At 52.6% G+C, this 141,414-nt stretch overlaps 2 protein-coding genes and 1 pseudogene across 3 annotated transcripts; all 3 read right to left on the bottom strand.

The window, feature by feature from the left end:
- Window positions 1–17,909: 17,909 nt before the first annotated feature.
- LAX1 (lymphocyte transmembrane adaptor 1) lies at window positions 17,910–27,437 on the bottom strand. 2 transcript variants are annotated; one of them, XM_040985483.1, is made up of 6 exons: window positions 27,214–27,437; window positions 26,723–26,892; window positions 22,423–22,532; window positions 21,969–22,079; window positions 21,367–21,446; window positions 17,910–19,774 (listed from the first exon to the last, which is right to left on the bottom strand). In XM_040985483.1, the coding sequence occupies exons 2-6, from the start codon at window positions 26,809–26,811 to the stop codon at window positions 18,890–18,892; spliced, it is 1,275 nt and encodes a 424-aa protein (XP_040841417.1). In that variant the 5' UTR covers window positions 26,812–26,892; window positions 27,214–27,437; the 3' UTR covers window positions 17,910–18,889. The 2 variants fall into 2 exon arrangements, with proteins under 2 accessions (XP_040841417.1, XP_040841418.1); XM_040985484.1 differs by lacking the exon at window positions 26,723–26,892 and having other exon boundaries at window positions 27,214–27,270.
- A 5,525-nt stretch (window positions 27,438–32,962) lies between these two features.
- Window positions 32,963–34,156, bottom strand: LOC121159838 (annotated as a pseudogene).
- A 9,818-nt stretch (window positions 34,157–43,974) lies between these two features.
- On the bottom strand, window positions 43,975–130,451 carry ATP2B4 (ATPase plasma membrane Ca2+ transporting 4). The gene is made up of 21 exons (XM_040985482.1): window positions 130,075–130,451; window positions 86,458–87,131; window positions 74,713–74,910; window positions 73,922–74,179; window positions 73,305–73,430; window positions 72,880–73,005; window positions 71,871–71,906; window positions 70,395–70,556; window positions 67,866–68,080; window positions 67,372–67,614; window positions 66,561–66,802; window positions 65,178–65,409; window positions 64,597–64,776; window positions 63,924–64,011; window positions 63,425–63,531; window positions 59,615–59,806; window positions 59,019–59,232; window positions 58,356–58,567; window positions 57,469–57,576; window positions 55,719–55,895; window positions 43,975–48,454 (listed from the first exon to the last, which is right to left on the bottom strand). The coding sequence occupies exons 2-21, from the start codon at window positions 86,648–86,650 to the stop codon at window positions 48,140–48,142; spliced, it is 3,624 nt and encodes a 1,207-aa protein (XP_040841416.1). The 5' UTR covers window positions 86,651–87,131; window positions 130,075–130,451; the 3' UTR covers window positions 43,975–48,139.
- Between the last annotated feature and the right edge of the window lie 10,963 nt (window positions 130,452–141,414).

The following is a 141,414-nucleotide window of genomic DNA, read 5'->3' as shown; positions in this document are numbered from 1 at the left end:
AGGATATCGGCAGTGGGCTTCCCAGATGAGAGAGAAGGAGAGAGACCCTAGATAGAAGCTGTGTGCCGCAGTGCCTCTCCTGAGCCAGACTTCCAAGGTGACATGCAGGGTCTGGGGGCCACACACAGACATGCTCACAGAGACTGCTGGGGTCCGTCCTTGAGCTTTGCGTGCTTACCGGGGAATGACATGGTGGTACCACATGTCAGGCAGTACAGCTCCTCCACTTGCAGACTGGCTTTTGGCCCTGATACACATCAACCCTGGCCTCTCCTCCACCCAGCTTCTGGTGTCAGATGCCCTGGAGCAGGCTTACAGCAGGCTACAACCTCTGGCCCTACAACTTTAGGTCACAGAGGTTGTAATCGAGGCATGTTTAGCATTAGCATAACTCCTTTAGATCCCATATAAACAACCCAAAATAATTTTACCCAAACTCAGTTGCCTCTTATCCAGGTCCCCAAATGCCGAATATGAGGAAGCTATTGACTCATCTGAGTAAAAAGACAGGGCTCTGCTATTTGTTTATTTCAGTTTTATTTATTTAGTTATTTGTTTATATTTTTCATGATACAGTTCCATAAGCTCAGCTCGTTCACCTTCCATTCATCCTATTTTCCCTCCCTCCGCTGATCCCCGCTTATATTATTACAATAACATGGTCCTTCAACAACAGTCACCATTCTCCTGTTTAAGTGTATCATGACATTGTAGATAGAGACAATGGTAGAAAGCCCAGGATCCTACTGTGAAGGTGTATTTAACAATTTCATTGGGATTCCATCAGTTATTCGGGAGTAGAGGTGCATACTGCAATGTGTCTTTACTTCTCCGTGTGCTAGTATCCTTGGTGAACAGTTTCTTTAGATGGATATATGTACATGCATGCTTATCTGTGTATCTATTGATCTTGCATATATTTGTCCTGTTGGGACTGGTTTATTCCACTGAGCATAATGGTTGGGTCCATTTAGATAAGGACTCTTAACCTTATTTTTGTTTATTTGAAGACAAAGCAAGAATCAGAGAAGGAGATCTACCATTCACTGGTTTACTCCCCAAATGTCCAACAGGGCTGGCCAGCCTGAGGCTAGATGCCAAGAACTCTACCCAAGTAGTCTCCAGGTAGGTAACAGGGTCCCAAGTCCTTGAGCCTTCGTCTTCTGCTTCCTTGGATGTGCACTGGCAGGAAGCGGAAGGTGGAACTTGATCCAAACTGTTTAAACTGAGTGGTCAGAAGAACTGTTTAGCACACAGAGGTCCGTACGCACTAACTACGGCTGAGGTCTTTAAAGAGCTGGGCTGTGGCACTGAAACCAGTCCTCCTGGCACTGCCTCCCCCTTCACCTGCCTTCCTGGGATGTCTCTTGCATTTCCATGGCTTCAGCTGGGGAGCTGCTTGTGTCGGGGGACTCTTAAATCATGTCTCTGAGCTGTTCTGTTTCAGCGCCTGCAGGACTCTGCAGTCACAGGTGTCACAGAGATTTTGAATTCAGTCTACCAAAACCTGAAACCATGGTGGAAGGCAAGGTTGTAATGAAAACACCTAGCAAGAGTGATGCTAGAAGGAATGTAACGAACGAAAATGTCAACAGAGTTTAATGACCTCATGAAGTTAAGTTCATGCTTCACGAGGTGAGAAGTAGCTCATTTATGAAACAGAAAGAAGACTCACCTGTGTTCATCGCCAAATTTATATACATATATAAAAATATGTAATATAAATACATATAAATTTACATATACATATATATGGTATAACCACTTATGCTCCCCCCTTCAAAAAAAAAAAAAAAGACTGAAGGAGGCTGAAACAAGGAAAAATAAGAGATTGGTCATTTTTCAGTAATACACATTTGAAAATTTTTAATTTCTTATTGGAAAACAGACATGCAGAGAGGAGAAATCGAGAGAAAGATCTTCCTCCTGCTGGCTCATTCCCCAAGTGGTCATAACAGCCAGAATTGAGCTAATCTGAAGCCAGAAGCCAGGAGCTTCTTCCGGGTCTCCCATGTGGGTGCAGGGTCCCAAGGCTTTGGCCCATCCTTGACTGCTTTCCCAGGCCACAAGCAGGGAGCTGGATGATAAATGGAGCAGCTGGGATATGAACCAGCACCCATATGGGATCCTGGCGCAGGTAAGGAGAGGATATAGCTACTAGGCTATTGTGCTGGGCATTGAAAAAAATTTTTTTTAACTTGTTTTTATTTTGTTTGCAAAGCAGAGCCCAGAACCCAATCTGAGTTTTCCATGTAAGTGGCAGCCAGAGATGTACCTGACTGAACCATCATCTGTGCCACAGCACAGGATACACTCTGATGGAAAGCTGGACTCTCCAGGAGAACAGGTGTGGCAGGAAAAGTGATGAGTCCAGGTTCGAGTCCTGATGTCAATGATGATTGACAGGACCAGGAGAATGAAAAACACAACATTGAGAGTAGAGGTGATGTTTTATTGAGGTAAGAAAAAGAGCAGCTCTGGCCAGTAAAATCAGAGGGGCTGGTTGAAGGAGACAGACCAGGCCACTGAAACCTCGCCGTCCTGGGGCGTTCATGTCTTCACCATGTTGTCTACAAGGAGCCAAGGTAGCCAAGTTCCTGGGAGGCCAAGGAGCAGCCTTAACAGAGCAGTTTCTAGTCTGTTTCAATCAAAACCTAGGTCCTGTCATCCTTGATCCCTGGTGGTAACGAGGCGCTTCCACCCAGTTTTGTCTGGGGTGTACACGCTGACAAGGAGCTGTGTGCTGGCGTCAGTCTGACCTGCCTTCAGGCCCAGAGTCCTTCACAGGGATCCAGGACTCACCCCAGGCACATCAATGAGGGATGCGCTTGTTCCAAGCAGTTACTTAACTGTGAGGCAAACACCCACTCAGGCTGATCATCTCAAAATCACCTTCCTTACCATGCCAGTTCAGGGGACTGCTCTTCATGACTTGTTGCTATGAATGGTATTCTCTTCTTTTTTTCAATATATATATATTTTTTACTTGAAAGAATTATGGAGAGAGAGGGAGAGGGTCAGAAAGAGAGTTTTTCTGTCTGCTGCTTCACTCCCCAAATGGCTGCTATGGCCAGGACTGGGCTGGTGCAAAGCTGGAATCAAGAGCTTCTTCTAGGTCTCCCATGTGAGTTCAGGAACCCAAGAACTTGAGCCATCCTCCACTGTTTTCTTGGACCAGAGAAATGGATCAAAATGGAGCAGCTGGGACACAAAACAGTGCCCATCTAGGGTGCTGACACTGCAGGCAGAGGATCAGTTTGCTATGTCACTAGGCTGGCTCCTTTTTTCTTCATTTTAAACTATCCCTTTTCTGTTTAGTTTTCTGCACCTTGCACAAGTGATTCCATTCTAGGCCTGTTGGGACTTCATACAGGAACTCAATCCCATAAACCACGGTCTCCTATAAAACATTGCTTAACTTCAAGCGGTCAGAGATTGGGAGCCACCTGGCTTTGAAAAGCCAAGGGCTGTGATTAGGGCTGTGGGCCTGGAGTGAGTAGGGGAAGCTGGTTTGAGAGATGCCCGTCTGTTCTGACAGATGCCCTGCCTCATTACCCTTCCTAAATTACCTTGCTGACCATACCCTCTCTGCCTCCATGTGTGAGCCCTTTCTCGAGCAGAGAGGAACCCCTCTCCCACCCGTATCCACTGTCCATTTCAGAAAGAGCACTCGGGTTTGTGAGAAGAAGATCCTGATGAGGCAAAGTGACCACTGCCTAAAACTCACTCAAAGGCTTAAGGGGAGAGCTCCTCCCACGTGTGTTGCACATCCTGAGAGAGGGCTTGTGCAGGTGCAGGGAGGTGATCCTGGAGGAGCAAATGTGCACAAAAGGAACAAGCTGGACCTTGATCAGGCAGCTTTGCTGTGGGCCAGCCCCGGTTAGGTTTAATGAAGACGGAGTAGAGTTTCACGATCCAGGGGGAACTTACAAAAGCCTGTATGCTAAGGCCTTTAAGGGTCCACAAACTACAATTCTATTCCTTCAGGATTTTAGAGAGTTGAGTCAAGGGATTGATAACACTGCTTAAAAGTTTCCACCTCTGCTGAGTAGTGTTTGTTGGGCTGAGCAGAAGCAATTCCTAAAGGAGCCGAGTGCATCAGAGGACAGGAAAGTTTATCACAAGCCAGGAACGCCTGGTAACTTGGAACACCGAGCAGCAGACCGAATCCCGCTGCCGTCTCTCCTTCCTGCCCGCCTCTGGCCACAGATGAAGAGACCCGCACTAGCCTCAGTGCTATCAAGCAGACACGCACAACCAGAAATGTTTCAAATGCTGAGTGTGGTGCAAAAGATCAACACTTGCCATGATGACACATCACAAGCATGCGCAAACTGAGGAACGGCCGCTTTCCCCCATCCCCCACACTTAAAATGTATAAAAGCCCAGTGCTGCACACCCTGGTCAGCCATGTCCCTCACATGGTCACTCTGCCATGCGGAAGTGATCCCAGGGAACAGTTCATCAGACTCCTTCTCCCTCTCCTGATTGATAAAACCCTTTACTTAAATAACTCTCAATTGCCTTGATATCACTTTCATCTTCTACCAGGAGTGAGACAGCCTTGCCGGTGGGCCCTGCTGAATGAATGACAGTCAATCTTCTACGCATTTCCTGGTATCTGTGGTGTGAGTTTGTGTTTACTTGGCTCCATGATTGGCAGCAGGTGTCTGGGGCAGAGGTCAGCAGTCATGGGACTTGTCTACACTGATATCTCCTGGTGGCTACACGGGACCAGGAATTGCAGGTGTGGCTCAGGCAACGTTGTGGTCTCTGTCTCATCACTGAGCTGACACAGCAAGGAGAAACCCTGTCTGCCCTGGACATGCAGGCATTGGGGGAATCTCAGAGTCAAGAGCAGGAACAGACACTGGTATAGTTGTGTTATGGGGTGCAGCTACAAGCCCTGTTCTTGTTCCTGCCTATCCCAAGGAGCACTAATCAACTCCTTAGCCCACTCCTTAGCCCCTCCTTAGGTATTTGCTCCTGCCCACCTGTGACTCACCTATCAACTGAGAGGACAGTATTGCATTGTTGTGTAACCATTCCCCTCACAAGCCCCTTTAAAAGGCCTGTGAAGCAGAGGCTCACTCTCTTTGTGGCCAGGTGCTTCCGTTACTCTGGCACCTCGACTCTTGGCTGACTCAGGACAGGTAGTCCCCTGAGCATGGTCGCTGTGTACTGCTTAGATGGGACAATGGATATATTAACATTGTTTCTGGTTTGTGTACTATCAGGAGTTCCAGGAGAGGTGAGGCCTAGCAGTGATGGAATGTGGGCAGAGAAGCCAGGGAAAGGTGAATGTCTGCAGCTTCGTAAGTGTGTCTAGGTTGTTCATTGCATGTCTCTTAGGATGACTTATGTTGCTGGGGAAGCTGGGACACAGATCTTTGGTTTAACGGATGGACTTAAGGATAATGACCATTTGTTCCTTTTGGGATTATGATTGGTTGGATTATAATTGGTTGGATTGGGCCTGGTGGCGTGGCCTAGCAGCAAAGGTCCTCGCCTTGAACGCCCGGGATCCCATATGGGCACCAGTTCTAATCCCAGCAGCTCCACTTCCCATCCAGCTCCCTGCTTGTGACTTGGGAAAGCAGTCGAGGATGGCCCAAAGCTTTGGGACCCTGCACCCATGTGGGATACCCAGAAGAAGTTCCTGGATCCTGGCTTCAGATCGGCATAGCATCAGCCGTTGTGGTCACTTGGGGAGTGAATCATCGGACAGAAGATCTTCCTCTCTGTGTTTCCTCCTCTCTGTATATCTGACTTTCTAATACATAAATAAATCTTTAAAAATAATAATTGGTTGGATTGCCATATGGACTTGTGATTTGCTATTGTGCTTTATTGTCACCAAGCTTGATTAATAAAGACTCCTTAATAAACCTTAAACATGTCTGGTGTGATCTCGCTCGCACCCCGCAACAGTGGTTACTCTGCGCTTGGGGGACTTCTGCATTCTATGTTGGAAGGCTTGGTTCAAGTCCTTGCTCTGCAGAGTATGATGGGTCGAAGGCTTGGGTCCCTGACACAGCATGAGAGACCCAGACTGAGCTCCTGGCTTCAGTCTTGCCAGTACTAATGGCTGGGTGGCTTTGGATACTGAGGCAGTAGATTGGAACTCTCCTTCTCCCTCTTCCTGGTTCCCTCCCATCTCTGTTTATCTGCCTTTCAAATAAAGATTCTGCGCTTTCCATGAGCTTCTGTGAGTTAATTCATAATTAAGTTAATTTTAGTTTTTTTAAAAGCATGTTTTATTTTATGCTAATAACCTGTAGGTATTCCCAGCCACACTGATATTGCAATGTAATAGGTTGTAAGGTACAAAAACCAGAGGAAAATAAAAATTGATTAATAAAAGAAAAGGATTTTGGGACCAGTGTGTGGCATACTGAGTTAAACTGCCACTTGCAGGGACAGTACCTCAGGATGGCATTGGTCTGTGTCCTGGCTGCTCCACTTCTGATCCAGCTCCTTGATGACGGCCCAGGAAAGGCAGTAGAAGATGGCTCAAGTGTTTGGGCCCCTGCCACCCCTACATGGGAGACCTGGATGAAGCTCCTGGCTAGGGTCTGGCTCAGCTCTGGCTATTGTGGCCATTTAGGGAGTAAATCAGTGGATGGAAGATTCTCTCTCTGTAATTCTGACTTTCAAATAAATAAGTAAATCTTCTTTAAAAAATGGATTTTGAAAGCCAGCCCTGGCCTCTGTACCAGTGCCAGATGTTTCTACTAATGTGTGGCTAACAGAGTCCTCAGAAACAACTGGTTCTCATTCTTTCTTTGTAACATTCCAACTGTCACACTTCAAAGGCTCTTATCCAACCTAGCTTAATTCACAGATAGTTGACAAAAGGTGGATGAGTCCAGAAGTGGACCTTATACCCATTTTGAATAAGCCAGAAAAATTTAATTAAAAAAGTTAATAAAAAAAAGTTAGACTTTTATTATTCTTCCTAAAAGGAAATAATGTACCCGCCACAGCCTTCCTCGCCAACAGACAACTAAAGACTCTGGGCATGGGAAGCGACTAAGGTAGGTCCTGGAGCTGAACAAATGATAACTTGCAGACTAAAGTGGCAACTCAGAGAAGAGAACCATGTTGGGGTGTGGATGTTCAAGTGCCTGGCCAGGCCAGGCCAACCCCTCCTCCAGACCCCCGCCCCCGCCCAGGGCAGACAGCTGGAGGAGGCACCCGGTGAATCTAAACATGGATCTGCTTCCATTGAGGGCTCAAATCCGAGTCAGCACTGTAAAACCTTTGAGAACTGAGCCTCAAAACCTTTGAGGGGAAGTTACAGCTCACAGTGAAACAGAGCCAGCAGGGTGACCCTTCCTGGCTGGATAGCCTGCCCTGATGGAAAAAAGTTAGCCTTCTTCACAGGACGTCAGTGGCACTTGAAGCTGATGCAACATAACCTTCCAAATGCCCAGGACACAATCTAAGAGCAGGAGAGCGCGACCCAGCGTCAAAGCACAGTTATCAGATGGCAATTTCAACATGACTTACATGCTGACGCTTCCAGACACACTTTCTTCTTTTTTTAAGATTTTTATTTATTTTTATTGGAAAGTCAGATTTACAGAGAGGAGGAGAGACAGAAAAGAGCATCTTCCGTCACTGATTCACTCCCCAAGCGGCCACGTGGCCAGAGATGAACCAATCTAAAACCAGGAGCCATGAGGCTCCTCTGGGTCTCCCACATGAGTGCAGGGTCCCAAGGCCCTGGACCATCCTCAACTGCCTTCCCAGGCCACAAGCAGGAAGCTGGATGGGAAGTGGGGCCACCAGGATTAGAACAGGCATCTATAGGGGACCCTGACACATGCAAGGCAAGGACTTTAGCCACTAAGCTACTGCACTGGGCCTGAGACAGACTTTTAAAGTGCTGTTAGAAGTATTATTTCAGGAGCTCAGGGTAAGCCTACCTGAAGTTATCAGAAAGATAGAGAAATAGAAAGTGTAAGGAAAGAACCAAACATGAAGTCCATATAGATCTTAAAATACATATATACATTGTCAAAAACTTCATGGAAATGTATATTATGAAAAATCTGTGGACTTCAAAAAATATTTACATCAAAATAAACTTACAGGGGTCTGGCATGACATTTACATTTTAATCTTGTTTTATTTAATCTTTTGGAATATTTTCTTTAAATTCATCTGATGGGCTTACAGAAAAAGTCAGTGAACTTGAAGACATACCAATCGAATGTAATCAGTTTGAAGAACCAAAAGAGAAACAAGAGCTAAATACTTGGGGAAAATAGACAAGTAGAATCACAGAGCATTGCAGAAAAATGCCAAAACGTGTGACATTTATGCCATTGCGAAAGTGAGGAGAAAGCTATTCAAAGAAACAGTTGCCCCAAACTTCCCACATTTAATGAAAGACTCAAGTTCACCAACCCAAGAAACTTGTTGCTGTCATAATTAGAGGCCATTATTAAACTGCTAAAAACAGAAAGTGAAAGCGAAGAGAAATCTTTGAAAAGTGTCTAGAGGGAAGTGGAGTTGATGGGATGTATGAGTGAGCGCTGGCTTGAAGGCTGCGCATCTGGAGTGAACCAGTGGATGGAAGGCCTCTCTCTCTTTTTCTCATTTTCTCTGTGTAAAAATCTGTCTTTCCAATAAAATAAATAAATCTTTAAAGACAAAAATATGTGTGTACCTATTTGAAAGGCAGAGTGACAGAGAGAGTGAAGACAGATCCTTCCCAAGTGGCTACGACAGCCAGGGCTGGGCCAGGCTGAAGGCAGAAGCTGCACCACAAACACCTGCTCCTATTTTTGCATCTGTGTGTGTGTGTGTGTGTGTGTGTGTGTGTGTGTGTACACAATTCAAAATAAAATGTTTTAACTGTTTTAGGTGAAAGCAGGGAAACAAGCAGGAGGCAAGAGAGTGAGTCCACAGGGAAGTGACACAGAGTAAGGGCTGAGATGAAGAGGAAGGAAGGGACCACAAGCCATTGAATGCAGGCAGGCCACCTCTAGAAGGTGGAAAGGCAAGGAAGACATCCTCCCTCAGAGCCACCACGAAGAAGACAGCTCTGCCAACACCTTGGAGTTAGCCCTGAAGACTCATTTCAGACTTGGGAAGACTGGAACTGTAGGACAATGGTAATGACTGACATCACTAGTTTTGTATATATGCTAAGTTTTTACAGCAGCAATAGAAAACTAACATAGCAATCGGATTTACTGACCTGTCTTTCTAGAGCTCTCTGGAATTGGGCTCATGTTTAGAAAGACCCATACCACTGTGAGAGTCTAAAACTTTTCCCCATGTTTCCTTGTAGAACTTCCTTGATATTGGATTGTATCACTTCAACAGATATAGTCCCGGAGGCCCATGTCTTAAGCAGCTAGAACAGCACAATGGATGGACGCATAGGTGGAAGAGCTATCGCCTGTTTCACCTTTGGGTTGGTGCTGTGCTGCCCTACAGGGTTCTGCTATCCCAGGTGGTGTGCCAGGCTGAAGCCAAGAGCTTCTTCCAGGTTTTTCATGTAGGTGGCAGTAGCCCAAGCACTTGAACCATCCTCTGTTACTTTCCCAGGCACATTAACAGGGAGCTGAATTGGAAGTGGAGCAGTCAGGACTTGAACTTTTGCCCCTATAGGATCATTGCACCATAAGCAGCAGCTTATCCTGCTAAGTCATAGCAGTGGCCCCACGCTTCCTATTTTTATGTTGTATGTATGTACTCACCATAGAGCCTATCTGTGGACTCAACGAATCCACCTGCTTGTTCAGGTTGGTTTAGTGCCCAGAATCAGAGCTCCCAGCACCTCTGGTCTTCAAGGGCATGTGAGAACACCAGGCAGGGGAACCTATACAGACATGTCCACCCACTGCTGAGCACAGCCAAGCTTCACTTTCTTTCAGCTCTTGTGCCATGCAGCCCTTTCCATGGCCTATTTTGTGCCACAGGTTTTGCACCTTTGTGCAACACGGTAATGTCATGTTCCAAGTGCTCCCCCGCCACCCAGCTTGGTGGAGTCTGGGGTTGCCTAATGCAGAAAATGGGGTGTCAGGTTAACTACCTACAGGTGTGAGTTAAAGCAATGTGGCATAGGATATCATGGGCTCTAAGCAGAGATCCACGGAAGGCAAGGTGTGTGCATCGAGTTGGGGAAGCTGTGACCAGAAGCTAATTAGAAAGCCACCACTGGATTTCCCCTGGAGTCAAGCCCACAGGAAGTCGGCGTTTTTTAGTGATTTTTCAGAGCCTGACTGCTAGGCATGAGAGCTGAGTCTATGTCATCCTTGCTGGAACAGCTGACAAGTACCTTCACTGTGTGTCCTCCCAAGCAGCGGACAGCCAGAACAACCGTGCTGGCAGGTGTGTCCTCCCAAGCGGAGGACAGCCAGAACAACCGTGCTGGCAGGTGTGGTATGTTACGTCCACTTGGCTGAACACAGAGCACATGGCAGACACTTATGGACCTGGGCCGAACCTTGATTTCTTGGCTTTCGCCTTGTGTGTGTTTTATAATTATTGTCTATTTTGAGATGCTTTGGTTTTACAGAAGAGTCATAGGAACAGATCAGCAAGTCCCTGTCCACTCTGCTCAACTTTCCCACTGTTAACATCTTCTGTAACCACAGTGCAGGCACAAAACCAAGGCAGCTAACATTGATACAATGCCATTAACAAAAATATGAACATTTAAAAATCTCTTGGGTTTTTCCCCAAAACATCTTTTGGCTTTGTTTTTGTTCCAGGATCCAATTCAAGCCACCATGCTGCATTTGGTCATTATGTCTCTTTGGTAGTCTCTTTTGATCTGTGATGTTAATCTCTCCATGAATTTTACGATTTTGACATTTTTAAGACTTTTAGCTGTATGATGCCATTTCTGGTAAGGCAGGAGCTATGGGTTTTGGGGAAGTATATTTGATTATATCAGCAGCACATGACAGTAACGTGACTGGTTGCTAATGGTTTAACTTTGTCAGCAGGTGAGGTGGTATCTGACAGATTTCTACACGGTACATTTAGTATTTTCCCCTTCCTGTATTTTAGTAATTAGAAAAAAAGTCACTTAGTGGGGCTCACACTGAATGAGAGGAAATTAAGCTCCAAGAAAGGTATCAGATGATTTGTGGACAGGTGTTTAAACCAACACGGTGGGGGCTGATATGGTAGTACAGCAAACTAAGCCTCTGTAACACAAGCATCCTATATGAGTGGCTATTCATGTTCCAGCTGCTCCATTTCTGATCCAGCTCCCTGCTTATGCCCTGGTGAGACAGTCCAAGCCTACTGAAAGCTTGGCCACACCTTTAAGTGGTGGCACGAGCATTGCCCATCCATTTCCTAACTGGTGAAGAGAACACCAATGGGGAACCTTTTGCCTGTAGCTTCCTGCCCAACAAAGAGGGGTCAGGGAATGCTTAAAATCCCAAGACCCTTCCTCAAACCTTTGGTGTATCTTCCTCTCCCCTTCCAAGAGGCACCCCACCTCCAGCTCTCTCTCTCTCTCTCTCTCTCTGCTTCCCCCTTTCCTCTTCTTTCATGCTCACCTGGTCACTTCACAAATAAACTTCTCTGTCTGCAACCAGTTCCTGGTTTGTATTTCTGAATTAAGCTGAGGAAAGAACCCATCAGGCTTTTCTGGTAACACTGAAAAGCAGCAGAGGATGGTTTAAGTCCTTGGGCTCCTGTTCCCAAGTGGGAGACCCGGAAGAGGCTCCTGGATCTTGGTTTCAGATTGGATAGGGTTGTTGGAACCATCTGGAGCATGAACCAGCTATGTCTGTCTCTTCTCTTTGTAAACCTGCCATTTATTAAACAACAACAATATGGCAGTAAAGAAATACTTTGGGGGACATTCTTGGAGGCCACACAACTGTTATTTTTCCTCTAAATGTCATTTACCAACTTTAGCATTCATCAGTGAATCTGCCTGCATCAACAGTGGCATTTTAATGATGCTGTTCAACTGCCCTCCTTCTTTCTACATGTGTCATTTGGAATTCATCCATAAGCAATATCCATCCTTTTTCTCTATTTTAACGATTTATTCAACCACCAGTGTGGGTTCATGGACATTTACTTTGTTCTTTGAGCTCTTGCTTGGAACACTAATTGAAGGAGAAACACAGGCTTGCACAAAAGCCTCAGACACTCACCCGCAGGTCCCATGAGGATGGCCTGCACGGCAGTCATGGGGAAGTGAGCCAGCAGCTCTGAGTCAAGAGGGACAAGGCCTGTACTGCCCAGCTGAAGATAAAACGCCAAGGACCCTGATAACAAGTGCCGGGAACTGGGTAGATTTTGGCAGTTCAAGGCTCACAGTGGAGTTTTTGCTTCTGTAGTTGCTGCTTACTGGCTCCCACACCTATAAGGGTTTATAACAGGGGACTTTCAGGGCCTGACCTTCTGGGGGTGACCCCGGCTGACATCATCAGGCTCAGAAAAAGGTCGCTTCTTTTCTTGCAAATGGCTCCTTGGTGACGTTTTTAGCACTAATTTTTTAAAGATTTGTTTTATTTATATTGCAAAGTCAGATATATAGGGAGGAGAGACAGAGAGGAAGATCTTCCATCTGATATTTCACTCTCCACATGGCCACAATGGCTGGAGCTGAGCTGATTGAATGCCCAGGAGCTTTTTCCAGGTATCCTATGTGGGTGCAGGGTCCCAAAGACTTGGGCCATCCTTTGCGGTTTTCTCAGGCCACAAGCAGGAAGCTGGTTTGGAAATGGAACAGCAGGAACATGAACTGGTGTTCATATGGGATCCTGGCACTTGGAGGTGGAGGGTTAGCCAATTGAGCCATCACATGGGGTGTGGGGCTAATGATTCATTTGTATTACTTCAGTTGTTTCAACGTTGGCTTCCTCCTCCCCCACTTTTTTTTTCTAAGTCAACAATAGAGAGGAGAGACAGAGAGAAGATCTTCCTCCTGCTGGTTCACTTCCCAGAAGGGCAAAGTGGCCAGAGCTGGGCTGATCTGGAGCCAGGAGCCTCTTTCAGGTCTCCTATGTGGGGGCAGGGTACCAGGGCTTTGGGCCATCCGCTACTACTTTCTAAAGCCACAAGCAGGGAGCTGGATGGGAAGTGGAGCAGCCAGGACCTGCATATAGCCCATGTGGGATGCTGGCACCACAGATGGAGTCCTAACCCACTACACCGCAGTGCTGCCCTCTTGTTCCCCTCCCCCGCTCTGTGATTAGCTCCGTTTGGCATGTTCTCTATGCCTCCCTTTTCTGTTTTCCCTGCCCTGGCTGTAGAACAGGCCATTTCTACAAGGAGCTCTGGTTCCTTGCCTTGGAGAACAGTATTTAGAAACCATGATTGGTGCTTGGGTGTTCTTGCTCCTGGGTGCTCTCAGCACTAGGAAGCAGGTCTGAGTATGGATACACACATATGTATTTCTCTCTGTGTGTATATATGTGCATATAGATATATATAAAGATGGATTCACACCATCTCCAACTGTTTTAAAATTTCATTTTCATTTTTTATTTGAAAGGTAGAGAGACAAAGTGGAAGAAACAGAAGGAGGGGAAAATTTTCCCCTTGGTGGTTCAGCTCCCAGCTGGTAAAGGCAGGTGCTCCGGCCAGCAGAGCCAGTAATTGGATACGGAGAGGGTCTGGGGATGAAGCATCGACAGGAGACCAGTGATGGTGGAAGTCTCTCTGAAGATTCCCTTTATTACTCCTTTTACACTCTTTCCCTCAAGCCCCTTAACCAAATAATAGGATGCCAATGAGTTCCATCAAAACAGGTGCTTTTAGCTGCAAGTCCATTTCCTGTTAGTGCTCAGCTTAAGGAGTGCTAATCAACTCCTTAGCCCACAACAGGTCCCCCTTTTTTGTTTTAAAGCAGACTTGAATGTGCCTGTCTTAGGTTGTGGACTCTCAGGTTATCAGCCTTAGCTGTCATCCGGAATCTCTGTAGCATGATGGAGCCCCTGTCTTAGGTTGGTCAGTGCCTGGTCCATCTTACCCATCACTGGCTGCCATTCAACGTGTTGTCTGCTGCAGCTGCACAAACCATACTTGAGGAAGCTGGTAACCCTGTTCCATGGCTAGGAGTATCTTTAACTTGGTAGCAATCAGCAGTTCCCGGGCTTGGGAAACATAGCACTACATAGGTAAAACATACATAAAGGTATAATGGAGAGCAAGAGGCCTAGACCAAATCTCACAGCATCTGCTGTTCATCTGCCAACAAATCAACCCGCAGTTACAGCATAAGCATGCCCACCCACTCATGTTCATCAGTAAAGTCCTGTTGTTCCATAACTCTGGCAGTCTGTTCCATCTTGTTCATTGTCACCACAGTAACTGGTGGTGGCGGCTTTGACATACTGGCTACGATGGTCACCGTTATGCCAAAGTCTCTTTTGTGCTTTATTAGGCAAACAGAGTCCTCTCCATCAGTCCCAACAGGCACAGGCAGGATTCATGACAGCGGCAGGATAACAGCAGAATCGCAATTGCCATTCCAGCACGCTGTAAGGGTACACTGGAACTCGGTATTATTTACTTTAGAGGCCTTTTCTGTATGTAAGAGAAACATGGGGATAACACAGGTGGACACAAGCTTAAAATTCAAGGAGCTGAGGTTCACCCACGTGAGCGAGTCCTGAAGTCCAGAGGAGTGATGGAACTAACAAATTCTATGGGAATAATTGCATTCCTGAAGAAGGAATAACGAGGCACATGCCAGTGCATGTCCATACCCCACAAAGCTGCCACATAGAAAAGGTGGTATTTTCCCCATGGAAATAACAGGGGAATGTTTAAAAAAAAAAAAAAAAAAAAGCATGGGCAGAAATTGAGCTATTTATAAAAGGAGGGCCAGACCCCAAACAGCTGGGGTCACACACTAGACAGTCTGGTAGTCTTGTTTAAGGAGAAACTGGCAGGAAATATCAGGACCTAGGTGTTCACAGGAAGAAGACAAATGTTAAGACATACATGTGCACACACACACACACACCGACACACACTTTTGGAGACTTAAAAAATTATTAATCAAACTTAGTAGTAGTGTTCACCAGAAACCAGTAGCTGAAAAGCCATCAAGTAAGTAGTCTTGAACCAAGACCCTTGAGAGAGAAAAGTCACCACTATGAAATCCCTCCATCAACGCAAGAATGAGAATTTCAGTCTTCCCAGTAATATAGCTATCCTAAGAGTACGTAGTGACCAATCAGATACAACTATAGAGCGAAATCATTAAAAGCGTGCAAACTAAACCTTCACAACTCCATGGATGTATACAACATTTTGACACAACAGAATTTTACTACATTTGGCAATAACCTTAATCCAATCAACCTGATTAACTGTCTCCACAAAACAGGAGATTAATATGTTGGCATTCTTGAGGCCTCATAAGAATAACAAGAGAAGCCCTAGAATTGGAAACTTTTGAATTCTTGGATGCCTTTTTAAGGATGGCTAAAAATATCTGAAAGAAGGTTTTTGTTGTTAGTATAACACATTATAGATTAGACTCCGTTATTGACATGAAATCACTCAAATACCTTTAAAACAAATGCAAAACCTTTACCAATTTAAAGCAGTGAGAAATTTGATAACCAGCCAAAAACACAAGAATTATTTTAAACTATAAAAATGCTTTGAATACAATGAATACTACATTAATTTAACTTATACCTCGAAATAATTTAATAGTGTTAGAGTTTACTTCTATAACAAATTATTTGTGATAAAATTTCACATTTTTTAAAAAAATACCACAAATGAAACCTTAAGAGTTACAAGAGATTTGTCTTGTATTACTTGTATTTCATTGAATTCTAAATTCCCGAAAGTTGCCATGGATATCCAGATGAAGTTAGCTTGCTAAACATTTAACACAACAAAAGACCTTCCAAAGTACAATTTGCAAGTCTAGAAGACAAGTTCTGTAAAATTTTTCCTTGACCTTTTCTTCCTAATCATACTATAAAGATATTTAAAAGGTGGACAACCAGGCAACAGAAAACTTAGGGTCAGGTAATGGTGGTCTGAATGAATAAAAAAGCAGCCAGCTGTCAGCAATAGAAGGCCTAACAAAATCAGCATCCCAAGAGCTGCTATCAGAGCAAAGCATTCAGCCAAGCTTCCAATGGGTGGGGTTTGATTGGTAGGTGCCCAGGCTTCTATCATGGAAAAGGTGAAGGGGGCCAATGGACCATACAATGCTACAGAGTCCTTCACATTCTTTATGTCCTTAAAAGATAGTACTATGTGTTGTTGCCCGATTCTCTGCCTTTGCAGCTGTCTCAGGGTCTCCCTTCTGTGCTTGCTGAACCAGACATTCCACAGCTGAAAGGGAAGTTAAAAGCAGGGGTCCAACGCAAGCCCCGGCAGTGCATCTGCCCTGTTCCTGCCTCAACTGAAGGCAGAGATGCTGAAGTTGCTCCTGTAAATCTTTCACACCTGTACCCAGACTTAATGGTGCTGATGGCACAGGTGGCGCAGAGGGCTCTGCGCCTGGCCAAAAGGGATTTTTGTTTGGCACCTGCTTCTATGGGCACAAGCTCTATGGGTGGAGGATCCTCAGAAGACGCACTTCCATCCTCTTCCCCTTCCTCCTCCTCAGAAGAGGACTCTGAATTTACTTAGCGCAATTTCTCCAGACTTTGTCCGGTCTGGGGTTCCTTCTCCCTTTTACCCTGATTTGGGGCCCAGTTTGGGGTTCCTTCTGTCTTCTTATTCTGGTTCACAGCTCCTTCTTTGTTACCCCGGTTTGGAGTTCCTTCTTTCTACTTGCTCTGGTTTGTGACTCCCTCCCCCTTCTTATAGATAATTTTTGAAGGAAGGGTTGCACCACTGCTTGACTGGATGAAAAAGCAATATTTACCAAGCGCCAGAGGAAAAAGGTGGTTACAAGGAGAGCAAACCATGGGAATACATTGCAGACAGTTTCAACGAATTTCTGTGAGGCCTTAAGCTTAATGTCGGTGCCTTGTGAGTGGGGCAGAGCTCGGATTCCTTAATCATCTGCACTTGACCGAGTTCCTGCCCCATGACAAGTTGTACTTATGCCCCTGCAAAATTTTTAAAATTGCCTCTGGATTTCGGGGGTGCCTCAGATTATCCCTCATGTCCCAGGACGGGGAGAAGGTCTGGGGATGAAATCAATTATGCCCCTCCAGAGTTCCAGGTGTCCCTCGTGCACTAGGACAGGGAGAGGGTCTGGGGATAAAATTAATTATGCCCCTGCAAAATTTCTAAATTCTAAACCTACCTTCTTAGGTCCAGGGGTCCCTCAGATTGTCCCCTCGTGCCGTGCCCCACGTTAGGCACCATTTACTCCAGCCAACAGAGCCAGTAACATGGAGATGGGAGAAGGTCTGGGGATGAAGCATCGACAGGAGACCAGTGATGGTGGAAGTCTCTCTGAAGCTTCCCTTTATTACTCCTTTTATACTCTTTTCTCTTTAACCAAACAATAGGATGCCAATGAGTTCCATTAAACCAGGTGCTTTTAGCTGCAAGTCCATTTCCTGTTGTTAGTGCTCAGCTTAATGAGTGCTAATCAATTCCTTAGCCCACAACAGGCAGGGGCTGGGCTAGGCTGAAGTCAGGAATCTAGGGGCAGGGCCCCAGGTGTTGGGCCGCCTCACAGGAAGCTGGGTGGGCGGCGTAAGAGCTGCCACTCAAACCAGACAGTCCGAGAAAGGGTGGGACCAACCCAGTGACATTTGAGCTCCTAGGGTCTGTCCCTGCCCCTTGAAGTCAGCACCATGGGGCTCTTGGTAGGCTTTCTTATTTTGTCTCTTTGTCTGTTTCTGAAAGCAAGGAATCTGTCTCTCCCTACCTCCCACAGATTTACTTACTGATTCAGCCTTGGGGCATATGTGATTTTACAACTGTTAACTTCTACCATGGCAAGACACAAATTTGCCAACTGGAGTGTAGTGTTGGCGCCCAGCTCTTTGCCACTGTACCTTTCGCAAGTCAAAACATTGTTTTCCAAAGTTCATTTGGTTAGCTCCTTCCCTCAGCAAAGTTCACATCATGCACCGGGGACACAGTAATACAGTTAGATTGATTTGTCACAGCCCACCATCCTGGGTGCCCTGAGAGCCTGGCTAGCTTGTTAAAAGTCTGCACGCATGCAATTCTTTTTTTTTGACAAATGCACCCATTAGCTCATCTGCCAGCAGCCCCTTTGCAGTCACCGCCCCCCGCCCCCTTCCCCTAAGCCTGGCCACCACTGTCTCCTTTCTTTTCCTGTAGTCTTCCTTTTCCGAAATATCACATAATTGCAATCAGACCAGATACAATCTGGCTCCCATCACCTGTGTGAACCAATTCTTTGTTCCTAGTCATTGCTGGGTGTGGATGGACCTCTGGGGTGGGTATCCAGCTCACCCATTTACTTGATGAAGGACACCTGGGTAAGTTCTGCTTTTTGGCAATTACGAGCAAAACTGCTAGAAAGAGTCATGCTGAGATTTTTGAGGGAGCCCAGGTTTTCAATTCACTTGGAGCAGTTTCTAGGTATGGAACTAGGGGGAGGGAAGGGTGACAGGCGTGTGCTTCTGACAAGCTGCCAGACACCAAGGTGGTTGTGGAGGCCCTGCAGTCTCCCCCGCCCCCCCAGACATCCAGGGGCCTTCCTCTTGCATCTGCCTGCCGTCCTGTTTTCTGCTATGTAAATGGTCCACTCACTCCTCTCCCTTCTCCCTCCCTTCTGGCTTACAAAATTATCCTAGTCTTTCTTAGGCGCACTGCTCACTTAGAGGGCCCTCCCATTCGTTCTTCATTTCCCAGCAGTCCTGGAAGGTAGCCGTGCCAACCACCTTGGGTTGGTATGGAGACACTGGCTTCCTGCTCGGGCTGTCCCAGAGCCCTGCTGCTGGATTGTTGTTTTGTAGAGAAACCTACGGAATCTGCTCAAGTACTAGGGTGGTCCAGGGTCTTCCTGAGGCTCTTCAGTGGCTGCGAAGCTGGCAGGACAGATCCTGTCGTGAGGCCTTCCTGTTGGATAACTGGCTCTTAACTCAGCAGGCCAGTGCTCCGCATGCCCGCCTCCCAGGTGGACAACGAGCACGTTTTCATAGTCATCCGACTCCTCGCTGGAGGTCTCCTCCTGCTTCAGCTGGCTGTTGTCACTCTGCACTGGTAGCTGGAAGGCCACCAAATCTTCTGCTGCCAGCAGCTGCCGTGGGAGAGATTGGCTGTGGGTCTCTGGGCCAACTGTCCTGACTGCTGCGTGGTCAGGACTTGCAGATGTCACTTCTCCCCCAGCCTGCTGCTGGTTTCCATCGGGTTCCACTGGGGTCACGTTTCCATGCTCTCTGCAGCACTGCAGGACCTCCCAGGGCTGCGACTCCTGACTGGCCCCAGGGTCCAGGCCTGTCATGTTGACATAGTCATCAGAGGTCTGGGACGAGTCCTCCCCATCGCTGAGTGCATCATTGCTGCTTGCAGTACCTGGGTACCAAAGGGTGCTGTAGTCGCTGTCACACCCACAGCCCTGCTGTTGCTCCTCGGGAAACTCCAGCCTCTGGGTGCTAGGATTAATGAAGATGCTTCCAAGGGAGCTGGTGACAAGAGCTGGAGACTCAGCCACTGTGTTGGTGGTGGGGACGTTGACGTAATCGTTGGAGTCCCCTGACGAGGTGCTCATGTGGCGCCCGGGGCTTTGGACGTTGATGTAGTGCACAGAAGGAGCCCGGTTCCTGCACACGTGGGACATGGGGGCGTTGTCATAGATACCCACAGTATACCCCAAGGCAGGAACATGGACTTCATGCGCCTGGTGGGTGCTGCTTGCTTGGGAAGGCTGTGAGGAAGAAGAGAAATGAGATGATGGGAGGAAGTCCCCACCTCAGAGTAAAACCACCCCTCGTACCATGTACCTGCTAGATGCTCATCCCAGGGAGGTGTGAGTGTGGGGGCTGAATTTAAGGAAAGCAACTGGCTCTGGGTGTGGTGTGCATGTCCAGGAGCAGTGGGAGGGGTCTGTTGTAGATGGAGGTTGAGGCTGGCCCCGGAAGAGCATTTTGGGAATAAGCATGGCAGGCAGTAAGAGGCTGGCTGTCTGCACCCCACACTCTGTCCCCTGACTTCCTTGTTCTTTGGCTCCCTAGCTTGTAAGAGGATTACTGTAGCATTCACTCAGCATTCTGTGCCGAACCAGTGGAGTCCTGAGGACAAGCACTAAGTATAGTTCCTGGGACTCAGAACTACTCAACGAGGGGCTCTGTGACACAGGCCCCCTGACAGTCGCCCCTGACGGGTGCTGCTTGCATGTTTTCCAGAATGTCTGGGTTTTCAAGAAAACCTGGACATCTAGACCCTCCATGAGAAATGCTTCACTTTACAATATCCCTCCAACATCACAGAGTCCAAGCTGGTTAGGGACATGAGGGCTGTAAATACCCTGGGACTAGCAGGGACGGGGTGGGGGTTCCTGTTTTCTTAGTCTTTGGGGCTCACTCTGCTGGGAAGTGTTGAGGAAGGAGTGGGAGGAGAAGGAGGTAACAGAGGTCGCCGTGCAGTCCTGGAGCTTCGGCAGAGGGTGACCAGACACGCAGGGACCGATTTTTCAGCAAAAACCTCATCTGAGACAGCCAGTGTAGCCTGGCTCTTCAGGGTCCTGATGCCTCTGCACCCAGCTCTGGCATCCCGGGGCTCCTCTCTGACAGGTGCTTTTAGAACCTGAGGACGACCAGATCCTCGGGGCTGTTGTTCAGCTGTCAGCTCCAGCCCCATGATCTCAAAAACAACTCCACCCTTCTCCCGCGGGCTGAATGTGTCCTCAGATTCCAGCATTGCAAGCTCCATGTGCAGGCGTAGCCTCTGGGCGGTGGGGCAGGGGCAGGGGAGGGACCTTGCAGAGCCTGTGCTCTGGGGTGGTGGATCAAGGGTCCCAGTGAAAGGCTGAACTTAGTCTGCTCCTCTCTCTTGTCCATGTAGTGCCTTCCTGTGTGTTCTGATGCAGCCCCTCCAGCTGGGACCTGGCAGCCTCCATGACCGTGAGCCAACTACACTTCTGTCCATGACCCATGACCCTGTCTGTGGAAGGGGTACTTCTACGGCAGGGAGTAGTTGAAATCACTCAATGTGGACCTCAGAGGGTGGGCTTCTGGCACCAGCATTGCGGTCAGAGCGCGTGTGCACTTTCCCGAGGTGGTGGCTGGGAAGGCCGAGCACCACTCAGATCACGTCTTTGTTAAACCCCATCCACTTTTGTCAACCCTAACATCGCGTGCTGGTGTCCCAGGCCTCTCTTAACCTCCCAAGTGCTTGCTTCTGTTGGCCCAAGCCTCTCTCTCCCTCTGCACAGGAAGGAGGCCCAGGCTCGTCTTTCCACCTTAGGATCTGCCCATGCCTGAAGAATCACTTGACACCTGCCCATCACTTGACACTCACCGCAGGCCCAGGGGGGTCTAAGTTTCTGGAGAACATGCTCTCGGTGCTGAAGATCCGGATGCTGCTGAGTTGGGGTCTCCCTGGAAGAACCGAAAACAAATCCTGAAGACAGCTGGCCAGGCTCATGAGCACCTGGCCCAAGCAAGCCCCACTGCCTGGCCTTTACTGGGTGGGCATGGCCCCTGGTGTCCTGTGCCAGAGCCTGGGGAAGCTTGTACTTGGAGACTCAGGGTGCTGGGGCACTCTGGTGGTGGCAAAGGGGTGGCTTGGAGGCTGGAAAGAAAGTTCGAGCACAGGGCCCCCACCCCACCCCAGGCCTCCCCCAAGTCTTGCACCCTCGCAGCATCCCTCTGCTACTATTATGCCTTCAAAGAAGAACCGAACCCCCAGCCCCGGCCGCCCTCGGCACCTTTCTTGGGCCCTGAGGATCCTGTCCTGGAGTCATTCCCATTCATTCTGTGCACTGGGAAAAGGGTGGTGCACTGAGGCAGGGGGTGCAGCGTGGGGGAGGCCTGGAAGTTTCTGGGAGGTGACAGGTGCATTCTGGATGCAGACACTGCAACAGCCTGAACTCCAGGGATGAGAATGAAGCAAGAACCTACCCAGGTCCTCCTGCCTTGGAGGTAAGAGGTCGTAGATGTTTTTGGCACGCTGTCTAGGCCGAGGCAGGGTCAGCGAGGGCATGCCGGTTACACGCAGGTAGGGGACTTGCCCTGCAAGGCAAGAGGAGGGGTGAGTATGCATGTGGTAGAGGGGCTGGGCTGCAACCATGCAGGGGCTCTCCCACCTCCTCTCAGGTCTCCATTTCCATTCGAGCAGAATGAGCAGGACACTTGTGGACGGAGGCTGGATGAGGTAGGGCAGTGCTTGTCTTTGTGGACCTCAGACCAGCTGGGCCTTGGGAGCAAGGCCCGGGGCTATGTGTGTCAGGAACAGCCCAGCGCTCTCCAGGGCCCCCCAGGGTCAGTGATCCCCCAGGGAAATGAATGGGGCTCCTAGGGTCAGACTGGGTCATGTACCCCGTGGACCTCAGCCCAGGAGGAACAAGGGACTCACGTTGCTTCCTTTTGTTCCAAGTCCACAGGATGCAGGTGACAGTGACGACCAGCAGGAGAGCCAGGAGTCCCGCAAAGAACAAAATGATGCCACTGCTCTGGTCCCTGTCTCTAGAAGCAAAACCATACACCGCACGCTCTAACCACTGTGGGGTACGCTGGGGTGGAAAAGTCACTTGTCCTCTTCTGGAGCTGGAGCCCAAGGACCGGCAAGGGACAGAGCAGGGTAGGGAAGCCCAGGAGTGTGATGGAGGTGATTAGAGACACCGCATGGACAGCGACAGAGCCCAGAGAGGAGGGAACTATCTCTTTTGAATGCTGACCTGATTTACATGTGGAATTCAGTATTTTCAACAGTCTTATCTGTGTGTGTGTGTGTGTGTCCTGAAGAGCATGAGATTTTTGACTCAGAAAGAAAAAAAGTCAGGGGCAGGTGTTGTGTCACGGCACATTGAGCCGCAGCTTGAACCACTGCGTGTAACCCTGGTCCCCGCTAATGTGCACCTGGGAGGCAGCTGGTGATGGCTCAAGTGCTTGGGCCCTGTCACCCCTGTGGGAGACCCAGGTGGGATCTCAGGCTCCAGGCTTCCGCTTGGTACCTGATGGCACTTGGGGGATGAAATGGCAGGTGGAAGATCTGTCTTTCTTATTTTCTGTCTTTCAAGTAGATGAAAATAAACATTAATAACATAATACAGGAAAAGGAGCACATCCCCGATGACCGGGCCGGAAGGTAGGTCAAGGTCTGTTGGTTGCAAAGATCATACTCACTCCACCCTAGCATCTTCTCCCAGTCTGTGCATGTGCCGCGGCTCCCTGTGCTGGGCCTCCTGGCTTGCTGGGAGGAAAGGATTACTCAACCATCCAAGCAGGGAGTGGCTCCGTGACAGAGTCCAGCTTGCATGAACTTGAGCAACTCCCACAGCACTCATGTGTGGAGTTGGTCTCCAAGCAACGCTCAACTGCCATATGGAATGGAGCCAAGGCATGATTCTCCTGGCAGGGTGGGCATCGCTGCTCCGCTCGGCCAGGGTATGAGCTGTGTTCAGCTGAACCACTGCAACCTCAGGTGGTTACAAGGATGCTGCAGGAAGCGGCACGCTCAAGTGGCAACAGGAGACTGTGACTGACCTGCCAGCCCCAAACCCGGACACCTCTTTGAGTTCTGAGTTTGTTTATCTGACTTCCTGTTGAACATGTCACCCCCCCACAGACTCCTGTCCTTCCCCCCGAAAGCCTGCTCCGGCACTGGTGTGTGTCATCAGCCAGGCGCTGTGCTGAAACCTTGAGGCTCCTCTTGATCCCTGTTTCCCTTTCACGGCCACCTCCAGGCACCCAGTGGGTCCTGTGTGCCTTCACCCGGGCACCTGCCCCACCCCACCCCTCTCTTGTCCTCCACAGCCAACTCTGCTGCCCTCGGCCAGGACTCATGTGGCCACCCTTTCCTCCACAGCAGGTCTCTCTGCTTCCACGCTCAGCTGCAGCACGCTGGTGTCACCCGTGAGCAGGGGTGATCATGCTATAGAGTGAGTTAGAAATCCATCCTCTGCCAATAACAGCTTCCCATCACATTCAGGCCGCTGCCAATTGTCCAACCAGCGAGTACTTTGCAGATCCCCAGCGAGCTGCCCTCTGCCTGCTTTCCGGCCTCCTTTCTGGTCTCTGCCTCTGACTTTGACTGCTTGCAAGCACAGCTGCGTTTCTGCCCTACCTTCCCCTGCACCCACCGAGCTGTCTGCGAGGCCCAGTCCCTCATCTCCTGCAGGTCTGTTCCAATCTGCCACCTCCTCACATAGGGTCTTCCCTGGGTACACCTGTGGCTTTTGAACTGCTCTGTTTTTCTTCATAGCATTTTCAGTTGCTTGATGGTATAGTACACAGTTTCCTAGCCACCTGTGCATCATCTAACTCCCCTGTCTGTCCTGTTCACCTGGTGCCTTACCCAGTACCTGGTACATAGCATGGGTCTGTTTAATGAGTGAGCGAATGAATTTACAAATCAGAAAGTTTTGGAACAGTACAGCTAATATGGAACATCAGGTAAAGGATCTTCAAAACATTAAAAACAGGGATGGGTGGTGTGACACGGTGGGTAAGCTGCCTCCTGGCATCCCCACATCCCAGATTGCCCAGGTTCAACCCCACTTTCATTTGCAGTGCAGCCCAGGAAGCTGCCCACCCTGGAAGGCAGGTGATGGCTTTAGTACTTGGCTCCCTGCACCCTGGTGGAAAATCTGAATGGAGTTTCAGGCTCCTGGCTTAGGGGCCTTGCCCAACCCTGGCTGTGGCAGGCATTTGGAGAGTGAATTGGCAGATGAAAGCTCTTTCTGTCTCTTGGCTTTTTCAATAAAAAATAACATTAAAACTAGAACTGGGCCTGGCGTGATGGCTCAGCGGTTAAATCCTCACCTTGCATGCTCCAGGATCCCTTATGGGTGCTAATTCTCATCCTGGCTGCTTCACTTCCCACCCACCTGCCTGCTTGTGGCCTGGGAAAGCAGTAGAGGAATGGTCCAAAGCCTTGAGACCCTGCATCCATGTGGGAGACCCAGAAGAGGCTCCTGGCTTCAGATTGGCTCAGCTCCAGTGGTTGCAACCACTTGGGGATTGAATCAATGATGGGAGATGTTTCTTCTCTCCTCTCTGTAAATCTGCTTTTCCAATAAAAATAAATAAATTAAAAAAAAAAAGCTAGAATGACCATGTGAATCCATAATCCTACATATGGAGAAGAAATCAAACCAGCCTACCAAAGCAACTCCTGCACGCTCGTGCCTGTTGTAGTTCAAATCACAAGGTTGTTCCAATCTGGAATCAACTCATGAGATCCTCAACAGATACGTGGATAAAACACACAGGGTTTCCATACAAACAACTGATACCATCTGAGCTCACAGGAGGAAGCCTCATTGTCTGGGACAACACAGATGGACCAGATGGACCATGAGGATGCTACGCCCAGTAAGGCCTCCAGGCACAGAAAGGCAAGAGTGAGAGAACCCACAAGCAGTGGCAGCATCTGAGGCAGCTGAATCAAAGGAGAAGGGCGTACGGGGGCTGGGGGAGGAGCTGCAGGCTCTGGTTGAAGGACACAACACCACAGTTAGGAGGAATCCATTCTAGAGATCGACTGTACCCAGTGGTGACGGCAGCTAATAGCAACACACTGTAGCCATAAAGAGAGTGGACTTCAAACGTTGCCCTCTGGAGAAGGGATGCATGTAATCTGACGCACATGCTAATGCATTGTTTAGCCATTCCACAACACATACGGTATTTCAAAGCAACGTGTCAATGCACAATAAACCTCCCATGTTTCTGACAGCTTTCAGGACCTCATCCCTCATCAGCACATCTCTGTGTAGGTGACTATGTTTGTCCCTGCAATAACGTTTGTGTCCCCTGGTGACAGCCATGTTAAATTGTCTCACGAGCAGGTGTATTTCCATTGCGGTACTAAATTTGGGAGCCAGCAGTATTCCTGAAGCTGGTAACTGCTGGTTTTCCCTCTGCTGGTGGGAGACTGGAGGCACCAGCGGTGACACTGACAGCCGCACTTAGTTCTGTAAGATTCTGTGTCCCCAAGACACCCCTTTGTTCTGCCTGTCATTAAATGTTTCAGTTACGGTGAGTTTTTAGCATCTACAGTTACATCCTTGAGGAACTGGGCTTTTGCTTCTATTATGTTTTAATTTCTATGTTATATAGACAAAGAGAGCAATTTGAGATGGATTTCCTACCTGCTCGTTCACTCCTGAAAAGCCTTTGATAGCCACGCTAAAGCCCAGAGCCCAGAAGCCAGCCTGGGTCTTCTACAAGGGTGACAGGGACCCAAGTCCTGGAGCCATCACCTGCCTCCCCATAGGGTACACACTGGCAGGAAGCTGGACTCCAGAGTGGAGCGGGATGTGGCTATCCCAGGTGCGTCAAAAGTGATGCGCCACCTGCCCACTTCCTGTTTCTTTTTTTTGGGGGGGGGTGGGGAGGAGGGTTTGGTGGGACCTGATGCAACAAAGACTGAGGAGGGGGACAGGTGCCCCTGAGAGAAGCTCAGTGAGGCAGAGCCACCAGCGCTAAGCCCCTGTGTAAGCACAGATCTCCCTTGTCCCCAGACTCTCTTCCCAAAACACCCACCTGGTCTCCCGGCATTGCCCCAGAAACAAATCCTCCGAGCCTAGAGCCGGGGGTCTCAGTGGACCCTAGCCCATTTGGTGGGGGAGGGGAGCAGTGGATCCACAAGGTGCATGGGACCATCCCAGGGGAAAGGGTTGGGGGAGCACCCACCACACCCCGTCACTCACCCTTCCCGGCTGTCAGGAGCCACCTGCCGAGTGTGGGCTGCTAGTGTTCTCCCTATTGATTCTGACAGGATCGTGGTGTGGGTGCCCATGGTGCAGTGTGCCCCAGCTTTGGCCTTGCGTGCTTGCCTCCGCACCAGTCAGCGTGTCTGCCGCTCTCCTGTTCCGCCTACCTGGTGGGGTCCCAGGAGAGAAGGCAAATTGGTTTGTGCTTTGCATCTAACCACTTCTCGTTGTTGGTTTCTTAGCAGATACTGTAAGAACACATTTCCCCAACACTCTCTGACACCCCCTGCTTTTTTTTTTTTTACTTCTCAGAGCCTCTTCTTAAATCTTTGCTTCCCAAAGACCCTCACCACAAAAGTCTCTTGGTTTTACTTTCTTTCTAAAGCTTCCAACCTCTTGTTCTAGGACTTTCTCCCCTGTCCCCAACACCGACTACCCCTTGAATTGCCAGGCCCCCAACAGACCCACAAAGACAAATTTGGCTATACCTTGCTGCGGCTGTCTCTTGGCGTTGGCTGTGGGGTTGTATGATGCTCGCCTGGGTTCTGGGGCTCCCAAAGTGATGGGGGATGGCTCAGGCACAGTGGTCTTCCTCTGTCTTCTGGGGCAGACGTGAGGGGCCCAGGGGCACAGGCCATGCCCAGGAGTTCCATGAGAAGCTCTGTGTGAAGCTCATCTTCCTCCAACCCCCAAAAGTGTGTGAAAAAAAAAAAACACTCTGTCAGAATGGAAACGGAGCGTCAGCCACAGGAAGTGGTGCCACCGACGCCGCAGACGTGCTAATGAAGGCTGGGCAGGAAACTGCGCAGCTTTGTGCTTCTGCCCACCGGCTCTGGGAGACGGGGGCGCTCTGTGGCCTGCTGGCCTGGGTCACTATCCCCCCGATCGCGGGATTTCTGGGACACTGGGGGGGGGGGGGGTTCAGCTGTTTGGTGGCATTTTTGATCGAGTGGGTGCGGGTGAGCACAGGCTTTTCAAGTGTTGAACAATCATGTTTTCTGCTTTGACAGCTTCTGCTTTCGGTGTTGCCCCAAGAATGGAGTTGACACTGGGTCAGCGGGGCCCCTGGAGGCGGTTGCTCCTTCCGGCCCTCGTCCTACAGGCCATCTTCAAGGGCCTGGCAGTGTCACCGTCCTGCTTGGCGAAGTTGGGAGGAGAGTTGGTTCCTAATCGCCATTCCTCCTGAAACATCCTGGGCCGTCCTGTGGGCAGGAGGAGCCCCGGGCTGGTCCAAGGAAACTACCTTGGTGGGTGACAGGGAAGACGACGCTCAGCACCACATGGGGGTCGTCTGCGTCTCACAGCCAGCAGCCCCTGCCCACTGGCCTCCAGGTTCACACAGGCCCTGAGGCTGCAGACCAGCCCTGGCACAGTCGGGCTGGGGAGGGGTGGAGGAAGGGAGAGGGGACTGGCCTGGCAGGCAGCTGAGGTGGTCCCCAGCAGCTGGGTCTAAAGCTGGACCCTGACTGGACCTCTCTTCTTCAGATCAGCCTGAAACAGGACCTTCACAAGACCCTTCGCCCTGGTGAAGAGGACTGGGGATCTGAGCCATGAACCCACACAGCGGGACTTGTGTGGGAGCCTGGAACCTGTAGCCTACAAGAGCAACCCTGTGACCCCAGCAAAGCACGCCCCCTACTGGAGAGACTTCCAAAGCCTCCTCTGCATCTCTGTCCAGGCCCACTGGGGTCACACTGGCCACCTTCTCCGTGGGGCTAGAGCCTTTCCTGACCCTTGTGGGGAGAGCGCTGAGGCCCCTTCCCCAGGCCCCGTCTCCACGTCCCTGTGTCTGTCTCTCGTTGCCTTCCCCTTGGCCAAAACAGGCTGCTGGAATGCTCCCCCTTGGCAGGAGGAGAAACTGGGTAGGTTTAGATGCACTGGCTTTGCTACTTCCCTTTAACCACGTCTTGTGATTTTAGCGGCTGAATGGGACGTGTAATTATACCAGGGCCTTTCAGGATGCTCACAGCTAAGTGGAATTACGAATTCATCACAGCACAAAAATCTTTGAAATCCATATGTGGTCTTTTTATCATTTGCATTTTCCATGTATTACGAAACACTTCTTTTTGCATCAAAATCAACTTGCAGTTTCTCCTCTTAAAAAAGCAGCTTTATTTAGTTGCTTGAAAGACAAAAACAGAGAAAGAGGAAGGAACAAAGCGAAATTTTCCATTCATTGTCTCACTCCTCAAATGGCTGCAGCAGCCAGGGCTGAGCCGAAGGCAGGAGCCTGGAGCGCCAGTCGGTCTCCAACATGGCTGGCAGGAGCCCTGGGTGCACCAGCAGGAAGTTGGCTCTCTCAGAAGCCGGGCCAGGATGGAATCTCAGACACCCCGAAATGGGACCGTGGCATCCCAATTCACACCTGCTGGCCCGCAAGGCCCATCCCCCACCACCACACTTGGAATGACAATTGCCCAGAAACTTTTTCAAAGGATTAAGATTTATATCTCCAAGTGAGCAAGATCCCTTGGCAGGCTCTGGCATGGAGCAGCCACTGGGCAGTCTGTGGTGTTGTCAGCTCTGGGAAGCTTTGAAGTCACTCCTGGGAGGCAGGAGCACCGGGTCAGGGAACCGCAGCCTCAAGCCTGGGCCTCGGTTGGCGCCAGCTAAGCTGGCAGGTCAGCCCTCCTTACGGCATTTGCTCGGATGTAGAATGACAAAGGATCATAGTGTTTCGTGTGTTTGTTTTTTTTCTCTCTCTTTTTCCTTTTTTAGATTTATTTATTCTTATTGGAAAGGCAGATATACAGAGAAGAAGAGACAGAAAGATCCTCCATCTGCTTGTCCACTCCCCAAGTGGCCGCAACAGCCAGTGCTGCACCAATCCGAAGCCAGGAGCCAGGAGCCTCTTCTGGGTCTCCCATGTGGGCACAGGGTCCCAAGGCTTTGGGCCGTCCTCGACTGCCTTCCCAGGCCACAAGCAGGGAGCTAGATGGGAAGTGGAACAGTTGGGACATGAACCAGCGCCCATATGGGATTCTGGCAGGTGCAAAGCAAAGACTTCAGCCACTAGGCTACCACACTGGGGACAATCACAGTGTTTCTTTATCAGTGCTGGCTGTGAGGTTGGCATGACCTCATTCAGTGGGGCCTCTTCTTACCCTACTGTGATTTTAATCATTCCTTTAGACCTGAGGACTGCTCCCTTTGGTATTTCTCATTTCCTCTTTTGAGGTGCACCTGCCTTCCCTGTGTTACTTGTTTGAACACACACTGGCGGGTCACTGCCCATCCCTCAGCTCTATGGGTTTGCACAGGACGTGGGCGTGGCCCTTGCATGGTGCAGAGGCCAGCATTCTGGTTACCCAGCCAGGGGCCCTCTAATCATTGTCACTTCTGTACTCGAGGCCTTTGTGTGAAGTCCTTCCTTTCAATACCAGTTATAAGCAGTCTTCTTGTCAAGTCTCAGTAAAATTCCATTTTGAAGCTGTATATTGGGTCTAGTGCTGTGATGTTTCATATTAAGCCACTGTCTGCGTCACAGGCATCCTACATGGTTCAACTCCCGGTTGCTCCACTTGTGATCCATATCCCTGTTAATGCAATTGGGAAAGCCGGGGAGGACGGCCTCACTGCTTGGGCCCCTGCACTCATGTGGGAGACCTGGAAGAAGCTCTGGGTTCCTGCTTCAAATTGGCACAGCTCCAGCCATTGTGGCCATTTGTGGGGGTGAACCAATGGATGGAAATTCTCTTTTCTGGTAACTGCCTTTGAAGTAAATAAAAAAATTCTTTAAAACCCCTGTATTCAAATCGTTTCTGGGCTGCAGGACTTGTTTTGTTACATCCTCCTTTAGACTAATTTTCTAAACATGTCTGAGTGGTGACATAAGAGGCCGCCTCTGCCAAGCCCAGACCTGCCTCTTGTGCTTGCCAGTGCGTAAGCGCCACTGTCCCACAGCCAGGCCCGTTGCTGGGGGTGCCTGTCTGCCAGGGTGATGGGGAGCCTTGATGCTCTTGCAGGTAGCAATGAGGTTTTATGGATTGTATTGCTGGAGTTTAGCACTGGGCCTGACCGTAGCAGTCAGCTGGGCCTTCCGAGAAGTGGTCCCAGATGCTGTCTGGGGTCTTGACTTTGCTACGTGTTCATGGGATGGGGTGAGATATTTAGAAACAAATTGCTGGCTGAAGCTAGGAGCCCAAACACTAAAGTCAGCCTGGGACTGGTGTATGGCACAATAGGCTAAGCTGCTGCCTGGCACAGTAGGCTAAGCTGCTGCCTGGAATGCTAGCATTCCAACATAGGCACTGGTTCAAGTGCTGGCTGCTTCCCTTCCAATCCAGCTGTCTGCTAAAGCACCTGGAAAAGCGGTGGAGTGTTTGGGAGACCTGGATTGGAGTTCCAGGCATCTGGCTTTGGTCTGGCCCAACTCTAGCTGTTGCAGCCGTTTGGGGGAGTGAACTAGCAAACTGAAGACCTCTCTTTCTCTGACTGTAATAGCCTTTCAGACAAATAAATGAATACATCTTTTCTTTTTTTAAAAAAAATAGAAGTGGAGCGAGGACTAGAACCCAAGTTTTCAGATACGTGATGTGACAGGAGTGTTTGAGTGGTGACCTAACCATCGAGTCAAATACCTACCCATTTTGGGTGATTTTGTGTGCCATAGGACGGGTGGGGCTTGGATCTGCCTGGACCACACGCAGGAGGCTGGCCCCACCTGAGCCGTGTGTGCTAGCTGAGGCCTCATCAAGCTTTCATGCCCGTCTAGATAGCAGCCACACAGCACCCAGCATGACCCTGTCACATGGCAAGATCTCTGCATCTCTCAGTGAATTCCTGTATCCTGGAAGCCAAGTTTATTAACAAGGCACAGGTGCTGAGCTGAGCTGACTGCTCTCTCACTGAGTTACCCAATTGCAACCCCTGGCCTCTTTTGCAAATTGAGACCTCCTGCTCCAGGGAGGCACTGATGGTTCCTGTCTCCTGGTGCTCTGGCCTCCACATGGCTGCCCCTGCTCACTCCCTGGCTTCTCCCAGGTCTCTTCAGCACATTTCTGTCGGAGAGAACTTCCCCATCCTCTCTGCATGCCCATCTTACACCCTTCCTCCTGTGTCCCACTTGACTTGCTGTCTGCCTCAGTGCACACAGCTACCCCCTGGCATGGTGACTCTCATACATAACTCCCTGAGGATTTGACAAGAGACAGAGTGCAAGAAATGACAGGGAGGGAGGATCGGGGGGGGGGGGGACGTGAGTATGAGCTCGGTGGGCCTGGATTTGAGGGAGAAAAGGCAAGATGCACATTTCTCACACTTCAAGGGTGTAGTAAAATTTGTCTTCATGACAGAGCTTGCCTGCACAGGTCGTGGTATGCGCTGTTACACACACACACTCTCTCTTTCTTTCTGCATTCATTCCAGATGAAATGATGCCAGGAGATTTCTGCAGAGGCATTTCCCAGGGGCTATTTATAGCAACTAGACACGGGACAAAGGAGTTGCAAAGACTTGCAGGCCGCCCAGCAAGCTGGCTGCAGGGAAAGGATGAAAACGGGAGTCCTCAGAGGCTAGGTCAGGTGCAACTCCATTGGGTTGGAGCCCTAGATTCCCAAGTGTGGCTTTTTCCATGCATGCCCCAAGGTGGCAGAGCATCAGCCCGCTGCCAAGGCAGTCACTCCAGGAGCCCTGTCCGTCGTGGCCAATTTTAACCCTGTTTGACTTGTGCATGCTCTGGCAATTCTAATAGGAGAGAACTGAGCTGGGATGCAAACAAGGCAAAGTGGTTTTTCCACTGTCACCCGCACATTGCATTATTTAAGCCCAGACTGTTTTGTTCATGAATCGGAATCACAACATTCTAGGACCAGCGGGAACCTTCGAGATGGGCTAGTTCAGGTTCATTTTGAGGTGTCAGCAAAAGGCCAAGTGTAGCTGGAAAGCTACTGTGCAGCGTGGTGGTCTCTGTAGACAGAACCCTGGGGGTTGAGGCGTGGACTTGGCACTAAGGTGGCCACCCATGTCTCCCACCACCCAAGTTATTGCACGTGGGAACCTGAGCCCAGGTCTCTGGTGGTGTGCTGCTTGGCTCCTCTGTGGAAGACTAAGAGAAAAACTTAACAACTCAGCCAAAAGGCTGGACAGGGAAGAGGCAAGGTTGCCTGACTCCAGTGTGGGGGCAGGTGCTGCATGGCCATGGATTTGTGTTTTGCTTCCCAAGGCTGAAGGCTTTTGCTAGTTGTCAGTCCCCCGCCCCCGGCCCAACCCACCATGGATTTTCACTTCCTCTTCTTTTTTTTTTTTTAGCATAACAAAAAATATTTTACTAAAACATAAGAGTTGCAGAAGTTTCCAGACAAGCCCTACAAAATGGTCACATGCTTTTTTGAAGGGGGGGAATCTACACTTGATAGCAAAGTCCGGATGTTATTAGTGAGCGTTGTGACATTTAATGTTCCCATTTTGGCTCAAGCAATCAAACTTGTCCACGTACAGTCTAAACAAAGTTAGACTTGGCTAGAGAGCATAAAGAACTGGTTAGCTGCTTTGAACCAATGCAATTAACCACCATTCAAAAGGGGAGGGGGATGCAGCCCGTAAAATTAAAGCTTACCTCTTCCCCTGAAAAAATAAAAACACCCACAGCCCTGCAGCGAGCCTTGACAACTACCTCCATTCACAGTGCGTTGTCCTAAAGCACGAGGGAAATGAGTCAAAGCAGCCAGGCCGCTGCTTTTCAACCTTTCCACACAATCCACACGGCACTTCTAGCCCTACTCATGCTTTACAACAGCGATTTGCATAATTTGCTAATGTGCTTTTAATCACCAAAGGACTGAAGATGTCTGGGCTTTTATTCTGTAATGTTTCTAAGACCGCGTCCGTTAAATGCAAACAAAAAAAGAAGTCTTGGCAGGGCAGTAGAAGCGATACATCCTTGATGATCAGATCGATTTAGATATTATTCATGGCATATAGCCTAGTGCACGCTCTAGCTGCTTCTGTGGCTTGGGCTTCATTGGTCTTCCACTGCCCCGCTACATCACTTGCTAATGGGTCATCTGGATTGGGAGCACTGGAACAAAGTCTGGATTGACAGCAGAACTGTGCGGATCTGCAGTCCTGGGGGCCTTTTCTCTTTCAAAATAGCTTAACATATTCTTTCCAACTTCTCTACATTAGGATGAGAAGTTTTGGTCATGAAACGTACTTTAAAGGGCTGCCATTGGCTATTCTTGTGGAAGGAATAGTTCAAGTTTAAAAGTCCCTCCCTCAACAGGGGAATCCTGGGGGCCGGCAATGACCACATGAAGCTAGCAGGGCAGGCGTTGCTTCCATCTAGTTCTGCTTTAATTCCAGGAACTGGTTCTGCCAGCAAACACTGGGTATCCTTGATGGTCCTGCAGGGCAGCCTGGCCATCTTGTCAGATCCTGAGTTTGGGCTTTGGTCTTGTCTCTGGCTCTGCTTGCCTCACGCATGAGTGGAAGTCCCGTTTTTTTTTTTTTTTAAAGATTTATTAATTTGAAAGGCAGAGTTAGAGAGAGAGAAACAACAAGAGAATGTTCCATCCATTGGTTAGCAATGGTTGGGACACAAGAAGGGTCAAGCTCAATCCGGTCGCTAGGAGCCTCCTCCAGGCCCAAGCACTTAGGCTATCCACGCTATCCATGTTGTATTGTTTTCCCACGCACATTAGCAGGAGACAGGATGGGAAGTGGAGCAGCCGGGATTGGAACTGGCTTAACCCATTTTTCCACAACACCGGTCCTCCATTTCCTTTTTCTAATAGGTGTACTCACAAGACATGAAGACCTGGAGCTAAAAACCCGAAGTTCTTCATGGCAGAGAGCCTGGGCAGAACCTGGCAGGAAGGAGCAGGGGAACCAGCAGGTGCAAAAGGATGCCTCCTGGATGTGGTCTCAGACCCAGGCTGGCCTAACCCTCCTTCCCCCACCCCTCCAGTTGCAGAAACCACTTCCCCCTGGCTTTGAGTCCATGGTATGACCATGTAAACTCCTAAGGTGAGCAAGTGACATGACATTTCGGGTTTGACCAGGTGCTTTGGAAAGCAGGTGGGTGGGGCAGGAGGACAGGAGGCAGCGCTGGCCAGTGGGCTGTTATTTGGACCCGTCTGGGGTTGGTCTGGGGTCACTTGCTCTCACCGCAGGGCTCCAGGTCAGGTCAGAACCCAGAGGCCCCGCCCTCTGCAGCAGAAGTCTAGCAGGTGAACCATTCCCTTGCAGGCAGCTGCCCTGGAGGCACAGGGACTGAGGCAGGCCTGTGGATTTTATTCAGGCTGACTTCCTTGCTGCCGGAAGGCCACATCCTCAAATCCCTACTGCTCCCCACACCCCTCTGGCCCCAGAAGGCCATGGTCCACCAGACCAGGATCAGGGGCTGGTGACCACCCCGGTACCCAGTGAGTCGTCCGCGTCGCAGTTGCCCTATCTCATGGGCACTTGGGAGGGAGCTTCAGGTCAACCCAGTATGGAGAGGAGACGGATGCTGGACAGGGGAGAGGCAGGGACCCTCAACAACCATGGGGGGAAAGGCAGCCTCCTCCTGGAAAACTTGGGGTACGGAGGAAGAAGAGTATTCTCTTACACACCAAAACTGGCCAGAATCAAGTTGGCCTTTTAAAAAATTTTGTAATTAAAAAATTGTTTGGGGTTTGTCACGCCCACGCTCCTATCGACCCGCAATAAGAGGCAGACGCGAGTGAAGTCTTCCGCGGTAGTCTTTATTGTGCACACCAAGATGATGAAGAGGAAGGCCCCGACCCAGCTCGTGCTCTCGCTCTTATCGGGGGTGGCTCCGCCCAGGAGGCGGCTTATTGGTGAGCCTCTAGGCCACACGCCAATCCTGCAATTCGGATAGGGCAAGAGGCCTGTGCACGCGCTGATCACACCGCTGTTCACGCGTCAGCCCTCAGCGCATGCGCAAGCGCCTGCGCAATACTCTCCAATGTACGTGACAGGAGCTACTCCTGCTGACGTGTTTATTTCCGCCAGGCGCCATCTTTAGGCCACCGTGTGTGGCAATCAACATCTCCCCCTTTCTTCTTTACAAAAAGAGCCTGTCTTAGGTTGTGGCTTGGGATACTCTTTACCCGTCTAGGGAGATCATTGTCAGATACCAATGGCCTCCTGTCTTAGGTGGAGACATCCTAGCCATCTTACCCGTCATTGGCAGCAGTTTGTAGAGAAAGTCGGCAAAGGTCAAGCTGCTGACATGGGTCACCCTTCCGCGTGCAATGGGCAATCCCAGCGGAGTGCAAGGGCTGACCCTGAATGAATAAGGGTTGTGTGCACACCCAACTCGGTGCAATGCCGTGACGGCTCGAGGTGCTAGGGCTGTGCATTGGATCTTATTCATTATTGAGCATGGTTAACCAAGCCTGGGGGGAGGCACCCTCTTGAAGGGCTAGAAGGGCCTGGCGGATAATCACACGATCTTGAGTAGCCCTCTGTCTTATGCGATAGAGGCAAAAAAGGGCAAGCACCAACCTGCCGCATAAGAGCGAGAGCAAGACCCCCACTCCCGCCCATTCCTTTATAGAGGCCGCAGCGGTTTTGATCTAGTCTGTCATGGAGTGTGCTATTGAAGGATCGACTCTGGTGGAATTAATCTGCACGATCGCGATCCTTAGATCTTGTTGAAGCTCGTCGAACTCTTTGGTCCAATTTCCTAAAAGATAACTAGACAGTTGTCTGGACAAATTAGCAGCATGTGAGCCATTAACAAAAGGAACCGATGTCACACATAGGCCAGGAAGACGCCATTGACAGCCTAATTGTGCTACTTCCCACAGGGTGTCGACCTGGTCCTGAACCAGATTGACTCTCTGATTCAAGACCATCAGGCCCCCTTTTAGGTGGCTATTAATGTGGGCCTGATTTTGTAAGGCTTGGGCTGTAGCAGCAGAAATGTTATTTAAGGCAGTGGCCGTCTGTACAGTGGTGGAAAGGGCCACGGCCGCCGTGGCGGAGGCTGCAAGAGCTACGGTAATAGCGGCTATCAGAGCAGCCGTTATCCCAAAATCCCTCTTCTGGCGATATAGGGTCAGAGCAGTGGGGGTGTCCACGGGCCAGGGAAGCCATCTCGGGATGTGCATCACAACAGCTCCATCCCAGCCATCAGTGGCATTCCAGCATTGTGCCAATTTGCACCATTTCTCAGAACAATTCAAAGATGACACTGGTTGGCCTGTAGATTTAAACAGCAGGAACAAAAACGGAGGAATCACACAAACTGGAGTGGAAACAAAACTCTCTGTCCTAAATTCTTTGGTAACATTTAACGAGGTCTCAAAAGGTTCCGTAAAATTCCAGGTAACATTGGCAAGCATTATCTTGCCTCCTCTCAACATTGAAAATGGTTGCAAATCTGTACAGGATCCATTAATTCCACAAAGAAGCCACTGATGCCAGGGATTCACAAAAATAGATTGTACTGGATTTTGATATGTATAATTAAGGCCACTATAGGAGTTATTGCGCCAGGTACCCATAGCAGGAGAAAAGGTATATTGGCCTCGTCTGGCCCACATAACCATGGGGGACTGACAGGAGGTCCATGGTTTCAAAAGTTTTGATGAATAGGGCGTGGAACAACGGGGCATCCATTTTGGCTGTGATGGAATCGTCAGATTTCTATTAAGATGGCGGAGTGGCATAGCCCCGAAAATTATGGTGGCATTGGCAAAAGGAGCGGCCTCAGTAGATGGCGACTGTGTGGACAACAAAGTTTGCCTAAGCCATTGATCTAGCTTCTGTGTCCAGGTTAGCTCTGGCTGATTTACCCACGCAGCTGCCTGTGGAGAAAAAGTAACACAAGAATAATCCTCGCTGGCAGAGTCACTCCAAAACTGAAAACACAGGGAGCCACTCAGATCCAAATTATAGCTTGTAACATTGGCCTCTTCCAGATCCATAGGCAAATATGGCAAATCAAGGGTCTCATTTGTGGTAAAAAAGCGAGGAAACACAGCCGCTGTATGGGTGACCGGCAGGGGCCGTGGAAAGGCAGTTAGAATGCCCCAACGATGCTCAGTCATGGCTAAGCTGGATAGAAGCAGCACCCCAACTAGCACTAACAGGGTATTACCCCGAAAGGGATTCACGATTCTCATTCTCAGCGGCGTCCTCTTCGTCCTCTTGCGAAGGCGCTGCTTCAATCGGGCCTGGACAGCTGCGGGTCAATCGTGACGGAACCCAAATCGGGACTGGAGCATCCTGTGGAAACACACAAATAGCTCCTCGAGCTTGTCTTATTACAGGGTCTGGACCTTTCCATTTAGTTTCTAATACATCCTTCCATTTGACCCATGACTGTTCTTTAGTAGAAGGAAGGGAATGCCGATCGGCGGCGCTCAGGCCTTTCTCATCTAGCTGTAAAAAATTAATGGTAAAAAGGGCCAGGGCCAAAATGGCCCGAGGGCTATGGCTAGTGAGGCCAAATGAGTCCCAGGCGGTTCTCTGTTTTTGTATGTATTCTTTAATGGTGCGATGAGCGCGTTCAATTATTCCTTGTCCTTGTGGATTATATGGGATACCAGTAATTAATTTCACACCCATCTGTTTGCAAAAGGCATGAAATTTCACCGAGGTATAGGCAGGGCCATTATCAGTTTTGAGACATTCAGGTTTACCCCACGCGGCCCATGCTTCTAGGCAATGTTGGATTACATGAACAGCCTTTTCCCCGGTTAGTACTGATGCAAAAAGTATGCCTGAAAAGGAATCAACAGATACATGTACAAATTGATTTTTCCCAAAGGAGGGGACGTGTGTCACGTCCATCTGCCATAGTTGATTAGGCCTCAATCCTCTGGGGTTAACCCCTTCATGCGGAACAGGCCTAAATTCGCAGCAGGCAGGACAATCAAGAACAATCTGGCGTGCCTCTTTTCTAGTAATCCCAAATCGAAGTCTAAGGGTCTGGGCTGAAACATGAAACTGTGAATGGAATTGGCGGGCCTTCTCCTCTGAGGACGGTGGAGACACGAGCATCATCATAACCTGAGTCCTGGTGGCGGCGTCTGCAAGAGCATTTCCTCTAGTTAGTGGTCCCGGTAGCCCTGAATGGGCTCGAATATGGGTTATATAAAAGGGGTGGTTTCTATGCCAAATGGCCTGTTGAATTTGTTTAAAAAGATCTGCCACCGGGCCGGACTCTGAAATAAAGCCAGCGGCCTCTAAAACATTCACCGCATTCACCACATATAGGGAATCAGAAACAATATTCAAGGGCTCTGAAAAGGTTTGTAAGGCAAAAAGCACCATATGACATTCCACTCTCTGAGGAGAGACTGTTGAAAAGGACTTGGTTATTATCCTCTCTTCAGCAACCAGGGCTCCAGCTCCTGTCGAGGAGCCGTCAGTGAAAACTGTCAAAGCACCAGTAAGAGGATGAGAGCTGGTTTTCTCTGGAAAAACCACAGGATGTCGCTGTAAAAATTGTAATAATGGGTGTTTTGGAAGATGATTATCAAAAACTCCTTGATAGGTAAACATTAAGATGGACCACTCATTGCTACACCCACTCAGCACTTGTAATTGTTGAACAGTATAGGGAACTACTACGCGGTCTGGATAGCGCCCAAAATGACACAAAGCTAATTTTAACCCCTTAAGTACTATGGACGCGACCGCAGATGGATACCATTGAATAGACTTAATCTGAGAAATCTGAGAATGAATCCAAAGCAATGGGCCTTGTTGCCATAACACAGCAGTGGGGAAAATCTCTGTAGCTAACACACATAATTCAAAAGGCTGATCTTGATCTAGGCGAACTAATTGAGCCTTCTCTATGGCCTCTTGAACTTTCACTAAGACCTGTTGTGCCTCAGGTGTGAGTGTTCGTCGGGAGGCAAGATCAGAATCGCCTTCAAGTAGGGCGAACAGGGGCTTTAACTCCTGAGAAGAGATCTTGAGGAAGGGTCGTAACCAATTAATATCCCCCGCTAATTTTTGAAAATCATTCAGTGTTCGCAAATGAGAAATTTTAAGACTTATCTTTTGAGGCCTAACATATGTTTCTGTGATTAAAGATCCTAAAAAGGCTTTTACCTGCTGCATTTGAACCTTCTCGGCTGAAACTATAAGGCCATAATTCTGTAGAGCCCGCTTCAAATCAACATAAATCTGTAATAACTGGTCTTGGTTTTGGGCACAAATTAGAATATCGTCCATATAATGGACAATACGAGCTGTTGGAAACCGGTCTCGTACCGGCTGTAACACTTGGGCAACATAAAGCTGACACATGGTGGGGCTATTAGCCATTCCCTGAGGCAATACTTTCCATTGATAACGCTTATCCGGCTCTTCATGATTAACAGAGGGAATAGTAAAAGCAAACCTCTCCCTATCTTGTAATGCTAATGGTATAGAAAAAAAGCAATCTTTTAAATCAATCACTAATAACGGCCAGTGTTTAGGGAGGGATGACAAAACTGGGAGGCCCCTTTGAACGGGACCAAAACATTGCATCTGTGCATTTACAGCTCTTAAATCATGCAAAAGGCGCCACTTTCCTGATTTCTTTTTGATAACAAAGATAGGAGTATTCCAAGGAGAAACAGAGGGCTCTAAATGTCCCAAATGTAATTGTTCCTGAACTAATTGTTGAGCAGCTTGGCATTTCTCAGAGGATAGCGGCCATTGGGGAACCCAAACCGGTTCGGCTGTTTTCCAAGGTAGGGGCAGCTGCATACCAATGGCTGCTATTAAAAACCCAGGGGGGTGCTGAAGGTGCCGGAGTTGTGGGTGCCTCTTGGCTCCGCCCATTGCGGGAGGAGGGGCCACAACGTCCCTCCTGGCCCTCGCGTTCCCTGGAGTCTTTCTCACCTCTCCTTTTTCTATTATAATCTTTTCTTGATCTACGCTCTTCCTCTGAGTCTAAAGATTCTGTATCTGAGGAAGAGGGAGCTACTTTTAACTTCTCTAACTCCGATATCGGGTAAAGGGAAGATTTTTTCTCTTGACTATGGCCATTTTTATTGTTTTTCTCATTTTTCTTGACTCCCTTTTCTTGTTTAAGCTTGGTACCAACTCTCTCCTCCCGCTCTGTTTCTGAGAGGCTATCTTGGGCTAATTGAAGGCAATCTCGACCCTGAGTCACAGCTTCTTTGCACCGGTCGTCTTCTAAACATGCACGAATCAATCTCCATAGTGGCATAACTCCCGGACTCAAACGGTCACGCTCCTTAGCTCTCTGTAAATCTTTACCGAGTTTCTCCCAGGACCGCGGAGTCAATGATCCGGAAACCACATACCAGGGCGCATGACGGTCTACTTCTTTGATAAAGCCTTCCAGTGTACGTTCACTAACCTTTAATTTACGTGCTTTCAAAAGTGCCTGTAAAGGCTTAATCAAGGAAGTCTGCGCACCCATGTCTCAGGGTTAAATTCCTCAAGCCCAGTAACGCCTCCCTCTCAGAGCTCCTTACCTATTTATGGCCGCGGTTCTGACTTCTCCCCGTATGGCACGGGGGGCCTTCCTCTAGGTCCCGAAATTTCCCGGGTTTCGGCACCAGTTGTCACGCCCACGCTCCTATCGACCCGCAATAAGAGGCAGACGCGAGTGAAGTCTTCCGCGGTAGTCTTTATTGTGCACACCAAGATGATGAAGAGGAAGGCCCCGACCCAGCTCGTGCTCTCGCTCTTATCGGGGATGGCTCCGCCCAAGTGGCGGCTTATTGGTGAGCCTCTAGACCACGCGCCAATCCTGCAGTTTGGATAGGGCAAGAGGCCTGTGCACGCGCTGATCACACCGCTGTTCACGCGTCAGCCCTCAGCGCATGCGCAAGCGCCTGCGCAATACTCTCCAATGTACGTGACAGGAGCTACTCCTGCTGACGTGTTTATTTCCGCCAGGCGCCATCTTTAGGCCACCGTGTGTGGCAATCAACAGGGGTTGGTGCTGTGGCACAGTGAATTAAGCCACTTCCTGCAGTGCCTGTATCCCTTATGAGTGCCAGTTGGAGACCTGGCTCTCCACTTCCAATCCAGTTTCTTGTTAATGGCCTATGAAAGCAGTGGAGGATGGCCCAAGTCCTTGAGCTGCTGCACCCAATGTGGGAGACCCAGGAGTGAACCAGCAGATGGAAGAACATCCACACTTCTCTTCCTGGACTCTGCCTTTCAAATGAACAAAACAGGGGCTGGCACAATAGCTCAACTGTCTAATCTCCCTCCTGCAAGCACTGGAATCGCATATAGGTGTTGTTTTGTGTCCTGGCTGCTCCACTTCCCATCCAGCTCCCTTCTTGTGGCCTGGGAAAGCAGTAAAGGATGGCCTAAAGCCTTGGAACCCTGTACCTGCGGCCATTTGGGGAATGAACCAGCAGATGGAAGATCTCTGTCTCTTCTCTCTGCAAATCTGCCTTTTCAATAAAAATGAACAAAATCTTACAACAATGAAATAGTTTCTAAAATTGGCAAAATTAATCTTTAAAAAATATATTTATTTTTATTGGAAAGGCAGATCATATTTATGGAAAGTGACAAATATCTTCTGTCCACTGGTTCACTCCCCAAATGGCCACAACAGCCAGAGCTAAGCTGATCTGAAGCCAGGAGCTTCTTCCGGGTGCAGGGTGCACCTATGGGTGCAGGGTCCCAAGGCTTTGGACCATTTTCTACTGCTTTCCCAGGCCACAAGAAGGGAGCTGGATGGGGAGTGGAGCAACCAGGACACAAACTGGCACCCATATGGGATCCCGGGTACTTGCAAGGTGAAGATTTGGCCATTGAGCCATTACACCAGGCCCGAAACCAATCTTTTTAAAATTTACTTGATAGATTGACCTTCTATTTGTTTGTTTATTCCCCAAACAGCTGTACCAGCCAGGGCTGGGACTGAAAGCAGAAGCTGGGAGATTTACCTGGGTCTCCTCTGTGAGGCACAGGGACCCAGGACTCTGAGCCATTACCTGCTGCTGACCAGTGTGCACACCAGAAGAAAGCTGGGAGAGGAGGCAGGGCCTGGCTTGAAGGCATCACCCTGAGATGAGCGGGGGGGGGGGGTCTCCCTGGCAGCACCTCAATCCCTGTGCCACACCTTCATGCCCATGTTGGCCTTAACGACCCCTGCATTATCAGAGGGTACAGTTGTCTCTGCTAGATTCATATATATTTTTTTCTTTTTTCATAAGACAGGACTTACTGCTTTAAATGGAAAAGTGACGGAGATTTCATCAGCTGGTTCACTCCCTAAATGGTGGCAAGTCAGGTCTGTGCCAGGCCAAAGCCAGGAGCTTCATCCAGGTCTCCCACATGAATGGCAGAGCCCAGGTGCTTGCTTCCCTGGGAGTATCAGCAGGGCGCTGGATCAGGAGCAGAGCAGCCAGGACTCAAACCAGTGTTCCAGTATGGGATACTGGTATTACAGGCGGAGGTTTAGCCTGTAGCGCCACAACACCAGCTCCATGAATAATATTCTTGAGGTTCATTCCTCTTCTTCCTTGTCACATGTAGGGGTCAGGAGGTGGGGAGCTTTACAGCTTCTGTTTGGCAGGACAACGATGCCCAGGCCGGGTGTCTGGCAGACAGCAGCTGGGAGAGACACAGGGCCAAGCTTTAGTAAAAGACTGTTGGTGACTATTATGTGACTTCTGTGATCAAATAAACCCTGGTTCATTAAAAAAAAAAATGTAAAATTTGACTTGTGTTTGTGGGTTTGTGTATTGAACTTGATTTGTAATTTATTTCCCAGCCCCTGGTGTAAAGACAGTAAGTGGGCCAGGGACACAGTGGGATGAGCCCGCGCCCAGTGCAAGGCTGTGTGGCCAGCAGAGATAGGACTGCCCTTGGCTGTAAGCCACTCCTGGAGGGGCTGGGGGAGGCACAAGAGCTTCTGCCCCCGTCTCTGATATTGCAGAATAGAGTGAGACCTCTGGTGCGTCCCGCAGTGACAGCTGTGGCAATGCCACCATGCGAGAACATGGTTGGCCTTCCAGGAAGCCACTGGGACCTGAGACTGGGACCCTATCCTGAGAGCTGCTTCGCTACATACTCAAGGAAGGGACCCATGGCCAGTAGGGTGGCTGGAGAGAAAGACAGGAAGGGCTGCCAAGCCTGCCATGTGCCCACCTGAGCAGAAGCCCAGGAGTCCCAGCTCCTGGACTTGGCATCTACCATGGTGGGGGTGGGGTGACAGGGATTGTCCTATGAGGCTGAGTCCCTGGCGACAAGTCTGCACCTGCTCTGTGGGGCAGTTTTGACTGGTCCTTCCTCAACTCAGGACAACCAATGGCTGTGGCCAGAGGCGGTGACATATGGAGGACAGTGCAGTGAGAGGTGGCCATGGGTGTTTATTCTCAGTGCATGGCAGTGCTGGCTTCTACTCAGCAGCAAAAAGCTTTATTGGGTTCCCCCATCGCCCTTAAAAAAAATGATCCCTTTGATAACACCTTTGCTAATTCTTCCCTTCTCAGTGGAACAGCACATTTCAATGTCAGATTTGCCCGTTTATAGTGGTCCCCCACCCCCACCCCAAGAACCACATAAATACATGCAAAATATTGTCCACAGAGCTTAGAGAATACCAAGATGCAGTTACAGACCAGGTACATGTAAAAGCTGACTGCAAACTACATGGCACACACATCGCTTCAACAGCATTTTCTGTTTATGTCATGCAGACTGTAAGAATCAACCTTTTGTTTCACTTTTTTTTTTTGTACAAAAATACCAGTGCATGTTCTATTAGCTAGTGTAAAGGAGGGACTTGAAGGTCATATCTGGCAAAGAGAAAAACATACACAGGCTTCTTGGCACCAATATATGGCATATATACATATTGGGTGAGGTGGGGTGGTAGACGGGAACCAAAAGCCGACCCAAGCACGATCTGCTCCCCTCCCTCTGTGTCTCCTAGTCAAGGTAAAAGGTGACAGCAGGCCGGACGGCAGGGACAGGAGGGCAAACAGGACCCACGTGGAGCCATGAGGGAGAGGAGCTGGCTGGCCTATCTTGGATGAGGGGCTGGAGTTCCCAAGCACCCACGCCCACCTGCGTGGTGGTCCCTCTGCAAGGGGACAGGTGAGGAGGTGTCAGAGGGTGACGGGACCATGGGATGCTTCATCTGGGACGCCAGGGCAGTGGCACAGAGAGGCCAGGGAGCGTGTTGAGGATTTTCTGGCACATGCGAGTCAGCCAGGCCGCTCTGGGTTTGCAGCAGTGAAGTCCATTGTTGCTCAGGCAGCTGAGCCATTCTCCCCTCTGATGCTCAAGGCAGAAAAGGAGAAACCCACCCCCCCAAAACCCAAGTGCCTGGCTCCCTCACTGTCGGGGGACGCCCATCCCCAAACCTGTCACCCAGGGCCAGAACCCATCACTGCTATCTCCAGCTTAGAGCTCCGTTGCCCTCTGGTCCATAGCACAAAACCTATCTAGGGGAGGAAAGGAGTCACCAATTCACCAATCAACTCCTTGCACAAAAGCCTGCTGATGGAAAACTCCCAGGCAAGCAGGAAGCAATGGAACTTTTAAGAGAAAAGCAAACCACAGATCGGAGTATCTTGGTGACCCGGAGTTATTACGGTCTTTGGCCCCACTTTGCCTGCTCATCTCTGGGGCACATGCCACTGGCGGATGGTTGGATTTTAACGGCAGCCGGGCTCCGCGGGCCGGGCTGGGCAGAGGTGGGCTCCTTTCCCGTGGGAGGGGGCCCTCGCCAGCTGCTATGCCCCACTGCCTCTTCTCTGTTCTCAACAGAGGATGCTAGGCCCGAGGCTCTCTCCTTCTCCCCGTGAGACCCTTTGCACAAACCAAAGCACCGTTTTCAGGGGAGAAGCACTAGGGACTTACGCCGTATGTACTCAACGTCCGCTGGGTCGCTGCAACTGAATAGAAAAAACTCACATAAAAAAAGATACGTGCATGTAAACACCAAACTTACTTATTTCCATATCAACGACATTTATATTAAAAAAAAAAGGCTAGAACCCGACAAAAAAAAATCCCCCCCCGGCAAGTACAAAGATGGCTGTTTGGAGAAAGGAAGTAGGGTGTCTTGGTTGTAAAACCAGTGAGTGACCCTTGGAGTCACCTGTTGGAGCCGAGAGCTAGGTGGGCACTCCCCTCACTGGGGGTCCGTGATGGCACTGCATGTGAAATCCCTTAAATAAAAACACATATGGCTGACTTAAAAAGATCCATTTCTGAGCTAAAGAAAACTATATATATATTTTTTTGCATAATATTTCTATATTTTCTCTTCTACCATGGAAACTAGAACACACACATGCGCACGCACGCACGCACACACACACAAAATAAACCATCTGACTTAAAAAAAAGAGAAAGAAAGTAGACATGAGCCTCCCAGGTCACCTGTCAGGCACCACGAGGGGCTTCTGGGAGCAGGAATTGATCAAAGAGCCTCCAGAGCTTGGCATTGGCTTGCTTTTGAGAATGATCTGAGGTAATCAAAGACTCGAGTGAGAATGAAATCTTCCCAATGCATGTAAGGAATATTTCTATGAACACCTCGACACCTTAGGTGAGCTGTTTATTACCTCCTGGTGAGCACTGAAGACAAGAAACTTTGCTGACGCACGTCGCCTTTACCAAATGCAGACCCAGACCCCACGTGCCCTGTCAGGATGGAGAATGTGGCAGTTGGGGGGCAGGGAGTGCAGGGGGCATGGCTTCTCTGTTGCTCCTGCCTTACGGGGTTCAGGTGAGGGGGGGAGGCGAGGGAGCGGGTGGGATGGGCAGGCCTGGGTCACTGCTGCATCCCCTACCCCCGCTGCCGCCACCCCAAGTGGGAAGCTGACAGCTGACACACCTTGAGCCCCCCGTTTCATTCCCATCGTTCTAGGAGGTGGGTGGTGGGTTTCACTGATCTCCGGGGAGACTGCCCCCTCCCCACGCTACACAGAAGACGAGGTCGTCACCGTGGGCAGGAATGGGCAGGGGCTTCCTCCTGCCAGGCTCCTGAGAGGCACGTGGGGAGGGGAGGCTCTAGGCAGTGTTCCGGGGGAGAAGGCACCGGGACTGTGCTGTGTGGCAGCTGGGATGTGCTGCTGGAGGGGGCGCGTGGTGGTGGGGGGTGAGAGAGAGGAGACGCCAGCAAGCAGGGGGCGCTCTTCAGGCTGGGCCCGCTGCTCGCGTGAGGCAGTACAACATGACAGGCTTTCCCTCTCAGAAGACCAAGAAAAGCTGAGGTGGGGTTGGGGGAGGCCTTCTCAGAGGCTGGCAAGTAGTGGGGCGTGGCAGAGAGCAAACCTAAAAGCTGAAGTGGCCATGCAGGCCAGCTGGCAGGTGCAGGCACCAGAATGCAGGGTTCCTGGCCCCTGGAGGGAGGCTTTCTCCAGCCCTTCCCGAGTAGCCCTCTGGCCTCCTGCACCCAGCAGCCCAGGCCCTGCTCTGGCTTTGAAAGCCGTGTGGTTTCTCCACGTGTGTCTGTCTGCTTTAAAGGCCTGTCTTAGACCTGCCAGCTTCCTGATTCTCAGGATTTGGGGTAGGGGCAGGGTCACCCTGATTCACTCTTCTGCCAACACTTGAGAAACAGGAGGGAGAGCACTCAGGGCCAAGGTCAGGACTGTTTCTATCTGACACATGCAAGCTTCTCGGTCAAGGCTGCACTCCCGGATACCTGCCAGTCACACACCCACCTGACCAGATGGCTGTGTAGCAGAAGCGGAAGGGAACCTGGCAACAGCAGGGTGACCATCCTCTCGGCTCTTACTTGCTTGCCAAGGACCTTTCCAGAAAGGAACCCAACTGCCTTGCAGCTACACTGAGGTTTCCACAGGGCTAGAAAGGAGAATGGTCAGAGTCTACTCGATTTGTCTGATGTCCTTTCTAGTCTCTTGATCGCAAGATTAAAAAACAGAAACAAAATAAAGTAAAGGGAAGGAAGACACTGAGGGTTATAAGAGACTGGAAGGATCCTGGGGAGGTTTGATTGGAGGGGCAGAAAGAGCTAGAAGTATTTGAGTTGGGCCAAGTTGTTTGCAAAATAATCACTGATTCTACCCATCCTAGCCAGACCTCCGCATTGCCCTTGAGGCTGCCAGTCTGACCCTGAACTCTCCGCGTGGCTCGGCCACGGCACAGACTCAGGATAACATCCAGAAGTCAGAAGGTCACGCACGTACAGATACCAGGGAGGGCCTGGGCTGGGGCGACGTCACCAACAGGATCATCATCTTTCCTGGACAGAGGGCACCTGCCACCCCGAGGTGGAGAAAGGGCTCTCATTGCCTGCCTGGGGTTCTACAGGGTTCCACTACAAACCCCAGCTCGAGGTTAGGTTGCAATTCAGGTAGGTCTCTGCCTTTTTTGCCTCTTCGTGGTCAGGTGGTGGTAGTGGTGGTGATGGGGTGTAGGGGCGTCCCCACACACCTGGGAGTGGCCGACACGCCAGCGCAAAGTTGCACGGTCACCTCATGGATGGGACAGATGAAAAGGGAAGTAGGGAGGGTACGGGGGAGGACAGAGGAGGCAAGTTCAGACCGAGGTCTCCAGGCTGTGCAGAGGGCTGTCTGAGCGGGAGGCAGCGGCTTGCGCTTGGGTGCGATCCACGGCGTTGTTGTTTTTGTTGGCGTACGGAGTGGCCTCGCCATCCAGCGGGAATGCCTGCGGTCCAGATTGCAAAGCCTTTTCCAGATTTTCTTCCTCTTGCTCATCTAAGAGTGGTGTTTGTGGCGACTCCTCATCTATGGCGAACTCAGGGTGGGTCATGAAGCTGTGGATGGAGTCCTGGTTCTTGGGTTTCTGAATGCTTTCGTGGAGGGAGCTATGGAAGGCTTTGACCACTTTGATCTACACGGGTGGGGGGGAAAGAAGGGAGGAGGAGAAAATTGCAAGGTGAGAAATCAGCCAGCGGAACGAGGAACTGGTGTGTTTAGGAGAGAAACAAAGCCCCCAATACAAAATATGACTGCTTGACAACCAGAACCAAGAGACCATGGGGCACAAGAGACATCACACGGTCCAACGCCAAGCATGAGGGTGGGGACGGTGGGGTGAGGGCGAGTGAGGGAAAATACCCGGCCGCGTCAAAGGCTGCATTAAAAAAAAAAAAAAGGAGACCCAGAGGAGCAGAGGTAGCATTCCCAAACAATCCACTCTTGAAACAGAAAACAGATTCATTAGTTCTTCCGGAGGGAGGGCAGGGATGTGGGAACTAGGTGCAAATGAACAGCCACACTATGACAAGATGACTCCTGCAGGTGCAGTTCTGTGTCGAGGCCAAACATCGTGAGGATGTGACAGGGAAGGAATTACACAGGGGAGCTGAATTAGCAGTTCCAAACCCTCCAACAGCCAATGTAAAACCAATCCGCACGCTGTGTGACAAGCGACCGTCGATGCGAGGCAGCCAAGCAGACAAACCAGGCTTGGCTCGCGTCAGCAGCATGCAAGCAAGGAAAACTCCAAACTTCACAAGCTGCCCTTGCGGCCGGAACAACATGCACGGTGTTACACCCCACAACCTCCACGCGTCCCCTATCCCTGAAGGAAAGCAGAACTTTTGGGCCTTCAACCCACTCCTACTCTGTCCTGCCTACCGAGAGAAGACCTGGCTCTCACAACTCCATTCCACCTCCACGGCTCTGACACATAGCACCTGGGCCCAATCGTGCCACTTTCTCCAGCTGTTTCCAAACTGTGAAGAGGAACATGGGGTTCCGGGAGCAGGAGAAGAAAGGCAGGGGGAAGCTTAGTTCAGGAAGCAGTGCTGCAGACAGGAGGCCTTTCTCATAGGGAACATCCAAGAAGACGGAGGAAAGAAAAAGGTGTTCGCTTTATCGGGCAAAACCAAACGTATGGGCCCAGCTCATTGTCTTCCTGCGCCGAAAGGAGAGGACTCACTCACCCAGAGGCCCCGAGCTTGGGTTGGAAGAACGGGAGTAGGGGGCAAGGACTGAATGCCAGGAAGATGGAGGAAAGTGGGCAAGAAAGGGAAGCAGCTGCAGGATGGTTTTGGTCCCTGGAAGGTGGCTGCTTCTAGCTGGTCCCCAAAGTCTTCAGTCCGAAAGGCAAGTGGGAGGCCCACAGGAGGGATGGCTGGGTGCTAGGGGTGCTAGGGGTGGGGAGGGGAGCTCTTTCACTTTCCCACCTCTTGGGCAAAAGCACATGCTTGTGTTGAGGGAAGAAGGTGAGGAGATGGAAGTGTACAAAGAGTCAGCCTCATAAAAGGGCTGAATCGCCTGTCCTGGGACTTCCTGCCACCGTGTAGAACCTTCTGGAACACTACGCAGTGCTGGTGGTCCCTTCTGCCTGGAGAAGGCCATGTGCCCACTGGCTAAAGTTTCCTGCTTGTCCTCATTCCAGCAGAGCCTGCAAATCCACTCGGCACAGAGGGTGCCCCGAGTGTACACAGCAAGGACTTCTTGCCCCTCAGCACCTCAGCCAGGAGGAAATCAGGGTGCCTGGGCACACACACCTGACTGAACAGAGCTGTGCAGCTGCGTCTCCATCCCTCTATGGATCCCTCTGAGCATAGCATGGGGGCATTTTACCTGGTGGCACGCGTTGGCTCTGGGCTGGAAGAGCTTAGGTGCCCATGGCAGCTCCAGCCAGCCTTCAGGAAGCCCCAGGTTTTCCTTGATCTACATCAAACCTCAGAGTGGAGTGACTTGCACCACATGAATACAAACTCAGCGTTTTCTGTCTTGGCTCTGGGAGCTACACAGGCCAAACGAGCGTGACCAAAGCCATCCCACCTGCTGCCCAAGCGATAACACAGCCTGCCTTTCCCGCCCATCTTGAGATCTGGAAACTTCCGAAGAGTACCACAGGGCGGTGGGCACCTTTTACCACTAGTTCCAGCAAGCAGTGGGAGTGCTCCATTGAAACGAGGACAGGGAAAATCTGTTCTTGACAATCCAGTGGAGGGAGGGTGTGGAGCCCTGTGGGCTGGCATTTCCTCTCACCTGCTGGGTGATGAAGCATTGTTACAGGTAAACAGTAAGGAGAGTGGAAGCGACTCTGGGATGAGAAGATGGGAAGGACAGGGAAGGCTATTGGTGAGGGGAGTAAGGACAAGTCATCCAGCTAGACTGCAGACCTTCTGGGCTCTAAATCGAACCTGTAAGGGAAGCTCAGGTGACGAGGGATCAGAGAGCTGCGGGGCACCACCTGGCCTGAGCGCAGAGAGAAGGACGAGGAGGCAGAGTGTGGGGCTCTGCCAGGTGGCTCCTCGACTCTGCCAACGACCTGGGGGAACATATGTGTCACCTCTGTGCATGGCAATACTGGCACTTGCCCCTCCTGGGAGCTGGCAGAGTGCTAGAGCAGCATGTGTGGCTAAGATGGGGCTAGGAAAGCAGAGGGCATGAGAACTTGAAGTCTTCCCCATTTAGTCAGTCCACCCTCTCCTCTCTGGTCAGCATGTCTCAAAATCTCCAGGGGACATGTTTTTTTTTGGGGGGGGGTGGCACCTAAGCTATGGGTCAAGATGGCTGACCAAGGATGACTTGGAACCCAAGCAGGCAGGACCACCGACCAGGTGTGAGTCCCCAGGGCCACTCTCTGGAGCCAAGTGGGTGGACAGAAGAGGAATGCATCTACTCAACTGGAGGAAGAAAAGGGTGGGGGTATCCCTGGAGGGGGAACCCCTGAAGAGCTATCTAATGAGGGTTAGTCCACTTCGAGATCTGGAATGGGAACAGTTATGAATTCGGGGACTTACAAGGAAGAAGGCACAGCTGGAGAAAGAGCAGGTGCGGCCTCCCTGGGCTTGGAGTCGCTCGCCTGGGAGGGCTTGGCCAGCCCCGCTGTGGAAGCCACTGGATGTTCAGCCTTGTCCTGCCAGTGCATCACTGCTGACGGCTGACAGTGACCCTTCCTGACAGAGAGGGATGACTTGAAAAGAACAGAGGCTAGTAGGAGGGGAGGGCACACGGGGAAGCAAGTAGGAAGTGAGAGAGGAACGCGGCAGCACTAGAGCGAGAGGTGCATGGGAATCTGTAGGGTGGCATCGATCTAGTTCTTCCTTGCCTCCCCCCGAGCCAATGGACGCGTGCGTATCTGCAAGCTCCACCTCTCAGTCTCATACTGGTATACTTTTAGTCAGCTCAGAAATCAAAACAAGCCCAATTTCTGTCGACCCGGCCAGTTCACAATCATGTGAACCACAGACAAGGTATTGGGGCTTCCTCCTTCGCCTCTGTGCCAGGGTTGGTGGTGGGGCTGGAAGAGGACTGGCAGACCTGAGAGGCCCCACAAGGCAGTGACAGAGAACCTCCATCATCATTAAACACCTTCGGGTTGCCGTCAGCCAGGAGCCAGCTGCCTGCCCTCTCTGTGTCCCCTCTGGGAAGGGGAGAGGATGAGGAACGCACAGCAGGAACAAGAATCCAACAATCTACCCCTAGGAGCAGCTGCTCTCAGCCTGAGTGGACAGCACTGTGATGGAGTGGCTGTCGGGAACAGGAGTTCCTAACAGTACAAATCAGACGGAGAGGGCTTGCTGGGGGAGGGGGGGAGGCAACTGAACCATGTAGAGGCAAAAAAAAAAAAGGTTGTTCTTTATAAATCCCTAAAAAAAGGAAAAAGGTTTAGTGAAAGAAGTAAACCGCGGGTGGCTCTGATTTTGTCACCTATTTCTCCCGCCAGAGTGAATCAACTGTGGCCTATGCAGGAGCCTGGTCTTCTGAAGGGCCCGGAGGGGCAGGTGACAAGGATGCTGCATCCTGCCTGCACTTTCACCTGATCTTTCTCCACTGCTGGGCTGAGCCTGCCCACTAACCACATGGAGCCAGCCGAGGACTGGGGCCCCAGCAGGCTCAGTCCTGGCTCAGCCGTGGCAGGGCCCAGAAGGCAGAAGATCCAGGGGCAGGCGCACCAGCTCTCCTTCTGTTGCTGTCAAGTGGAGAGACTCGGTGGGTTTGCATTCGGCCTTAGCCTGGCCCTGAGCTTAGGGTGGGCGAGTTTACACTCAAGAGGGGCAGGAGGAGATGGAAGCAACAAGGACATATCCAAAGGGAGCCAAAGGCAACGGGACAGCAACGACAGCAGCAAAGGCAAGGCAGAACGGAACACAGCGCCACAGAAGCAAGGAAACAAAGAGACCAAGAATGCAGGGAAACCACTGGGGAACAGGAGTACTGTCTCCAACACTTGAGGTTTAACAGCCTGATTTAGAGAGGGCTTTTTTATTTCCCCCCTTTTCTTCGCTTGTGTCAAAGGTTAAAAGGAAACACCCAAAGGAAGGGCTAACCGCGGGGGAGTTGAGGGTGGAGGCCACGTGCTCTCTTGTGGTCATCTTAGCAAATCATGCATCATAAGAGACTCTCACTCACTGCCCACAGAAGGAGATGACACGGCAGCAGCAACAGAAGTGGTGGGGGAGGTTCTGACGGGTGCAACGGCTACATAGGATGAGCTAGGAACCAGTTTTACATCAAGGTGTTGCCCCATGGTCTGCCGCCTTAGGACTCCCTTAACAGAGGCTCCCGTCTGGAATGTGTTAATTACTTCAATCTGCAAAGAATCAGAGAGTGAGACAGCTTTCAGAGAGAGAGAGAGAGGGAGAGAGAGAGAGAGAGAGAGAGAGAGAGAAAGGAGTAAGGAAGGGTGGTGGAGGGTCAAGGCAGGGGACAGCAGTGGCTGGGAAAAGGAGGGGTGTCCCTCACACACTGGGCAGTTCATTGAAGGAAGTTTTCCCTGGAGCCAAGGACACACCCATGATCACATTCTCTCTTCCCTGGAGCCTAGGCTGGGCTTCCATGTGCTGCTCAGGCTTCCTCGGGTCCCTGGCATGCCGAGGGGCTCTCCCAACGGCAGCACACCTCGGCTGCACACACTGGAGGCCGGCTGTGCTGGGTTTGACCTGTACTGAGTTGGCCTAGGCGGTGGGGAGCCTTCTGGCCAAGGAGAGCCCAAATGCTTCTTTTGGCAGGTTTTCCAGGGAGATAACTCGCACGTTTAAATGAGACACAGCGAGTGCTGTGGACTGTGGATGACCGAAGTGGACATGCCCCTGGACCATGAGACTCTGGGGCTCATGGTCTTCTGGAATCTTTTCTAAGGTGATCCTTTCCCTGGGTGGAAGTGAATGGGAACCCCTGAGAAGGGCGCTCGGGAACCCTGTGGCCAGTGAAGGCCCTGGAGCCCCCGAGTGCCTGGCACCTGGGCAGGGAGCCTGCGTGGAGGAGGAGCCGGGCTCGTAGTAGCAGCGGTGGCCTGTGCCAACAGTCTGCGCTTGTCCTGCTCTCTTCAGAGCGAGAGTGACCTGCATCCTTTTCCCCACAAAACCTAAAAACCAAGGAGGCCATCAGGGGAATTCTTTGATGTGCTGTGGATCTGGCTGGCGGAATCAGGCCTGACACACAGTCCCAACGCCCAGGGTCAGCCCAGCAGGGACACGGGGAAGGTGCAGATGCCAGATATCCGACCTCAGTTGCCCTGACGCATTGGCAGTGGGAGCCTTGTGAGCCAAACCCTGTTTCCAAGGTGGGGCAGGGGCACGTGGTGTCTTCAAGAAGTCCATGGAAAATGAAGACGTCAAGATTTTTTTTTTTAATCAAAAAGAACATTATCTTACAATTCCACTTAATTCCACTTTCCACAGACTTTTTGAAGTATCTTTGTATTTATAAACTCCCTGAAAAGCCATGAAATGTTTCCAGCTCACAGAGGCAGGTGCACAGGCAGGAGCATGGCTTCGGTCCCTGCAGCATCTCTAAGAGGCTGCTTTTGTGCTCCGACACGGAGAGGTCATGTAACAAGGCCACGTGGGCAGAGTGACCCAACAGACAGGTGTATAGTCCAGGGGCTGTGGACTGGGAGTGGACGGAGAGGAATTCCCGTGGACCTCAGCCCTGCCCCCTGTCCAGGAGAGGAGAATGGCAAGGAGGGCACAAGGAGGCACGGGCAGGAGGGGATCCTGGTTAGGAAAAAAAAAACCATGTAATGGAAGAGGAGGCAGGTGGTCCTGAAGGGAAGAAAAGCAGAGAGGTTATTTTAGAAAAGAATAGACCCAAAGGAAAGCACAGGGGATTCAGAGATCGGAGCCGCAGGCACCAGCTTCTAGGGGCGCTTGATGGGCTCAGCAGCCAGGAGGGGGGTGGTTGTGCTACTTCTGCTGGAACTGTCTCCCCTCTCCTGACCCCCGCTGGCCCTTTCTGGCAGGAGGTGTGGGAGCCGCAGGGTTCCCCAGCCCAGCCCTTGTGCAACCCCCCTGTCTGTGGTCTTGCCCATGGGAAGCGTGTTCCTGCCAGGCATGTTACTTAACTTTCCATCTCCCCTGTACCAGCACAAGGGGTGGCCCTGGGACTTCCCAGGCCGAGTGCAAGGCCAACTTCCGAGACGGAAAATGGTCTTTGGGATCTGCAGCCAGCTGTAGTGGCAAACAGGCCTGCTCTCCCGGGACCACCCTCGAGACTCCCAGTGAGGGTTAAGTCTGGGAATGAAACGTCGGAGTGTGGGGTGACAGCTGAGAGAGGCAGAATGTTCAGCCCATTCAACAAGGTGCTTCCTGTTGCTGCACAGGAAATGGGGTTAGTCCCTGCAAGCTGACAAGGGACTTGGGAGCAGCAGGAATGGGTTCTGTCCCACTTTAGAAATTGAAAAAAAAAAAAGTTTCAAGATATTCTAGCTTCTTTCTTTTTGAGAAGCAAGTCTAAATCCTGCAGGAGAGAGCTCCAGTGTGAAGTGGCTGTCATCACCACCAGGCTCCCTGCCCTGGTAGTGGGGCTGCGGGCAGCGGGTGAAGGGGGACCCGAGAGGGCGGGCTGCTTTCCCTGCGCGCCCTCTGGATCGCACGCCTAGCACCCTAACAGCTGCTTGGGGGGCTGTGTGGCCTGCTGCGGTGGGGGCCCAGGGATCGAATCCAACCTTCTTTTGGTCTCTGGTGACTGACAGAGGGTAAGCAAGGGGGCCCCAGCATCACCCTCGGCTAATGGGTTCTGCAGACAGGGGCCTTGGCCTTGGTGCTCTGACCACCCTCCTCTCCCAGGAGCCCACACGGAGTCTCCATGCTCGTCTGCCCTGCAGTGGGGAACCTTGACATGGGGAGACACTGGCTGCCCGCCCAACCTCTCCCACATGGGGTGTTTTGAGGCCACAGGCAGAGTACCTGGGTCTGGATGCGGTTCAGGCCTCGGAACCACAGGATCTGGCCTCGGCGCAGCTCCATCTCAGCGTGATCAATCTCATCCAGCCCCTCGGCATCCTTGCTGATCTCCTCCTTGGCTGTGCCGTGGCCAGCCTCCTTCAGGAACTTGAGGGACTGGGTGGGTATGGCTGAGATGATCTGAAGAAGGACAGGAAAAAACGTGACCCTCTCTAGTTGCAGGGCAGGCCCTCGGCATGGGGATGAGGGGGCCATGCTGTGCACCTGTATCCCCTGCCCGGTGGGAGAGAAGCAAGGAGGGAGCCCTGGCAGTCTGTAAGGAGGCTGCGGGCAGCCAGGCGCTCCACCGCCTTCTGTGCCACAGACAGTGGCAAGAACGTGCACGAGCGAGCACTTCACATCCATCCGTCTCAGCTAACACTTTCCCTGCTGCCGTGTGTCATTCAGGGCACAGAGAGCTGCAGTGGGAAGGGACAGGGATGGGGAGCCAGGGGACAACGGATCTGGGGAGAAGACAGCATGTGGTGTGCATCTGGGCAAGGCATGGAGGAAGGACTTGGGGGGGGGAAGGTCACATGATGCTACCTCGGGCATGGTGTGTGCAGGTGGTGGGACTCGCCATGTGGCAGGGGACATGTGAGTGCTATCGGAGGAACCTACAGCAGAAGCCTGGGCTGGTGTAAGCCATGCGGGGTAAGGGGTGCAGGACCTGGCGTCCCTCTTCCTTCACAAACAAGAGGACGAGGGGGCAGGGCCCACATGGGCACTCGGGTCTGGCTCTGTGTGTCTGGAAATGGGCAGGCTGCTGGAGCTGCTGGGTTACAGAAGGAGGGCTGCCATGCTTTGGCGAGGCCAGACCCACAGGGAGGAATACGAGTTAGGGAGCACTGAGCAATGTCAATTGTTCTGATAAACACACCGGCTTCGGAATACCCCTAGGACCATCAATTAAAAAAAAATCAGTGGGGCCAGCACTGTGGTGTAGCATGGCAGAGCTGCCACCTGCAATGCCAGCATCCCATATGGGCACTGGTTCATGTCCTGGCTGCTCTACTTCCCATCCAGCTCCCTGTTGATGCACCTGGGAAAGCAGCAGAAAACAGCCCAAGTGTTTGGCTTCTGCATCTGTGTGGGAGACCCGAGGAAACTCCTGGCTCCTGGCTTCAGGCTGGCCCAGCCCCAGCCACTACAGCTTTCTGGGAGGTGAATCAACAGGTGGAGGATCTCTCTCCATGTCACTGCTTCAGATAAATGCATAAGTCTTTAAAAAATTATTTTATTTATTTGAGAGACAGAAAAAGCCCTTTCATCTACTGGTTTATTCCCCAAATGCCTGCAACAGCTAGGGCCTGGCAGGGCTCAAGCCAGTGGGTTAGAACTCAATATGAGTCACCTGCTTTGGTGGCAAGAACGCAGGTACCTGGGCTGTCACCTGCGGCCTCCCAGGGTGTGCACAGGCAGGAAGCTGAAATGGAGAACAGGGCCTGCCTTGAACTGCCTTGAACACACGGAACTGGCTGCTACACCTGCCTGCCTCAGGCCTTTAGCTCTAGTCCCATGCCTGTCTCAGCTAAGCATGGTTGGAGAAGAGACCAGAAATTTCTGAAATGTTGGCCCTGATCCTATGAGAGGGAGGGACCTTGGGTGAGCACAGGGGAGCTGGGTGTCCCCGCAGCTGTACGTCCATCTCTTGTAGAGGAGCAACGTCTGAGGACTGTGCATGCGCACACATGGAGGCCATGCGGCAACTCACCTGGCCCCACAGAAGTTCTCCAATCCCGATGAAGAGACACCACAGCCACTGGGACAGGTTGAGCTTAGTGCAACTGAAGGGCTTGCCCCCAAACTCCACGATGAGAACCTAGAATGGAGACGGGGCAGCCTGCCGTCAGCAGGAGGTAAGCTGGCTCTCCAGCCCCGGTCATGGGAGCCATGTCACCTTCCAGCCCGCACAAGCGCACTGAGGAGGGCAGACAGGGCGACAGGTGTGATCCTCACAGGGCACCCGGACGGGGTGGCAGACGCAGTCCCTCGGCTTCTGACTCGTGAAAGGTCAGAGTTGAAGGGGAGTGGAGGTAGCCTGTGACGAAGGCCAGCAGGTGTCCAAGAGTAGGCATGGCAATGCAAGGGCTGGGCATGCACCAGTGCCAGTGCCAGCATGTGGTGAGCTTGCTGTCCCCTGCACCCTGGATGCTTTACTCTATCTGGGACTCAGGTAAGAAGGAAGGGGCCTGCCCCTTCACCCCAAGAATGACCCCAGTTCTTCCTGGAGGAGCCCAGGCTGCACTTGCTGTGTCCACCCCTGCCCCACAGTATTCCTCTTTCTTTGTGCCTCTACTGCGAGTGCAGGTGCCCGGTGCGCCCAGGAGGCATCCAGAGGGGCTAGAATACCTGGCCTTTCTCTTGGTGCCTGGGAAGTGTCTGTGTATTTAGGAAAGGACTCTGTAAGCCCTACTGTATTTCCATTCAACATGTGATCCTGCACTGGAGCCCTGGACACTCCAGGCTCCAATTTTAAAGCAAGGTGCCAAAGTGGAAGCAAATTTGGAACCCCCAGCCTGAGTCCCCGTAGCTCCTGAGTGTCTGGGGGATCCAGGCTCCCAGCTCAGCCACCTGACCCCAGCCCCTAGTGGGTCTCACCTGGCTGATGAATGTGCCCAGGACCACAGAGCAGAAGATGAGGTTGTGGTAGATGCCAGAAAACACGTTCCTCTCGCCGTGGATCTTGCGAGAGTTGATCTCGTTGAAAAGCTGCATCAGCACAAAGGTGTTGAAGACAATGGTGTAGTGCTGGCTGGGCGGCGAGTGCAGGGGCGCCTTCCGCCCGCTGTCGATGTCGAAGAACTTATCACCTGGGGTGGACGGGGAGAGGGTGGGCTGCGTTGGGGTACGCACGTCGGCACTGACTGTGCAGGCTACTCACGGGGGCTGTATTCAGTATCTGAGCTGGCTTGGTCACTGCACACAGATCTCTCAGCCCTGTCCTCAACTGCCTGCCTCGCCCGGCCCACTCTGCGCTGGCCTTTTGCCTCCACGACCTGCGGCTCAGGGGGAATGGTGGGGGACGGGTAAAGATGAAACTTATGAGTCAGGGAGACATAAGTTTACACTTTAGTGCCCTGAGCTGCAGTGTCCTCATCTATAAGGATGGTCCACACAGCCACCCCTGCGAAAGCCTTCAGAGGAGCTACATACAGCACAGCGAACCAGTGGTGGCCACACAGGAAGCACCCAGCAGGTGGCGCCACTCTCCCCTTCCGGCTCCTTCAGCCGGGGGCCAGCCCGCCCCTGCCCTGCGCTCACCAGCAAAGACCAGGAAGAAGATGACAGTGAGCTGGTAGACCGCGTGGCCCAGGATGTTCTTCATCATGGTCCGTGAGATCAGGGGCTTGTTCCGGCCGTAGGGGCGGCGCTTGAGCAGCGAGTCCGTGGGTGGCTCTGTGGCCAGGGCCAGCGAAGCGAATGTGTCCATGATCAGATTGACCCAGAGCATCTGCACAGCTTTCAGGGGCGAGTCCTGCATGGAGGAGGGGCAGCCCCTTCAGCTCTCCTCGGAAGTGAGCCCCCAACTCCCACCCACGCTGGATCAGACCCATGTCCACCTGGGTGACCCAGAGGGCAGTGACTTTGCCTCTTTATGCTGCAGGCTCGTCCTGTTAGTGGGGCCAATGACACCTGGCCGGCCTGGCTGTGCTGGAGGAGCGGGATGGGGCAGGCCTGTGTGGGTGCCCATGAACAGTGGCCGAGTGTCACATCAGTGCTAAGTGGGGGACAGCCTTTCTTCACACCAGCAGCCGGACGCCATGGTCCCCCAGGAGCTGACTCCTGCCCGCGGCACCCCGTTTTCCTGGACCCCTACCTCATTCCTGTCACCAGAGTCCACCCCCTACGCACTTCACCTGGGTGATGCAGGCTCCCGTGAAGGCCACGATCACGGCCACCACGTTGACCGTCAGCTGGAACTGCAGGAACTTGGAGATGCTGTCATACACATTGCGTCCCCACATCACGGCCTTGACGATGCTGGTGAAGTTGTCGTCGGTGAGGATGATGTCTGACGCCTCCTTTGCCACATCTGTGCCTGCGATCCCCTGGGAGGTGGGGAGGGAGGCGGCACAGTGAGGGACTGGGCAGGGGCAGGGCCTGCCCACTCACGGCCTTCTGTGGCGGGACTCCACTTCCTGATGGCCGAGCAATGGCAGGGCCGAGCATACACACCAGAGGGCGCTCTAGCCACGGAGAAGGACGTAGAGGAGCCCTTGGGTCAGGGTCACTCTGCAGAGGGCCGCCCCCAGACCGGGGGTCTGCTCATCCCAGGCCTGTTGCTAGCATACTGCACAAAAGAAAAACTGGTTCAAAGGACTTCTGGTATGCAGTCCTACAGACAAACAGAACCAGAAGACCAGCTACCTGGCTTAGTGAGTGTGTGGTGACGGTAACAGCTATTTTAAGACAATGCCGACAAGAATTATGTTAACGCCACGGGAACCAGTGTCCTCAGCTGATGACATACAAACACAAAGCTGGGGAGGTGACATAAAAGCAGCAAGGTGGAGGTGACAATCCTCTCCCCTCCGGCGGAACGGCGAAGTCGGGATCTAGAAATGTTCTGTTTTTTTTTTTTTTTTTTTTTTTAAGATTTATTTTATTTTTATTGGAAAGTCAGATAAACAGGAGGAGAGACAGAGAGGAAGATCTTCAATCCATTGATTCACTTCTCAAGTGACCGCAATAGCCAGAGCTGAGCTGATCCAAAGCCAGGAGCCAGGAACCTCCTCCAGGTTTCCCATGTGGGTGCAGGGCCCTAAGGGCTTTGGGCTGTCTTCGACTGCTTTCCCAGGCCACAAGCAGGGAGCTGGATGGGAAGTGGGGCCCTTGGGATTAGAATGGGGGTCCACAGGGGATCCTGGTGCGTGGAAGATGAGGACTTTTGCTTGAAATGATCTTTGAAATCAACAAGTACAAAAGGGAAGGGGAGCCGAGGAGGGTCCCTCCCAGTTCTGCCTGGGGGGGGGGGGACACTGCCTTCCCACAGCCACTTCCCGTTGGATAAACTGGGATTCCAGCTCTGGGGGTCAAGTACTCGTGTAGCATCCTGAGAACACCTTGCCAGGCGAGACCCTGGCACAGTGGCCGGAGCCACGAGCATGGGCACCACCAGGGCATGGCGACAGCCATAGGTCAGTCTGAGCACCAGGGTAGCAGTGAGCACCCAGACTGAAACAGCTCGGGAGCACTGAACCCCACGAGGCTGTCACGATGCCCACACGCCGATCCCAGCCAAGGGAACGCACTGCTCACCCTTGGAGCGCCCCGAAAGAGTCAACTCATGGTCTCAAAGGCAAGAGTGAAATATCCCACCTGCCTTTCACGTAGGACCTGAAGCACAGGGTCTGTTCTCTTTTCTGTAGAAGTCAATCAATCAAATCACAGTACTGACCTTTGGCAGCCCCTGCATGAGAGGAAGGATCTAGAATATGTTTGCTTCTCGAACTACTCGCTTAAAGGAAATACATGCTACAACAATATGACCCAGAAGAACCTCAGCGTGGGATGGTCTGTGCAGAAAACAACAGCGCTTTCAAATCTGGCTGGGGCTCACGCTGTGGCACAGCATGCTAAGCTGCCATTGCCACGGCTGCATGATATATGGATACTGGTTCAAATCCTGGCTGTTCCACTTCTGATCCAGCTCCTTGCTAATAAGCCTGGGAAAGCAGCGGAGGATGGCCCAGGTGCTGGGACCCTTGCACCCATGTGGAAGATCGGAGTGGAGTTCCAGGCTCCTGGCTGCTGTCTGGCCCCAACCCTGGCCATTTTTGGTTGTTTGGGGAGTGAGCCAGAAGATGGAAGATCTCGCTTCCCATCTCTCCTTGTCCTTCTCTATAATTCTGCCTTTCAAATAACTAAAGCTTAAAAAATGAAGAAACATTAAAAAAAATTCTCAAATAGCCAGGGAAGAAAGAGGCAAGGGGATTGTTTAGGAAAGAGTCACTGCTGGCTGTGACTGCTCTCCTGTGTTGGCAAGGCGGGCCCAGGGCTGGCACATGGGCACGTGGCTCTCGGAAGCAAGGGGTCCATGGTATGGAGTCGATGCCCAGAGTGAGTGGCTGACCTGCACACTCTCCTTCTGGAGCTGCAGTGCTGGCATGTGCCAGGCAGGAGGTGCCTAAGTGTCCAGTGCTGATAAAGCCCTGGGGCTGAGACCGGCTGCTCTGCTTCCAATCATCTCCTTGCTCATGGCCTAGGAAAGCAGTGGAGGATGGTCTTGGGGGCTGGGTCCCTACACCCATGGGGGAGACCTGGAGGGGGCTCCCGGCTTTGGATGGGCTCAGCTCTGGCTATTGTGGCTATTGAGAGGTGTGAGTGAATCCATCTTGCTGGACCCCAGTTTAGACAGATATGCTCGAAGGACAGCTGAGGAAATGAGAACGCTGACCAGGTACAGGATGAGAGTGAGGGTCCATCGATTATGCTGTGTCATCACTGCCTCATGTTTCTTTTAGATACATCTTATTGTACCTTATCGTCCAAAGATGTGGTCTAGAATTTTTATGGATAAAATGACACAGTGTCTTGCTTTTGCTTAAAAGCAGATCACCTGGGGGCTGATGTGGCGGTAGTGGGCTAGTCCTCCACCTGCAGCATTGGCATTCCCATTTGGGCACCAGTTTGTGTCCTAGGTACTCTATTTCCCATCGGCTCTCTGCTCATGGCCTGGGAAAGCAGCAAAGGATGACCTAAGTCCTGGGGCTCCTGCACATGTGTGGGAGAGTCACAGGAGGGTTCTGACCTCTGGCTTTGGACTGGCCTAGCTCTAGTTGCTGCAGCCATTTGGGGAGTGAACCAGCAGATGGAAGAGCTGTCTCTCCTCAGAAAATCTGCCTTTCCAACAAAAATAAATAAATCCTTCAAACAACAACAAATCCGCTGGGAGCAGGCGGTCAGCCCAGTTGTTGAGATTGTCACGCCCTACGTTAGAGTCCTTGCGTCCACTTCTGGGCTCCGGCTAGCAATTCTGGCTTCCAGCCTGAGTGGATCCCAGAAGGCAGTGGTGACAGCTCGAGAACCTGGCTGCTTGCCACCTGCATGGGGGACATGACTGAGTTCCCAGCTGTCAGCTTTGGTTCTAGGCTGGCCCTGGGTGTTACAGACATCTGAGGGGTGGCCAGAAGGTTGGCCTGCTCGCTTGCTCTCTGCATCTCTGTGCCTCTATAAATGAAAGAAACTCAGGTGGGGATAGTGGAAATGGGTGGGCGGAAGCTGAGACAAGACTGGCAAGGGACAGATACACAGGGACTTTACACATGACTCTACCATTTTACATCTGGCCATTCCTGGAGAACTTGGCCTTTTGTTCTGTAACAAGAGTTCCTTAAAGCTGCCTGACTTTCTGAATATCTGCCCACTGCTTTGATGTGGTCAGCCATGTGAGCTAGTGGGGACACATGGCTTTGCCAGCCCACCCTGTGGCCTGGGCCCTTTCTCTGGCTTGTCCAGGCAGACAGCAGCACCAAGTTCATGGGCTCCCCGTGGTTGTCCTGCCTCTATCAGCAACCTTTCATTCCTGGCAGATCTCTCATTATGTACTTCATCAGTGGCTACGCAGAGAAGGGTTGGGGCTGGAGGAAGGAGCCCACTGTGGCAGGTGCAGGCACAGGAAGCAGCAGGTACACTGTCATTGGGTGGGGATACAGCACTGAGCTTACCATGGCAAAACCAACATCTGCTTTCTTGAGGGCGGGCCCGTCGTTCGTGCCATCACCAGTGACAGCCACCACTTGCCGCTGGTCCCCCACCGTACTGTCAATGATGCCTGGGAAACACAGACACACCCCACTGTGAGCACGTGGCTGCCTGTCATGTTAGCCTAGAGCGTGTCTTTCCTCGCCATCCTAGCCCCCTGTCCCCGTCATCCCTTATCCCTCCTCTTCTGTTCCATGATGAAGACAACACAGGAAGGACTTGGGAACAGAGAGACCTGGCTTGGGTCGCTTCCCGCCCCTTGCTCCATTCACATACCAGGAGTGTCTGCCTGCCCGGCTCGTGTCCGAGATCTCAGCACACTTCCAAGAGCCAACAGCCGCCCAGGGCTCAGCTGCTCGCTCCACAGCATGGCATGCTCTCCCTGGTGGCCCAGGGGTTCTCAGCACAGGATGGCTGCTCTGGCCAATGCCCCTGCCTGCCCATGGCCTGGCCCCGACTCACCTTTCACTAGCGTGTGCTTGTCCGTGGGTGAGGACCGTGCTAGCACCCGAAGCTTAGGCCAGATCTTGTCCAGCTTCTCTTGCTCCACCTGCCAACACCAGACCCACGGGGCTCAAACACGTGACAGTAAAGTTCTGAGACCTAGATCCTTCCTGCCCCTGGGGACAGCTGTCGTGGTCCCCAAGTGGTGAGCGGGAGAAGCCAGCTCCATGTCCAAGGGTAGAGTGGCCTACAGCAGCCACAGACCCTGCTCTCCTCTCTTTCCCCCAGTCCCTCTTTGGGGCTGGGACTGGCTGCTCGCTCCAGGTGTTTTGGAGGTTATGTTTGATTTCTGCGTAGACCAGAAAGCTTTGGCCTACTCTACATCCAGACTACGGCCACTCATAGCCCAAGCCACTGAGCCCTGGGCCAGGGACACGGGAGAGGCCACTTAAGAAGCCAACAGACACACAATGAGCTAGTGAGTGACTGATGACAGCAGGAAGGAAGACATCCACCTGTTTCGCTGGTTGACTGGCTCTGGGAGGCAGCAGTGTCTGACTATAAACCGCAGATGAGGGCTTAGAAACTGCCCATTCTCCCAGATGCTTTAGTGGCCCGCAGCCCTGCCCATGGCTTGGAAGCTCCTCTGTGAGGACCTGGTTTCTCCCCACACCCCACCCTTGGGACCCACCTCGCCCTTTTCATTGCGGATGAGTCGGTTGAATTCTTTGCCTTCCAAGCACAGGAAATCATCTCCAGGTGTCAGGATGCCACACTTGGTGGCAATGGCTCGGGCTGTGTTGACATTGTCCCCGGTCACCATTCTGACGGTGATGCCAGCTCGTTTGCATTTGGCGATAGCTTCTGGGACCTAGGGTGAGAGAAGACAGGAAAGGTGGAGATGTGGGTGGTGGCCCCTGGTGAGCCATCCCTCTGTGGGAGACAGGAGGGAGGCTCCCCCGACAAGCACTGGCCTGGGGCATGGACTATGTCTGGTAACTTTAACGTAGAGTGCCACCTCACTGCCTTCCACCCTGGGCAGGTGCACTGGGATGTTCCCTGATGTGCCACAAGGGTTAGGGGATGTTTGCCTGAGGAACAGGGGTATAAGCTGGTCCTTCCATTTATAACCCAGGTGGCATCTAAAGACACCTTTCTAACACACTTTTGTCCCACTCTGTGCCGCACTCCCAGGCTCAACCCTCTGCACCCGCGGACATTGCCAGGGGCCACCCTCGTATTCTCGCCCTTCCCCTCAAGCCAAAGTGTCACCTCTGGGCGCACGGGGTCCTCGATGCCCACGACGGCAATGCAGGTGAGCTCGGTGAGGATTTCGCTCTCATTGTCCCACGAGGGCTCGGCGTCATCGAAGTCCCGGTAAGCGATGCAGATCGTGCGCAGCCCCTCGCAGGCCATGGGCTCGATGATGGTGCGCACCATGTCATCCCGGTCCTTGTTCTTGAATGGCATGGCCTCCCCTTTCTTGTCCAGGATTCGGTTGCACCTGGCGGGCGGGAGGGGGAGGGCTCAGAGCAAGCAGTGGTCCCCCTTCGTTTCTACTCAAGGTTGCCATGAGCCTTCACGGGCGTTCTGGCCCCTCAGTATTGAAGACACTGTTTCATGGCCATGGAGCCCTTCCAGTCACAGCTCCGCCGAGCCCCTCTTTCTGAGGTGGGGAGTGTGTGCACGGGGCGGGAATTAGGGCAGCCGAGTGTGGGGTTCTACCACATTATCCTTTCCTGCCTGGATGGGGAGCGCACTTACAAGTCACCAGAGACTCACCTGCTCTTTCAGACTTTTATTTTTTTAAATTATTGATCTTTTTTATTTGAAAGGCAGATTTCTTTCTTTTTTTCTTTTTCTTTTTTTAAACAGAAAGGCACACACAGAGAGAGATCTTCCATCCTCTGATTCACTCCCCAATTAGTTGCAATGGGGATCTGATCTGAAGCCAGGAGCCAGGAGCTTCCTGCAGGTCTTGCATGTGGGTACAGGGCCCAAGGCCTTGAGTCATCTTCTGCTGCCCTCCCAGGTCATAAGCAGGGAGCTGGATCAGAAGTGGAGCAGCTGGAGGATCAGCCTGTTATACCACCACGCTGATCCCTCTTTCAACCTTTGAAGGCCAGGCTTATTCAGTTCCCTGTATCGTAAGGCTATTCAGTGCTTAGGGGCTGCCACCCAAGAAATGTACGCAGAAGGCAGGTGACTGAGGTCCAGCCTGGGCACTGGGCAATTCTGACCACCCAGGACCCTAAGCTAGGAAGGTCAGCTTCCCGCAACCTGTACGGGACCTAGCCCTAGTCACTTTCTAAGATATATGCCTTTCTTCTAGAGTTGAGAGTGGGGCAGACACACACTTCCAACCCATGCTGTGTGCATGGTGCTTCCTCCACGGAATCATTTCCCCACTGTGCTGCTTGGCTGTTGTCTCCTTGAGCGGTCCCAGACCTGTCCCCTCACCCACATATGGGAGGATAACCAGTCCCCATCGCACGGTCATGACCATCAAAGGACACAGGCCACCCCAAGCAATGAGTATTGGGGACTGGTCCCACAGGCAGAGCCTCCGGAGGAGGTGGGGCGCAGCGCGGAGTGGGGAGGAGGTGGGGCGCAGCGCGGAGTGGGGAGGAGGTGGGCTGAGGGGCGCGTGCTCACTTGCGCAGCATGATCTCGGAGGCGCCCTTGCTGTACATGCGGAAGCCGCCGCTGGGCTTGCGGATGATGGTGCTCATGGACTTGCGCACGGAGTTGAAGGTGTACACCTTGAACAGCTTCTCCTCGGGCACCTCGTTGCGCACCGCCTGGTAGTCCTGCTTCAGATCAGTGACAAAACCCAGCAGGGCACACTCGGTCTTGTTGCCCACCTGCCGTGGCAGGCCTCCCTCCTTCTCTGGAGGCTGAAGGAGAGAACACACGAGGGGGGACCATGGAGGATGCCCCAGCTACTGCCAGGCAGGGGATGGAGGCAGCGAGGACCTCTTTGCAAAAAAAAAAAAAAAAATTAAAGATTAACTTATGTATTTGAAATTAAGTCAGAGGGAGGGAGAGAGACAGTGTGTGTGAGAGAGAAAGAGAGATTCTCTATCTGCTGGCTCACTCCGACAGTGTTGGGCCAGGCGAAAGCCAGGAACCAGGAACCATCTTCTAACTCGTCACCCAGGTGCATCAGCAGGGAGCTGGATCAGAAGAGGGGCAGCTGGGACTCAAACCAGTGCCCCTACGCTGGTGTTGTAGGTGACAGCTTTACCCGCTATGCCAGTTTCATGCCTGGGACCCTAGATTTTTATAGAACCTCAGCCCCAGTGCTCCAGTTACTACTCCTGAGGAAAGCTCCCCAGTCTTTGTTCTGCTGAGAAATGGGGCCTGGGATAGCGCCCAGGGAGCAGTGAGCCACTGTCCCCGAGAACATGAACGTTCCCCTCCAGCCTCCGCGTGGAGGAAGTGCTCAGACAGAAGAAGAACTTACCAGAATCTTGGACGTATAAGCACTGTTGATGGAAATGCCATTGACAATGAGGTCCAGGACCTTGGGCACGAAGACGTCGGGGCCCGGGACCTGGTGGTAATGGGTGCCCCCAACATACACCTGTACCACAGTCATACGGTTCATGGTCAGAGTGCCCGTCTTATCAGAGCAAATGGCCGTGGCGTTGCCCATGGTCTCACAGGCGTCCAGGTGCCGCACAAGGTTGTTGTCTTTCATCATTTTCTACAACAGAGAAGACGCTTGAGAAGAAACCCATGGGGATCTCCTAGGCAGACTACAAAGGGCACGCCCCAGCCAGCAGGCTGCCCGGTTTTGGAAGACCTTGCTGGGTTACAATCATTCCAGGGTGCCAGGGAAGGCCAGAGGCCAGTCTGCAGGAGACAGAGTGGCCCATCCTGCACTCAAAGACTCATGCTGCCCCCCGCCCCCATCCATGTCCTGGGGAGGCCAGAGGCTCAGTCCGCCTCCCTCACCTTCACCGAATAGGCCAGGGAGATGGTGACGGCCAGCGGCAGCCCCTCGGGCACGGCAACCACCAGCACTGTGACGCCGATGATGAAGAACTTGACAAAGTACTGGATGTAGACAGGGGTACACTCAGCTAGCCACGGTCTCCCCTGGATCACGAAGTTGTCAATCACAAAGTACAGGATCAGGATGACAACGGTGATGGCAGACATGATAAGACCTGGCCAGGGAGAGGAGCTGTGTGAAGCGGGCTTGAGGGCATTCTGGGGGTGTCGGTAACAGCTGGGGTCTTGGGTGCTGACAGCTTAAGTGGCCATTTCATGCGCCTTGTGGTGTGAGGAAAAGGACACAGGCCATGGTTCCAGCACTTGGCTGGCTGGCCGGCCACATTCCTCACTCACATAGCAGGATTGGCCTGCCTTCTGGACCAGCTTCCAAGAGCATCATTCTACCTCCAGACCCTCCCTGCCTCCTGGATTCACGACGTACTCCGCACCAATTCTGGCTACTCCCTGGTCATCCAGTTGGTTTCCTCTGTGCTGGGAGGGAGATGCTACGGATCCTGTGGCTGCTGGACCACTACAGCACGCATACAGAAAGCCTCCGTGGGGCCAGCACTTCCCCCGCGTGGCCACCCTCACCTCCTCCCCCAACCTCTGCAACCAGTGCTTTTGATGTGCTCTGTCATGGCACACATACACAGGCAGGCACTCTATGGTGCCAGCCCTGGGCCAGATGGCTGTGGTTATCCCCTTTTTGTCTGTTTAAAGATTTAACTGATTTGAAAGGGTGAGGTATGGGGAGGTGAAAGAGAGAAAGAACGCTGAATGTCCATCTGCTGGTTCACTTTCTAAATGGCCACAGCAGCCAGCGTTGGGTCAGGCTGAAGCCAGGAGCCAGGAGCTTCATCCGGGTCTCCTTATCATGCCCTTTTTAAAGATGAATCAACCAAGCCTGAGAGGTCTGTGGTAGGACAGGCTGGTGGGGACAACACCAGGGCACACTTGGACTTGTCTGGGGCCGACAGTTGGAAACGCTCTGCTGCACCTGGAGGTGCTTCTGGTCTCCGCAAGGCTCAGGGCACTGGGTCCACTCAGGCACATCCCTCTGCCGGGGAGTGAATGGGGCTGATGGTGGGCACGCAGGCCATTGAGGCTGCCAAGTCTAAGGAGGCATTCGCTCTCTGGGCTGTTGGGAAGGAACACTGTACTTCTGCCCACTCTGACACGGGAGTGAGGGCTCCATGACATAAACAGCAGAACGATGGGGGACGAGGTGGAGCCGTGGGCCAGGCCTAGAGTTCATGTCCACATGAGAGGCCACGGGCATTGGAATCAGATGGGCACCAGAACATAATGGACGAGGCCCATGCAGCCTGGCAGAGCTTCCTGTGAGACTTACCAGGACTTGTATTCATGCCACCCAGCCTGGTAGCCACTGGCCACATGTGGTTACTGGCCAGCTGAAGTGTAGCTTAATCTGACCAAGGAACCGAACTTCCAATCTTTTTGATTTTAGTTCATCTGGATGGATGAACTGTATGTGGTTTAGTGGCTGCTTTGGCCTGTGGTGTGGCTGGAACAGGGCTTGGCTCCCAGATGTGTGCTAAGATTTGGATGTGAAAATCTCACATTACCAGCAGGGTGATGATGATGGTGTGATGGGTTAAGGTGGAGGCTGGGTGTGACCCTGGCAGCCAGGGGGTGGGCCTGGTGGGGTTGTGTCTTCCCTGGCTTTGTCCTGGGGAGGAAGGTGGTTCCCTGCAAGGGTTGGTTGTTTCCAGCTGCCCCCTCTGTTTCCTGGCTTCCCCCGTTTTCTCTGTGCTATGGCCAGCTCCGCCAACTGCCTGATGTTCCACTGTGAACCTCCTAACGGCATGTGCAGCCAGCCTTTTCCTGCTCCTGGGGATGGTAGAGTCCAATGCCACAAGGCTGACGAGGACATGTGCTCAGTGAGTTGGCATCACCTGGGTCAGGGAGACCTGGCAGAAGTGCTGATTCCCAGGCCCCACCAGCTGCGCTGACCTGAGCCCGTGGGACCAGAACACACACAGCAATGCTGGCTGTGAGTGTGGCACACAGAAGGGTGGGGTCAAGAAATGAATTGCTTTGCCTCCCCCAACTGTTGCTGAAGGAAGCGGGGCACAGAAAAGCCTGGGTTACTGATGGAGGAGCCCCTTGCTTATGCCACATGCTGCCACCATGTGAGGGACCACCCTCTGCCAACGGGACAGAGGCCAGCACTGAGATGGATGAGTAGGTGCCAAGCTCCCCAAGGGTGGGATGCAAACTTGATCTCCCTGTGCCTAGAGCAAAGACCCTGTGCCGCAGAGCCTGATGCACAGAGGGACAGTTCTGAGAGAACCTATGGGGTATCAGGGTCAGGGTCTCAGCCAGTGGGACCCCGCGAGGCCCTTGGGAATTTCAGCATCCCTCTCGCTGATCCTGGTGGGTGTAGCAAGAAAGGGATGGCAGTGCCAAGAACCCGGAGTGGCAGGGCTGGGCGGCGGCAGGTGGTGGCAGATGCGCGCTCACCTGCTTTCCCGATCTGGACGGCCAGGCGCGTCAGCTTGCCCTGCAACACCGACTTCTCCTTCTTGTGCACCTTGGCAGCCTTCTTGTCCTTGTCCTCGTTGTCGGCTCCCTCCTGGCTGTTGAGTGGCTGGATTTCCAGGGCCACACCATCCTGGGTCTTTGCTGGTGGGATCCAAATAGGACATGTGAGTGGAAGGGAGGGGACAGCACTAAGCGGGAGCGAGGCAAGTGGGGGACAGGCAGAGACCCGGTTGCCTGCTTGGAGAACATGCCAGCACCTGTGACCACGCCTCACCTTGCTGGCCACAGAGCTGGCCTTCACCCCCTCTATGAGGGCCCATGGGGTGACTGACTTGGGGGATGACACAGAGGGTGACGGCTCCCCGGAGCGCCATGCAAGGTTTATCTCAGGCAGGGCATTAATCCCGGCCCTGTGAACGCCAGTGCCAGTAGTCAGCCCGCCTGGCATGCAGGGTTTATGTTGGTAACTGCTGACAGCAGGCTGAGGGGAGGTGGGGGTACAGGCATCTAGGATCCCAGGGGTCCTTGCATGCTTTGTGCAAAGGTCTAGAAACCGATTATTTGCCAGCTCCTTCCTGCATGAATTGAAAGGTCAGGGGAGGACAGCCCCTACTTCCCCTGAGTGACAAAGGGAATGGGGCCAGGTGGAGCCAACTTGGCAGTGGGGGGACGGCACTTGGGGGACAGGAAAGATGCTGGGGTTCAGGGAAGAACAGGAAGCTGGGATCATGGCAGACACAGAACTGAATGCACTTGGCTTTGGAGTAGACAGGTTAAGGAGAACCAGAAGTAAATGACTGGTGTTTGGCCCGGGGTCCCTGCTGCAGCGCCTTCACTTCTAAACACCACCATGACGCAGGGCACAGAGGGAAGCCAACCCTCTGGGTGCTAAGGAGATCACACCTCGGCCTCCCACCTGAGGCAATCCCTTTCTGAGACGCTGACTGCACTGTCAGACACACAGACACCACGGACATACCCAAGATGCAAGTAAAGCTAGTGCGCATGCGAGAGAGACACACATGGGACCAGGAGGAAGGGACAAAGCGGAGGGAGGGAGAGCAAGGTGGCAGCAGGCCTGAGACCAGCAGACCAGACACCGATGAGGAAGCTAACTAGAGGAGGGTGCAGGGACCGCCCGCTCCAACTGCCCCCAAAGTCTCCCCAGATCCAGCAGAGGGCGTTGAAGCAAAGAGCTGTGCGCCTTGAGAAAAGGCAGATACACTCCACAGCCAACCTGGACGTGAGGTTCCAGGAACCTACAACAGAGGGTGCTGTGGCCCCAGCTCAGATTGCAACTATGGCCAGCTCAGTCACTGCACCTTCCTCCAGATGAGGCAGCAAAGGTAACAGATTTATGGAGAGGGGAAGGGAGAAGGCGGATGGCCCGAGGGTTGGGGGTGTTATTTGAGTGTGGGCAGGCAGAGATGGCAAGTGAGTGCGAGCAGAGGTTACCTTTGTTGCGATTTTCAGGGACTCCTTGTTTTTTGCCTGTTTAAAATGAGAAAGAGAAAAGTGGAGTGGAAACCCAGAGGGACTGTCGGGAGATCCCAGGTCCAGCGGCTTGGTCCAGCTGCTTGGTCCTGCTCAGAGCCCAGGAGGGCGGAAGCTCACATCTGGGCTTCCATTCACTCATTCCGGAGGCGGCAGTGGCATGTGGGTACGTAGGCCAACACTGGCATATCTTGCTGCCTGCTCTGAGAGCAAGGTTGTTGCTGGGGTGTGAGTGTGTGTGTGAGTGTGTGAGTGTGTGTGTGTGTGAGTGTGTGTGTGTGTGTGTGTGTGTGTGTGTGTGTATGTGCGTGCTCATGCTTCAGACCCAAGTGACACTGCTTGGAAAAATGGGGGGTGGGGTGGGAGGGTGTAAGGAAGAGGGGGATGGGCCGTGTGCACAGAAGGTGATGGCCTGGAGTGGGGTGACGTGAGCCCCCATCAGCACAGTACCACCAGGCTAGCTTCCTCCTTATCTACATAGGTGGATGTGGGATAAACCAAAAACAGTGATGAGAACAAGCAACTCAGGGATGGTCCTCCAAGCTGCTAGGGGGCAGAAACCCTCCTCTGCCACCTGGGAAACCTGTTCTGCCTTCTGCGATTCACAAGGACTCACGGCACAGGCTGGCCTGAGCTCAGGGAGCCTGCGCCGCTCTCCTGGCTGTCTCAGTCCCATTGACTGCCCTTGTGCTGTAGGAATCCACTGGGCCGTGTTGCCAACAAGCCTCAAAGGCCCTCGAACCTTGGAGGGAGCAACGCAAGGCAGGAAGAGGAGGAGGATGGCGGGAGCTCTGGCTGGAGGCCTTGGCAGGCTGGTCTGCGGGGCAGGCTTTAGAACTTGTCCCCTGCTGATCCACCAGAGACACGGCATGTCTGGGGGCTCTTCCCACTCCACTTCTCTCCAGACAGCCCCCTCGTCTCCGAGTCGCAGGAAAGGGACTCTTGTTCCAAGCCCCTGGACTCCTCTTACCTTTCTTCTTCTTTTCCTCCTCATCATCCTCATTGGCCCCCAGCAGGGTGAAAATAATTCCAGTCTGGGAGTTGACACCCACAGCAGTCACTACCATCCGGCCAGAACCTTCCATGACGTGGGTACCTACATGGAGAGGAAGCTGGTTTTGCACAAACACCCCCCTGTATTAGGGGCGCCCGATGCAGTGCCTAGCAGGTAGTAGGAACAAGTGGGGAGCAGAGCCCATTTAACAAACAGACCACGTGGAGGAGGAGGGGTAAGGAGAACAAGTCATGGCCTCAGGGCAACCTTCCCCTCATCCCACCGTCCCTGCAACCAGCTGAGCCCCTCCCAGACCCCCCTATAACATGTGCTTCCCAAGGAAGGGTGAGGGACAAAGTGAGAAGGGTAGCAGGGTTTGGGGCAGTAGAGGCCAGCTGCACCTGACAGCAGCATGGGGTCTTTCTCCAGGGACTTCTTGACGTGCTCCGATTCTCCCGTCAGGGAGCTCTCGTCAATCTTCAGGTCGTTGCCCTGGATCAGGATCCCGTCTGCTGGCAGCAGGTCACCTGGTGCACACAGGGGAGCATGAAGGAAGCGAGGGACAGGGCACGAGGAGCGGGGACCCTCTTTTGCTTCAACTCCATCTCAGGGCTATTCCCATGGGATGTGACAGAGGCCAAGAACCGGGCAGCCTCCATGGGGGGAGGACAGCTTTCAAAGAGAACTCTGGCCTCTGTGCAAAGGAGGACGAGGTTCCTCTCCAGGTAAAAGAAATCAAAGCCTTCCCTATGCCAGAATATCACACAGGCCCTGGTAACCCTAAAATACCAGGGTGCCAGCCCCTGGCTAGGTTTCAGCCATGACATTCCTAGAAAGCCCTCCCCATCGCCTCCCTAACTCTGAGCCCAGAAGCCAGCACACCTTTGGGCGTGGCTGGGGGTGGGGTGGTGTCTCTTTCTGGGCTCTCAGCCACTCTCAGCCCCCTTCTGCCAGAGGACCTGCCTGCGGAGTGTGAAGGCGGAGGTGGTCCAGGCCCCCGGAAGCCCAGCACCCTTACCATATTTGATTTGAGCGATGTCGCCCACTACAATCTCAGCCACCGGCAGCTGGATGAGCTGGCCATTTCGGATGACGGAGAACTTCTGCTCCTGTTCGATGCGGCTCTGGAGCCCTCGGAACTGCTTCTCCTTACTCCAGTCATTGAAAGCCGTCACCAACACCACGATGATCACCGAGAAGAGGATGGCCGCCCCCTCGATCCAGCCAGCTTCCGCCTCCCCTTCATCATCTGCGCTGTGTGTGGCCTGACCACACACTGTGCCAGGGGTGGGGGAGGGAGAGGGCGGGGTCAGCAAGGGGCTCTGGCTGACATGAAGGACAGCAGGTGCTCTCCCACTGCCCCAGCCCCCACGGCACAACGCCACGTGGAGCCCTTGGGTGGAGCAGCCGGCCTCTCGGAACAGTGGGATGGAGGTTGTCTTAGCACCAGGGTAACAACCTATGCAAGATGTCAGTCCAAACAGCAGCCAAGTCACATAGGGATGACTAACATGCTCAGGCCCCACGGCTGCTGCCCGGGAAGCCAGGTTGTCAGCAGCAGGGTTGTGCAGGCTAGCTGAGCAGGATTTGGGACATACTGAGTGGAGACTTGCTGGGGGCTGGGGAGAGAGGGGAGCGGGTCAAAGCAGCAGCTTCCTGCCCGCTAGTAGGGTCCCTCTGCTGCCCTCCCCCTGAACTCTGGGCTTGAGCTTTAAGCTGTGACCTGTCACCCACCAACAGCAGGCGTTCCCTGGAGGTGGGAAAGCACAAGCGGGGCACACGCACGTGCACTGGGCTGCTAACACTCACGCTCGTTCTCTCCCCCCGGCGGCCGGTAGAAGGACAGGACCAGGGAGATGATGGCGGCGATCTCCAGGATGATGAGGGTGACGTCTTGGAGGGCTTCCCACACTAACTCTAAGAAGGTCTTGGGCTTTTTCGGGGGGATCAGGTTCTGCCCGAACACCTGCCTGCGCTTCTCCAGATCCGCGGGGTTCCCAGAGAGACCTGCCCAAAGGAGGGGGTGCGGAGGCATGAGGGAAGGGAGACAGAGGAAGGAGGAAGAAGGTGGCTCAGAGAACCCTTCCAGTAAGATGCCTCATTTCCTGTCTTCCTCAGCTATGGGGTCCAGTGAGCGTCACCAACCTTCGCAGTGGGCCCAGCACTGGCGGGTCTAGAACTTTCCAGCTAATGACAGAGATGGGGCAACTTAATGCTCTGGTAACCCAGATGAGCCAAGCCATACTGCTTTAGATGTGGAGCTGTTTCCACCTGCTGCCTCCGCATGAAGGCCATTTGCCCAAAGTCATGCTTTGTGAAGTCACAGCCCACCAGGGCCTCGAGGGGATCACTCACTGGGGCTGAGACTCGTGCTCCACCCCTCGGTCAGCACTGAGCTGGTGCACAGGTAGAGCTGCCCGGCAGGGGCATCAGGAAGGCTTCAGATGCCATACAGGCACAGTGGCCCAGATGGGCACAGGGACACACCTGGGCTAACACATACCATACATCACACACACACACACACAAAGCATACAACACATCACACACATCATGTAAAACTCACAGACACACCTCACACACCACTGTGTATCTCATTCTATAATACCCACCTGGTATATACACACCATATACATGCTACACAATATACCACATACAGTACACACTGTACCACAAACGTACCATACATGGTGTATTACACATGACATACACACAACATATACCATGAACATATCACATATCACACACAACTCACATGGCCCATAGGTGCACATCACATACTACTCCATAGCTCACAATCCTCACCCAGTATACAACACACCACACACAGTTACAACCCGTGACATAGGATACAACACACCACACGGTGTACAACATACCACAGGATACAACACACCACACACGGTGTACAACCTGTGCTACAGGATACAACATACCACAGGATACAATACACCACACGGTGTTCAACCTGCGACACAGGATACAACATACACACACGGTGTACAACCTGATACAGGACACACCACACCACCCATGGTGTACACATCATAACACACATATAGCCTATGATCCCCCTCCCACCTGTCGCTAGCACATCACAGGTAGGGTTGTTCAAGGCTTCCCTCAGCCTGGAGCCCCTCTCCTGGCCCTGTGAGGGAAGGGGAAGGCCCAGAGTGCCCATTAGCGCCAGTTGGCATCCATCAGGCTGTTTACACAGGGCAGCAAATTAGTCCTGGTTTGGCACCAGCTGCTCTTGGCTGCCTGGTGGATGAGCTCCCCACAGGCAGGGCGGGGTTGCCTCTAGTGGAATACAGGTTAATGGCCATGCGGAATTGGAGTTTCGGAAGGGGCGCTCGGCCGACCTCCATAAAGGCAGTGGAGCCCAGGGTGACCAGGGAGGCCCGCATGGAGGTGGCATGTTGTGTGGAGGGGGTGGGAAGTGTTACCTCCCCCTCCACCAGGCAGAACCACGCTGCAGCCTCAAAGGGCAAGAACATGGGCTACGCCCAGGCCAGAACCACATTTTAACAAAGCAGGAACTCTCAGGAATACTGCTTGTAGTGGTGCTGGGAAGGCAGCCACTGGTGGGGATGCCTACCGTGGGGAGACCACTTCCACTGGTTAGTGCTCCGGAGGGAGAACAGGGCTCTGGGGACAGGTGGCCCTCTCGCTGGCCAGCTGAGCGGCCCAGCCGCGCTCTGCAGGGAGCGAGTTTGGCCAGGGCACTGGAGGCCAGCTGAGCTGCTTCCCAGGCACTGGCCGCCTCCACCACCGGAGAAGCCAGGTTCCCAGCAAACAGGGAGAGCGAGGGCCTGGGAACGGAGTGCTGGGGCAGGGCAGCTGGATTGGCGGGCAGGCAGGGGCAGGCAGTGCAGCCTGAGGCCAGGGCCCAGCCGCCTCCTTCTCCCTGGGGACTGGGGCTGGCAAAGCCATGCCAATGGGGCAGCTTTGCCCAGAGGGTAGGCAGTGCTCATGGTCATGCATAGGCCTACCTGAGGTGCCTCCCGAAGAGGCAGGCTCTGGGGTCCTGTCCTTCTTTCACAAGGGTTCATGGATGAGAGCCAGTGGGGACAGTATAGGGTGTGTCCGCATGGCTAAGGAAGCCCTGTCCCTCAAGGCATTTATCTAACACCCCATTTAGGGTACACAGACTCCAGTGTGTGTCTCATTCTGTTCTCCTGTGCTCGCCCTCTCCCCATCCACCTCTCTCCTGGGTCCACTGAGTCAGGGAGTCCCACCAGCTCTATCTTCAGATGCATCCAAAGACCAGTTCCTCTCTGTCCCATGGCCACAGCCATCGTCCTGGCCTAGGCCACCATCAGCTCTTGCTACCAATGACCCACTTCTCCCCGTCTCCTGCCGCCAGCGCTCCCACTCTCAGCCCTTTGGCCAGGGGAGCCTTCCTAAGACCTGAGGCAGGACAAGCTGCGTATCTGCCCAGAGCCCTGTAGTGGCACCAGCGACCTTGGGGTGCCCCTTGCGAGCCCCCAAGCCCTCAGCCCTGCCTGCTCACTGCTCTTCGGCCCAGCTTGTCTACCTGCTATTCTCAGTCCCTCTGTACACCCCGTCTCCCTCCTGTTCCATGGGTCTCTGGGCCAGTGTGTCTGTCCTTCATGGTTCACCTGACTTATCCACAGTCTTAGCCCAGAAGGTTGGCCCCATTGGGCTTGGCCGTCAACCTCCACAAGTCTTGTCTTCCACAGAGGACATGATGCAGCCCACCAAAGGTCTGTCCAGTCCCTCCGGAGCCAGTTTTTTGTCTGGGTCCCTCATGTCTAGAGCAGCACCCTGACCCCTTTGTGTACATGCAGACTCAATAGATGATCAGAAGGAGGGAGGAGTAAAAAAACAATTGCTAGCACAGACCAGGAGACCTGATGCCGCATGCTTCACCAGGCACGCCTGTGCCTTCCAATTCAAGCTTCGCAAGTGCTAAGCCCATTTTACAGGGAAGCAAACCAAGATGTGGTGAGGTTGTCTGAGATCCTGGGCCAGTGAGTGGCAGTGTTGTACCCTAAAGAGGCGGCTGGGTGCCTGTGGCAGGCAGCTGCACTGGGTTGAGGCTTTGGGCTTGGAATCAGTCTGCCCCAGCCTGTCCCACCCTTTGGCAGTGAGGTTCCTGTCCGCAGCCTGCTCCACTTCTTGCTCAGCGGGAAGGGCTGTATGCTCTCGCTGGCTATATCTGAGGACAGCTGATCCAGTCTTCCTGTCTCAGGGGGTGGGGACATCAATTCGGTTGGAAGCAAAGTACGACACCTAAGACCTGAGGCCCGGCTCTGTCCTCCATGTCCGCCAAGTCACACACCTGTTCCCTTTGGCTGTTTTCTACTCATCTCTCTGCTCCACCTTAAGCTGCCCTGAGCTCTGACTGCAGCTACCTTAACAAGTCAAGTGTCTGTCCCAGTTCCCAGCGTGCCCTGCAGCAGGGCGGGGCAGGTGGAGCCTTGGGAATCCTGCTGCAGCTAGCGCCATGTGGCCTACACGGGGAAGCCATGTGGGACCGGGAGCCTGGCCAATCCCCACTTTGGGCTTTTCCATTCCAATCCTTCCTGCCCCAGGAGGCTCTCAGGCCCTGAGCTCAGCAGCTGTCATTTCACACACATGGTGGTTCCGCCCTGGGGAATCCCCGGGCCCCATCTTGGCCACAAATGCCAAGGAGAGCTGGGAGAGGGCTTCCCTGCCTAGAAACCCATAGGGAAGGCCGAGGGCCAGCCCCATCCACCCCCGAAGGCCCCAGAACCCCACGGAACCCCTGCTGGAGTGTTCTGGGCCGTGAAGTCATCGCCCCCAGCCCATGCCAGGGAGGGCGGGGAATGCGACAGTGGAATATTTGTGTCTGCTGTGAGCCTGTACAGGACCTGGGCGGGGGAACTGTGGAGAGAAGTGGGGCCCAGCCCTTGGGGATGGGCCCAAGGCAGGGAGCAGCACCCCGTTATCGGCACCCACACAGCTCCGAAAGGGTGGGGCTGGGAGGGCAGCAACGTGAAAAGACTTGCCAGCCAAAGGAGGCAGCAGAATCAATTACAAGTGGTCCTGGGCAGTCATTTCTTGGGCCTGGTGGGAAGGCATCAGAATGTCTTTCCCAGAAGCCCAGTGCTGGTGGCCTAGTGGCTCAAGTCCTTGCCTTGCATGTGCCAGGATCCCATAGGGGCACCAATTTGTGTCCGGTGGCCCTGCTTCCCATCCTGCTTGTGGCCTGGTAAGGCAATAGAAGACAGCCCAAAGCCTTGGGATCCTGCACCCACGTGGGAGACCCAGAAGAAGCTGTGGGCTCCTGGCTTTGGTTCAGTTCAGTTCCAGCCACTGTGGCCACTTGGGGAGTGAATCAGCAGAAGGAAGATCTTATCTTTGGTTCTCCTCCCCTCTGTATATCTGACTTTCCAAAAAAAAATTTAAATAAATCTTTTTAAAAAATGTCCTGCCCGAGCAAACCCTGACCAGGACATGAGGGGAAAGAGTTCCTTAAAGCCCACACTGGGCTCCGTGGTGCGCGCACACACGGCGCCTGCTGCCCACCAAGTGCTATTCTCCCATGCTGTGCAAAGCACCCTCCCCACTTCAGCATCTCCGGCTTAACACGCCCACGGCCTGGAGAGGAGCACTCGCCTCTACCCGCCAGACTCCCAGCCCTGAGGGAGGGAGCTGCCAGCTCAAGGTCATGACAGGAGGACAAGGGACTGGCAGGACCAGGCTCCTTTCTGGTCCATACAGCCTGGCTGAGGTAGGCATCTCCCTGGGGCGGGGGGGCCTCTTTGTTTCTAGCGTGACCCCCCTCCTTTTTTTTTTTTTTAATTCCAACTCTGGCACAGGCCAGAGAAAGCTCCCAGCACGCCCTCCTGTCGCCTTCTGCTCTGCCACCTTCTCACGCAATGCCAGCCTGTGCTACCATCCAGTGTCACATTCCTGGCGCTCACACCTTCGAGCTAAATAAAGAGAGCCAAAGCCCCACTTGCAAGGGGGAGATGCGCTGTCCGCCTCAGCCATCTTCTTCCCACTCCCAGCCGATGGCTCAATGCAAGACCAAAACCCAAGCCTCACTCAAAAATGCTTGCAAGCATGGCTGCTGAGCTGCTCGAGAAATGCACACAAGAGGATCTGGGAACAAAGCAGGGAGGGCTTGGAATCTCCCTGGGAGCTTAGCCATCTCCTCCCCACTGGCCCTGCCTGGCTCTGAGCAAGGAGCAGCTGGGCAGGAGACAACTGCAGAGCCTGTGGTGGCTAGGTCGGAAAGAGAAAGCCCATGACTGTCATACACTGCGGGCCTATCGCAGCCCTAGGCGTGTCACTCCAACCAGACGGGCTGCAGCCTGGACTTCCCCAAAGGCAGCAATGCCAGAGGGATGCACTGTCACTCTTCTGTGTCCCCCAACCCCTCGACCCCGACCATAGTATTCCCGCGAGGCAGCTGTGGGGCTGGCTGTCTGGGCTCTGCTGCCCACCCCTACTCTGCTTTCCCTGCCACCTCCCAAGATCTTCTTTTGACCTGAGTTCCCCACTTTTAAACGAGTGCACCCGGGGTGAAAGACAGAGAAAACCACAGAACATCTGTCTTTGTGCCCATGCTCCGGTTGCTTTGAGGAGTACTTCCCTTGTAGAGCTGGGCTGAGAGCTCTAGGCAGCAGCTACAGGATGGGACAGACAGCATGAAGAGGCAAAGGAAGATGCACAGGGGTCGTGCCGCTATCCTCAGATCAGAAGCTCCTAAAATTGGGTACTCCAGCGAAGGGTAGGGAAAAATCCTCCAAGAAGCCAGTGGCCCACTTCCCTGTCCCTTCTGTTCCACTCCACCTTCCTGGCCTAGTCACCCACATCCCCCAGGACTGGCATTCCCTGGGGTAGTGGTCTCTAAGGGGACTATAGGAAGTGGCTACCAGAATGTTTCAAACAAATATTTTATGTATCGATTTTCATCTTATTTGAAAGACAGAGATTTTCCATCTGACAGTTCACTCCCCACAGGTGTGACTCAATCTGGGTCTCCCTGATGGATGGCAGAGACCCCAGAACTTGAACCATCAGCTGCTGTCCCCCAAAGCCCACATTAGCAGGAAGCTGTATTGGAAGCTAAGGAGCTAGAACTCGAGGCTGGAACTCCACTATCAGATGTGGACACCCCGAGCAGTAAATGCCCGTCTCTAGAACTTCTATTATCCTAGGCACGTGTATATTTGTGTATTTTACATTACAAATAACACTCCCATGCTGAAAGTACTAACAGCAATATGGTGTTGGTGAACATTCACAGGAGACACGTGCTTGAATTTTTTCCAGATTGAGGATGCTCCTAGAAATTTCCATTGGTCATACTGAGGACGAGCCCAGTCCCATGCCTAGCTTGGGTGCAAAAGGGACAGTTATTAGTCCAACATGCCTCAAGGAGGCATGGTGACAGGTACAAAGTTAAACCCCAGAGATCATTAAGTGACAGCTAAATCCTGAGGCTAATGAAACAAAGTTGTAACTTGGGGGCTTTCATATAACAGTATACCTTCCTTCCTTCTTCTCCCCACATTACTCCCCGGGGACCCTCAGCTCCCTAAACCCTGCATGCTTAGGCAGTACCGCTCACAGTACCCTGCATGCTTAGGCAGTACTGCTCACAGTACCCTGCATGCTTAGGCAGTACCGCTCACAGTACCCTGCATGCTTAGGCAGTACCGCTCACAGTACCCTGCATGCTTAGGCAGTACCGCTCACAGTACCCTGCATGTTTAGGCAGTACTGTGTACACTACCCTGTATGATGTCCTGCTATGCAGTGATCATGGGAGGTGAGGCGGTGGAGGGCAGAGAGGCTCACTTTTGATAGAACATTTGGGCAGAGGTAGCACTGCCCTCAGGGCATGACCTAGGCCATACCTACATGACACAGGGGTTTAAGCCCCCTTCCCCTGCACCCTTTCAGGGAGTCCCCACACGGTGTGCTCGCAGAGTGCTGTGTTCTTCCCCACCTAGCCCTGCGGCCATGTTTCTGAGTCGGCTTTCAGCTCTAGGCAGCTCGCTAGCCTGCAGAAGTTGTCTGGAATGGGAGACTGGCTGTTAGGTTCATCACTGTGTCCCCAGCTCAAGTTCAAGTTCTCAGTAGCCCATGGTCAGTCCCTCAACTCTGCAGAGAACAGAGGTGGAAGGGCACAGAAGGAACATGAAGCACAAGGTCCCAAGCACATCCTTCCAGATTCAGATTGCACACAATGGCCTTTCGGGAGAAAGCCCCGGTGAGCAGCCTGAGTTCCCTTTCTTCGTCCTCTCTGGTCCAGCCAAGCGCTGGTCCAGCTTCTCCTTGGAAACCATCATCCTCCGCCCTCCTCCTTCCCAGCAGGGCAGCATAGCTGACAGCCAGGCAGAAGGCTCTCTCACCCAGAGTCAACCAGTCCTGCCTAAATGCTAGGGAGACAGAGAGGGAGGGGAGCCATGCTTCTGCATAAGCCACAGCTGATTCTCCAGACTCACCAAAGAGTTCTGCTCACAAGGCCGTAAGACACCTCGGGGAACAGCTCAGAGGCTAAGAACCAGGACTGGGGTGTGGGTAGGTGAACTGTGGGGCGGCGGTCAGACTGATTCCACATGGGAATGCCTGGTTTGAGTCCCAGATAACTAACTTTGGTCCAGCTTCCTGGGAAGTGGCAAGTGATGGCTCAAGAACTTGAATCCTTGCCAAAATGGAGGTTTGGCTTTCAGCTCTGGCTTGGCCCAGCAGACAGCTGCAAGCATCTGGAGACGGAACCAGTGGATGGAAGATCTCTCTGTGTCTGTCTGTCTGCCTTTCAAATAAGGATGATGATGATGATGATGAGAAAACCTATCTTCTAGCTGATGTCAACCAAACTTCTCAGGTCCCTGGGAACTGAAGAGAGGATGCAGGCAGGAAAGGAGAGAGAAACAGCAAAGGGAAGGGGCTGAGACGTTGAAATGGGGGAAAGATGCAAACCCAAAGGCTTCCCATGGCATAAAATTCTCAGCTCTTCCCTCCTGGTAAACCCAGGGCAACGTGGCCTGCTTGGGAGCTCCGGCTCACTCTTGCATCTCTGCCTTGGTTTACACACAGCCAGAGATAGGCACCTTTCCTCACTTAGATTTAAGCACAGGGCCTCCTCTGCCTCTCTTCTCGTTTCTCTGAATTCCCAAAGCTCCTTCCCTGTGTTTCTCTCAGCTTTGTCTCTGGGTTTTTCACAGTGGACCCAGACCCCAGCTGATCCCAGCCAGCTCTCACTCCTACTCCAACCAACACATTCCCAGGGACACAACAGTAACACAACACTGGGTCACAAGCTGACATTTTATCAGGCAATGAAATGAAAAACAGCTTTAAAAAATTATCTATCTATCTGACAGCAGGTGAGAGAGAAGGAGGGATTGCTTTTTCTCCCATTGGCAGGTTCACTCCCCAAACACCTGCGACAGGCAAGGCTGTGGCAGGCCAAAGCCGGATTCCCCTCCCCCTGTCTGCTTCTCCTGGAATGGGAGGCAGAGTTGGGACTCAAAGCCCAGACACTCCAAACAGGGTCTGAGAACCTCAAGTGACATCTTTTCCCCCACACCAGATGTGCACCTGGTGTGTGACCCATGTCTGAGGTCCCCTGGGCTAGAGCTCAGCCAGATGAGCAGCAGAAAATGGGAACTTTTGCGTCACATTCTACCTAGTGGGTGACGTAAGGCAAGTCATTCAAACCCCTTTAGCCTGCAGAGGGAGAGAGAGGGAGAGAAAGAGAGAGAGAAAAGACGAAGGAGGAGGAGGAGGAAGAGGAAAAGGAGGAGGAAGAGGGAGGGAGGGAGGGAGATGAGCTTTCATCTGCCTTCAGAATGGCATAAATCTGGGAAAACCAACCGTGTTAGTCAGAAATGTTGTCCCTGACCCCTGTCGTCGGTGGTCAGATCCACATTCTGGGTCCTCAGAGAGTTGCAGATCAGACTCCAGGCACCAACCTCCCTGGTCTCACATCACCGTAGTTGCCAACCTACAGCCTTCAGGCACTGTAGAGACATCTTTATTCTTATTCTGCATCTATAGGAGGGCCTCCCACAGGACACAGAGTCACGCCAGACGCCTCAGTGTGGTCCTCTGTGCACAGCAGCTTTTTATAGCCACAGCACCTGCCTTCGGCCACTCTGCCTCCACCTGCCCAGCTCAGCAGCCCAGCAGCACCCTCGGGCTGCAAGCAGACTCCTGGGTCTTGGCTGGTCAATGTCTCTTTGTCCCTGGCCCTTTATTATCCTACACATGGAGCAGATACTTTTTGGCACCGGGGCTCAACATGTCTTTCCCTGGGCCCAGCACGATGGCTCAGTGGCTAAATCCTCACCTTGTAAGCACTGAGGTCCCATATGGGTGTTGATTAAAGTCCTAGCTACTCCACTTCCCATACCGCTCCTTGCATATGGCCTAGAAAAGCAGTCGAGGATGGCCCAAAGCCTTGGGACCTTGCACCCGCGTGGGAGACCGCGAGGAAGCTCCTGGCTCCTGGCTTCGGATTGGCTTAGCTCTGGCTGTTGCAGCCACTTGGGGACTGAACCAACAGATGGAAGATCTTTCTCTTGGACTCTCCTGCTCTCTGTTAATCTGATCTGCCTTCCCAATAAATCTTTCAAAAAAAAGAAATGTTTCCCTATACCCTGCTACCGCAGCTCCAGGATGAGTCTTGCATGAAAACAGACCAGGACACACCCCCCCACACACACACACTCATTCATTCATTCTCATATTCTCTCTCTCATGATCTGAGGAAGCAGAGGAGTGACCACGGACTGCTGTGCCAGTGGTAGGAGTTTTGGGATAGAACCACAGCCAGGATGTGTAGCGAGAGGGGGTGACTTTCAACTGTAGGATAGCAACCATGTCAGGGAAGGTCCAAGATCACTGGGTGTCCAGTTCTGCAGCAACAGTAGACTGGATGCTGGTCTTTGGGGACGGGATCTCTCTGGGAAGCAGGCAGTGACTAGTGGCCAATACAGCTACAGAAGTGACTAGATAAAAGGACAAGTAGAGGAGGGGCAGCCCATGGCTGAGAGACGGTCATCGGAAGGCAGATTGGAGCTGTGCGGAAGCAAGCCATCGCTCCCGTCCTCGCTGAGCCTGCGGTTGAGGAGGTGGATGGGGACTAAATTCCCCAAGTGTCATTCTGCAGGCACAGGGACAGACAGCACCCCTTTGACACCTGTGTTCCAGGGCATGGCTTCAGATATTACAAAGGTACACACAGTATGATTTAGTTTGTGTAACTGTGCATGCAGGGTATTACCAACCGTTCTTGCGAGGGAGAAGCAGGCTCAGGGAGGCGGGCTATTCAGTAAGGGGTGCAGGGAATATCTGAACATGATGCCTACGAGGCAGCAAACTGAATTCTAGGAATCCCCTTAGGAAGGAAAATAAGATACAAAAACTCTGTACAGATGCTGAGGTCACACTAACCCTTTTTCATCCTAAACAGGGTAGACCCCAAGGAGAGCTCTGAAATAGGAGACTGTGAGAAGCCATGGGCCAGTAAAGAACAGGAACCTTGCTCCATCTCATGCTACCCCGCCAAGACTGCCTGACCAGGCGAGAATCTGCTGTAAAGAATACTAAAGTCATGAAAAGCCAAAAAGCTGAAGTTTCCATTTGCTTCCTTTCTACATTTTTTGATCAGGCAAAATTTCATCAGTCCCTGGTACACTGGGCAGCTGGGCTGTGCTAGGCAAGAATGAAGCTGGATTTTTCATTCTCTTCTTTGATTCGATTAAGAAGAGCTATATTAAAAGTGCCTCAAGCATGGTTGGAAAACAAAAGCAAAAAACATCTGTAACTCTGACAGCAAACAATGGCATCCAAAGATGTGGTGGGTACAACCATATACCCATCCTGGGGCAAATGGACTTATTCATTCCGTACACTTCCTATCGGCCACTGCCCCCATGACGCTCCAAGATCGGCATGGGTGAGAATTCCATCTTACACTCTTAGAGACTGTTATAGAACAAGGAACTACATTCTGTAGTAGCCAATGCCTTTACACCATCCACACTGGTAAGCGAGATACCCTCCATCATGCACATGGGCATAGAGGAAAGAGAGAAAACAGGACAACAGCCACCAGTGATTACCACACTAGGGCTGGGGAGGACAGAGCTCTCCATGCCCCAGACTGTTCTCTCAGACCAGCCAGGTCTTCAGCAATGTGCCTCCACCAGAAGTTGAGAGGTTGTTCTTCTGGTGTCCTAGCCATGCTTGCCCAGTGCTGCCCAGCCCTGGCCTCAGCCCAGCCATGGCTCTAGTCCCAGTGCTGGCCCTCAGACCAACCCTAGTCCCGGCCCTGGCCCTGGCCACAGTCCTAGCCCCAGCCCTGGCCCCGGCCCCACCACAGACCTGGCCCCAGTCCTGGTCCTGGCCCCAGCCCCGCCACAGCCCTGGCCATAGACCCGACATAGCCACAGCCCTGGCTCTAGCCACAGACCCACCACAGTCCTAGCCCCAGCCTTGGCCCCGCCCCAGCTCTGGCCCCGGCCCTGGCCCCAGCCCCGGGCCCCAGCCCTGCCACAGTCCCAGCCCTAGCCCCAGCCCCAGCCCAACCCCGGTCTTTACCTTCCACAGGGGAGGTTTTTAGTCGACTGCAGAGGTTCTGGACTCCTCCATACTGGACGTTGATCTGGGTCACTGCATCGGTGGACCGCAGCTCCATGAGCTTCCTCAGGTCCATGAGCGTGCAGCCAAAGTCTCCTTCATGAGGCTCGGCCAGCGAGTTGGCTGGCAGAGCATGTTCTGATGGGTTCGTCATTTTGCCAGCTGTTACCAAGCCCCTAGCCCAGTCAAGGGGTGGAGGGGTCTCCCCTTCAACAGGTGGGCGTCTTCTGCTTCCCAGTCCCTTTTAGTCGCACTTCTTGCTGCTCTTGGGACCCTGTCAGGAGACAGACCTGCTGTCTTGTGCAATACACTCCACAGCAGCAACCCCGAGTCTAGTTCTTCTCTTCAGGAGGAAGGTTGGCAGTGAGAGGAGGAAGAAGCTGGGGGAACCAAGTGGAAGCCGGACGTTCGTGTCACAATGATTGGTGTCCCCAGGTGGGGATGATGTGGTGGACCGGGGTAGATAGGTTCCTAGCTCAGACCGACTTGCCCAGACAGAGGTATAAACAGGACGTACACGTTACCATGGAGGCAACCTTAGCAACAACCAGCAACTGCGGTGGTTGAACAGCAGCAGGAAGAGGAGGAGGAGAAGGAAGAGGAGGGCTTCCTGGATACCGATGACAACCAGATCTCTGGAAGAAAGATTCAGAGACAAAAAGAAACAATTAGAGTGGCCACAAGGATCCAGCATCTGCCAGGACACAAGGTACCCATCCCAGCACTGGGGCTTGGGTGACAGTTGGTGTCTGAATTGAACTGATAGCTGGGGCCCCAGTTGAGTCAGATGACTCAGGAGAGGCCCTTGGTCTCTTGGTAAACTCTCAGGTCTGTAAGGTATTTCAGAGACACCCTGGTCTTCACACCTCCCAAACAAAGCAACACAGCATCATTAACATGGATAGGAAAGGTTGCACGCTTCATGGCTCTATGGCTCCACACTCTCCCTGTCTGTGTGAGGGCCTTGAAGCAGGCTTCTTGAGTTTGACTTCAATGTGTAACCGGTGAGAAGGCATCAGGGAAAGGAGTCCCAACTTGAGCAATGTGGCCAGCAGCCTGCCAAGCAGGTGCCCTTCTCCACGTCCTACCTTCTTCCCGGTTCCCAACACACACACTCACAGACCAGATGCCTGCCAGGGCTTCCGAGAAGACAGCATCCATCCACATGGATATTCTGCACGAGTCAGCCAGTCCAGCACCAAAAGTTTTGGTCTTGAGGCTTTTGGGAGAAGAGCAAAGTTCTCTGGCAATTGGCAATGCAGGATGCCCCCCGCCCCAACCTTTTTAAATGGAGGAGACAGAAGAAACTGAGCAGGAAAGACAGTGAGGCTCATGGCTGTGAGTGTGGTTGCTTCTCCAGGTTGGAGGGATAAGACAGCCAACAACGCAGACAGGGCAGAGGGGCCCCTCCAGCACCGTCTGCGGCAGGCGAGTCTGCATGTGAGTGCGCACTGAGGTCTCCAACCAGCCCAATGGAAGCAGGGTGCATCCGATGCCTGGGAGGGAGGCACCGTCTGCATTCCTGCTCACCCAGGCTGGGAGTGGGGGTGGAGCCACCTGCAGGGGAGGGCACCCAGAACTGAAGAGGGAAAGGCTCCCCCTCAATCCCCTGGGCCCCTTTATCAGCTGTGTGTCCTGCAGAAGCAATGGCCACTCCGCCACTGTTCAAATGACAAAGGGCTCTTCCAGGGCCCAACCCAACTGACCTGAGTTCAGTTAGCAGGGGTGGCAAGGGGCTTGGCTGGGCTGACATGCCTACATCCTGAAGGCGGACCAGGACACACAGGTGGCCTCAGAGGACACTGCATCCAAGATCCCCACTCCACTTTGTCCTGTTTCTCACGGGGCCAAGTAGGATAGATGGCATCATACCCCTTCCTCTCATAAGGCACTCCCTGTTGCTTCTCCTATCCATCGATTTTTTTTGTCACTACTTTGGCAGAGCAAGCAGGGATGTGTGCCACACTCCCTTTTCAGATGTCATCAGGGAACCTTGGAGGACAAGGTCTAGGAAGCACGTGAGGCACAGGTCAGACTCCCCCTCCCCCATGCAGGCTGGCACAGGAAAAGGCAGCAAGTAGTCCCCTTACAGTGGCAGTGTCACTTACCCAGGAAGGCGGGGGCAGCGAGACCAGAGTGTAAGACACTGAGAGAGGAGGAGGCCATAGCCATGATTTTATTAGGGCACATCGATAGCACTGTTCTTTTTAAATTAATATTCTTGTTCATCTCTTGCCCAATTTATAAATTAAATTTTATTATGGATATGCACAGATAGGAAAAAAACATGGCAGTCACAGGGCTTTGTCCATTCTGAGGTCCCAGAGTCCTCTGGGGGCCTTGGAACATGTTCCTGTGGACAGAGAGCCAGTTCAGCCTCTCTTTCAAGCCTGGAGGGAGCATGTGTACATGTCCATGTGTGCATGTGTGTGCCTGTGTATGTATGTGTGCATGTGTGTGCATGTGGTGGGGCAGCAGTGGCTGTAGCAGCATCTTAAACCCTACATAGAGCTATTACACCTTCTAAGAGGATGCTGGGACACAGCCCACAGTCTTGCATTGGGAAATGAAGCACCACACCTTTTCCGTCCCTATCTGCCTCAGGAGGCCAAGCATTTTCCACCACTTCCCCTCCCCCCCCCCCAGTTTGGTTTTGTTCTGGGTCCCCAGTGCCTGCAGAACCTGCACACAGCTCCTACTCATTTACACTCAGAACTGGAGTCACCTCTGACCTTGCCTCCCCAGGGCCCAGTCCCGCCCACCCTGAATGAATGAGCCTCTACCTCACATTACCGACCAGGTGCATGAGGCTACGCACAGAAAATGAGGTGCCTGGTGTCCAGCTCAGAACGCCTGGGGTGGGACAAAGCTGGGTCTGCTGGTCAGCCACCATGGGATTCATCCCACCAAGCAGAGGACAGCAAATGGCATGTGCCCCTCTGGCTCTCTTTGCCAGGCAGTTCCTACTTCCCCCCAGAAAAGAGAGACTCCTGATGGCAGATGGGTAACAATCACCACTAGGTCATTAGAGCAAAGGAGGTGGTAGACAGGATCTGATGTCCTGAACCTCCCCTGGGATCACCAGAGAGGAGAGACTTCCACCCACAAAGGCATGTGTGGTGGGAAAGTCACTGAGGACAGGAGCGCGTGGGGCTGAGAGCACAGGGGGCGCCTGCCTGCTGCAGGTGGATGCGGAGGCCCACACGCACCAAAGCCAGCGGTATAGGGTGGAGCACAGCTGGCTGGCAGGGTGGGCTCCATGTTGAGAGTGCTCCTGTCACTGCCCAGGCCTCTCTCTCCTCTCTGCGCTCCCAGCCTCCGGAACGTGTGTTTTGTACCACTGCTGAGCTCGCCTGGCCCCTGACCTTATTAGGTAACTAACTGCCAAGGAACACTGGGCAAGTGCTCCCAGCGCCCCCGCCCTGAAGCCGGGCCGGATGCCTGGGAAGACTACCTCTTGTCAGGCCAGATTAGTCACTCTCTTGGGCATTCTGGGTGAGGTATGTGTTCCAGTCTTCTGCCAGCTAAGGGGAGGAGAGGAGAGAGAAGGTCCTTCCACTCCTTCCTCCCACATGACTTTGCCTGCTAAGCTGCTTCGACGATTTCCTCCCAGAGTCTCGTAATCTCACCCCTAGGCTGTGAACGGCATGGGAAGGCAAGGCCCTAAGAACTCTAAAGGGGAGAGTACGGTAGGGGGCCCTTACTGGGGAAGACAAAGCTCCAAGGAGGTCAGGAGTGGTCTGGCTGGGACTGCCCGGTGTCTTCCATGTCACACTTCATTCCGTCCCTGTGTAGGGATACTTCTCGTTTCCTGACATCTCAGAGGCCCTTCCCCATGCTGGCGACTCCAGGGTCAGGAGAACTTCACCTCCATTTAGATCTCTCTCCCCCAGCTACACCAGTCCTGCACCAGGAACCAGGAGGGTACAACAGCCCCTCTCCCATTCCTGAGATGCCCACGACCCAGACCCCATCCTGACTGACAACTGCACCTGCAACTGGGCTCCCTGGCAAGTTTCACAAACAAGAAACTACCAGAGGCAAGAGCATGGCGCCCTGTGCCAGCAAGTCAGCCACAGCAGAGGGACTCTGGGTTTCCTCCAATTGAGTCCAAAGACTCCCTCCACAGGGTGCTAAGAAAGGCATCTGTCCCCACCTAGAGAGAACAGGGCATCTGCTTGTGCAGATAGCAGAGTAAGGTAGAGCCCAAGGGGGGTACGGAGACCACGCAACACATCTCCCCGCCAATGCACCTACTCACTGTAGTGCCACGCATGCAGGCACGCACGGGAGATGGGAGGCGGGAAAACAGGAGGGGCCGGGGCTGATGGCTGCAGGCTGGTGTGGCGCCGCAGACACACCTGCCTGGAATACTAAGTGGCTTTAGTCAACTCTGGCCTCTAGGCACACGCCGCTCCGCTCGGCGGCACAGATGCCTGTGTCCTGCCCTGCCCTGTCTTCCTGGGGCCAAAGGCCTCTGCTCAGTGGCAGACTGGCAGCACCTGGAGGACTCAGTGGCCAGAGACCCAGCAGGCAGCACTCCTGGCCAAGAGGTGAGGGAGGTGAGGGCGGGGAGTGGGGAAGCAGGAACACCTCGGGGAGAGGGAGGCAGGCTGGCCCATGGAGGATGATACGCAGGCCAGGAGGCCCCCCTCCCCCACCACACCCGCTGTCCTGTTTCCTACCCAGAGTCTCACTCCTCTCCAGTGAAGCCCTGCCTCTCTCTCTCTCATCGGGATCACGGGCTGCAAGGGAGGAACTTCATGCTGAGTACCCCCCATGTGCTAACTGCACAATAGGCACTTCATATAATAATTAAGAGTCGTGTGTGTGTGTGTGTGTGTGTTTGTGTGTGTGTGTGTGTGTGTGTGTGAGATATAGAGCCTAGTGCACCAGAGGACAGGGTGGTTGGGCCATGTGCAGTAACATGCAGTAGGAGGGTATTTCAAAAGGTTCGTGAACGACTGGACTGAAAGAGTTTACTTTGGTTGAATACACTTCTTGAAATCCACAGAGTTTTTCCCACGGGTTTTTTTGAACACCACTCATCTGTTTCGCTAAATCCTCACCAACAATCAACCTTCATAGAAGAGCATTCTTGTTTAAAATAAAACATGTTGGGCCCGGCGCGGTGGTGCAGCGGTTAAGGTCCTCGCCTTGCACACTCGGGATCCCATATGGGCACCGGTTCTAATCCCGGCAGCCCCGCTTCCCATCCAGCTCCCTGCCTCTGGCCCGGGAAAGCAGTCGAGGACAGCCCAAAGCTTTGGGACCCCGCACCTATGTGTTATACTTGGAAGAAGTTCCTGGATCCTGGCTTCGGATCGGCATAGCAGTGGCCATTGCGCTCACCTGGGGAGTGAATCATCGGACAGAAGATCTTCCTCTCTGTATATCTGACTTTGTAATAAAAATAAAATAAATCTTAAAAAAAAAGAAATAAAATAAAACATGTTTGGGGCTGATATTGTGGTGTAATAGGTTAAGCTGCTGTCTGTGACAACAGCATCCCGTATAAGCATTGGCTCAAATTCTGCTTGCTCTCCTTCTTCTTCTTTTTTTAAAGATTCGTTTATTTTTATTGGAAAGTGAGATATTACAGAGAAGAGGAGAGAGACAGAATGATCTTCCTTCTGCTGATTAACTCCCCAAGTGCTGCAAAGGCTGGAGCTGAGCCGATCTGAAGCCAGGAGCCAGGAGCTTCTTCCAGGTCTCTCATGCGGGTACAGGGTCCCACGGCTTTGGGCCGTCTTTGACGGCCACAAGTAGGGGGCTGGATGGGAAGCGGGACATGAACTGGTGCCCATATGGGATCCCGACACATGAGAGGTGAGGACCTTCGCCGCCAGACTGTGTTGGGCCCTGGTTGCTCTCCTGATCCAACTCCCTGCTAATGCATCTGGGGAGGTTGTGGGAGATATCTCAAATACTTGGGTTCCTGCCACCCACATGGGAGATCAGAAAGGTGCTCCTGGCTCCTGGTTTTGACCTGGTCTAGTGTTGGCTGTTGTGGAATATTTGGGGAGTGACCCTCCATCATTCCTTCTCTCTCTGTAGTCTTTTTTTTTTTTTTAATGTTTATTTCCATCTACTTGTAAGGTAGATGAGAGAGGGAGAGAGAGAAGGTAAGAGATCTTCCATTCAATGATTCACTCCGGAAATGCTCACATCAACCAGAGCTGGGCCACACCGAAGCCGGGAGCCTCCAGGCCTCCCACATGCTTGAGCCAAAGTCCGCTGCCTTCCAGGGAGCATCAACAGGACGTTAGCAGGGAAACAGAGCAGCCAGGATACAAACGGCCACTCGGACATGAGTGTCCCAAGCGGAGGCCTAACCCACAGTGCCACAGTGCTCACCCCAAGTCCCTGCTTTATAGTACAGGCATCAACAGTGCAGGAAGCCATACCTTTACTCCCTATACCTTGATGGGAAGGTCTACCTGAGCCCATCTGTTCCTCGCACTTGACTCCTACAAGGCTCCGTAGTGGGTCAGGGACACATCTTCCTCTTTGCACCTCCTGGGCAGGTGTGGAGCTACAGCCAGATCAGGGGCGACGCCCTCCCCTCTATCGTCCCTCCAGCCCCAGCTAGAAGGTACTGAGCCCTGGACAGACTCTGGCCTGCCTGCTTCCCATGTGGAACACCTAGGAGTATGTCTGTGTCTCTGTTCTCATCTCGCACCCTTGGCCTTGCAATGTTTTGTGACTTGGAAGAGGTGCAGAGACATCCCTCTAGGCTCTCTCCTTCCTATAACAGGATTGCTCCCTGTGCCTCACCCGGAGTCACTTAAACTCGGCTCACTGCCATGCCTCCTCATTACAGGCCCCCTTATTCCCGGCCCCTGCAGCACCACACCCACCCAGATTCCAGCCCAGGCAGGGAGGTCACCCTTATTGTAGGACCCCCTGCTCTCGCCCCCAGCCTCTACCTCCGCCTACCCATGCCTGCCTCTCCCAGGACTGCTCCTCTCAGGCCTGCTGATTGGCAGAAGTAGAGCGGAGCACATGCCCTTTCCCAGGCCGTGGGGACCCCTGTCAGACATGGGAAGGTCAGAGGCAGAGTGTGTTGGCGAAAGTTCATGAGCTGGGTGGCACCATTTGTCATCATCATTATCATCCAGCCAGCCACACCCTTGCCAGGAAGCCAAATGAAGGCCCGGGTACCAAAGCCAGGCCTATGCCCTGACCAGCCTGGCATACTGGGGCCTGGGCTGAAAGCAGAATGCTGAAGGTTCCCAGAACTGAGCTTCCAGGCGTGCTGCTTCAGGTCAGTCTGAGGCCGTCTTCAATTCAGATGCTGCAATAGTCAAAGCAACCATCAGGAGAAAATGGGCCACCCTTCACCCCTGGGCCTCAGGGCTATCTAACACTTCCTGATCAGTGATGTACCTCTGGACTAGAACCCTGAAAGAAATCCCTGCATGGGGCCTGACAAGGAGCAGGTGCAAGGATGTTGGCAGGGATGCTATTGGTGGCAATGGCAAAATTGTACACTCTCTGGGATCCACTCTCCCGGTGACAGGTAGGCTAAACACAGATCTGCGGGACATGGACCATCATGCAACAGATAGAAACAAGACTAGATGCACATGCAGGCAATATTGGTGGTCTTGATAACTCAGTGCCTTGTGCAGGGGGCAGGGAGGTGACCTAACAGCTTCTACATCAGGTAAAGACTCACGCATCCAAAGCAGTGCTATGCATTCTAAGGGTCGTGCCGAAGCCAGGAGATACACAGCTGCACTTTAGAGCACTGTCCATGGGCAGAGAAGGGAACAGGAAGGGGAGGCTGACAAAGGGCCTTGCGTCATCATGGATATTCTTGGGCCATGAATCCTTTGTCCCTGAGGGCCAATCAACCAATCAACCAAATAAAACATACCTAAGACCTCCACTTTGTCCCACACATGCTGTGACAACCACAGTGGAACTTATCAGCTGTCGCCAGACGCCTGCACGAGGCAGGGAGAAAGTGAGGCCGTTAGGGAGCATACATTCTCCCCCAAAAGGTGGCGTAAGGCAGGGATACAAGGTTGACTGCAGGCTCCCACTCATCCTGCTTGTTAAGATCCAGCCTGGTTAAGATACTGTGTACCACTGGGAAGAAGCCAGAAGACCCACAGCCTGGGTAGGGCAGAGAGAAAGCAGGAACAGGTTCTCAGAGGGCAACACCAGCATGGAGTCTGCATACTAAGGCAGCACTGAGATGGGAAAGGGCAGTCCCCGGGGCCCAGAGCCTCAGGGGAGGTACCTAGCCTGTGAGTCACCCTGGCTTGGGTCACCACTGACTCCTTCTATGACTCAGAGGGGACGTGGGGTGTTCACAGCATGCAAAGCTCACACAAAGAAAGGGACAGGACACACTTAGCGCCTTATTCGAATGCTGCAGAGGGACAGGAGCCCACAACTTCTTCTTGTAGCAGCAAAGGGCACACTGACAGCATCTCTGCTGGCCCTCCCACCCTGGGGTGCTGGTGGTGGTGGTGGTGGGTGGTGGTGGAGGGTTAGTGAGGGAATGGGCTCCTAGCAGACACAGGAAGCCATTGGGCTGCAGACGGGACATGGAGCCCGGGGCAGCGGCCGGCCTGCAAGAGCTCTGAGGGTGTACCCGCCCTCAGACGACAGATTGCCTTTCTTGGGGCGGCTGTGGTTTTTCCACATTTTGGTTCCAAGGGAACAAAGGGGCTTTTTAGCAGCTGGATTGCATCCTGGGTTATTTTTAGAAGCAAGAGCAGACGCGGACTGGCGTCCTGCTTGGCAGAGAAGAGCGGGGTCACTCTCCTCAGGCCTCGGTGCTGGCAGGACCCTAGACGCAGTGGCGAAGGGGACAGCTGCCTGGCCTCTTCCACCAGGGAGGGCTCTGGCCACTGCTGTGCCCCCAGGGGCTCAGTAAGATGAGAAGCGGACAAGTACCAGCCTGTGGTGGCAGTTCCCCTCTGGCCATCCCACCTGGCCATTCTCATAACCAGTGTCCACCCTGGGTCAGGCTCCCACACCTGTTAGAGGACAGACACTCTCTTCCTTCTCACCACTTTTGCTCAGCCTGGTTTTTCTGGAAGTCACAGACAAACACGTACAAAGGCCCCATGCTGAGAAATTGGTGTTTATTGAGAAAGTTAGCTGCTCCCTGCTAACTGCTCACCGCTCTGTTAGCAGGGCCTTCTCCTTGGTCACACTGTCCGGACAGAAGACCTCTGCGGCAACCCAAGGCTTCCCCCGCACCCCCCCCCCACCGCCTTTTAATTTTTTTTGGATTTATTTTTCAGATTTATTTGAAAGGCAGAGTCACAAAGGAGTGATGGAGGCGGGCAAGATGGAGATCTTGCATCTGTTGCTTCATTCCCCAAAAGGTCAACAGAAGTTGGGCCAGGCACAAGTCAGGGCCCAGGAAGCCCAGCTGATCTTCCATGTGGGTGTGGCAGGGACTTAAGTGCTTGGGCTGTCATCTGCTGCATCCTGGTACATTAATGAGGAGTTGAATGAGAAGTGGAGCAGCCAGGACTTAAACTCTGATATGGGACGCCAGTGTCACAAGCGGTGGCTTAGTCTACTGTGCTACAATGCCAGCCCCAGGGCCATCTGATACTTCCTGTTGCAATGAAGCCTCCGCCTACTCCTGATCCAGCGATGCACCTCTGGATTCCAACCCAGAAAGGGACCAATCATGCTCCCTTGCACCCGCATCAGATATCAGGGCAGGACTCTCCAAGCCTGAGTGGGCACTGGGATGTCCTGGAGGGCCCAGAGCCAGTCTCCCAGAGCACCAGGTTCAGAAACGGAAAACATAAACCCTGACACCCATGGCTCACTTCTGTACCCCAAATATTACCATCACCACCCCCATGAGCCCCACTGTGTGTTTCTGGAGCCAAGACAATGCCTTTCCCCACCTCTGTGACAGTCCCGGGGGAGTGCCCGCCCACCACCCACTATCCCCAGGCCAAGGCCAGGGCAGCTGCCCGTGCGGGCGGCCGAGCGCGGCAGCTGCTGTTTTCCAGCCGGCCGACAGGCTGTTATAAACACTCATTCTAGGTTGCTATGGCAAAGTGAGTGTGCGGCCTGGCTACGGGGAAGCTATTTATGTGCCTGTCATGGCACAGGGGGCTGCTTTTTATTATTTTAGAGTTTTCCTTTCCCAACCCTCTAAAACAGCTTTAAACAGACACACACACACACACACCAACTCAGCCACCACAACTTTCTCAGGAACAAGAAGAGTAGATGGGGAGAAAATGGAGCTTCTGCCCCAGACCAGGAAGGGGGAAACAGGGCGAGTTCCCTGCCAACAGGAAGGTGTGGTTCTGGCCACCACGGTCTGGTACCTAGCCCCGCCTCTGGCACAGCCCCCCAAGGGGGAGTGTGTACCTCGCCTGCCCCCTCCAGCAGCAGCCTCCTTCCCAGCCTCCTGCTCCATCCGCCCTCCTCTCAGAGTGAAGGCCACTTCCAGGGGGGTCCTGTGGGCAGCAGGGTCACCCCGGGGCTCCAGGAGCACTCAAGGGATATACGTGCTCTGCATGTATGGAGGGCACTCAGCCAACCCTCTCTCCTTGGGGAGGGGGCTTGGGGAGTAGGGGGAGCTTGCAGGGTGATGAGGATCCCTGGCATTCAGCAAGGGGTCAGGGTTTGGGGCTGCTAAAAGGCAGGCTGGAACCCCCTTCTGCAGAGCCTGTCCATGAGCACCTGACTCGTGGTAATGGCTCTGGCAGAGGAGGTTCAGACAGGCCCCATGGCTCTCTGCCTTGTGTACTCTCCCAGCTGAAAATCAAGTCAGAAAAAAAAAAAAAAAGAAAAAAGAATTGGCTTATGGGCCATTGTCTGCAGGAAAGGATGGGGAGCCCATGTGGAAATGATATTTTTCCTTCTCCCCCACCCCCCCTGCACATACACACCCCAGAGCCTAAAGTGTGTCCTGACTTTGATAAATGTGCAGTGTTGTCAATCAGTGAGCGGCGTGGCAGAGAGTCACAGATGCAACCCAAAAGACGCTGTAAGGCTTCATCCTTCCCTCCGAACCCTCCCCTTGCTCCAGTTCCCTCTGGATTGCTGGATACTTATATGTAAGGTTGGGGGGGAGGGGCGGGGAGCCTCCCACCACCAACAGGTGCATCAACCAGATACAGATAAAGTTTAGGGCAGCATCAAGAAGCGTGAACTGCACAGACTGTTGGCTATGCTTTTCATCTCCTGTGCTAACTGGGTGTCCGCCCCATGCCAGCATGGCTCAGGAAGAGCAAGTGGAGCAACCCCTGTGGGGAGGAGAACCCAAGGGATAGGAGAGTGATGCCCCTGGGGAGAGGTCAAACTCCCGCTTGACAGTTCTGGGAAGTCCTGCTGGAAAAAAATCAGCTCTTGGGACAGAAATCAGCCATGGCAGTACCTTGGGGTCAGAAGAGCAGAGCAGGCATCGTTGCCTAAGCCTGTCAAGAGCAACTACCATCAGTGCTCAGGCCCTGGAGGGCAGTAAGACAGGGAAGAGGACCAGAGGGAGCCTGCCAGCCCACCCTGGGCACCTGGGAATGGGCTGATTAAAAAGACTACATGCCATCAGTGTCCCAGAAACCCAAGCTCCTCCTTTGAGGGCTCAGGGATCTTAACTCAAGCGAAGTGGCCATTCAAGGTGTGGAAACACAGAAAAAGGTAACAAGAGATGCAGACCTGTCTCAGAAGGCTGAGGTAGAGCAAGTCTCCCCAAAATCACGTGCTATAAAGGACACCTGTTCAGCCAGACTCCAGGTAACCATGATTGACACAGGCCCACAGTGGGGAGACGAGGGGTAGGTGAGGGGTGACTCAGCCTAGCTGGCAGCGGCTGGCAGAGCCCTTAAGGGGTGAGGACAGTGAATGATGCTCCCGCAGAGCAGGAAGGCTGCACCTCCTTCCTGTCCCACCCCAGCCACAGCAACTGCCCAACACATGGAGTTGGTGGACACGTCACCCTTCTCTGTTCTCCAAGGACAGAAAGGAAGGGTATGGGAGTCCCAGGAAGGGCCAGTTGGGAGGGACATCATGCCACTAGCACCTGCTCCACCTCTGGTCACTGCTGTTCTCTGGGTCCTGAGGTTGATGGACTGACTGCAGGGGGTGGTTCCCAGGTGCAATGGGGGATGAGATGAGGGAAATGCCCCCCACCATTCTGACTGCCCATCCTCACCCCCACACACACAGTGACACACACCTTGGAGGGGCAGCCTGGGGATACCACAGAGTGATGGTGGTGGCAGTGAACAGGGCTGTGGGAAGTGGCAGGAACAGAACTTTTCTGGGTTCTTTATTTCTGAGGCACTGTGCTGCTTTGCCTCTTTGCTGTTCTCCACACCTTGTGTCCAAGGTGCCAGCTATGTTCTCGGGTGTCCATGTACGGCCCTCCCCTTCACCATAACCAATCCCTTTCAATATCTCAGTCTCTCTCATCCTCTCTTTTTCCAACCACCTCTCCAGAGGCAGCATAATTGGATGGAATTGGACCCTCTTTCCCTGGATCATTTCTACAGGCTCTCAGCCCTGTTCTGGTCCCCACGGGCTCGGGTGGCAGGAGGAGCAGGGAAGCACGCACTGAGGGCCTTGTGGGGCTGCTGCATCTGGTGCCAGAGCTGAGCCCATTTGTGTCCCCGGGGTTCATGGATGAGAAGCTGAGGCTCACAGAGTCCATTTACCTTCTCCCAAGGCCATCTGGGGCCTGCCCGGCTAATTCCCATGTTTATGTACCAGCTAACTGCCTGAAGCAGAGACAAGCTGCTTGGTATGTGGGTTCCACAAAGTATGGTGCTGTGGAGGAGGAGGGAAGGGTGGGGAGACATGGAAACTATTCTGAGGAGGAAAGAACAAAAAGGCAGGATTTGGGACGTTCAGCCAAGTTCCCAACGGCGTGTGAACAAGGGAGGAAGGTGCTGGGAGACACGGCAGGTGGAGCCAGCATCCTAGCCTACCAATTGACCGTGGCTGTCTGAACGTGGTGAGCCAGTCCTATCTAACCACAAGCTGCAAGATGGTGCCAACATCCCACCTTGGCCCCACACTGAGGCTACAGGCACATGGCTGCCTTCTTCATCTTCTCCCACCAGCAAGAATTAACAGGGAGCATCAGAGGATGGGCAGCAAAGGGCATCCTGGCGCAGCAGGGCCCAGCCATCGCAGGCTCCTCATGTTGTTTGCCTTGAAGTGTGCCTGAGTGAGTTTCCTTGTTTCTCTGGTTCCACACCCCCTGGCCAGCTGCTCTAAGTTAGCAAAATCTCCTCCACCAGCACGGGCTGCGTGGGGAGGGGGTGCAGGGCCCTTGCTTTAGGGTTTTGTCCAAGAAGAAGCTGAGGACACGCCAGCCTGCCCCCTCCCCCTCCCTCCTGCAGGAGGGGCCTCTCCTCCACAGGGGAGGCCATGGCCATGGGAACTTCGCCATCTAAGGCTGTGGGATTTGTCCACTGGACTTCTGCAGTTAATCACTGCGGCTCCCTGGACTCCTGACTCGGGGCTTTAAAAGGTAGCGCCAGAGCAGGCAGGACAAACATGTCAAGGAGAAGACAGGAGAAAAAAAAAAAGCAAACTGGTGCATGCTAAAAGATCCCACCTCCGACCGCAGCTGTCTGAGCGACCGTGACAAAGGAGAGAAGGGAAGAGCGGAAGGAAGCCAGGTGTCGGTTGGACCTACCCTAGATTCCCAGCCAGTGAGGCACACAACCGATCAGGCACTGCTGCTAATCCATGTGCGGAAGGATAATCTAGAGGTTGGGCTTCTGGAACTCTCTGCTTTTTGTGGCGTTAGGACATCCAAGGCTCCCATCCCGTTTCTTGAGGACATGTGCTTGAGAGCTCCCAGGTGTGAGTACACAGTTTTGGCACATAGACACCCAAGATGGTAGTCATGGTTTCCAGGAAAACACACATAGAGGTTTGGCCCCAAGAATACAGGGAGGATCGGACCTGCCTCTTGCTTGCTCTAGGACTGGTTGCAAGAGTCAAGACAGGAGTGGGGTGGGGGTTGGGGGACAAAGGGAAAGTAGGGTGTAGAGTGGCAAAAGGAATCAGACATTCTGCACAGTTTTTGTTCTTGCTGGAGAGTCCAGGGTGGAAGGCCCCATCTGTAGGAGGGCCAGGTCCTACACACCCCAATGCCCAACCAATGGCCAGAGTGGAGATGCTCTGGGGACACCAGGGACCACCCCCCCACCCGGCAGAGGCTCTGAATTTTGCCTGCGGGAAGGCAGGTGAGTCAGGAGTCCCAGTAATGACAGCTAGAGGTGTTCCATCGCCTGTTCCCTTGGTCAGGTCTCTTTCAACTTGCATTCCAAATGGGCCAGTGGCAGGAGGACAGCAACAAGTGCCAACGTGCCACCAGGTCCTCCCAGCAGGAGCCATCAGCTGAGTGCGGCCACCTAGCCAAGAAATTCCCTTTCAGAATCAAGGGCAGTTGATGGGAGCCCCCCTTGGAAGCTATTCCCACTGAACTGGTGCCAGCTTGGCTCCAACTGGAGAGATGGCAGGAAGACAGAGCTGCTCGGGATGCTGCCATGCCCAGACATAGCAGCACTAACACTATATGCAGCCTGCCACCTTCTTAGAGGCAAGCGGGGCCAGGCCTGGATGGCCACAAGCTAGGAGGCTGTTAAACTAAACGAATCTGAGCTTCATCACTAATAAATGTACCGCCAATTAAGTTTCTGGCCTTTTTAGGAAGCAGGTGCCCCTGCTTTTCCTACTGATTATATCAAACAATTCCCAGAAACACAGCCTTGTAGGGGACTTTGGTGAATGTCTAATATCACCACCCTGAATTCAGATTTAAGCACCTGTGAGGCAAATTGCGCTGGGTGCTGGACAACAACCGTTTGTGGTCTAGACAGGCAAGCAGGACAGACGTCTACCTTAGGCGAGAACAGATGGGTAGAAATACCTCCTGGGCTTGTTCACTGGCTGTGCTCCATGGCTCTGCATGGGTGCTCCATGGCTCGGCATGGGTACCCTATGGCCCAGCTTTCTGACCATCAGCTGCTACAGGAAGTCAATCACTGGCAGTGTGGGCACCACGTCGAGGGCTCAGCCCTACGCTCTGAGCTAACTGGAACTTGCTTAAATCTTCCCAGAGCTCCTATATAGATAGTTGTGTCTGTATGTCTGTTGGTGGTGGTGGTGGTGGTAGGGTCCTATACCTCTATGATTCTCCTGATGGGCACTGAACCTATGGGCCAAGTCCATCTGTCTAAAACCTTTCTAAAAATGTGCCTCTGGGCTAGCAGCTGCACTTGATTGCTGATGTGGCTCATCTCCTTCAGTCATTAGTCCTGAAGGAACATCTAAAGAAGAAAACCAGAAGCCAATCCAGTCTGGCCAATGAGTGCACTGCAAACAGGGCTGAGCTTGCCAAAATAGCCTTCCCATGAGCCTGGGCTCAGGCCTAGCTAAGCTCCTGCACCTCACAAGCTCTCCCCAAATCCCTTCCAATCCATTCTTGCAGCACTGGCATCATGTATGGGGGCTGGCTTGAGTTCTGGTTGCTCTACTCCCAATCCAGCTCCCTGATAAATGCACCTGGAAAACCAGCTGAAGATGGACCAAGTGTCGATGTTTCTATCACCGACATGGGAAACCCAGACAAAGCTGGCTCCTAGCTTTGGCCTGGCTAAGCTCCAGCTGTTGCAGCCATCTGGGGAGTAAACCTGTGGATGGAAGATCTCTCTCTAACTCTGAATTTCAAATAAATAGGTTTATTAATTCTCAAACAAACAAAAAGAGATCAAAAAGCCATTCATCAGGGCTAGCATCATGGCTCAACTGGCTAATCCTCCACCTGCAAACACTGGCATCCAGTCCTGGCTGCTCCATGACCCATCCAGCTTCATGTTTATGACCTGGGAAAGCAGTAGAAGGTGGCCCAAAGCCTTGGGACTCTGCATCCACATGGCGATCAGGAAGAAGCTCCTGGCTCCTGGTCCCTGATCAGTTCAGCTCTGACTGTTATGGCCATTTGGGCAGTGAATCAGAGTTGAATCTCTCTCTCTCTCTCTCTCCCCATATAAATCTGCCTCTCAAATAAAAATAAATAAATCTTTTAAAAAGTTATTTATCCCAGGCTGAAGATGGGAGGACTACTGCTTCTTGTGTGAGTCAAAGTTATTTATCTATTGCCTCTGATGCAGATGGAGTTCCATAGGAAACCACCGAATAGTGGCAGGAACGGTCTCCGCCCTTACTCTGGGCTTCCCAGTGTGAGGTCCTGAGCCACAAGCACCAGAGACACGGGTGTCTCCCAGTCCCAGGCTTCTGTGGCGATACCCAGAGACTCATCCTGCAGGAGGTTTCCTGTGAAGTGGCATCAGCAAGACGAAGCAGACAATTTGCTCCCAAGAGAAGGCGAAGGCTGCGTGGAGAACGCACATCTAGGCAATGGCTCACAGCACTGTTGATGTCAGGTCTTTGTGACAACCGTCTGAGACAGATGAGGCTGACGACATCGCCCCTCTTACAGATTTTATAAGACATAAAGGGCCAATGAGTCACTTGGGGAAGCCCGGATGAAGCTCAGACAAGGCCTGGGGCTCCCAGGTCCCTGAAAGACAGCAGAGAGAACAAAGCAGCAGCCGGTGCAAAGCAGATGAGTGCGGGTCCACCCAGGACACTGGGGCTGGGGAATTCCTGGCCTGATGAGCTTACAGGACTAATAAAACTTCCCTGCTTCCTCCCAGAACAACTGTGAGACACGCTGAGTGTGTGTGTGTGACGGCTGTGTGTGTCTTCCTCTGGCCGGCACACCTTGAAGGTATAGATTGTGGTGTAGACGGAGGCTGCTGCTGCAAGGCTCCTGGTGGACCGTGGCGAGGGCAGCAACAAAGGACAACAAAAGGCCGAGGAGGATTCCAAGAAAGGGAAGGCCCTTCCATGGGAGGCTAAATAAAGAAGGCAGGACACACCCGCATTAAGAAGGCCTAAGATTATAGCCCAGTGCCTGGAGAAGCATGAAGTGCACCCAAGCCAAACAGAAGGGAAACAATCCCGAAACCCAAACAAACAACCCCCAAACATAAACACGGGGAAGTCTCCAGACCCCATAGCGCTGAGAGTGGCGACCCAGCGGTCACTGAAGCTCTCACCCCCTCACTCTGGGGAAGGCTGGGGTGCCAGCCAGTCTCTTCTCTTTCTGCAAAGGAGGACCTCTAGAAGGGGCCTCACGCAGGTTTCATCAACAGCACAGGTGCCTGTCACCCTCCCTCACCACCTGGGAGTCAGTGCGTGACCATTCTCAGTTACCCGGGGACTTGGTCTGTGTCTCCCATGTGGGTGACAGGAGCCAAAGTCCTTGAGCCACCCCCTCCTGCCTCCCTTGGTGTGCATTAGCAGGAAACCGAAACCAGGGGTGCAGCTGAGACCTGAACCCCTAACCGTGTGCACACAGGTACGCAGCAGGGGATTGCCCAAGGACCTGGGCCACCTACATGGGAGACCCAGGTGGGCTCCTGGCTCCAGGCTTTGGCCTGGTCCGAAGCTGCAGGTATCTGGAAAGTAAACCAACAGATGCAAAGTTTAATTTTTCTCTTTTTTTCTGCTTTTCAAATAAAAAAAAATGAATGAATGAATAAGAAAAAGGGGAGCTCCATGGGCAGACAAATAGACTCATAAAGGAAATTCTGATGTCTGCTCCAACGTGTTTGGACCCTGAAAACATACACATGAAGTAAGCTAGACACAAAATGACAAACACCAGTGCTTCCACAAAGGACTTGGGATAGGCCAGCTCACAGACACTGGTATACACAGGGGAGAAGCGTGGGGGCGGGGAGAACTAAGCAGCCCCCTGGTGTCAGGAGCCTGGGCTGCGGGTGGTCACAGAGTGCAGGCCAGCAGCACAGAGGCAAACGGGGGAGTCATTCCAGGGATGGGAGTCCACAAGATGATAGCAAACAACTCAGCAAGTGACCGGGCCATGCAAGGGGTGGGGCTGGCCTTCCTGAACATCCTGCACTAAGTCAGGATGGGGGTAGAGAGGGCACGAGGGTGGTAGGCAGAGGGCAGACGAGGAGTAGGGAGCAGAGTATGAGGTTAGCTTCCATCTGCCCACTCTCCCCAAGTCCCCGGGTGAGCAGCGCAGTGCACATGGAACCTGACTAGACCATGGCCTTCTGCACCCCGGATGCAGAGCAGTCTGTAGGTTCTCTAACCACTTCATTTCACTTGGTCCTCCCCAAAGAGCTTGGGAAAAAAAAGGGAAAATGCTCCCATTTCACTGAAGGGAAAACTCATCTGGGGCCACAGATTGAGAAGCAGAGCCATAATCCAAACCCCAAGTAGACAAAGGCTTCTCTTTCCCCGCAGCACTGCCTTTGAGGTGCTGCCCAGGCACACGGGCATGCTGGCTCAGAGTCAGCCGTGGTGCACAAGGCTCAAGGGCACAGACCCTGCAGCAGGTAAGAGTCTGGACTCCCAGGCCTCTCCCCATCCCCTGGCCCTGCTGGGCTGTGGGAAAGGTGGTTAGCACCCCCCCCACACACACACACACACCACCACCACCACCATCAGCCCCTGAGAGCAAGGACAACAGCCACGCTTGTTCCACAAGATTCTGACAACCCACGTGCCCCCACGTAGCATGCAGCACGCTCCCATCGGAACTCCTGAGGCCACCACGGAGGCTCTCTCAGCCCATTTCACGGGTTCAATCCAGAGCTAGGGGGATGGGCTTGCTGGTCAGGAGGCAAGGAAAGCAACTGCTGTGGGATACTTGAACTGCAGTCCCAGCTTGGGCATTCTGGGCACGCTTCCAATCAGGACCATCCACCCCCGGGTCTCAGTGGGCAGTGTTCCGCGGCACCATCTGAGTTATTTTGCAGGTAAGAAAGCCGAGAAGTGTAACACACGAGGGGACTTCAAAAAAGTGTGGAATAAATAAAACTGAAACATAGGCATATTTTGGTACAATATAAATATATATAAAAGAAATCCAGCCCCAAACAGTAGCCTAGTGGCTAAAGTCCTTGCCTTGTATGCTCCAGGATCCCATAAGGGTGCCAGTTTGTACCCTGGATGCTCCACTTCTCTTCTAGCTCCCTGCTTGTGGCCTGGGAAAGCAGTCAAGGATGGCCCATAGCCTTGGGACCCTGCATCCACATGGGAGACCCAGAAGAAGCTCCTGGTTCCTGGTTTCAGATCTGTTGAGCTCTGGCTATTGTGGCCACTTGGGGAATGAGCCAGCAGATAGATCTTCCTGTCTCTCCTCTCTGTAAATCTGTCTTTCCAGTAAAGATAAGTCTTTAAAAAAGGAGACATGCAGTCTTTTCAAAGCATGCTTTTTGCATGAGCTTTCCAGAGACCCTGAAGATGAAAGGATTTCCATTTTTTTTTTACACCAAAATACTGTTATTTTTTAGTTCCAGTACTGTCATATCATGCTCTGAACCACAAAGTTCCCAAATAAAGCAGGCGAGCTTCAGTCTCAGCTTTCCAACCTCATTGCTCCGCTAACAGAGCCTCGGTCTGCTCATCTTTATGTTAAAAACAATAGTTTCCACCTATTTAACTTATTCTTCCACAAATGAGAGTCTAGTGCCCATGTGTGATGCAGCACATTCAACCACCACGTGCAGCACCAGTAGCCCATATCGGGGCATCCGTCTGAGTCTTGGCTGCTCAGCTTCTGATCCAGCTCCCTGCTAATGAGCCCGGGAGAGCAGCAGAAGACGGCCCAAGGGCCTGGGCCCTGCAATCACGCGGGGGATCTGAATAGAGTTCCACGCTCCTGGCTTTGGTCTCGTCCAGTTCCAGCTTATACAGACAGCTGGAGAATGAACCAGTGGGTAGAAGATCTCTCTGTCACTCTGCTTTTCAAATAAATAAATCTTCAAAAAGAAACAAACATGAGTGGTCTGGATAAGTGCCAGTCTTTGTTCCAGGCAGAGTTAGAGTCATACTAGAAACTACCATTCTTACTGCCTCGTGTGTCTGACTCTTTCATCTATTTTATATGAAACTGTGAAGATTAATGATGCAAAGTGACTGACAGGGAGGCTCCTCAAAAAACAGTTATTCTTTATTCCTACATTGTATTCTTAAAATTTATTTTTAAACTGCCCCATTTCCTATTTTCTTCATTCGTTTTCTTGGAAATTACACTGTACCTAGTTTCTTACTGTTTGTTTAGAAATATTAATACGTACATGTAGCTTAGAGACTCCTGATAATATCTTTTAAAAAAAAGATTTCTTTATTTTTATTGCAAAGGTAGATTCACAGAGAGAAGGAGAGATAAAGATCTTCCATCTCCTGGCTCACTCCCCAAGTGGCCATAACCACCGGAGTTGAGCTGATCTGAAGCCAAGAGCTTTGGGCCAACCTTTTCTGCTTTCCCAGGACATAAACAGGGAGCTGGATGGGAAATGGAGCAGCCAGGACATGAGAGGGGCCCATATGGGGTCCCCGTGTTTGAAGGGGGAGATTAGCCAATTGAGGCCGTACATAGTATCTTTAACCTCCGGCCAAACAAAGCAAAGATCATGAAATAGTGAAGCTCTGATTATCACACTATGGTTACCAATGACTGCAACTGTAGCTTCATGGCTACCCCTTAAATCAGACACTGTCACCTGCATTTTCTCTACTTTCTACTGAGATTTAGTTCTGTTTTCCATTTCAATCGCTCACCACTCTCTCACTGGCCTCTTAGGCAATTTTTATTCTTCTTGAACTCTTTCCTTTAAAAGTTTCTTTAGCAGGGATTCTTTTGATAGGAAGGTCTGATTCTGTTTATCTGCAAAGGGCTTTTATTCAGCACATATTCTTGCAAAGTTTTTTTTTTTTTTCCGATGGCAGAGTTTTGTGTTTAGCAATGATTTTTTCCCAATACTTTGAAGATATTTTATTATTTTCAATCTTATTTTGCTGATGTTGCAAAAACAACTGTCAACCAACTCCACTGAAGGAAACCTACCCTCTGGGCTTACTTTAAAATTACTTGTCTGGGCCCAGCAGAGTGGCCTAGTGGCTAAAGTCCTTGCCTTGAACGCACCAGGATCCCATATGGGCACCGGTTCTAATCCTGGCACCTCCACTTCCCATCCAGCTCCCTGCTTGTGGCCTGGGAAAGCAGTCGAGGACGGCCCAAAGCTTTGGGACCCTTCACCTGTGTGGGAGACCCAGAAGGAAGTTCCTGGCTCCTGGCTTCGGATCGGCACAGCACCAGCCATTGTGCTCACTTGGGGAGTGAGTCATGGGACGGAAGATCTTCCTCTCTCTCTCCTTCTCTCTGTATATCTGACTTTGTAATAAAATCTTAAAAAAAATTACTTGCTTGTATCTTGTAGTCTCATTATGATATACCATGGGGTGAAATTTTGTCACTTGGGACAAATCAGATCTCATAAATATAATGATAATATTTAATCAATACTTAAGATTATTGCTCTTTAAATAGTGTCACTATCTTGTACTACAATCACCTTCCAGAGCATTCATTAGATGCTTGTTGTGGAGGAGGGTCTTTTTACTCTATCTCAAAGGGTCACCTGTTTCTATATACAAAGTTTTATTGGTACAGAGCCACTCCCATTCATTTACATATAATCTATGGTTGCTTTCACACTGTGATGCAAAAGTTAAGTTACAACAGAGAGCATGAAGGTCGTAAAGCCTAAAAAAAAGTTAGGTGATGGACCTTTACAGAAAACCCATGAACTATTCTTTCTTCAGATTTGTTTATTTGAAAGTCAATTAGAGAGAAAGAGCAAGAGAGGCGGGGTGATGGGGAGGGAAGACAGAGCGAAATCTTCCATCTGCTGATTCACGCACCAAACAGCTGCAACAACTGGAGCTGGGCGGGTCCCAAGCCAGGAGCTCCTCCCTGGTCTTCCAACAAGGGTAGCAGGAGCCCAGTGCCATGGACCATCTTTTGCTGCTTTTGAACTGGAGCCCATGGTGGCTTCACCCACTATGCTATGGCCCAGTCTTTGGTTCTGTGTTACCCACGTGTCCACCTGGTCGGCTGAGCTCCCTTTCACCGTTCTTTTCAGTTCTCTCCTACTGCTTTTAGCATATTAAATAGATACTTTATTTCTACATCGGAAGTGCCAGTATCTGCCATGCCTGTGAGACTGACCCCAGATGTATTATTTCTGGATATGCAGACCCAGAACCTTGAAGATGCCATTCACACCAGGCAGCTAGACGGCAAACACACCGAGAACTTGTGGACAGACAGGCTCACGACACCGTCTCTTCCACATCACTGCCGGGAGCAAAAACGATCACACACGTAATGCAGGTGAAGATCCACCTACCAGGATTTGAACCCAGGAGACACACACGTGGACGCTAGGGAACTGGAGCTGGGACCTTTGTGCTATTCATCGCAGTGAGAAGGGCCGTGGTGTGGCCCAGTGGGCTCTCACGCAACGGTCATAATGGACGTGGCACGGCTACTCTGGACGGGCATGACTTTTGGCATCATGACACCACATCAAAGAAGTCCCAGAAGACCATTCTCAGAATATTATTTAGAGAGCATATTCTGCAGAGCTAAGGAGTACATCCCTTTAGGGAGACACGCTTATCAAGGGCCTGCTGAATAAACAATTCCAGGATGGTGACTCAGATGGAGGATGAAGAAGAGGGGATGAAAGAGGATGAAGGCTCCGGTGGAAGAAAAACGGTACTGATAGTGTGTGGCGGCTTTGGTGGCGGGTTCAAGTGTGCTCACTGGGTTGTTAGAGACCACTGATAACCTATAAATGGCCCAAGAGGGACATGGGTAAGCCAATGAATAAAATGTATTCGATTTACCCAATGTGGTGCACCTGAGAAATGAAGCCAAAGGAAAAAGGAGAGGTAAAAATAAAAGAAAAATAAAATAACACCCCCTCAGGTTTCACTGTTTCCACTTGCAACGTCTGGTAAACTGCAAGAGGAGCCGACCAGGGAGCAGAGGAGCCAGAGCAATGCTGGTTTTCATGGGCACAGGGTTCCTCCAAACGTCTGTACATGAAAATCAAAGGCAAGTTTATTTTCATTTTTTTCCCCCCAAAATCCATGTAGCATTTTTTTTTAACAGTGCACATTTTGGATGGCCTGGTTTCTTAGATATACAATTTTATGAATGCTTGCAACAAAATAAACTTCTCTTGTAATCTTGTTTTCCATGAATGCTGGGAAATACCCTGGTGGAACCGCTCTTTAACGAACATAATCGGGCCCAGCAGTGTGGCCTAGCGGCTAAAGTCCTTGCCTTGTACGCACCAGGATCCCATATGGGCGCCGGTTCTAATCCTGGCACCTCCACTTCTCATCCAGCTCCCTGCTTGTAGCCTGGGAAAGCAGTTGAGGACAGCCCAAAGCTTTGGGACCCTGCACCTGTGTGGAATACCCGGAAGAAGTTCCTGGCTCCTGGCTTCGGATCGGCATAGCAATGGCCATTGCACTCACTTGGGGAGTGAATCATCGGACAGAAGATCTTCCTCTCTGTCTCTCTTCCTTTCTGCATATCTGACTTTCCAACAAATAAATAAATCTTAAAAAAAAAAAAAGAACATAATCCATACACTGCATGGGAACATGGTTGCCACCTAAGGAGCAATCAGTCCCACTTGGAAATTTTGGTTCTGGGATGGGGTGGGTGTGGTGAGGGGGATGTGAAGGGCCACAGGTCAGAGGTGTGGATCCAGGTCCCTCCTCCAGGGACTTGGCAAAGGAATCAGGCCTAGAAGGAAGGAAAGGGGCGGCTCCTGCGCCTGGGACAGGACCCAACCCCACCCCACTCAGGCTGAGCAGCCTGGGCGTGGCCCTGCGCCAGGGGGACCTGGTGTGCTGGCCCAGGGCCCAACCCTCAGTGTGCCTGCATAGGGAACCCCCGGCCTGGTCCCAGAGGGCTGGCTCCTGGGAAGCCCCAGGTGAGGCGGGCAGCCGCACCCAGCAGCTGTGGCAGAGGTAGTCCTGATCACGCCCAGGGAGGCCTCCTCCCACCCCATCCCTCACCTGGCCTCCCTTCAACAAAACCCTGTGGTTACTGTGGCTCAGGGACTTCTCAGCAGAACTTCCTCCAGAGTCCCCGTGTTGGTTGGTCCCTAGGGGACAGTGCCTGCCTCTGCTGAGCATGTCATCGTGCTAGGCATTGGTGTCACAGCACACGGGCATACTGAGGGCTGACCGTGGCATGCAAGGGGGAAGAGTCTAAGAGATACTCCACATAGGACACACGTCACCATGTCCTCATGGGCCACTGCTCAGCCCCCTAGAAGAGGGAGCTGCGAGCCGGAGAACAGGGCACACGTGTGCGTGCGGGTGACCCATTCCCCAGGGTTGGATCAGCGTGTGCCCTGCCTGTCCAGTCTCAAGTGGGCATTATTCAGGCTTGCTGTGATTACAACATGAAGAAGGAGCAGCCTGCTCCGGGGAGCTGAGATGACCTTGCACACCTCAGTGGGTGAGGAGGGCCAGCAGGGGCCTCCCAATCAAGAATCCTCCAAATAGCAACTTGGCATTGGTGGGCACTCTGGTGTACAAAGCATGCTCTCACCCTTTGTAACCAACCCTTGGTATTCATTGTTGCATTAGTGGATGCTTCAAGGAAGCGAAGACTGAAGTTGAGCTGGTAAGTGGCATACTCAAGGATAACACCGTTTTCTTCTTGAGCTGTTAGGATAGGTTCTGGGTGGGCCTCTAGACTCATGAGGGAAACCCAAAGCAACTCCCTTCACCCCTGCAGTCCTCCTCCACTTCCCCGGGAACTTAAAAAGGAGGCAGGTAGAGGGCCATGCCAGGGCCACCGAGTGGCCTGTGGCTTCACCCAGAATCACACTGCAAGGTGACAGGAGCTCAGAGTGGTCCCTGGATCCTATACTAAACATGTGCCATCATCTCCTGGCCAGCCCACATCTGTCACAGAGGCCACGAGGACTCTGACACTCCTAAATGTACTCCAGTCATTGGCACAACCTCCAAGTGGCTGGTGCCTTGCAGTTCTTACTGGGCATCCTCAGTGCCCAGGCATCCAGGGGCCTGCGCAGTGCAGGGCCTCTGTCCCCATCACTCACACACATACACACTCTCAACAGGTTACCTCGGCTTTTTGTTAATTTCCTGACCGCCTCCAGCACTCCCCAGCTCCTTGCCCTCTGTCTCTCCCTACTGCACTCTTGGATGAATTGTCTTCAGTATCTTTTTTCTTTGTAGCTGCAGCTTAAGGACACAGCTTCTCTTTCATTCACATACATCTAAGAGACACCCCAAGAGGGAGGAGGCGGGAGTGAGTAACCCCACAACACTGGTTTATGGGGACCGCGTTCCGGGCGTTGCCGGACTCCTCCAGGAAGCCCGCTCTCAGCCGAGCCTGTGTAAGTCATTTTATGACTTCAGCCCCTACTTCAGACGCAGGCTATCCTGCTCACTTCTCACTCCACGTGGGACTCAGACACAGAGGCCCAGGAGGGAATGTATTAAAGGTGAACCCACAAGCTCTGAGCTTCTCACCTTTGACCTCTCTCATCCATTTCTGACCCCTGTGCCCCACACAGCTTGGCTTCTGAGGGTCCATTTTCAATGTACGGGATGTTGGCACTACCATCTTGTTCCTTCTCTCTTCTAAAAAATTTATATTTATTGGGCCCAGTGCAATAGCTCAACTGGCTAATCCTCCACCTCCTAGTGCTGAGATCCCATATGGGCACTGGTATGTGTCCTGGCTGGCTGTCCCACTTAGCTTCCAGCTCTCTGTTTACAGTCTGGGAAAGCAGCAGAGGATGGCCCAAAGAATTGGGATGCTGCACTCACACGGGAGACCCAGAAGAAGCTCCTGGCTCTTGGCTTCAGATTGGTTCAGCTCCAGCTGTTGCAGCCATTTGGGCAGTGAACCAGTGGATGGAAGATCTTTCTCTGTTTCTTCTACTTTCTGTAAAGCCGCCTTTCCAATACAAATAAATAATCTTAAAATTTTTATTTATTTATTTGAAAAGCAGAGTTAGACACACACACACTCACACACACATACACACACACTCCATTGGTTCATTCCCCAAATGGCCACAAGGGCCTCACTGGAATCTGTGCTCACATGGGATGCTGGCATTATAGGCAGCTGCTTACCCCACTGTGCCATAATGCTAGTCTCAGATTTATCTTCTAAAAACCCAAACTGACCTTTGCCTCCAGATGCCTGCTATTCTGGATTCCACTGAGCCATATCAGGGCTGACTTGTGAGCAATTCCTTATGATGTAGCAGAATGCCCATGAGGGAGTATTGGGTAGGAAAAAATTAAAAGGTCAGTATTCAACGTATTCTCAACAGTGTTTTTAAGAAAACTGCATGCACTTTCCCATATGCATGAGCAGGCCTTCAAAGACAGAAGATGTGCGTTACCATTTCATTTCCCCATCAACTCTTGGAAGCCTGTTCCTACATTACAGGACGCAAACAGCTCTTCCTGAGAGAGCTTACTTCCCTCCTCACAAGCTTCTGAATTTTTGAAGTTTTCTTTCCAGGTTGATCTGAGAGGTGGGAGGCGTGCTTGAGTGCCACAGCTACCACCTGGTGGATCAAGCACTTCACCTCTTGGAGTCTTAGCTTCTTTCTTTCAAAAGCAGGAGAGCAACGATGCCTTCCTTAGAGGGTTGCCATGAGGGAGAACCGGGGTTATACACTGTGGCACTAGCTTGGTGTCTGGTATGCAATACGTGTTTGATATATGTGAGCCGTTATGTATTACTTGTATGCTTCTATATTTGGGAGCGAGGGGGGAATCCTTGAGACAAAACAAACAAAAAAACCACCTAGATAAAAATTCACCAGCTGCTTTACAGGATGCTTGGCAACCACCAAAAGCTCCCCTGAAAATGCAATGGCTCTGACGAGAGCAGTGGGCATCACAAGGGACACGTGCACTCCCTGTCAGAGTCGGGCTCGGATCCTGCCTCTACTTCCACTCCAGTGCTCCCCAACACACCTGGGAGACAGCAGGTGACACCCCAGTACTGGGTCCCTGCCGCCAGGGCAGCCCTGAGTGGAGTTCCTCGTTCCTGGCTGCGGGGCTGTTGACGGCTCTCAGGGAGCGACTCACTCAGAGTCCTCTTTATGCCTCCTTATCTGCCTTTCAAATAAATAAATAAACCTTTAAAAATGAGTGTCAGTGTTCCCATAAAAAGGTTAAGATTAGAGGGTGAGGGATGTTGCACAAGGAGGACTGAGAAATATCAAGGGAAGAAAGCAAACATGGAGGGGCAGGCATCTGCCGCAGCAAGCGAGGTGCCATCTGCGATGCCAGCACCCCAGGCTGGAGTAGCTGGGACCAAGTGCTGCCTCTACTTCTGCTCCAACGCCCTTCTAAAGCGCACTGCCAGGGCCCATGGGTGGGGCCAACATTCGATGGCTCAAGTACTTGGGTCCCTGTCACTAACAGGACAGACCTGTGAGGAGTCCCAGGCTCTGGGCTTTTACATGGCCTGGTCCAGCTTTAGCTACAGTGGCCTTCTGTGGCTGCAAGATTTCGCCATTTGTGTGTGCCTTTCAAATTAAATGCAAATAAATAATTTTTTTAAAAGGAAAACACACTTTTTATTTATTTGAAAGGTATAGAGTTATAGAAAAGAGAGGGAGAGACAGATCTTCCATCCACTGGTTCACTCTCCAAATGGCCTTAACAGTTAGGGCTGGGGCAGGTTGAAACTAGGAGCCAGGAGCTTCTTTCTAGTCTCCCACGTGAGTTCAGAGGCCATTCTCCACAGGTACATTATTAGGGAGCTGGATCAGAAGTGGAGCAGCCAGTACTCAAACCAGTACCAATGCTGAATGCCACCATCACAGGAGGCAGCTTATCCCAGTACATCACAATTCCAGCTCTGTAGATACTCCTTTAAGACAAAATCCCCACAAAACTAGTTAGATCAGACTATAGAATAATCAAGCTTTAGTAGATGGGTAAGAACAGAAAGTTGGAAGAGAAGACAAGGGGTGTGTATGAGGGGGTGGCAATAAGCAGGGAATGTCATCTGTTAGGACCATAGTCGGGCACTGCTGTCTTGGGCTTGCCCATGGTGACCCAGGGGCTGAGTGTCAACCCCAGCTAAAAACTGGACAGAACTCAGCCCAAGTCGGCTAGAAGGCTTCAACAGTCAAGGTTCTAGGTTGACTCCAGGGAGCTCTGAGATGCAGCTGGTTATAGCAACAGGTGCAGGAGACAAGCTGTGCCTCACAGGAGCAGGTGCAGTTCATGCAGATGAAAACAGCTGGCACCCTGGAGCTACGACGCTGTCAGGGAGCAGGGTGACCTTTCAGTAGCCTGGCCTGCTTCGTGCCAGACACAAGAGGAGGTTGGGCAGCATGACAAAGGGGATTACCACTACTGCCAAGGTCTTCAGCTGGAGCCCAGGCCCTCCTGGCCACCTTGGAGTGGCGGCCACATGGTTATACAGAAGGGGACTGAGGGAGCCTCAGGAGCCTCTCTTCAGACCAGCATCCCGCAGCCAAATGAGAGGCCAAATCCCTACGGTCCCTAAGCAGAGTCTCCTGGGGCATCGGTCACGGCTGCTTTTCCCACCACTCCCAGCCTCAGTGGAGCAAGTCCTCAGGCTGTTACCACGTCCTAGGCACCCTTGCTTCCGCCCTCACAAGTCATATTTCCCTTATTCTGAGTGTATGCACATTCAAACGCCTACTGAGAACAGGCAGTGTCAAAACTGAGGGATGCTGGCTGCGCGCTAGGCGACAGGGTAGGGGAAGACTGGGAGGAAAGCGCACACTTGTCGGAATGGGGCGGCAATGAGCTCCTGCCGACTGTTGCTATGGAAAACAAGGTAGGCCAGTATTGTCAGGGCTTCTGATTTGGGGGAAGAAGCAAGAAATTAGGATTTCTATGTGAAATCTTACTTTTAAATTTTGGTAACTGACTATAATTAATCCACAGGGTTGTTTGGGTGGGAGGAAGCAGAAAATTTTGGAGTTGAAATGTCCTTGAAGTACATTGAGCCCAAACCATTCATTTTAGACAGGAACACATGGAAAGCCTGGCGAGGTTTGGTGATTTCCCAAAAAACACCACAGTGACTTCAACGGCTCAAATCCCAGGTTGTCCGCGGGGGAGTGTGGGACTCTAGACAGCCATGGCCATGATCAGGAGACCTCAGCAATTATACAGGGAGGAGATGAGGAAATACTGAACAGGGACAAGGGCCCCAGGAAGGAAGTGGGTAAGCTGAACTGCGATCTTGACTCAACGCTAAAGAAACATTTCTATTTGTTCAACCAGCCAGCCACCCACCCACCCATCTATCCGTCCCCTGCCCATCACTCTGCAAGTCAGTGACTATGCTAAACGCTGGGTAGACTGAGATGACTCAGGCATCACTCCCCCCCCTTCAAGCAGCTCACGGGTCGGCTGAGTGGGCTTGCTGAAAATGCCGCAGGAGAACAGCTGGGTCACAGCAGCCCAGCCACCATGCTGCCAAAACCTGTTCACGGGAGCTCTCAGCCACACCCTTGTCTATCAGCTGCCCCTCTACAAGCATCTCCCATTGTGGGATGGCATCCCCGAGAAACTGGGAGAAGACTGGACAATCTCCCTCACTCCAAGAGGCTCCCTTGGGCACCTGAGTCCCAGGTAGCAGGAATTTGGACTATGCTCAACGCCACACTCTCTTCAGCACATGGATGCCATGTTCGGGTTAGTGCATGGTTTTGGCTAAGCTGTCGCCACATACCAACTAACAGGTCTCTCTGTGTGGGTGTGCATGGGTCTGCCAACCTGGAGCTTTCCTGCCTGCTTCATCCAGTAGTCTGTTCAAATCCAGTGGCAACTCTGGCAGCTCATCTTGGTGATTCAAACAGTGTGGATTCTCTTGGACCATGGCTTCCACGAAAGCCCAATGAGGCCTCCTCACCGGGTCTGACTTTGTCCATCAACAAGAGGGTTTCTCTGCACTGGCTCTTACTGGCATTTATTACCTGGGGAAGAATGTGGGGTAGGAGAAGGTGAGGCGGCCCAGGTGCAGCCCCTTACCCTCCATTCGTCAGGACATCAGCACACATTCAACTCTAATTCAAGCATAAAAACTTTAGCGCTGGAACCAAGAGAGTCACCTGCATCTTAGAAATGATGGCGCTGCCTGGCCCTGCGAGTCTTGCTGGGGAACTAGAGGAGGCTGGGACCTCTGGGCCTTTTGGCTACTGGGACATAATGAGCCATGGCCCTTGCAGGAATGCGCTAAGCCCACAGGTGGACAGGGAGCATGCAGGAAGGCCGAAGCTAGGATTTATGGGGAAAAACAAGAAGATGAGGAAGTAGAGGAGATCAAATTAGAACTTGAGGAGCACCCACTCTGGGCTGGGTCCTCAGACCACTCTTCACAAACCCCTATTTTCCAGAGACAACTGAGGCAGATGAGGGGAGCTGCAGTCTCACAGCTGGGTGGGCACACTTGGCCCCAGTTCTATCCGACTCCCTTGCCCCAGGGCTCTTATTGAACTCCATCTGCAGTGGAAGAGGTGATCCAGAGCCCCGGGATTGCTATAGAGGAAGGCTTGGGGAGGGGCTCAAGATCTGGCAGGTTCTGACCCCAGCGGCTGAAAACCCAGTGGCAATTAGCATTCTCCTCTCTATCATTTCAGGGCCTCTGCATCCTATTTCCAAATCTAGACAATGGATTTTCCAGGCATGGGGGGAAATCTCTCTTCACCTGCCCCCCTCCACTTGACTAAGGGTCTCAGGGTCAGGTTACAGAATGGGAAACCCAGCAGGGTCTAGGGTGGGGTATCCCTTTAGGCTTTTCCACAGAGAGAAACTACTTCCCTTGACCCCCATCAACACAGACTGCAGGGCTAAAGTGCCACAGACACCCCCAGGAAGGCGCCCCTCCCTATTTCAGCGGTTCCTTCTCTAGCACCTGGAATGTCACTCTTCTGATTTTGATACCCAAAAGTCCAGAAGTGACCAAAGCAAACCCCATTTGGTGAGATCTGAACATGCACTACAAGTGAGGTACTATTCAAGGTAAACAAAAAGACCTTTACCCTCAAAGCACATACATCCCAGATAAGTCAAATAAAACCATATTGTTTGGGAGGCAAAGGGGACTTGGTAAGGTGGACGGGGCAACAGGCAGGGTAAGATTTCAGCCCAACACCTACCTGACTTAACTCAGAGTGTCAGCTTTTGTATCTGTAAAGTGCAGACTATAACAGAGGGGGTGGAAGAATTAAAGGTAATGTGTACAGAATGCCCGGCTCAGAGCAGGGTTCAAAAATGGAAGTATCTGTTTCCCAGGCCCACCTGCATCACAGATCCTGGGCAAACGTGCACAGCCTCATGGGCAGGAGTGTTCACTGGGTGTTTTCTTCTCAGGGTTCTGGCGGGTCTGGTGTGAGCGGCATATCGGAGTTGATTCCACAGAAGGTCAAGGGAACTCCCCTCTGGAAAGGTGGCTCCTGTCTGGTCCCATGGGTGAGACAGGCTGCAGGGTGGGGGAGGATGATGGAGCAGATAGACACGGCAGCTCAGCCAGCAGCAACATTTCTTGATATCTGGATTTTGAGAGCTGGCAGAGGGAAGGCCACATGGACCTGGAGCCAGAGCCTGCCGTTTGGTTCCCCTGCTGGGTCTAGCGGGAGCAGGGGAGATCTGTGGGTACCAGGAGGCTCCCAGGCCCAGGAAGAGGACTTGGTACCCACTCCCAAGCTCCGTGTCACTTGGCTCTTTACAAGTCTCCACTGCCTCTTGCTTCTGTGCGTTAACTTCTATTTACAAACTAATGATCTCTAACACAAATCCTGCACCTGCCTCAGAAGGTGGCTGTTATGACATAATTGGAAATCAGCTGCCACTCAGCCTAAATCTAACAACTGCTGGCAAGTCTCAGGACATCACTGTCAACTGGTCAGTCCCCAGTAATGGAAAGAGGAAATCTGTGGACGGGCTGGGCGGGGCCTGCTCTCAGCCACATGCGTTGGGAACCTCTTTATACATTTGCACATTGAGGACAGCATTGACGCTGGCCTCCCTGTTTGCAGACAGTCTCAAACAGGACAACCCAGGTTTAATCCCAAGCTTGGATCAACACTTCTACTGTTAATGTTGTTTGTTAAGATGTATCTTAGCGCTGTGTTAGGTGTTAAGCCATGCAAAGATGGAGGGCACAACTGAGAGTGAGCCCTGGCCCAGGACAGGAAATAGACGGAGGGGAAGACCATGGTAAACAAGAAAGGGGGCAGTGGAGCAGGCACGGTGGTCTGGCAGGTTATGCTGCTACTTGTGAAGCCAGCCAGCATCCCATAGCACAGGGTTGGTTGGGGCCTGGTCACTCCGCTTCTGATGCAGTGACCTGTTACTGTGCCTGGGAAGCACTGGCTGAGGCTTCCAAATCCGTGACTCTGTCACATATGGGAGAGACCTGGTTAGAGCTCCTGACTTCAGCCTAGTTCAGCCCAGCTCTTGTAGCCATTTGTGGAGTGAATCAGGGGATGGAAGGCATTTCTCTCTCTTGTCATTCTACCTTTCAAATAAATAAATCTCAACAGGAAGGGAGTAGGGATGGTCAGCAGAATAATAACTTGCAGGTAAATTTGCACTTTGATGTTGATGCAGTGTTGTTACCAACTATAACTCATTTCTCCACCACAACATCCAACAGGCTGGATGAGGAAAGGGGATGCTCCTTGGCTGTCAGAGGTGGGAAAACTCAGGCTTGGCAACAGCAGGTGCAGGCTGCATAACTGGGGCTAGGCCCATTCCTTGGCCCTTTTGCCACACTGCCCCCACCCCCTCGAATGCCAGGTGAAGTGGCTGAAATGAGGACTAGATGAGAAACTGGGGGATTTCTCTGCAAGTCAACCTTCTCATTCCTGAGTGCCCATGAGGCACTCTTGGGCCTCCCAGCCATAGAGTGCTTCTGCCCATCAGAGTCTGAGGCAATCACACAGCACCAGGAGGCCCACGCACCCAGGGACTATGTACACCAGGCTGGACAGAGACTCAGCTTCAGCTGAGTACCAGGACCCAGGCTGCCTCAAGCTGAGAAGAGGGCCACCCTGCACTGGTGCCTCATGCCTGCCAAGCCCAGGCCTCACCTTCCCCAAGGCCTGGGACTGAATGTGCTCTCCAGGGAGACAAATACAAACTCCTGGAGCTTCAGCAGCCCCCACTCAGGCTCAGGGAGCACACGGAGAGCTGGTGGTGAGCAATTCTCACCCCCTCTCCACCCCTCGATCACGGCGTTTCCCCACACCCTGTTGTAGCGCTTGGCATATGGTCTGCATTCACTTCGGGCTTGCTGAATGAATAAATGAATAAGTGCACAAGCAAACGTGCGAATGAGTGACAGATTGGTTCTGGCAATACAATCATCCCGGGCTGTCACATCACAGCGGCTCCGCCCTGTTGACTCAGACCCTGAAAATGCGCTAACCACACTTAGTGCCTCTCCTTGGCCCTCTCATAGGAGCCACGCCCTCAGGATGGGGCGGGGCCAGGGACACCCAGGCCTGAGGAAGACCCTGCCCACCCCCATCTCTTTCCTGGACACCTGCTTCCCCGTGCAGCCTTCCAGCTGTGGCGAGGACAAACACGCTCCATGGAAATGAGGGCAGGGCCCTAGGGGGCTTACTCACTTTTTAACTTTGCGAATCACTTTGGTTGTCTGTGAGCTCAGCAACAATAAGAACCACAGCAATGTGTCTAGCACCCTTCTTTCCAAGTGCCCCTGCCATGGGAGCTCACTGTGCTGACCACTGCCACTCACTCCCAGGCCAGGCCTGGCTGTCCCTGCCATGTGTGGAGACACGAGCCACATAGAAGTCGGTCTGGATCGTGAGGGGATGGGGTCAGGTGCCCAACACAGTCCTTGGAGTGGGACAAACAGGGCTGCAGCCTCCAGCTCTGCCTCAAACCAGCATCCCTGGGCAAGCGCCTCCAGCGTCATCCATCTAAAATATCCTGGGCTGATGAAATGAGCTGTGCCCTCTCCTCCCCAAACCCAAAGCCTGCGGTTTGACTCTTCCCCCTATTCAAGGTCAGGAAGCTCCTGCAAGTTTGGATGGCAGCCGTGCCTGTCTGCACATCGTGACAGATGTCTGATGAGTGAGCGGGGACTCTACCAGGAAGGCTGCAGCACAGACGGCAGGGAGGGGACCATCCTAATGGCCCATTGGCAGCAGAGGAGCAGGTGGACAGCGGGCACAGTGCAGGCCAGATGCCACTGTGCTGGTGACACGGGTGCTAGCTTGGACGGTGCTGGAGGCATTCCAGCGGGTGAGCCAGTGCCTCCCAGGCTCTCTATCGATCAGCAGCTTGGCCCCTCCTCCTGAGCCCCGCTCCCCATCTCCCTCCACTCTATTCTCTCCTCCATCCCATCTTCTGGCTTTTCTTCTCCTTCAAATCCTGTTTGGCAAAAGCCTCCTCCAAGAATAATTTCTAGTCGAATCCTGCCAAATGCTGGTCTCCCCATTCCCACTAACACCTCTTCAGCTCCCAGCCGTTCCGTCAGCAACTCCCAGCCACTGCGAGGCCATGCGTGTCTGCGCCAGATGGGGCTGGTTGTGAGGCTATGTTCCTGCTCTCTCAGCTGCCCTTAGGAAGGGCAGGGCAGGACAGGGCAGGTCCACATCACTTCCTCCTTTCTTATCATTCTCCATCTTCAGCTTCTGGGATATGAAATGAGACATTCAGGAAGCAGGAATAAGGGTCTGTAGACGGACCAGACTTCCCTCTCTACCCATGGACAGATGCCCTGGCCAGTTCCCAGTGAGGCCAGTGCTGGAATCCCAACTAGAGTCTATGCAAAGGGCTCAGTCAACATGTCTACCTCCGGGGCCAAAGTCAAAATTGAGAGGGAGGGCGAGCTGTCCTACCAGCTGGTGGCTGGCCTCACATTTTCCCTACTCCAACCACAGTTCCGATGATAACCTCATCTCTCCAGCCTGGAGCCCTGCCCACAAGCCTAATGTCTGATACTATTTGGGTTGAGCCATATGACATTGCCTTTTGTAGGTCAGACATGGTCATGTGATGGAGGTTTCATGCGATTCAGTCCCATAAACCTTTGCGGGAACTGATCATGCTCCCTAGGGAAGAGTCACACACCCCCATCCCCACCCCGAAGGCCTGGTCTTTATCTTTAGCCAATATTCCTTAGTTGACAGCTTGGCACATGACAGAATCACAGGTGGATGAAGGAAACATTTCCCTTGAGAAGTTGCAGACAGGCAGAGGGGGACACCCTGAAACTCATCCTACTTGCAAACCTCAAGGCAGGCATTGCCTAGGCAGGTCCTTTGCCTGGTCCTGGTGAACAGAGGCATGGAGCTGAACTATGGCTTGGGACCCTGTGCCAGATGCCATGAGGAAAGGAGCTCGGTTGGGGCACTCAATATTGTACCTCTCTGTCTGCCACTGAGTCAGCAATGTCTCAAGGGCCAAACCTGGTTTCCTGTTGCAGTGAGAGGAGGGCCCAGAGATGCCACCTGCCTGCCTTAAGAACACAGAGCATGAGGCTTCTGCCTGCCAGTCCTGGGCAACTCGGGCACACAACCGCACACTCTTCCCCACCTGTCCCCTTTCCAACTGCGTGGCACCCATTGTTTCAGGCTCCCTGGAAAGACAGAAGGTAGACCAGTTGGAGGATCAATAGTTCTGTCCTATATGAAAGAGCCTTGCGTCAACATCAGGCCTTGCCTACACTTTCCAGGGAGACAAGACTGAGAGAGAGAGAGAGAGAAGCAGGCAGAACTGTGCAAACCCAATCTCTCCCCAGGGCAGGACCAGGCTGGGAGGGGAGCAATGGGCGGCCAGGTGATTTAGGTCCCTGCCCAGGGACACCTGGCAGGCACTGCCTAGCCCCGGTATGAAGGCTCCCACAAGCACAGCAGGTTCTCTCTCAATCTCCTGATTGGAGAATCCCCGAGGAACCAGAAAGGTTGACCCACAACCACCTCTGGGCTACAGCTGCATCCTCCCTCTCAGGCAGGACTTGCCTTCCAGAGAGGTGGGAGGTCCAAAAATAAATCCACATTTAGATTCTATTTTCCAAGAATTTTTACAAAGTTTGGTTAATGGCTTAAATTTTATTTATTTACTTGAGAGGAAGAGAGAGAGCAAGTGAGTTTCCATCTGCTAGATGTCCTGAATGGCTGGGACTGGGCCAGGCCAGAGCAGAGAGCTGAGGGCCCAGTCCAGGCCACTCACCTGGGAAGCAGGAACTCCATCTCGGGCTGCCCGTCTCCCAAGTTCTGCTATGGCAGGAAGCTGGAGCTGGAGCTGGAGCCCGGAGCTGGAGCCGGAGCCGGAGCCAGGGACTGATTCCAGCTACCCTGATGGCGGGGAGGGACATCTTGCCTAGCCTCTTAACCCCTAGTGCTTACTCTCCTTTTCCAAGAACTTCCTAAAATACTATCATCCACATGCACACTCCTGCCCCCTGCCAACTGCAGTCCTTTGGAAGTACCTTGTACATACTTGGTCCTAAATCAAATTTACATAAGCTTTAAGAATAAAGATACTGTTCTATAAAACTGCATTACCCATTCTCCACACCTCAAAAACTTCATAATTGCATATCACTTAATATCTACTGGAACAATCGCCCAATTGTCCCAGCATGTCTTATTACTTATGACTCGGGATGCAACGTTTCTCCATTGCACACCTCTATGATGTCTCTTTGCTTTCTTTTATTCTGGACTGGTTTCCACCCTTCACAATGTCCCCCCTTGGTCCTACATTGTACGATTTTAATATATATTTTTTTCATTACATTCTTTTTTCCTTTTTTTACATGTGTAACAGAAAAATGTTTGTGTGTCTTTGTAAAATTGTGTCATATCCACAGATTCACAATTCATGATAAAACCCATCAGAAACAGTGTTCCTTATAGAAAAGATGTCCTCCCTTGGTTACCACTACAGAGGCATTCAGGCCTGCCCCACCGGGGTGGGCAGCCTCCAGCCGTCAGCCGTCAGCCACAGCCTTTGTGAAGTCTACATTTAAATTTACAACTCAGGCCAGCAATAGGCTTCCGACAGCAGGCTCCGACAGTCTACACGCATTCAGGAATATTTTAAACTTGGAATAAAATATTTTCATTTAGAGCAAAAATCGTTACTATTCTAAAAAGCAGCCTAGCCATGACACTTGCGTTTCTGAAGTCTTACCCAGCTGTTGCTGAGGATGATTGAGGTTGGCTCGCACCGGACATTTCCTTGTTGTCTTGCTGTCACAAAGATTCAGGACATTTTTGACAACTATTCAGGGGGCGGGTATGCAGCACCTCTGGGGCGACGCTAATATCAGACGCCCTCCAACTGCGGAGTCTGACTACGCAGCTGAGCTGACAGCGTAGAATGTCCCCTTTGTAGTCAGGACCGGGTCACCTGGAAGGTGAGATGCTGTGTGCTCCGGACTGACCATATCCCCAGGTAATGGTATCAGGAGGTAGGGCTTGGAGGAAGTGCTTAGATGAGGGTGGAGCCCTTGTGAACAGGATGGGCACCCTGAAGGTACAGTCACAGGCAGGCCAGGAAGCGGGCCCTCTGCGGACACCAGAGGGCGTGGCCCTCCGTCTCCAGAAGGGTGAGGAACCATGCCCTCAGTCCAAGCTCTCCACTCAGGGGCTTTCTGCCACCGGCAGCCTGAGTTGAGGCCTGTCAGGTCCCACCTTTCGTTCTTTAACATTAGCGAGCTAGCCTGAACCAGTTATTACAGCAGGGGTGGGGCGGGGCTGCCAATCAGTGCTTTTAAAGTTCTGCTGGGGAAGGTCACTACGTGCTGGCCACGGGGCGTGAGGTTTCCCACAGGCAGAGGAACACATCTGTGATCTACCGCACAGCATGGGGCCTGCAGGCGACAGTCATGAAGCATGGGCAGGTGCTGCGGCATGGCGGGTAAAGCTACTGCCTGTAGCGCCAGCATCCTTAATGAGCATAGTTATGATCCTGACTGCCCCACTTCTGATCCAGCTCTCCCCTAGCATGCCTGGAAAGGAAGCACAAGATGGCCCAAGCCCTTGGGCCCCTGCACCTACAAGGGAGACTCAGAAGTCCCTGGCTCCTGGCTTCAGCCCAGCCTATCCTTGGCCACTGCAAACCTGGGATGAAAGATCTCTATCTCTGTGTGTGTCTCCTTCTCTCTAACTCTTCTAGTCAAATAAATAAATCTTTTTAAAAAAAGTAACATATTCCAAAATTGCTAAAACAGTAAATTTTGCTCACACATGCATATACACACACAGAGACACAGATAAAACATATAAGGTGGTGGATATGTGAGTTTGAGTTAATCACCCTGTCACACACATATCAAGATATCACATTGCACTTCACAAATACATAAAATTAGTTTGGGCAATTAAAAAAACTTTTTTAGGTTCATGATAACCCAGACATTTTGATTAAGAATTTCCCCATGCTGTACCTCAGCCCTGCACCTGTCAAAAGGGGCTCTTGGAATCTTTTTCTGCAATGCGGTACTTTCTGCTGCTCATCCTACACTGGCCTGTGGAAGTCCCATTAAGCCAGCTCTTGTGCCCTCTGGCACACATTCCCTCTGACACGCGCATGCACTCGCTTTCCACCACAGTCCAGTGCACCTGGACTTCCTGGTCGCAGAGCCGGACCTGCACACTTTCCCAAGCAACCTCGTTTTTTGTTTTTTGTTTTTTGTTTTCTGAGAAACAGTTCTTGGAAACTTAACCCCAGGTGTCAGGCCAGCATTGTGGCACTGCAGGTAAAGTTACCACCTGTGATGCTGGCATCCCATATGGGTGCCAGTTCAAGTCCTAGCTGCTCCACTTCTGATTCAGTTTCCTGCTAATGGCCTGGGAAAAGCAGTGAAGATGGGCCGAGTACTTGGGCGTTTAATGCTGCGTGGGCCCTTGGTGGGGGTGGACCTAGGAAACTCAAACAGCACAGAGCCCTCCTCCCCACCCTTCCCATTCCCATCCCATCTTCCTCTCTCTTCCTCTAGGAGAGACCCTGATGAATACAAACAGCAACAGTTACTAATCTGACCTAACTTCCAGCAAAGAAAACAGTGTGGACTATACCACCACCAGTAACATGCCTACGAATGCAAGGTTTCTTCCCAGCTCCTTATCCTTAGAATACTAAAGATACAGCCATACAGTGAGAGTATTAAGCTTAGAAAAATTCCTTGAATGACTTACTTCCTTTGTAGTTAAGCTCATGTTTTGTGAGTCATCTTGTTGTCGTGGGCAACATCAGGGTTTACTGCGTCTTTCTTTTGGATCAAAGCTGTCTGAGAAGGTAGAACAGGAAAAGCTTCAAGCGTTAGACCCATCTACCTCCCTACAGGCAACCATCGTAACCAGCTCATGTTTTATCCTTCCTCTCTGCTTTCGTAAAGCATTTTCCTATTTCTCCTAGCTCTCACCCACAGTATGTCTTTTGTCTTTACTAAATAACATCCCCTGGAAACCACATCATACGATTTCACAGGACTCCTATTTACCCTTCTTCCTTTAACCGGCTGTGTAATACTCCAACATGTAGACTTACTATTGCTCAATCGACTAGTCTCAAAAGGATGGGATTTGAGGAATTTTCAGTGATTCCTAATTTTTTAAAAGTGATTTTCATTTATTGAGAGGCAGAATGAGAAAGAGAGAGAAAGAGAGTGAGTCTATCTGTTGATTCACTCCTTAAATGGTTGCATTAGCTGGATCCAGGCCAGGTCAAAATCAGATGCCAGGAGCGCCTCCAGTTCTGCCACAGGAGTGGCAGGGGCCTAAGCACTTCAGCCATCCTCTGGTGCTTTCTTAGGCACATTACCAGGGAGGTGGATCAGAGTAGAGCAGCCAGGACTCAAACTGGTGCCCATACAGGATGGCAGAGGCTTATCTTGTTAGGTCACAATGCCACCCTCCCTCCCTAGTGATTTGCTATTACAGCTATGCCTTCTGCATCACCACGTGTGCTTGTTCCATGTCTGCGAATGTGCATCTTCTGAATGAGGCCCTAGGAGAGCAGGGGTGCTGGGTAAATGTGGATGTAGTCTGGCTCTCTTCCCCTGCATAGCGGGGGTGCTAGTTGGTACTCTTGGCATTGGTATTGCAACACTCTGAAGTAGCCTGAGCTGGTCTTGAACCTGGCTGATCATCCTTTACTTCCCCACCATGAGATACTACCCTAAACTCCTCACCTGCACCTCAGCTGATATGGCAGGACAGTAAGAGAGAAGAGGGGCCCTGAGGCTCCCACTGCAGGGCTTCTCCCCAATATATCGGTCGGTTGGGCGTTTGTGTGTATGACATGTAGGGAAGCCCTGCAGAGAGAAACCATGCAGCTGGAGACCCCGACCAGTGAGCAGCGAGAGTGGACGTGACCAGAAAGAGTGTGGCCTGTGTCCACCAGCCTAGGCTGCCTCCCATGGCCTCTTTCTTTCCTGGCCAGGAGCCCTGGGCTCTGGTCTTACTGGATCCTGTCTGACTTCAAGTGGGCTAAACACACAGGACTGGGTTCAGGGGGAGGCAGAATAGAAAGTGCCCATCAGTGCTGCTGTACCACACACAGAGGAAATAAGTCAGTGGAACAAGAATGGCTCAGGCCAGGGAAAAGGAAAGAGGAGACAGAGAGATGCTGGGAGAGGAAGCTGCGGACAGAACATTCCACACCAGCCTTCTGAGCCCCAGCCCCAGGGACCATGGCTTTCCCGTGACTATAGAACATGGCAGATGAGTGGGGAAAGTGTCACTCCCTCGTGACTGAGCCCAGAGGCCATGTCTGTCTCATCCTTCTCTCCTTCTCATCCTGACACACCCTAGAATACCCGTGGCAGATTCCCACAGGGGGCATGGCCTGGGGGTGAGGAATAGAAGCCAGCTGGTCTGGGGAAGGACAGTGAGGTCCAGGGCGGACCATCCCCCTGCAAGGTCAAGCCCAACAGGGGACTGGGAACACACACCTTCCTTGCCTCACTCCAAAGGCTGGTGTCTCTGGAATGTTCTCCCTTACATGGGCATGACCCAAACGTGTGCTGAGCTGTGTCTGTGGGTGCTGGGTCTTCAGGTTGGGAGCTCTGACAGAAAAGAAAACGGCTGTGGGGGTTCCTGGAGGAAGAGAGCTTGAATGGAAGAAGCTGTTGACAGGTGGCTGCAGTGATGGGGCCCGTGTCCTGACCGGACCCAGGTCGCAGGGAATGGGGGGGGGCATTCTCCCAACATTCTAGCCTACCGACACCCACCCATTCGTTCTTGCAGCACTCAGCACACCAGGCAAATCTAACTGCCCTACTACTGCCTGCCCCCACCCCCCACCCCACACCTTCTGACATTACAGTCTACAGTCAGCTTTTCCTCAGCAGCTTGGGGAGCCAGCTTCCCTTTCTGCAGAACGCCAGAAAAGAACCTGTTTGGTTGCGGCTCCCACTCACTTCCCAAGTTCCCCCCTCCCCTCCAAGCCACCTCTTCTCGGTAAACAGCTTTCAGAGCTCAGGCACTGTGCTGGACGCTGCCAGTCAAAAGCAGCCAGGCCAACGGGGTCTCCTTAAGGCTCGACCTTGAATCTAGGAACACGGAGGTGGGAAGGGAAAAGGGCTGCGCGGGGGCCAGGAGGCAGGAAGCTCCAGGCTGCTAAGTGCTTTCTTCGTCCTGCAGCCGCCGAGGCAGGGCCCGGGAGGGTGGGGCCGAGCCGCAGGCGCGGCTGGCCGCAGAGACGGGCGAGAGGCAAGGGGGCCGTGGCTGGGCTGCAGCACCCACTCTCTGCCGGGGCTGCAGGAGAGCAGCACCCCCTACTCCCCACCTCGCCGGAGCAGGCGCCCCAGAACCAGCTCCTCAAGAAACAGCCCTCCAAGTCTACCAGATTCTCCCCCCTTCGTCGCCCCTGTGTCGCCGCAGCTCTGAAAACCGGCAGCCCAGCGGCAGCAACCGGACCCGCTGCTGGTGCCGGGAAAGGACCAGCGTGATTCGGGGCTTGCGCCTCAGCAAGATGGTGGCGGGCGGGACCGCTCTTGTGACGAGAGGCACACACAAGGATTCCCCTCCCCTCCCTGCTGAACAGGGCACCGTAGTCTTCGCCTTCCCCGCTCCCCAGTTCTCCTCTCCAGCCCAACTCTCCGGGGGCGGACACAGGTGCTACCTTCCCCGCACAGACTCCCGCAGGTTCGCGGGCCACAGGTCCTGGACCAGCCTTCCTCAGGACGACCTCTGCAGAGCTCCTTCACACCTTTACCAGAAACGGGTGGGGCGGACTGCTCCTCCTCACCTCAGCCTCTGGCCCTCACCTGGCCCGGGCAGGGACACCCCCAGTTCCTCCCCTCCTGCCAAGTAAAGAAAACCTCAGCGCAAAGGGGGCAGCACGGAGTGGGAGGGAGCTTTCCAATGGAAAAAAGGGAGGAGATGAGGGGCGGCTCTGGGGAAGGGCTTCAGACTCCCCCTTCCAGCCCGCACCCCCAGGAGGAGGAGGAGCCGACAGTCCCTTCCCACCCTCCACCGTGCTCCCCTCCTGGGCAACAAAGCGCCAGCCAGCTTCTTCCTCCGACAGCCTCCTGACGAGGCCTGCATCCCAGCTCCAGTCCCGCGGAGCACCGGTGTCCCCTCCTCTAAGGGGTGCAGCAGTCTCTACCTCGGCGCCCTCCGCAAGCATTTAGGGGCACCCCCGTCGGCTGAAGGAAGGAGCCTGCCTGGCCTTGCCTAGGAGCTTGGCAGAGCAAAGGAAACCCTTCCAGTCTTCAGTCCGCCACCACCCCAGCCGCCCCTGGGACGCCTCGCCAGCCCATCACTTTGCAATGACAAACTTTTCCCCCGGCACCCCCTTACCCTGGCTCCCCTCCGGCCAGCAAGGCGCGGGGCGGCGCCCGGGAAGACACTCCTACAGTTGGTTTGGGACACACACACACACACACACACACACACACACGCCGGCGGTGAGAGGGAACTCCCAGCTTTTTCCAAAGCTAATTATAGACGTGAGCGTCTGAGGATGTTTTGCAAGCAGCAGAAACTGCTGAGGTTTCTCTGCAGAGCAGGAGAAATTTCATTTGTGCACACCCCCAACTTCTCCCGGACTCCCCATCCCACCTCCACCCCGCTTTCCGAGACAGCCCCTCTCCCAAGTCCCCCACATATGCACGCTTATACGCAGCTCCTCCTTCCCGCCGAAGATTTTTGGCTCCCCCTGCCCCAATCTCTCTTTGGGGCTTTCGAGAAAGGGAACAGACGCGGAAAATATTTTTGCAACAGTTTTCCATTCTGCTCCTGGTTCCCAAGCCAAGGGGGAGGGGATAGGCAGGAGCGGATGGACGGGTGTGTGTGTGTGGGGGGGGGTAATAGATAATCGCTTCCTCCCCCCAAGAGCTTCATTTGGGTGTGAAAAAGGCATCTCTGCGCGCCCCTAGCCACCCCCCCCCCCGCCGCCAGGATCCCCGGACCGACCGGGACGAGCAAATGAAAAAGGCATCACTTGTTTGATTTTGGTGTGGTTCCGCAGAGCCGACCTGAGGCGAGGAAGGCAGTATTGGGCGCATCTGTGCGAGTGCGCGCGCGCGCTTGCTGGTGGTGGTGGGGACCCCCAAATCCTCCAAATCCAGGGGCATGGAACGGGCTAGGAAGACGGCACGCGGGGAGTTTCAGACGCCCGAGAGAGAAAAGAGAGCGTAAAGTTTGCAGACGTTACCGGCCAGCCTACCTCTCTAGCAACGATCCGGGCTGGTCCGCGCGGGACGCTGTCTTCGGGCAGCCATGCACGGGGCCGACGCCGGGCCGACCCTCCCCACTCCGCTCTCGCCCGGGCCGAGACGGCCGCCTCGCCGTTCCCGAGGCCGCCGGGGGGGAGTGGGCTGGCTGGGTCTCCTCCCCGGCCCTGCCCGGGCTCCTGGAAGAAGACGCGCTACGCAGGGGAGCTGGGCGGGGGCCTCGGCTCTGGCTGGCGTCCCAGGGATGCAGCCCTCCTGGCAAGTTCGAGACTGCCTCGCGACCCCCAGGGCTCCGGACGCGGCGTCAGGAACAGAGCCTCGCGAAGAAATCGCTTGTCATAGCAACGGCTCCAGCCAACTCGGGCCGGCCCGGGGTTCTCGGGCTCGCCCGAGCCGAGCGGGCGGGGCCGGGGGCGGAGCGCGCCGCGACGGAGGCGGAGCTGGGCGCGCCGCCAGACCCGGACTCCGCCGTTAAGGTGGCCCCATCCGAGCAGCGGCGGCGGCCGCCGCGGCTTCCTGGATTGTCTTAAAGAGGAATAGGAGAAGGGAGCGGAGCCCTCGTCCGCCCTCCCAGGATTCCTCCGCCCTCCCAGGATTCCTCCCACGCCCCGGCTCTCACTTGTTGAGAGAAAGAGCGTGAGAGAGGGAGAAGGAAAGGGCGCGCGCGCGCGCCAGCGCGAACGAGCCGAGCGGGCTGGAGGCGGGGCGGGCGTGGGGTTTGGGTGTGGGTGGCTGTGTGCGACCGTTGCTGGGTGGAGGAGAGAAAAGGAAGCTTCTGCAGGCGATTCGCTTCCTGCAGCGCCTACCGAGGTTTCAACACCTCTTCCTCAGCTTCAGGACCCAGGAACCCTGCAGGGTGTCTGTGGACACTCACTGGTACCTGCCCTCTGCCCTTCCGCCTCTGCTGCGCCCCTGCCTGGTGGTGTTGGGGGTGGGGGGTGCGGATCACGGAGTAGAAGGACCTGCTTGGGTACGCGCAAGGCGCGCACACACATACACACACCTGTCATAGTTGTCCCTCTTGCCCCAGCCAAGGACTACAGGAGCATTCCAGAGTGTTAGCATGTTTGAGCGAAAGCTTTGTAGCTGCAGAATGTTGCAGATAGTTTTATTTTCCTTTAGGGGAGCTGGTTAGTTTGAAAGGCAGAAAGACACATAGAGGCCTTCCATCTGCTGGTTCACTCACCAGATCCCACATCCGTCAGGGCTGAACCAGACCGAACCCAGGAGCCAGGGACTCCAGCCGGGTCTCCCGCATGGGTGGCAGGGACCTGTGGACTTGAGTCAGCAGTCACGGCCTCCCAGGTGTGAGGAGCTGGAGTGATGGGAGGCAGCAGATGCATACCAAACAGGACTCTCACCTGGCATGCAGGTATAGGATGTGGCCTCAGCCCTTACAGATTCAGTTGTCATCTGTGTTGAGGACATTGAGGACTGAGTGGCTGGACCAGGTTATGTGTCTGGTGCCTGATGAAGCCCCATGGGGAGGCCTCTTTAGCCTGATCTCACAGCATGTCTCCTCTTTCCTCTGGTCCACATTTCTGTCTTCCTCTGTACAACTCAGACCCCCCCCCGTGCACACAGCCAAAACACTGTTGGTCACAGCCCTGCTGCAGCCACACGCCCACCAGCCCTGCGCAACAGTGCCACCCATAGATGCTGCCTGGAACTTAGGGCTCCCAATACACACACGCACCCTCAGCTGCTTCACCAACGGATGGGTTCCCATACCCACCTCAGCAAGCACAGTCAACGCCTAGCTCTGTGCCTGCTGAAGGAAGGCACCGTGACACACACCTCCCAGGCTGACAGCATGCCTGGTTGGCTCCCCAACCCTCACAATAGGGTTTCAGAGAAAAGGCATGTGTGGTCAGACCGCCCCAGCCCACACCCTCACACACCTGTTCTTCTCACTTGGGTACTTGGGTCTCCCCTGCCTCACTCCAGGAGTTAGGAATAAGCCCCAGGGGTCTGGCTTCCTTCTGCCCATCAGCCACACCCCCACCCCCAGTTTCCTAGTGTTCGGGTCATTTTCCCCCCTTTTTTTTTTGCTCTCTTACCATTTCTCGATAATTCATATGCATCGTATTTTTGAGCCTGGGATGGTCAAATCAACAAAGGTAAAGTAATTGTTTTAGAGCAGTGAGGCTGGGCTAGGGACTCTGTATGGAACTGGGACAGTGCATATGGACGGGGAAGGGCGTGCTTGCTACCAGCTATCCTGGGACTAAACCCCGAATTATCCCCTGGCTCTGCTGTGCCCCTCTTCCTCAACTAAACGGGATGGGGGGGTGTTCTTTCTTCCAGGGCATTGGAGGAACCCCTTTTGCTCCGTCCAGCCCTCCCAGTGCCTCCAAACTCTCCCAGCTCCCCAGACTGCTCCACTGGAAGACAGAGCAGGTGCCTTGTGAGATTTGTGTAGGCCCTTCCAAAAAGCCTGGCTTAAGGAGCCTGCAGCAGCCACAATGGACTTGACGGAGAAAGAGAGTCAGTGGAACAGAGCCGGGGAGCCGATGGCTGTCAGGCTCCCAGCTGGAGAGCAACAACTTGACATTTTAGTGCCCAATGAGTGTCAGTTGCATCTTTATCATGAGAGAGCCTGTCTCTGAAATGGCTCTTTAAACGTATTAAAGTATATTTTAAGCTTGTCTGCAGGGGCTGTGCGCGGAGGCATTGCCTAACCGTTCGGTAAACTTGTCTTGGGGGAATAACAATTTAAGCCAGATGTGTGGTCCCATTAAAGGCAATGTCTCCTCCTGCTGCCTAGTGGGCAGGCAGGCAGGGAGCTGGGAGCCAAAGATGCCCATTCATGGCTGGTTATTGTTGGAGGGACTGGACCTGCTCCTCAACCTCCCTGGATTCCAGGGGGGCAGGCTCTGCAGGATGGGGTGTGGGGGAAGAGACCCTGAAGCTGTCCCCCTTCTGGCTGGTTAGGAGGCAGGCAGAGCCAGCCTTGATGGAGGCTCGGGGCCTCCTTTCTCTGAGAGCACTCGACTGACTGCGAGATGAGAGAAGAGAATTCCTGCACTGCTCCTTCCTCGCCCATTGCCCCTGTCAACAGGAGAGAGGAATGGGAGAAAGGGTGGCCGTCGACAGGGAGATCTGCAGGCCAATCTTTGCAGGTAACTGAGTCAGCCCTACAGCCTAGGTTTTCTGGAATCCCAAAACCTGGCTGCTTTGTTTCTTCCAGCAGCAGGTTTGAGGTTTACAGTCAGCAAAAAATAAATCTGGCTTTCAGAGTAAGCTCTAGGGGCCAGTGCCATGAAAGAGTAGGTTAAGCCTGTGCCTGCAGTGCCAGCATCCCATATGGGTGCCAGTTCAAGTCCTGGCTGTTCCATTTTCAATCCAGCTTCCTGCTGGTATGCCTGGGAAAGCAGCGGAATATGGTCCAGACCCTTGGGATCCTGCACTCATGTAGGAGATTCAGAAGAAGCTCCAGGATCCTGCCTTGGGCTGGGTCCAACTCTAGCTGTTGTAGCCATTTGGAGAGGGAACCAGTGGATGGAGGATCTCTTTCTCTCTCTCTAACTGCCTTTCAAATAAAAATAAATGAATTTTGAGTTCGGTCCTTGGGCTTGGGGGCAACTGACGCTCCCTGCAGTGTGGCGACTGTGGGGGGTGCCCCTGCCGGGTCGGACCCAATGCGGGGGACTCACGCCAAAGACACTGCCACAAGGCAGTGAACGAGTCCTCGGCCTCCCCCAGGGCGGCCAGTGCACCACATGGTGCCAGGCATTGCCTGCTGGCCGCCCGGAAGGGCAAACTCTGGGGTTTTCAAGATATGTAGTTGCTGCCTGGGGTCACTCATGACTAAGACTAGGTTGAATGTAGGTGCAAAGTGAATTTTCGGGTATTCTCAGTGACAGGGTCATGAAAGATTTAAGCAGGCAAGGGGACCAAGACCTAGTGGTTTGGGGGAAGTGTCCAGAAGATAATTTTAGTAAGACAGATGCAACAGCTCAATTATGAATACAGAGATGGGATATTAGTATAGAACATCACTGATCACCATATACTAGCCTACACCGAAGCTATGGATGGGGGCCTCTTTGGCAGTGTTGGGTACCATTGCCCGACTGAGTGTTGGAGTTGTGGAGTGGTCACATTTGGCAAATCAAGACACTCTCCAGCACACAAGAGAACTTGGGCTGGGGGTAGACTCTGTAGGGTTGTGTGGGCCCAACCCTTTGGAATACAAGTCCCCCGGGTTAGTTCCCAAGCTGGGGTTGCAATGGTCTAAGCTGGGTGTGACCACGCCATCTGCCATCACTCATGGGTAAAGGAATCCACAACAGTCAGGGTAGGTCAAGGCAGCAGCACCCAATTGTGCATCTTTAAACAAGATGTGGGGTGGGCCGGGCTGCCACTGGAAGGGGGTAGAATGGGCAGGGCTGTACAAACCTTAACTCACAAGTAACAACAGAAATCAGGTTGGAGCACAGCTCAGGCCAGGTAGGTCCTTGCACATACTGATCTGTGTGAGGCAGAGGCACTAAGCCACAGCATCCAAGGGGCCAGGACAAGTGAGGGGCTCTGCCAAGCGGAGACAGAACAACCACCGGCCTACACCTGCTCTATGGCAGGGCAGAGGCCCGGTTGGGGAAATAACGGGACACCCTAGCTGGGTTGAGTTTCCCACCAAGGAGCGCATGGGCTGGAACTGAGGCTACATTCTGATCAGGATACGATCGTAATCTCACTTGGCACAATTGTGGACTGGGATGGGAAGCACCAAGCCAGGCCAAATTCCAACACCATCTGGTGCTCTGGAGGACCGGGGAGGGTTGTGTGACAGACTAGGTTAGGTCTCAGCCCTTACTGAACCATGTGTGAGCTGGGTAGGGGTATGGAAGAGCCATGGCTGGGTTGAAATATCCAACAACAAGAACCAGCTTGGGTCGGAGGCCAGGCAGGAAAAGCCACTGTTCCTCCTAGGATAGCAGGCGAACTGAGTAGTGCTGGCTCATGGACCCACTGGTATGCGCGAAAACTGGCATTGGGAGAGGTTCTGGTGGAGGAGCCTGGGCAACTTCTCTGGCAGGACACAGTCCCATGCAGGTAAGCGCAAGAAGCACAATAGGGAACAACCCAAAACAGGCAATGAAAATTATCCCACTGGCATACACATGGCATGGGTTGGGGGCAGACCAGCCTGAATCTGTTCACATTACCTTCTGGTGAATCCGAGCACCAGAACAGAGTGTGGGTGGAGCCAGGTTCGGTTGCAACACATACCAGTACACAACAAGTAATGCCAAGGTGAGATGAGCCGTACCAGATGTGGCTGCAGCACACAAACAGCACATATGACAATCAGGGAGGAGGCAAAGCCAACAGGGGAACGTGGACACCCCTGCTGGATAACTACTTCCACTGGAAAGTGTGAATACGGATGGGGGCAGTTCAGACTAGGCAGGGCTATAGCACCTGTGGGCCTCACGGTGAGCTGACTGTTCTGACTGGTGCAAGTTAAAATTAGAGTGGGTTGAGGGGTGTTTGGGCTTAGCCACAGCGTTAGCTGGCAGAGGCTGGTACTAGGAGCCAATTCTGACAAGTCAAATGCCAAAACTACCTGGAGACTGCATACTCTAGGAGTGGGTGTGGCCTAGTAGGGAAATAGTGGGCACCTCCCTCAGGGTTACCACCCTTACTGGACAGCACGAAACCCAGGCTAGGAGCAGGGGTGGCTTGACAGAAAGGCACCTGCCAGTGGGTGTATGGGCTGGATAATAGGTTGGTTGGGTTGAACCAGGCTTCAATGTCCATTGACGTGTGTGAGAGCTAATTGGGATGTGGGACAGACTGGACAAGCCTGCAGTGCATACTGGCAAGCATGGGAACCAGGGTAGGGGGCAGAACTGGTAGGGGTTTTGGGGAGTCGCCCCAACTAGGCTGCAGCTCCAACTGGTTTGCATGAAGACCGAGTATGAAGTGGGTAGAATCGAGCTGGACTACAACACCCATTGGTTCACAAGGAAGACAGGGCTGGAAGCCGAACGGACCCAGTAATCGCAACGACCAGCATATGCATAAGCTGATTGGTGTGACGAACAGTGTTGGAGTCTGTACTAGCAAACTCACTCAAGAATCAGATCTGGGATCAACTCAGATGAAGTTTCTTTGGATATTTCTCGAACTGAACTGCTGATCTTGGAACCCCAACCATCAAGAGACTGTCAGCCAGTGGACTCTGAATAGGTTTCATTACGGTTGGGACGGAGAGATTGGCAGCAATCCAGAACTGATGAGCTATCAAAACTGTATGAGCAGGACCCTTGGAGCGCGCCTCATGTTGGGGATGGGGGATGGGTGGGAGGTAGGGTGGGGCTTTCCCCTTTGTTACTCCCCTAACCCTAGATACAGGACAAAATGATTATATTAGTGTGGAAACAATGATATTACCCACTTTCAAAAAAAAAAAAAAAAAAAAAAAGAAAAATATCAAAAAAAAAAAAAAGAAATGACGTTTAGAGCAAAAAAAAAAAAAGTGTTAATCATCAGACAGATCTTCCTCTCTGTCTCTCCTCTTCTCTGTATATATCTGACTTTCTGACTTTCTAATAAAAATAAATAAATCTTTAGAGAAAAAAAAAAAAAAAAAAAAAAACTCTGGCAAACAGACCTTAGGGTGGGAGAGCAAATAAAAGGAGACTGGTAAAAGGTTGATAGTTGTTGAAACTGTGAGTTCATTTTATTACTCACAATTTTAATGCATATTTGAATTTTTCCATAATAAAATGTTGAGTATTTGACCTAGTAAAAAAAAAAAAATAAATGAATTTTTTTTTCTTTTAAAGTAAGCTCTAGATGCACTTGCCCCCTGGGGTGGGACAGTGGGCCCCTGGTATCACTTGAAGGAAATTCAACCAGCAGGGACCAGTTGGGTAAGCCTGCACTCCATCTTGGAGTGCTGGTTGGCATACAACCTGCCCTAACCATCCTAACCAAAGCCTATTCCCTGCTGATGCACCTGCACCTGGGAAATCTGAAGAAGATGGTCCCAAGTTCTGGTGACCTCTGCCACCCACCTGGAAGGCTTGGCTGGAATTCGTGGCTCCTGGCTTTGGCCTGTCCCAACCCTGGCCATTGCAGCATTTGGGGAGTGAACCACAAGATAGAAGATCTCTCTGTCTCTTAATCTCTGTGTCTACCTTTCAAATAAATAAGTAAAATTTTAAGAAAGAAGGAAATATAATTAACCTTGTTTCTTGCCATCTGTTTCCCATAATCCCTCTTGGGGTCTTGCCATACTTCCCTTATTGCAAACCGAAGGGATCCCCATTGTGTGGGTAGAACTGCAATCATCCTCCCCAGGCCCCAAGACTGCTCTTCTGGAAAGTTCTGTGCTGTGCAGAGGGAGATTGTCATTTCCCTAGAAGTGCCGCCCCAACCTGTACCAGGCTGAGCTGGTCCACTCCTTTCCTGGAGTGTTTGAACCAAAGACCAAGACGAAACAGAGCTTTGATCCGATGGTGAACAGCAGGAAGAGTGAGACCCCTGAACGGATTAGAGAGGCCACATTCATGGCCATGTGGACGGGGCTCACCAACGGGAAGGAGCCATATCCCTGCAGAGAGGCAGGCCGGAAGGCCCAGCAGGAGCGTTGGCAGTGTGTGCGAGTGTGCCCTTGCCTTTCTGCCATGCCAGTGCCTGGTGTGACTCATTACACATGCACAGGCTACAGGAAGCTGGGCTTTTGGGTCACTTGTACCAAGTAATAGAGAAAGTAGTACAAACACTTAGAGCTGATGGCTGCCATGTAGATCCACTCATTCACCACACATTGCTCATTCAAGAAACATTACTGAGCGCCTGCTGTTTAATCCCATGTATGCTTAGTGAATGCCTACTGTTTCCACATCCACTGGGCCGCAGGAGAAGGTACACACCTGAGTGCTTACCCTGAGCTAGGTAGTACCTGTTAAAAGATGAGATATGAAGCTACTTCTGCAGACAACTCCAGAGAGTCATGACTTCTGACAGTGAGGAGAAAGTGTGTGGAAGTAGCTGAAAACCTTGCGAGCGGTTTTTAAACTGGTTTGGAGGGGATAACAGAGGGTGGTGAGGGGAATGATGTTAGTGATTTAAAACAGTTCGAGTTCTAGTTCATACGTTATTACGATATATGGTATTATTACGTGCAGCTAATTCCCGCAACCTGTTTCTTTATCGTGAGCTGAAAACACCTGGTTCTTTACCGTCAGCAACGAGGTATCTTAGGAGGTTTATTCCAGTAGGGCAGAAACAGGACAGAGTAGTGGGAGAGCAGCAGGAAGAAGGGAAGGAAAGGGGGGGAAGGGAGGCCGGAAGGAGAAAAGAGAGAGAGAGCCGCACCTGGGGCCTTTTGTCACTCAGGTGAGCCGGCAAGGTGTGGGGGCGGGGGTTGGGAGGGATTGCGGGCAGGCCCCAGGGGATTGGTGGCTGAGACTGTCACAGGTGATTGCCTAAGAATGATTGGTAAGTGGGCGGAGTTGAGGCTGGGGCTGGGGAGATTGGGGGTGGGATTCTCAGGTGAAATGCTCTATTGGTGGACGGCTGGAGTGGCGCGAATTTTGTGAGCTGTGAGGAAGAGGAAATGGCTCTGGGTCCAGGGTGAGACATTCGAATAACTCCTTACAAGTGATGTAAGCAGAGATCCAAACCGAGAAAGGAGAGAGGAGAAGCCTGGGAGGAGGTGTGGGATCTGTGGATGGCCTGGGCAGCCTCATCAGGTGTGTGTTGAGCTAGCTGGCCACGGCAGCAATGTGTGGTTTAGATGGGAGACCCAGAGATGGCGGGCTGGGGCCAAGCAGCTACAGCAAGTTTACCCGGGACACCGCGTCGACCTTAGCTGAGAGTTGCAGTGTGCCTCAGCCTGAACTCTGCCCCGGGGCTCAGACAGACTCCATCTAACAACATGGAGTCACTCATGCTAAATTTCCAACTCCTGAAACTGAAACCAAGGTATGACCTGACCTTCTGGGGAATCGAAAGAGAGAAATCACCCATCAGAATTTCCCCGACGGGTTAGTTTCTGTGAGTGTGAGTGTGGAATTCCCTCAGTTTTATCCCATACCAAAAAAAAAGTAACCTGTTGCTCAGGGACCAGCTGTTCTCTTGTTCCCTCTCCCTGTTCTTCCCCTTCCACAGAAGGTAACTGCAGTGACCAATCTGGGTTTTGTTCTTTGTTTCTGCTTTTTACAGCCTTTCTCCGTCTGAGAACCAAGCTCCTCTGCCTGACTCATCAGAACACTCACTCTGTTTTATGGAATCAACTGTTATTTGACTCTGGAATGGCAACATAATGTCACTCAAGACATGACTTTTGTTGTCCTTTGGTTTTTTGACCTGCGGAACTGTGGTCCTTGCCTTGGGAAGCCTCGGATCTGTTGTGAGGATGCAAAAAAAAAAAAAAAAGCTCCCAGTGGAGGAAGTGCCTCAAGCCAGGGCCAGGTGCAAACTGCAGGGAAGGTTAAGCAAAGGGGAAGCTGCAGATGGTTCCTAGAGTTGGGGGCGAGGTAGGGGGAGGGTGGGCATAGAGGGATTTTGAAATTCTGCCCAGTGCTTTTCTTTCCACTTGGCTGGACTGGCAGTAGGTGAAGGCTCACTCGACTGAGGCGTTTGAGCAAGTCACACCTGTCTGGTGACCTTTGTCTGTCTTTAGTGTTCAGAACACAAGGCCTGGATTCTGATGGGGGAAGAAACTTTATATTTCGGAAGAGAGAGCTTGGGAAACTACTACTGTAGCTGCAGGCTGGGCCTGAGGCCAACAGTGGGCTCTGACTGAGGAAGTCGGAGGTAAGAATGCTAGGTGGAGACAGAGCCCGAAGTCTTTGGATCTGACCAAGAGGGGCGGAGAAAGCGAGACTGTGGAATACCACTGGGAATCGCCCTCCAGGAAGTCCATGGTGAGGACTGTATCAGGAACCAAGTATGGAGTACCGGGTTTCTGGAAGGCAGCCTTCGGAAAAGGTAAGGACATTTCCTTCCTGGTGCTGTTCAACCCAGAGAAGCCAACAGCAGCTGGAGTAGAGCACTTGGCCACTTTTCTGCTGCAGGCACCTTGCTGGGCCTCCCTGGTGGGGGCGGGGCCTGGGGCTGGCTTCCGGCTCACCCCTGGCTGAGCATGGATGGTCATCTGTCCCTGACAAGCAGTGCTTTCAGTTTCTTCCACTTGTAGGGATTCCAGTGGAGAGACATGGATGGGCCAAGCTTTGCTGAGGTGGTTAGGCAGTGTGTCTGAGTCTGCAGGGGCGGGGACCCAAGTCAATTGGAGGATGTGTTCTCTGCTGGCTGGGGAGTTGGTCGCAGAGGACCACCTAGGCACTGTCTTTCCCTCAGCCCCAGAGGCCTTTGAGGCTCAATTCTTGTTCATTGGGATTTTTGTTCTTTGTTGTGTTGCTGGTTTCATGCTCTGATTCTGACAATAATGAGGCCGAGTCAGCAAAGCCAAGAGTTGCCTTTTACTCTGCCATCTCCAGTTGGAGGAAGGTGGAGCTGGGCAGCTGGGCAGGGGGAGTTACTTTTGTACGCCCCTCCAAAAAAAAAACCCAACTGTGTGCAGGGCTGCATGCTCCTAACAGAGACTCTCTTCTACATCTTGTTCTCTCATCTTTGCACCTGCAACAATCAGCACTTCAAAGACATCAGGTACGTCCTGTTCAATGAGTTGTACAGGGAATGTTCAACAGAGGAGGAGTACAGCCAGCGTTGTGGCACAGTGCATGAAGCTGCTGCTCCGGACGCTTGTATCCCAGGTCAGAGTGTTAGATATGTCCTGGCTTCTGTTTCAGAGCCAGCTCCCTGCCAACGTACCCAGGAAAGGCTCAAGTGTTTGGGCTTCTGCTTCCCCTGTTGGAGACCTGAATGAAATCCCTGGCTCCTGGCTTCAGCCTGGTGCATCCCCTAGCTGTTGTGCCATTTGGGCAATGAACCTGCAGGTGGACAGTTTCTTTGTCTCTGTCTCTCCCTTCTTTGTCACTCTGCCTTTCAAATCAATCAATCTTTAAAAACAGAAGGACAACAACAACAAAATAAAACCCAGCAGCGGTGAGTTCTCACACACACCTTCGACATGAGAATCTGTTTTATTCATCTGGCCATATATTGTGCTGTTGCAGTTTCATTCCCTTTCCCTTGTTTTGGAAGCTGTGGTAGCTTGGTTTTCATTTCATTTTGAACTCATTAACTGGATTTGAGAAAAAAAAAGTCTGAACTCCCTTTGTGATCTGTTTTTCTAACAAAATATTTGTCTCGTTTGTTTCAGGGTACAGCAAATTAGTGCCGTTTAAAAATAGTTTTGGGTTAATGGTTGTGCTCAGCAGAGATGAGGAAGTGAGTGTGGAGTGAAGGGG

The sequence above is a fragment of the Ochotona curzoniae genome, unplaced genomic scaffold (assembly GCF_017591425.1).
Source record: "Ochotona curzoniae isolate NIBS_2020 unplaced genomic scaffold, NIBS_Ocur_1.0 contig_430, whole genome shotgun sequence".
Lineage (NCBI taxonomy): Eukaryota > Metazoa > Chordata > Mammalia > Lagomorpha > Ochotonidae > Ochotona > Ochotona curzoniae.
The sequence above is the reverse complement of the archived record's forward strand: the minus strand, read 5'-3'. Positions and strand labels throughout refer to the sequence as shown.

Excerpts from the sequence above, each read along its gene's own strand:
- ATP2B4 (XM_040985482.1), bottom strand. The coding sequence starts at position 86,650 with ATGACGAACCCATCAGAACATGCTCTGCCAGCCAACTCGCTGGCCGAG. Across the intron at positions 68,081-70,394 it reads CGTCCAGATCGGGAAAGCAG|GTCTTATCATGTCTGCCATC; the intron begins GTGAGCGCGCAT and ends CTCCCTGGCCAG. Across the intron at positions 66,803-67,371 it reads CTTATACGTCCAAGATTCTG|CCTCCAGAGAAGGAGGGAGG; the intron begins GTAAGTTCTTCT and ends TCTCTCCTTCAG.
- LAX1 (XM_040985483.1), bottom strand. The coding sequence starts at position 26,811 with ATGGGCACCCACACCACGATCCTGTCAGAATCAATAGGGAGAACACTA. Across the intron at positions 22,533-26,722 it reads GCTCCTGACAGCCGGGAAGG|AGACAGGGACCAGAGCAGTG; the intron begins GTGAGTGACGGG and ends TTTTGCTTCTAG. Across the intron at positions 19,775-21,366 it reads TAGACCCCCCTGGGCCTGCG|CCTTCCCAAGCAAGCAGCAC; the intron begins GTGAGTGTCAAG and ends TCTTCCTCACAG.